The 144,179-nt window shown below is 39.3% G+C and overlaps 1 protein-coding gene across 1 annotated transcript; it reads left to right on the top strand.

Moving 5' to 3' along the window:
• The first annotated feature begins 35,909 nt into the window (after window positions 1-35,909).
• Window positions 35,910-143,098, top strand: VCAN (versican). The gene is made up of 14 exons (XM_067315162.1): window positions 35,910-36,110; window positions 44,807-45,178; window positions 57,498-57,672; window positions 57,787-57,914; window positions 70,123-70,416; window positions 83,140-86,349; window positions 106,790-112,321; window positions 114,495-114,608; window positions 115,496-115,609; window positions 122,909-123,067; window positions 123,807-123,889; window positions 138,493-138,637; window positions 139,792-139,974; window positions 140,367-143,098. Exons 1-14 carry the CDS (start codon window positions 36,041-36,043, stop codon window positions 140,495-140,497), a joined length of 10,710 nt encoding a protein of 3,569 aa, XP_067171263.1. The 5' UTR covers window positions 35,910-36,040; the 3' UTR covers window positions 140,498-143,098.
• Window positions 143,099-144,179: the final 1,081 nt, after the last annotated feature.

Raw genomic sequence — 144,179 nt, 5'->3', positions numbered from 1 at the left:
GTTATTATTTGATTTGATCATAAATGGATAATAATAGACCTGGGCCCAGGGAATCAGTCTCAGTAGCTTTTTGCTCCCTCCCCTTGTCTCTCTGCCAGCTGTGTTGCTCAACCTATTAGGAAGATTGTTTCAATACAATTACTTTGTTAGTTTTGTCCATTAACATACCAAACACAGCAGTTTAGGGAGGAGAATTGGTCACGGAGCCTAGTTTTCCTGTTTGTATCTCACACTAGCTCATTAAAATTATGAACATGTTGTGAAATGAAAATAAATATAATTTGGGCTTATCCGGTGTAAAACTAGCTTAGTCATGCTGAGATAGTGGCTGTCTACATCTGTTAATTATATCCTGACAGGCCTCAACTTGAGACTTTTAAGACATCACTGGATTTTCTGAGATTTCCTGATACAAACTTTGTTTCCCTAAAGTGCAGGAATAAGGGCCAGAACTTGAAAACTCTGTATTCATAAAGATATCACTGCATTCAGCCAGTCAGTCAAGATGCAAGTTGCACTTATTATCCATTTACGTGGCATACAGGGTCTGTCTTCAGAAGCCCTGTTAGTCATGTACTTGCGTTCTGCATTTGTAGCTGCACACCGTAGCTATATCTCCTAAGGCTGATGTCTGTCAGGTCAGATGCCAAAATTCTCCAGAGAATAATTCTGTAGAGAGTTGACTTGAAATTAAATATCTTTTGTCAAGGAAATCTCTTCTCTGATTCATGTGAAAGAATTGTTCCCCCAGAGTGATCTTAATTTAAGGAATTTTCAGAAGAACCAGCAGCCGTTACTGCCTTTCTGATGCTGGAGGCTAACGCTCAGCTGGGAACTTCCATTTGTTATTCGGGAACACATCTTTTTGATGGTAGCTCTGCTAAAAATCTACAACCAAAGATCATATCTTCATACACATTTTTCTGCTCAGTCAGTAAAGGAAGACAAAAAGGCAAAAAACATCTGTGATTGAAGTCCAGGGGGCTTGTTCCCTCCCTACAGAATACGTGTAATTCACTTTCATTTTAATAGCCCATGTTTCTCTCATAGTTCTCTTGAGTCGTGCTGTTCATATATTGTAGATATATTCAGTGTAAACACAGTACTGATGATGATAGTGCTACCAGCAGCTATATCTTATAGGCACACATAAAGAGAGCATTGATTTCTATAGTCAGCAAGTAGCTGAAACTTACGTGAAACAAAATGCCAACTACTGTACTTTAGAGGGTATTCTTCATTACAGAAACTCTGGAAAATAACATTATAATTTACTGCTTAAAATATTTTTTTTTATTTTGAATTTAAAAATGCTGCAGAGATTCCAACAAGTAAGTGTTAAACCTTCTGTAAAAAACACATATGGAAGAAGAGAGAGTTGCTAAGTACAAGCCAAAACTGGATACGTAAAGCCCAGAGAGAGAACAGATATTTTACCACCTGCACACTCTTTTCTACCAGAAAATAATTCAGATTTGGATGCTCCGCATTGGATCAGTTTTGGGTTTTTTTTTAAAGCTGACTTACCTTTTCCTTAAATTTAAAGCATGGGCAGGGTAAAAGAAAAAGGAAGAAAAAAAAGACTTATTGTTATATCTTAGTTTTGCTCAGTGCTACAGAAAAATGTTACATTGAAGTTTCTGTCTCCAGGGGTTAATAATGTATGGTTAGTGTAGGGTTGTTATGAAAAGAACATAATTACAGTGAGAGCATATGGCCAAATAAAAGAAGGAATCCAGCCTTTCAGAGATGCTGTTCTCAGGGAAAGGCAAAGGCAAATGCTGACTGGAGCATAGATGTGTTGCTAGCTGCAACTAAGCTGCTTATTCTGCATTCCAAAATATAAGGATATTGCTTCAAGATATGCAGTATGTTTCAATGGCAATTTCAATGAAGAACTGTATTTCAGCTGTATGGGTGACGTTTTAGGGGGAGATCTGCGTGAAGTGCAATCTCTGTCTTGTAACACAAAGTCACTGAACACATAAAGTATAAGGAACAGCGCTGCCTTCGGATTAAATCTGATGAGCGTGCCTTGCCCTGGGGGTAGAAGGTGCTGAAGATGGTTCCTGAGGGAGGCTCCTAAACACTAATGGGTCAGAATACAGGAGAGTAGCAAGAAAGCCAGCCACAGAGAGACTGAAAAAAGGGGTAAGTTAAATTAACCCAGATATAAGTTTTAGCTGTAGATCTAAGGTAAAAACCAGCTCATTTTACTTCTTTAGATTGTCTTTGAATTCAAAGAAGCAAAGTGAGTTCTGCCCATTGTCCCTTACCCAGGACCTCTGGGCTTGGTACCATATTGCTCCTGTTGAAGACAACAGTTTTGTCTGTATATGCAGAGTAGTTTTTTCTAAGCACTGCCTATAACTGAATGATAACTCATGCTCTGCCAAGAACAGGATAGTGCCTAGAGGCAATAGTACAGAATACGTTCATTTCTAAACAACTAGAAGAGAGTTTACTTTACTGACAGATAAAGATAAACAGGAGGAGGCAGCTGTAAAAAGAATTCCATTGACCACTGACCTGAAAACATGTAGCTTTCCATAAAATAAGCACAAACTAAATAAAAGAGAGTATTTAGATTCTGCAGAAATACTTCCTTCAGAACAAAGCCAATTAATTTTAGAGGAAAATATGAAGAGGATATGTGGAGAGGGAAAAGGCAGGCCTTTCTAGGTTAAATTGCTGTATGTTTCAATATCACTATATGGCCATCTTTACTCTCTCGGATTAGACCAAAGCAGATGTTCTGACTACTTATGTCTGTGCACATGGACTGAAGAGGCATGCTAACTCTGGTTTCATAAAGCAGGCTTAGAAATACACAGAGTATGAGACTCCTATTCAAATGCCTCTAATAACATGAAAAAGAGTATTAAGGGCATACCTCTGGAAAGAACCACCTATTTTGTTGATTCTTTTGTTAGTTTGTTTTTCTGCTGGGTTTTGTTCAAGGTTTTTTTTTTTTCGTATATACCTCGAATGAGTGTGGGTGTGCGTGCATGCCATCTTGGTCAAACCAAATTCTCTTCTTCACTTGCAAAGACCACAGATAAATTTAATGATGGCTGGAGATAATATATGAAAAGTAAAATCACTGACAAAACAGAGGAACTCAGAGCAATCTCAAATCTGATCTGTAACATGTCACAAAATAAAAATACTGATTTTTTATCCTACTCACCCCCCTTCTCCATGATAAGAACCTGAACTTAAATCTACTGGCATTTCATAACTGGGCTAAGAGGCTGAGAACTGACATATATCTTGGGGTTGAGTTAGCAACCCAAAATAGAAGAGATTTGTTTACCCAAATTTGTCTAAATACCACTGAAATCTATCAAGAATCTGTGTACGTGAGGTTCCTGACAAAGATGATCAGACTCTTCAGATGCTGTTGTGAGATCTCCTGCATTAAAGGTCAGATTGTCTGAGCATTTGCTGCTAAGTTAGACTCAGATGTGAACATCAGCCAGATCCTTTCAGAACATTATTCAGAGTATGTAACTTCTGTCCAAAACCTAAGCTTTATTGTGACACAGTTATAGTTGGCTTTAATCTTAGTAAGAAACACTAAGTTTCTATATAGTATCTTTCTCAGGTAATACCTACATTTACATACAGACAAAAGGTTTAAACTAGGCCTGTTAAAAAAAAGACTAAAAAACTCCAGATGTCAGTCCATTCATCTTGTAAAATAGCAGCATGCTAAAACACTCTGTTCCTTACAGGAAATTTTACTCTTACCTGGATGCCATAGTGCATGACTACTCCTCAACCACAGCAAATTATGTAACATATACCCTTTATTACCAAAGCCAGACTGACTGATCCAAGCTGCAGAACAAAAGATCCTAAAGAAAATCTAAGGAATGAAATACTGCCAGAAACTCTCACAAATAAATGGTTTCCCATTCAAGAGTGAAGGAAATGAATGGAAGTCCTAGGGCTGGTAGAAAGTGTCTGTGCAAACCACATACCTGCCACAAAATCTGAAGTAATAGTAGAAGATGGATACACCAGGCCAGGTTTCCTTAGAGTCACAGCTGAAGAACATATAAGAGGAGTGGCCACTGTGGGAGATGCTATTAAACCATCTGCAAAGGCAAGTGAGCTCTTGGAGATGCTGGGAGGCCGGGCTTACAGCTCAACTTCTAGGATAACACAGCTTCAGAGGCAACTCTAAGCATAGACAAAGCTGGCTTGTATCAGCAAAAGACAATGTGTAGACAGTCTTTGTCTCTGAATTCATACATCTTTGCAGACACCTAATATAAATGATCCATTCCAGTGACACTGCAGAGTATTGGCCCTGTCTCCCTTCTGGCATCAAATATAGGCAGTGCTCCCATCTGGAGCCAGCCTCTTCCCCGACTCTGCGGGCCACTGGTGGGGGCGCAGGACACGCTGGCGTGGCGCAGCTTGGCAGCGGGGGCACTTCTCCACACGTCGAGTTGCCCCAGGGTTGGAGGATTGAGTTACTTGTGGACCGGTTGCTGGCAGGCCACAGTTTACAGAGTGGTATTTTAAGGTAAACAAAAGTTGGATTTGCTTTTGAGTTCCCACTTTTTGGTGCTGCATCACACCCCTATACATTTAATGAACTTGAAAATATTAATTATAGTAGAATGAAACAGTGTTGGGAGAAAATCCTGTCTTAAGTCAAATAGGAAATTTATTTTTATTTTCACTTACAATTGATGGAGTAGTTATTAACGGAAAATAATCACCTTTCTGAGGTCTATTTACTATTGTTGTCATATGCCACTTTTGCCAAGTAGATTAGTTTGTTAGAACAGGCAAAAAAAAGATTTCCTGTAAAAAATGCAGATGTGGTGATACCATAATATTTTACAAATTCAAGCTTGATTTTTGCCAAGTTGTTTGTCATATAAAAATTCCCAGAAAGTCCAGAAAAAGCAGAAGTCCAAGCTTTGTTTCAGATTATTTTAGGGGATTTCCATTCTGGCAAGATTTTTGCTCCTTATTGTCTTTAGATTAGAAGTCTAAATTCACAGTACAGTAATTTTTAAGGAGGAGAAAATAATATGCTCCATCCCAAATAAATTTTTGAGTTCAAAGTTTGGATCAGCCTGATATAAAGATCTTTTTTGTTTGTCCATTACTTTGTTCGTTTTCCACTAGCAGTTAAAAATCGGTTCCCTTTCCAGCTCTGGTTGTAGGCAAAAAGTGCCAGTAGAACTGCTGGGATTTATTCCAATGAAACAATGAAGAGAGTTTGACCTTTCCATATGCTCCCCAGGCAGTCTGAGTTTTCTGCCCCTGGGCCTTCTGAATATATTTAGGAAAGGTAAAGGCTAGAAACTGCCTCAGAGGTGAGGTCATTTTTAATGAAGAGTTGCTTTAGAAGTTATATCTCTTGCCATCAGCATTAATAAGCTTTTTCCATCTAATCTTTTCTTTTATTGTTTTTATACTTAAAACACTTTAAAAAATGTTCTGATGTACAACTTGGGTGGACTGAAACCAATTGATTGATAGTCCATGTTTATTACATGAGCTAAAATGTGAACTGCTTGTGCACTATAATGACAGCAAATCCTTAGAATCTGATGACAAGGTTGAGCTGAGCTAGTATGACTTCTATCTAACTGACCTCTGCCAACGCAGCTGAGCAGGGATCCTGTTGGGACAGCCCCTTTTTACACCAGTTGGACCTTTCTGTAACTCTGAGCAGAGCTTTAAGGCTTTTGTTGGCACTAACCAAACCTTTTCCACCAGAGAGAGTGACAGAGAATCTAGATAACATGCTGTTGTGGCCATACCATTTTCCAGTGATACCGTATTATAGAGAAACATTGTTGTTATCTTGTTACTTTTTTTTTTTTTACCATGCAGAACATACAAGCAAAAACTGTCTGACAAACATTACAGTTGCTTTCAAAATGTGAAAGAAATGGGTCCTACAAACATCAGCCAACAACTACATCCTGGGATTTGTTTTGAATGCAAAAGAGACAAGTGCGAGCTGAGAAATTAAGCCCCATAAATCTATCCCATGGATGCTGCCAGTTTATTTAAGTGATACAGTGTTATGTTAGTTGAAATGATCATGGGAGATTGCTAATAGCAAGTGATTAGTAGCTTAGGCATATTTATTTAAGAAATATAATAGACTGAAAGCCTTCTGGTCAGAGCAGATAGTCCATCATCTTTAAAGTAAAATAATTCCTGCAATTTATGATTCCTTTTGTCATAATTCAGGCTTAAAAACCATGAATCACAGCTGAATTGCCATTGACTGGGCTGTAAGTAGACATATTGCTAATGGCAATAAAAAGAAAGTGGAAATATATGATTATTGAGCTTATTTTTCTCCCCAAATAGATAATATTAAATAGAGAATAGAAAAGAGAACACTAAAATGCTAATTTTTAATATCCCCATGTTTCTGACATTTTCAACTTTAGAATGTCTCTTTAGCAACTGAAAGTGCTATCGCATTTTATAATAAAATCATTGCCCTATATTTTCATAGCAAATCAATGGGAAATGTGTTAAAAAGACAGCAAAAATATTTCTATGAGCCCTATGTATTGAATTCTGAAGCACTATTTATTGCACTGACATTCTATATAAGCATCAAGAACATGATACTTGAACATAAGTGGTGTGTGAAGCTAATTATAAAAACACAACATAAAAAGGAAGAGAATAGAAACTTCAACTGCTGTGGGCTAATTGCCCTGAAGCTTACAGAAATGGGAACATTAAAGTCTGATTTACTTTATCAGGATAAGGATTAGTTGTCTTATCTCTTTCATGGCTACATTCTGATAGTCATACTTCTGTACACCAGAGCCCTGCCTCTGGGTAGAAAACTGCTTATGGAATAAGCTGCTATAGAAGAGGAAAGAGAAGGGCAGAAGCTGACCTGTAATATTTAAATCAAATTGGAGTTAGTCTCTCTTTTTCTGTTTGTATATATATGTATATATATGTATGTATGTATGTCCATATGTATATTGCTCCTACACTAAGTTCATCCGTGGTGTAACTGAATAATCTGTGGTGGATTTACAGCAGGAAAGATTTTGCCAATTGCCTTAGCCACCCCACCCCTGCATCATCTGAAATTATCACTCATCTTTTTCAAAGGGAAGCACAATACTTAGTTGCAGTACTGAGCCTGTTGGAGTATCTTTCTGTCTGGTTCTGAAATGCATCTGCCACTTAGACATAGTAAATACAGTAATTTCCCAAAGAGTAATTTCCTACAGTAAATTCCTAAACAATTTCCAGAAAATGAATGAGGAATATATTGACTCAGTGGTCCAATCTACACCTGGTAAATCTTCACCTTTTGGAAAGACACTTCATTTAAGAGTGACTTATTTATTTTATAGCTGCTCCTAACTATGATCTTTTCTATGCAGGAAGGTCATCGTGATATATTCTAGTGCTTGAAGAGGAAGAATAGCAGTCCCACCTCAGCCACCAAAATGTTTTCATGATGTGGTGTTGAGTTTATTTGTGGAGCTGAGAGAATAGTTCAGTCTAGTTGCAAAGAGTTCTTGACCTCTTTGCCATGATTCTATAAATGTGCTAAACATTGCACTTGTATCTGAATGCAGTTTTCATTATGGTTATGCCAGTTGTCTGTCATATGGTTTTGGTACAACAAAGAATAAAGATGAAATCACAAGTTCATTTTGCAAAGACCAGTGAATATTAGTTACTGATGTTCAGGTACAGCTGATTTAGTCTGAATTTGACCTGCTGATCTCATTTTTCTATTTCCTTTCCAAATTACCATGCATCCTTGCACTTGATGTATTCCCCCATGTTACATTTTCCTCGTGATTTTAGTTGGCATATCAGCCTTGCTTTCCAAAGATAAAGTCAGTCATAGCTTAGTGCTTGCTCACTATGAATTTCTACCATTATATGAATCTCTTGCTTTCAGCCTGGCTTTCTTATAAACATTATACACAGGTTATAAATGATTTAAGTTATTGCTCAAGGATGGAATAAATACAGTATTGCCATTCTACAGCAGTTGTATATCAAGTGACCATCTTCTGGATGATTTAGCATATCTCTCATCAGATGCTGAGCTCTCTCAAATTCTACATACTTACTTCTGTTTGAAAAGTGATAATGTAATGATATTTTATTGTTCACTTACAAAAATGAAAGATATTGTATCTTTGATTTCTTTATGCTAGCATAAGCTGGTCTGTCAAGATCGATTTTATACCTTACCTACTTTTGTATTGTTATAAAATATAAAGATATTGAATATTTACTGATTAGCAGTTTGTGTGTGGATAGGTCACCTGACTATTTCAAACTAGTATGGGTGTATCTCAGGGATGGGTAGCGCTTTTGGGAAGGAATGGTAAGATTTCTTTGATGATGCCTCACACCAAACTGGAAATGGCTGTAATATTCAAATATCTACCCTTTTAGTTTGGCTGCTAATAGAGTGTCTGTTACTCTAAAAAAGGCCTTACTGCACAGGTTTTAATCTAAAAAGGTCATTGTGTAAGTACTTTTCTGTAAGAGCCTTCATTTGCTATCTGGAATCCAATAATGGAATTGTTCTGTATGTGGGAGCATTTTTTCAAGTCATGAATATGAAAAACATTTTTGTGTGACTTGGCGCATGGTAATAAAAATGTTAGTATATGGGTAATATGGAAGCAGAAAGTCTCAAATATCCTTATGAAGGACAGCTGATCTGGGGCTGAACTAAAGCTTCTTTATGCTATATGCCAGCAGGAGTTCCAGTACTGGTATCTTTAAGTCGCAGCTTCTGATTTCAGAACTTACTTTTATTGGACCAGTTCTTAAATGAACACTATAGCTGAGCTTTTCAAAGGTGTCTGCGGAACCTACTCACATCTTCCCTTATAGCAGATGATAGATAAGTGGCTCAGTCCCCCAGACTGAAAATCTAAAACTGTGATCATTTTCCTGAAGCAGTCATCAACATTGGCTGTGTTTTAAAACAGCTGCAACTGCACCTAAATTAGTTTCCTTCCCTAATCCTTCATTCAAAAACACTTTACCTGTATATATAGAAGTGTATCTGCATGTGTACTTACATCTGATTCTAACGGTACAAATTTATCAGGATTATAGAGAAACTTTTTGGTGGGCTTCCTATTTCTGTGTTTAAAATAATACCTTTTTTCACTATTGTAGTGACCATCTCAGAAAAGTAAAAATCCACCATCCAGTTTCTGACCGTTCTGCAGACGCACCATACAAAGATACCTGCTACTCTTTCTGACAGGCTATTGTATATATACTATAAACACACTGATTCGTGGGCAGATAGGATGAATGCCCAGGTGGTCTCCAGTCTCCCAAAGGAGTTCTCTCTCTCTCTGCCCCCAAGCTAAAAGAATAGCTCACTTAGATCAATGCTACCTTATCTTGCCTTTCTTCAAAGCTTGCCTAAGTTAAAACAGGGTTCAGCTTTCAGCTTGCAAATTCAGAGCTGTGAATTAAGCTCCTGAATTGAATGCTAATGTTCTTTTTCATAGAGTAATAGGCATACAGTAATGAAACCTGGAGAATGCCATTAGTACTCTCAATAGGTAGTGTGATGTGTATGGGTGCATGAACTCACACAAACAGAGCATCCCATCTTTTCTATTAAAATAATTGCATTATTATGTGAAAAGCTTATTGCAGTCTTCTGGGGAGACTTAAATGGCTAGCCCTGAAAGGCATGCATTTCAGAAAAATAGCATTTTTCTATTTACATGTTTTCAGTTTTCCTCTTATAGAAACATAAGCACTGTCACCACATGCTTTTTGTTTGGCCTTTTAAATTAGCACCTCAGAGTATAAATGTCTCTGAAGTCAATGAAAGCCTTTTGAGGGAATTCAACAGATGTGGGATTAGGGCCTAGATATATGTTATAATAAAGACATAAGAGATACAGGTACCTCCAGTATTTACTTCTTTTTGAAAATTAGGCTAATCTAATAATCTAATAACAAAAATAATAATCCAATAAAAGTACATAGATCAACTGCAACTATGTGGTTACATATACACATCCCACAAGCAGAAATTACAAATTAGGCCTTAAGAATCTTATTTAATTCCTTGGGGAGTCAGAAAAAAATCCAGAGCTAAGATTGCTTTGGCTTTTTGAAGGTTGCTGAGCAAAATGGCCAGTGAAGGAGCCTACTATGAACCAACTGTTTTTATAAAGTATTCCCTCCTGGTAGACTACACTCTACTAAAGTCCTGAAACAGATCCTTCAAGACTTTGATAGCTAAATGTTTTTTTTAACTGTAATAAATTAAAGTGTTGTCTTTAAGATCTAATGGCACCACTTATTTCAACAGAGATTTCACAGTCATGCTTTCATTCATTTTGCACCTGCTATGTGTAACTATGGCTTAGGCCCTCTTCCTGTGTCTTCAGGTACAGGATGAAGGCTATTAGGTAATAAGTATTAGGTAATTAAAGACTCCTAGAGTGAGGAAGTAATCTCTCCAGCACCTCCTGGAAAAGCTTTGATGCATCTAGAGGTTGAAAACTTTGTTAGAAACATAATATAGCCCAGAAATATATCACTCATTTGCCTTTTTAGTTTATTCTTGATCATGTATTATTGTATCCAGTTCAAGTGATTCACTGTTCTCCTCAAATTCCAGTACCCCGGCTCCATCCACACTTTCATCTTCTCCTTTTCTTTCTCTCTCTCACCATACTCCTCCCACTCCCACCTAGTTTTTTTCATTTTTCTCAGCTCATGTTCCTTCTCTCTCAGCACCATTTTCTTTCACTGACTTGGCTTAGGGTATGCTGTGGCCCACATTCATTACAGGCAAGAGATTCTTCAATTTATTTCATTGTAACTGGTTTCTGATCTCCCAGTCACCAAGTATTTGCTTTTTCCTATTAATATGTTTTAGACCTCAAAAGATTTTTCTCCAAGCTAGACAAGCTTTAGGAACTCCATAAAAAGTATTGTTAGAGCTCTGTACTAATAATGATTATTTGAAGTATTCATCTTTTACAGAGAGTCAACTTACTAATTTTTTTTTGTTGCTTTTTTTCTCCATTTCTGCCAATGGAGAAGCTTCCTGATCAGATTCAACCCTGCCTTCTTGTGGCATCAGCAATGGTTGAATGGTATCTCTGTTATCTTCCTCTGCTGTCAAGGTGAGATGTATGTAACTCTATTGGATGGATGTACTTTATTATGTCCTCCATGCTTGTTCTCTTTTAGGGCAAAAGAGCTATAAAGTACTTTGCTCATCTAGACTGATAAGTGAACTACTGTTAGTCAGGTACCAGCCATCTTTTGACAAATTAAGGTCGTACAAGAATAATGAGGAGATGTAACACATCAGAAGAGGCTAACTGCTTCTTGACTTACATCTTTGCTTTACTTTGCTGCACAAACCCAGTGTATTCTTATGTGAAAATTATTTAGAGACTCTTACATAAGGTATTTCTGTCTGTGTTATGCAGGAAGTCAAGGTCACTTCCAGTCTTTAAAGTTAGTATCTTTGTAACTTTTCAATGCTCAAAGATCATCTACAGTTGTATAGTTTATCCATTCCAACAGCAAGGCATTAGTGAATAACTGTCTCAGGAATTATATATCTAATGGGTATTTTAATTGTGAATCTAATTATAGCAAACAGCTTATTACTACTTTATGTCTTTGGGGGGCATATTTGAGATAGCTCTTTAATTTATTTTTACCTTTTACTCCTTTGCAATTATCTGTAAAAGAATGAAACAAAGTTCTCAACAGTGTAAAGATTTCCTCATCTTTTTCTCTTAAGATAAGAATCTGACTTGCTTAGCTTATTTTATTGGTATGGTATCACCTCCATTCCTGCCACGCACACAAAGTGTCAGCAAAAAGTTTTGGCATGGAGCAATGGAAGTAAAACCCTTTTCTTCCTCTGTTTGCCCTGTTCAACCCTCCTTTCTTTAGTTTCACAGCTGTGTAATTTAATTAAGAGGAACAAGGACTGTCAAGAAGATATGTGCAACACGGGTGTTAGCACCAACGATTCAGTTTCTCTGGTGCTAATGGAAATGATTATGATTTCAGAAATGGAATTAGTGCTGCTGAATGCTTTTCAGACACAATCAGTTACTCTGCAGCACTGGGAATTTGCAGAACGATCCTGTGAAAATAGATGTTGACAAGGCCTTAGATCCTGTTCTCCATCAGTGCCCTGAGATACTGTAAGCATCGATGTGTGGGAACTCAAACACAAATGAAGACTCAGGATTTTCTCGGCTTTTAAATCAAAATAGACGAGTGTTTGTCCAAGAAAAGGAGAGGCCCTGGAAGGAAGCAGATGTGCTATATGTTCAAGAAAGACATGTATGAACAGAAGACATTAGGTAAACTTTGCAAGAAGAAACTAAGTTCATGAAATGATTTTTCTGCTGTTGACAAGTACAGCGATAGATTTACCAGGGACTAACAAGGCTTTAGGCCTTCCATTAGCCCTGTCTAGTCAGCACATCTTTTGAGGTCTTGTGATGCCAGCCTGCATCTGTACAACCCTCTCATGTGCACTGCAGTCCCACTGCCTGTCCAGTGAAAAATCACAGTCTGTGCAGCACCCACATCAAGGAATAAATCCTGATCTTTAAACACAGCTCACTTCTAAGGGATTCATCAATGTGAGAGCCCTTGGCTTGGCCCTCTGTTCACAAGCTGGAGCATGCTTTTTCATGTCAGCTGTGAATATTGTAAATATAAGGGAAAAATGCTTTCACCTTTCATCCATCCAAAATTTGTACTGAACATTTTTTCTTTTTTTCCATCTTACATACCTGCATTGTGTATAAGGAAACTATTGCAGTGTGTGCCCTCAGCAACATAATTAGTATTTGCTAATAAGGCACCAAACCTGTAGTACAAAGCAGTGTGCTGAAAGTCTTTAGTGTGATGTTGAAAGCAGCAGAATGGACTGGAATATGTTAGAAAGTTTTAAAAAGCATTAATCCTGAGGGATATTGAGTACTCACAGGCAGAAACAGTCCAACCCTCTGTGAATCAGAGTGAAATTATTGCGATACTGTAAGAACTAGAGGGAGATCAGCAGTTATACTATGTGAACGATAGAAACCACTTAGACTCTCATATTGCAAAAAATTACAACACACCTTTTAGTGAAATCAACAAATTACAAGAAAAAAACATTATTCAAGAATTTCTTTGTGTTACTTCAAGCCTATGAGAGCCAAATAAATCATTCCACAAATATGAAATGATGTGTTCCTATTCACTTTTATAAATATGAGTACTTCTGTTAAACTGAACATCTCAAGGCACTCCACAGACCCTGCCCTGCAAAGTAAGGCCTTGGTCCTTCTGTGAGAGTAATCCCGCTAAACACAGAGGAAGGTGACTCAGTACAAAAGGGTGTGCAAGACTCTGCAAAACTGAAGCCTCCAAATTTACCAAAGAACAGAATTAACAAAGGCAACTGGATAAAAAGGAAGACAGTCAATGGGAATGTGAAGGTATGAACGGATATTATTAGTGTTGCCAGCAGGTCGAGGGAGGTGATTCTCCCCCTCTACTCAGCCCTGGTGAGGCCACATCTGGAGTACTGCGTCCAGTTCTGGGCTCCCCAGTACAAGAGGGATGTGGCACTACTGGAGCAAGTCCAGCGAAGGGCCACAAAGATGATTAGGGGACTGGAGCATCTCTCTTATGAGGAAAGGCTGAGAGAGCTTGGCCTGTTTAGTTTGGAGAAGAGAAGGCTGAGAGGAGATCTTATCAATGTGTACAAGTATCTGAAGGGAGGGTGTCGAGAGGATGGGGCCAGACTCTTTTCAGTGGTGCCGAGCGACAGGACGCGAGGCAATGGGCACAAACTGAAACACAGACACTTCCATCTGAACATGAGGAAAAACTTTTTCACTGTGAGGGTGACAGAGCACTGGAACAGGTTGCCCCGAGAGGTTGTGGAGTCTCCTTCTCTGGAGATGTGTGTGTGATCCTGTGCAATGTGCTCTAGGTGACCCTGCTTGAGCAGGGGGGTTGGACTAGATGATCTCCAGAGGTCCCTTCCAACCTCAGTGATTCTGTGATTCTGTGATATATAGTTGATCACAGATGACACAGTATAAATACATGTGTGTGCGCACATTAAAAATGTATAAATCTCCTCATACCCTTTTCCCATTTGCATCCCACATGCTTCCGCCAAGCCACCAAAGACTGCGTAAAAGAGCCCACTGTTTGTCAGAAACTGGGGGTCTGAGGGCAGTGTCTGAGTTTGGAAAAAGCCACGTTTCACTTATCTTTCCTCCTGTCCTTGCACCCAGATGCTTTGCAAAACAAACAAGCTACATATCTACATATCATAGCCAAAACTACATATCATAGTACATTCACTGAAAGCCTTACTGTCTGGAGCTGTAAGATTCAGCAAACCTTGGCTGGGCTGCCCATGAGCCTGCTGGTTGATTTATGTTTTCAGATGGAAACTATATAGAGCTCTTAGTTATGCCTGGTTTTCTGCCAAAATCAGTTTGACCTAAACTAGGCTTTATAGAAACTTAAAACACAAGGTGAAATGTCATATAATCCACAGTAAAACTTCTTTAACCTGGCTTTTTTTTTTTTAAGAAAGTGTACAGTTTCTTGGGCCAAGCTCTCATGTTCTCATCCAGTTTAAATTTTCTCTGTGGGTGCTGTGTAAGGAGTAACTGGAAGGTCCAAATTGGCTTTCCTGTCTTGTCTTCTTTCACAGTGTATTGGTTGAGTCTGATACCAAGGCAACATAGAAGGAATGAATGTTGAATTGGGACTGAAAGTTGTCTGTTTTCAATAACAAGCACTATCTCTAAAGGAAAGGATCCAAGTTTATATACGTGTAGGAGGTTGACGAGTTTCAACAAAACAAAGGCAGAGGCAAAGAGCTCATTGTGAGATCTGAGCATCTGAAAAAAAAACAAAGATAAGAAGCTAAGCTGTAGAATATTCACCATTCTTGTCTAAAAAATATTGTATATCAGCTTCAATCTCCTTTAGCCTTTTGAAAAGAGTGGGCAATGTTCATTACCAGCATCAGACGTTCAGTGTAATTACAGTAATATGTAAGAAGGGAAGTGCCACCTAGTGGTAGGGATCCTGTCATTTCTCCCATTGTAGGAGCTCAGTGTTCATGAGTACATGTTGCATTGCCAGAGGTCTCCACAAATACTGCATTGGCTAAGTTTCTAGACTAATATGTTATTAATTCTTTATCAAGTGCCAATGAGAATCAGGGCACCAGGCAAACACAGGGGGCCTCCTAGTCTAATTTAGATGGGACAATAGAGCCCAGAGACCCAAGATGGATATCCTTAGTACAGATGCATTCCTTTTAATTCTGTTTGGTTTACCAAATAGGAATTCCTCTAGGAAACCTCAACAAAGAAGTGGATTAATGAGAACCCTAGCAGAGAGTGTTTGCTGTATAAGCAATTCCAAGCCTAAGTAAAGCAAGGGGCAAAGTCTGATCAGCGTTCAGTACCAAACTCAAATAAATTCTGACAGAAGTGGGTGAAAAATGCACCAGCTGCAGGTCAGCAAGAAATGCTAACAACCCTCAAGCACTGGGCTGCCTATTTTCATTAAAAAGCAAGCAAAGAACAAAACAAATACTTATTTTTCCTGTCTTTTGTTGTTCTGTGGAGTTTATTTTGACACTCCTTCTCCTTCAGCAATACTGTCTCCCAGTTCCTTCCATTTTGTGGCATGTCACTGCTCCTCAACTCCCTTTGCCTCTGCCTGTCTACATCCAAGATAAACCGCTCCTGTGATCATGCCCCAGCTGCCTTCAGAGTGCTTTTGCCCTGCTGCTGCCAGGTTGGTTTTCTGTCTCTGCTTTCCGAATGGCTCCTCAAATTCCCTGGCACACTGAGATGAGCAAAGTCTATCTGGATATCAAAGCAGGAAGAACCTCCCCGCCGAGCTGCCTGCGGCCACTCCTACAGCACATACTCTGCATGTTCGGGGAAGAATCCTCTCTTGTCTTGGTCTGACCTGAGTCTGCAGTGCTAAAGACTTGCTTAGTGGAAGAGAGGGAGGCTGCTTTAGTATAAAGTGCTTTGTCCTAGCAGCTTGGTCATAGCTGGCATGTGGTAGCTATGTCCAAAGGACCAGCCAGCATTTACTTCACTATGAGTTATTGCTTCCATGCAGTGTGATTTCCTCCAACTTATACACTTAGTATTACTTTGTTTTCCTGATAGACCCTATGTGTTTTGGGACTTATCCCATGGAATACTTGATGGCAACTAGCCAGAAGACAGTCTACAAAAAGCAAACTCTCCAAACCCTATGATTCCTTTCCTACCATCCCATGACCAACATGGCCTTTGGGGTGGCTGACACCATCTTCAAGTGGTTAACTGTCCACTACAAACTAAAATGTGTGATATCCTACAATGCTGATAGCAGGGAATACACAGAAGCTGTGAAGGCAGTTCCTGGACAGTATTACTTTTGGTTTCAGCAGCGACAGTTGCAAACACAGCTTCCCTTACCTCCCATGCATGTGCATCTGTACCAGGAGAAGAAAAAAAATAATGAGAAAGGAGATGCAGTGCTTCTTAAGTGGCTTTAATTTGAGCAGACCTGGATCACCTCTCATCCTTTGAAATAAAATACCAAACAGGTGAGTTTGTCTGTGTTTATTTTACCACAGTCCCCTTCATTTCTTGGCTCACAAAACCATTACTGATGGCAGGACCAGCTGGAAGGACCCGTGGTGACTACAAAACTTCTGTATAGCAGGAGTTTTCTGAGAGTCTGAGGGGAGTCCACACCAATGTTGCTGAGGCAGCCCCCAGCATGAGAACTCCTTATCCGTTCAGGAGCATGTCACCATCCCCATTTGCAAACTTGTCACCCAGAATAGATAGCACTAAGTGCTATCTAACCTCCTTGGGCATGGAAATGTCAGCTGTTGGGCCTGTTGTGTTGAAGGTATGTGCTCAGTCAGATGTCTGGTTCAAAATAGAAAAGAGAATCTCTCCATTGTGCTCCTGTGCCAGGCCAACAGCTTTGGTAAGTTCGTTGACATTAATATGGAAGTGTCTTGCAAAGTTCACAGTACTTTTGTGTGATTTTCTACTAAAAAGGACATTTTTTTAGTTCCTATAGCTAACGTTATGAACACTAAATCTATTCCCATTCTCTCTCATCCTGAGGGATCCTGCTCACCATGACAGAGGAAACCTTTCACTGAATATTTAGATACCACAAAAGCTTTGTTTTGTCCTTCCTTAAGCAACTACAGGATAATAATGGAATGTGCCTTCGGGAGATGGCACTTGCTAACAGAGTGGCAAATGCTTATAGTTTAGTCTTGCTGATACTTGCTTGTAACTGAGTCTAGGAACTGTGAAATGGGGACTTCAGCTTGCCAGCTCCTTGAGCAGTTGGCAGAATACCCCATTCTGCATCTGCAGAGGCAGGTTATCAGCAGTGCTTGATGCATGAGGTTCAAGGAAGGAGCTCATCTGGGGAGGTGTCCTTGTTATACTTGCCTGTCATGGCTGCTGGAGTAGGCATGATAGCGGATTGTGGTGTCCTTGTGGTTTATGTTGAGGTGTGCTCCTGAAGACTACCTGTCAGCAATCGTACATTTGGCTTGCAGAGATCAAAATAACTGCCCCAGAATATTCTACATTTGTTCCCATAATATGCGGAGGGTCTGTGGCTGCGGATTTCCATGGTGCACTGCTGTTCCTACCAAGAAAGACTCTACAGAATCAAGTCCAGGGAGGTTTGTAGCTGCTATGATACAAACCAAATGCCCAAGCTAGAATTTATACAAAGGAAGAGGCAATATTCATTCTTTCCAGTATTAATATTTGTCTGTTTGTTACAGGTCCATCAGCTTTAGATTTTACGTTAATTTTCTGTTTCTGACGACTCCTTGGTCACAACAGACCCTCTCTGCTCCCCATCCCTTTCAACCTCCTCTTCACCTTCCTGAACCTGCTTACTGTGTTCCTCAAGGACTTCTGTGGGGTCACCATTTTCTCCTTTCTCCTACCCTTTAGTTCCACTAGCAAATTCATCAGATTTCAGAGAGTTAATAAGGGTTGTGTTCTTGATGCTATGGGTGCTTAGGTATGGATCTAGATGAGAAAACAGATAGTGATGATTTATTGTTTAGTTTTCATGTCAAGGAATGTGTATATTTGTTTTTGTTTTTGTTTTTTTTTCACTTCATAGTTTTCAGGTGGCACTTTCAAAGTTAGTAGGTTGTAACAGTGCAATTCTTTCCTCGCTCTTTCTCTTTACAGTCTAGAAGCCTCTGGGGTCACACAGGCCTGGAGAGGTACAGACACAGATTCTTGCTCTGTCAATCAGCCTTTTGCAGTTGTGGGCCTGTGTCCAAAGGCTGCTGCAGTATTAGTCGAAGTAGGAATTTGTGCAGCTGTGACCATGTCACATAACATACTGTATAGGAATATACATATCACATCAGTACTAGAAGAGCAAGGCTACAGCTCGCTAGTCTGTGGCTGCTGCGGTGAGGGCTGTTTGAGCTACTATGGAAGCTTTTGTCAGGCATTCAAGTCAGGCGGTAGAAGGTAAGCAAGGCTGGGACTGGTATTTCAGACTGATTATTGCATTTGCATTTCTGGAGGTCATCCTTGGAAGTCACAGCCTCGCTCTGTATGATCAAAAGCAGAGGACATCTTGAGAAAGATGGAAAGGAGTTTAGTAAGTTGTAACCTCTGCTGTTAGCTGGATAGCTGGTCCTGATGTTGTGTGTGATTGGAAGAGCACAGCTGATTCTGAAGCAAGGGTGAAAGTAGCCCTACCTCATCCTGGGATGGTGTGGTACCAGGACGTGTTCAATCTCCAGGAGACATTTTACACATCCCGTAGATGTGCCTTCATAGCCTGAACAACCATACGTCAAAGCAAGAAGAAAGCTTTCTGTCCTTTTCAAGGCTTGGGAGACTATTTTTTTCCCCCTTCTTTGTTAATAGAGTCTCATTGTTGACAATCCCAGACTTTCCAAAGTATTGAGCCCAACTCTGTCCAAAACAGTAAGATTGCCTTATAAATCATGAGAGGTTTTTTGTCTTTGATTATTTTCATTTGTGCTTTGAGTCTTTAGAGTGAAACTGCCCTGTTCACAGTTTTCTCTACTGCCACAGAGATTCATGTATTTTGTTAAATACAAACGAGCTTCTTGAGTACTATGTTTCCTGCTTTGAGGCCTTAAAAAAAAACATTAAAAATCACAGAACACTCAGCAAAGTGGGACAGTTTTCAATCTGGCAAGGACTCATCAGACAAGGACCCTTTCGGCAGCACAAGGGATAGAGGCTCTGCTGAGGAGTCAGCAGTGGCTGGAGCTCTCAATGGGTAGTGAAGCTGCTGTCAGAAGCTAAGACTGTGCCAGCCCTGCCTGCCTGCTGCACTTCAGAGAGGCATGTTCCCTAAAGGAAGGGATGGATATTTCTCCCTGCTGTTATACCTGGCCTTTCCCCTCTGAGCAATAAAAGTTGATAAACATAGCAAGAAAGTGATAGAGCTTTTGTGTGGAAAATCTTTGCAAATACCCCAAGAATCTTCTAAATTGCACATTGTATTACAAGAGTATTTGCAGAGCCCCTTGCCCTTTTTATATGAGATTTTATATAAATTCGTCACAGATACTTATCTAGGCCATGTCAGAAAACCAGCCAGCAGATGTGAGATATCTGGAATGGGCCTGAGTCAGGTCTGCAAACCTGCTTACATCCTCTTTTCCTCAAGGTAGATTATGACTCTGCTTGTAGACATGTATCTCTCTGCTTTTCTTTGCCCATAACTAGCTCATGGTAAGACCTGTGCTAACAGCTACCAAAATGTCTGGCTTTTTACTCTGATCTGCCGAAAGGACTCCCTGGGGAAGAAAACTAGAGATTTTTCATGCATGATGAAGGACAAGGAAAAAAACTGCAGTGTCCCTTCTCTACTGTTTTGGGGGCCTTCTTTTTCCATTTTATTTCTTTGTTCCCCTTCATATGAGAAGAACCTACTGACTGAAACTAGTGAAATCAGTGGCATCTTTCTAGTGACTTCAATGGTTTTTGGATTAAACTCATTGCAAATGTTTGTTATTGCTTTAGTCAAGGGGTGAGAAAGCCCAGGAAAAAGAGATTAATTCAAAAAAAATCTCTCTTAATCTGTTTGAAGAGCTTGCCCTATCAGTGTGGAGCCAGACCCAGTGAGTTTATTCTTTGCACAACAGTGGTACCTTCATATCATAAAAAAAAAAGAGAAGTTATGAAAGGCTCATTTCATTTGGTAACAGTAAATGAACAAAACCACATTTGATTTTTCAGGATTACTTCTGTGTTGAAGCTTATGATGCAGCCACTGAATTATCAAAACAAAAATAATGTGTGTCCAGGATGGAGTTTATCAGAGGAAGTCCAAGATAGTAAGGATTGGCACAGCACTTGACTATGGCTCAGACCGCCCCATACTGATAAATTTCTTCCCCCCATGCTTTCTTAGTGTTGTGTTCTGTCCTCATATGGATCAGCGTGGAGAAGGACCTCAGCGCTGACCTGTTCACCCCAATGACTCCTCCCCAAAATTACAAAGCAACGATTCTTTAACGAGTCAGATCTGGCTGCATAAAACCGATCTGCCTAAGTTGAAGACAGAACCTGACACTTTTGCTTACACTGGGCAGAACCAAATGCCGTCTGTTCTTCAGCGCAGATTTCAGTGAGACTAGCCATGGAAGCAGAGCCACTCTGCACAAGTAAAAATATCGCAGACTGGCCCTTTGCCTTCAGAGTAGGGGAATTAGAACAGAACACAGTGTTAAAATGTGGGAGAAAAATGTACTTTTGTCACAGGGGTCTTTGCCATAGTCAAGTGCTGCTGAAAGCCTTGGTGTCCTGGACCTCCTTCTGATAAACTCTTCTGGAAGCTGACTGTCTTTGTTTAGATAATGTGGTGTCTGCATCATTACAGTTAATGCAGAAATAATGCCTAACCATCAATTGTGGTTTGTTCTTTTACCAAATGAAATACACTATTCACAGTTTTTCATAGCTTAGTGCTCTCTCCTCCACTACAGAAATATGGAGTAAAAATAGGTGGAGAAGGGTTTTGCCACAAAAGAAACATTGACATAAGCAATCAAGTGTTTCATCTGAGAAGGGGTTGTACATGCTATAGTTACCGCTGCTGCTAAGGTTGACTACTTTTAAGAGCTTTAATTTGTCTGTAAAAAAGTGTTTGGCTTGAAGCATAGGAAAGAGAATGACTGAGAAAAGCTTTTCTTAAATACAGAATTTGAGAACTTGCAGAAGTCTATTGTTCTGGATGATTTTGTGGTTTTTGAAAACACACTAATTCCAGATAACTGATTTACATTAGAATCAGGAAGCAACAAACATTCTTGTACCTTTAAGAGGAAAAATGGAGTGATGGATTAATTTTCAGCACAGCTGGCATGGCACCGCAGTTTACAAGTAGAAGGCAATGGGAAGTTAGACCTTTAGAGCTAGTAGGCCAAACAGAATAACTTCGCAAGGATCTCTGATTTGCCTGAACTGACCTTAGTATTGCTTGCATCCAAATTACATGAATTATTTCCATCACTTTTATGTAAGGCTTTTCACTTACAGCAGTTCAGGAGGAAAAAGGAGGAAAAAAAAATAGGATAAGATTAAGAGAAAGTGATAGTAAAACCACAGAGGTTGGCTTGAGAGAACCTATGCCAGGTAAATGGGTTTTTCTTCAGTTGACTACGTTTCACATTCATATTCATAATATTCTTTCAAGGGATGGGAAGCTTTTTCTCCACAGATGCTCAGTTTGACATCTGCATATTGGCCATTGCCTCCCTCTAATTAATTTCAGATATTTCAAAAACAATGGTTTCTCATAAAGAACCATTTAAGGTCTGTGTTTCACATGTAAAATGATAACCATTGTTGAGTCAGCAAACATAAAACCTGTGCTTAAAAAGTCTGTAATGAAAATAATATTTTTCATCATCTCAGGACTATGATATAGCTAATAGGATTTTTTTTTTTCCTCAAACAATATTGCTTTAGGATTGAGACAAAGCCTAAACATTTTCCTGTTGTTGGGGGGTTTTCACAGAAGTTTGAACATCTGAAAACAATGATTTGTCATTGGAGACATTTGGCAGCCTATGTAAAGGTTTACTATTTCTACTTTGCCTAAACTATTTACAAAGAAAAATGTTTGACATTCACAGTAAATCAGACAATGTTTCAGGCCTCAGACAGAGAAAGTTTGCATGGTCTTGCTGAGAGGAGAAAAGATTCCTTTTCTGGATGATTTTTGGTTCAGTGCAGAAATGTTAGCTCTCAAGGTAAAAGGGGAGTGTTAAATAAAGCAGGATGAAAAAAAAACCAAAAAGATTTTAGAGGTCTGTTTTCCTAGCCTGATTAGCTCCTCACCTTCCCCGATACTTCTCACCATTCTTAAAAACCCTGAGGGTCTCTAGTGTAAACCAGCCTCCTTCCTCTAGTGTTTTCTTTTCTTCTTGGATTGACGATCCTTTGGATGACTTCCTTTCCTTCTCTGACCCTCCACCCCAACCCCACATTTCTTGCAGCCTGCTGAAGCACACTGTGCAAACAGGGCTCGGTGGAGCCAGCTGTACCCTGCTTTTACCTTTATTACCTCTGCATGTGCCTTTGTCTCATGCGGCTCCTGAGGAGGCATACGAGCTTGAAAGTCTCTTTCCTCATCAAAAATGTTCTTTTTACTGCAATTGCGAGTGATCCCTGTAATGCTCAAAAAAGGGAATAAAACGCGCTTTCCAGGTCTGTGTGCTTTCTTTGTGCAGTTGCTAGCTGTCTCTGCATAATCAGTGTTTCCCTCCCACAGGCACCAGGCCGGTCAGTTTTCCCCGCCGGAAAGACAAGAGACACCGCGGTGAAGGACTCCCTCCGCCGCGGGGCGGCCGGGGCGCGGGGCCGGGCAGCGCGGCGGGCGCGGGGGCAGCGCGGCGCCCCGCGGCTCCAGCCCGGGGCCGGGAGGCTCCGCGGGGTCGCCGGGAGCTGCCCGCCGGCCCCGGGGCCGCGGCCCCCGGCGGGACCCCCCAGCCCGGGGGCGGCGGGGCCGCGCCGGCCGCCCGCAGCCGGCGGGGGGCCGCGCCGGGTCCCGCCGCCCCTCGCCCGGCGCCGGGGCCGCGCAGGGCCGCCAGACGAAGGCCCGGCTGACCGCGGGGGCGGCCCCCGAGCCGCGTTGCGGGCCGCGCATCTTGCTGGGGTCGGAGCGCTCGGAGGCGGCGGCGGCGGCGCGGCCGCCCGCGGGAGGGCCGGGCGGGGGCGCGGGAGCCCGCGGCGGGAGCCAGCCCGCGGCGAGGCGGCAGGAGGAGGAGGAGGAGGAGGAGGGGAAGGGGAAGGGGCGGTTTCGGCAGCCTGCGCTTTCTTCCCAGCGCTATGAATGAACGTCTGGCCGTCCGGTTCCCATCAGGGCTCCGGCACTCGGTGGGGGGAGGTCTTTTCTTTAAAAATCATCCCTTTTCTCTCCCATGGTGAAAAACGAGATACAAACGAGCAAACCTGAGGCTGTTCCGCACTCCATTAGCCCTGGGGTTTAACTTGTCATTGCTTCTTGGTGGTGGCCCTTGGCAAAAAAGAGTAACACCCCCCAAGCCCTGCCAGTTGCTGGCCAGGAGCAGTGGGCAGCCCTTCGGCTGGAGCCCCAGGCACAGCGGATGCTCCGAGCCCCTGTGGGCAGCTGCACCTTTCCCGCCTTGGGTATTTCTGCTTACTCCTGTGCTGGCCAAAGCTGCGAGAACAAGCTCGTGCCCCAGCCCGCTGGTGCCAGCTCTGCGGGGGAATTAAGATCTTCTCAGGGATAAAGAGAGGAGGAATTCACTGACTCTTCTTCCCTTCTTTTGCCAGAAGCAATTATTCAGTCTTCAGTGGCCTCATGTCAAGAGGTGATGGAGAAGCAAGACCAGGGCTGTAGAGCTGGCTTCTATTTTGACTGTTAAAAATCACCCCTGTCCTGGCTGGGGCCAAGGAAGGCAAACAGAACAAGTGTAGACAAAGCTGGAAAGTTGTGGAGGGTGGCAGGGGCTAGAGGGGAGATCTGAAGTAGCATCAGTTTGACCTTGATACCTGATCATTTAGAAGTTCCTCATTCACTCTGTAGTGCTGCTTGGAGGCTGTCTAGGAGAGGTGGAGAAAATTGGTGCCCTTGGGTGCACCCTGCTCCCCTTTCCTGTAGCCCAGGATGGTGGCGGGAGTCCCACCCTGTTGTCTGAGCGCTGCAGAAAAGGGAATGGGCCATTGCCGTGGCCTTGGCGCTGACACAAAAGAGGGGATCCATCCAGAGAGAGCTCCAAACTATGTATGTGTCTTCAAAGGATTTGGTCTGTGGCCCACAGACCTGTGGGGAGAGGGAGTAGTGGGGAGTAGTACCCTGTATGCACATATTGCACAGCCCCTTATGTCATGGAGAGCTGAAGGGGCTGGTCTGAACCAATGCTGAAGAAATTCAAAGTTCAGTTTTCTCCTTTAATCACAGCATTGTGCAGAGGAAGTGCACACGGCTTCAGCAGGAAGGCTGGCCATCTACACGTGGCTAGGCAGGGAGGGCCAAGCTTGAAAGGGGGGAAGCAGAGAGCAGCTATACCCTCCCCACCCCCCATGGCTTAAAAATGAACTGTAATGCTTTTGTGTGAAATTTCTTGCATTAAAAAGCCTCAAAATAGGCCTGCAACACTTTATAGTGCACATTTTAAAGCGTCGAGTTACATTTCTGTCATCTGTTTCACTGCATGATGTTTAAGGATTAAAAAACCCTGCAACCCAACACTCAGCAGGTCCAGTCTGCTTGGACAGGGCATAGCACAGGGGCTGTGTGTGCCGAGTCGGCACTGGCCCATGACAAGTAGGACCAGAGGGGCTGGTGCTGGGGGGCTGATGTGTGGGGCTGCTGTGGCCAAATATAGCCTACGCTTGCACAGGAGAAGGAATTAGTCACTTCTTAAAGCCCTTAGTAGCAAGTAATTATGGTTTTACCCTATTTAAGGAGGAAAGAGCAGCAAGCCAAGTCTCTGGAGGTGAGATAAGGATTTGATCCCGCAGTCCTTCTCCATTCAGGCCTGGCCCATGACTCAGACAAATCTGAGCTGGGTTAAGTCCCCAGGTCTCTGTCTCTCCCTTCTTGGCTGCGATCTCTTCCACCTCTTGCTTCTCCAACTTGGCACTGAGGGCTGCATTTGGAAATGTTCTGGGCTTGTTTCAAACCCACTGTCAGCAAAACTCCAGGGATACAGGAGCCGGAACACTAATAGCGAGAGGCACTGAAGAAAACCCCTTCCTGCATCTTCTTAGCGTTTGCATCTGGGACTGCCAGAAATTTGCCCAGAGCACTGCGATCAGACACACCTATTCCTCCAGGCTTTTCTTTGCTGGGTCTGGATTTACACCTTCATGGAGGGGAGGAGAATGTGGTACATGTTCCTCTGGGAGTGAGCGTGCCAGAGGCACTGCTTCTTGCCAATATTTTGTGCCCGGTGAAGGGTGCCTTAAGCCTCTGTCACACAGCAAGATGGGTACATCTTGGGAAAGGAGTTGCATGTGAAATATGGGCAGACCTTTAATTGGTGAGAGTCCCCTGTAGAAGGGTGGGTTAGAATTCTGCTCATGACTTCATTTCCAAGAGTTTTGGACAGCAAATACAGCCTCTAATCTCAATGAAAAAAGAAAAGCGGCTGGAGATGCGTAACACTAGGGTGGAGAAGCTTGGCTCGGGAGGCTGTAGATGTGAGACTGCCTGTGAATTGGCACAGTCAGGGGAAGTTTGGAACAATCGCCAATATATTCTTTTATTACAACCTCCGCTGAGACTGAGGAGGCAAAGGCAAAAGGGGGATTTCAGTCCCAGTCACTTTCCCCATTTAACTGGCTTTGGAAGCCAGAGTAGAGGAGGTCTCGCCATTCTCTTCTCAGTTAGTTATTTAATTAGGAAACAATGTTTCTTTCACACTTTCCAGAGGGCTGGTGCCTGGGCGTGCAGAGGCACAATCCGACCCAGGCTCTGCCGAGCCGTGGGTCTGACGCCGTTTGTGGCGTGCTTTCGGGCCGGGGCCGCGGGGACGCGCGAGGTGGCGCGGCGAGGCCGGGGCAGGCGGCAGCGGCGGGGCCGGGCGCGCTGCTGCGCGGGGAGCGGCGCCCCCCCCCCCCCGCCGGGACGCGCCGGGCGGGCCCGCGGGTGCCCGCGGAGGCAGGCGCTGGGGGCTCCTGCGCCGAGCAGCTGCGGGAGCTCTGCAATTGCAACGAGGCTCTTGAAGCGCTCGTGAACCCTCCTCTCCCCGAGCCAGCGCCCCTCCTCTGCAGCGCTGACGGTACAATGATATAATAATGATGGGTGGCTGAGGCTCGCATTTGAACTTGCAGGCGAGCTCCTTTTGCCCACAACTCAGTTCAGGCTCAGCAGCTCGGAGTCAGGTGCTCGCCGGTGGGGAGGGAGGGGAGACTGAGCTCCGGGAGAAGGGGAGACCCCGGAACCAGCATCTCCTTCCAGCACTAACAAGGGGATTTACTCTTTCATGCGGCCGCTGGGATCTCTGGACTAGCCTAGCACCACGTTGTGATTTTTTGCAATCCCTGCAATACGCTACCTTTTAAGGTAACTATACTCTTTTAATACATTTTTTCCCTTGCCAGTAAGCACCTAGTGTGAGATTTAAAATGATTGTTTTGCTGTTGGTACCTGTAAAGACAAAGAGTTGAACTGCAGACCTTAAGGGGGAGAGAATGAATATCAATGATTGGTGAATTTAAACAACCTGGGGTAAGTTCAACGACACGCGGGGGGAGAGGAGAAAGGATTCTCGGGGACCCACAAAAATCCCGTTGCGCGAAGAGGAGAACAAAGAAAACTAGGAAATAAAAGACTTTGGCGGGGGGGAAGCGCTGACAGAAGTCTCGGTATTGATTGTTTGAATGGATGGGAAGGTAGAGCTGCACCTTGGTTTGCGTGGTGCTCAGGAGGGAGAAAGGAGGAAGCTATTTTGTATGGGTATTAAATACACAAAAGCGCTCGCGTAGCAGGAGCGACAAGAATGGCCCGAGGAAACCTTTCCGGCCACCAGGTTTTCTTGCATTTGGAAAAGTGTGTGCTCAGTCTCCTCTGATGTTATGTGCTCCCCCATCCTTTTTTTTTTTTTTTTCCCCCTTCCTCCCTTCCTCCTCCCTGATGTTCCTGGAAAGCTGTTTTCAGGGCAGACCGAGGCAGTGGGGCTGAGAAGCTCAGACAGCATCCCTCCAGAGCAGAGAGAAAGCAGGCGTCCTTTGAGCCACATTTTCATGCTAAAAGGGGGGTAGTGGGTGAGGAGGAGGATCACAAGGTCAGTGGAGCAAAACGCCCCTTTTACACCCACAGCCAGCTTCTCGGGGGCACGGGGCACTGCCTTCCCCCCTCCACTCCTTGGGGCTTCTCCTTTGTTTTACAAAGAAAGTGAGAGCATCGTGAAAGGAACTGAGGGAGTTTTGGCGGCGGGAAAAAGGCGGGGGAGCTTCCTTCGCTGGAGGAGCTGGCCGCGGAGCAGAGCCCGCAGCCGGCGCCGTCCGCCGGCGGATCCGAGTTAACTTGGCCACACAAAGGGGTGCGGGGCCGCGCTCATCAGCCCGCTCGTCACGTCCCCCCGGCTACCTAGCGAGCCTCACCTCCCGCCACGCACCAGCCTTAATGAATTAAGCCTTGAAGGTTTGGGGCGGGGTGGTGGCGGCGGTGGTGTTTCCTTTTGTCTTAAAGAAGTGACTGAGGGGTTTTATTAATCTGCGGTTGAAACGTGTTGCAGAAATCTATCCCGGGACGGGAAGACTTTAAATGTTCTTTAAAAAAAAAAAAAAAAAGACTGAAAGAAGGAGTTTCATTCCAAAAAATGAGTAAGACTTGGCAGAGCTGAAACAAAGTAGAGTCAAATATAGGGATCGGTGGCTTTTACCGTGAAGCGCGTTGCTGGGGAAGGGAAAAGAAGTCGGTGGCTATAATGTAAGAATGTATGTGTGTATATATGTCCTCCTAAGGAGCCTTCTCCCTGGGCTGCTCGGGAGTTTCCGAGCGGGGGAGCGCTAGGAGGTTCCCCGCGCGCACGGGAGGGCTCAGCCGCTCAAACTTGCGAATCTCAAGCCTGTGACTATTACTCAAGCATACTAAAACGTGCCCAGATTTCTTCAAATGTCAGGGTGTGGGACGGTCATTTTGATACAATGCAAACGGGAGGGAAAAACCTATGTCATCGCTGGAAGTAATTGCTTCACGAGTCCAGCTGTTGCACCACATCAGCAGCCGCCGCGCCGGGGGAAGCGCGGGGGTTTCTCGGCGTGCGGGGACCGGCAGGAGCCGGAGAGCAGCGGGGGCCGCGGGCGGCGGGGCGCGGCCACGCGGGCGCGGAGCGGCCGCCGCCCCCCGCGCGCTGTCGAGGAACGAGGCGGCGGGCGGAGCCCGGGCGCCCCCTGCCGGCGGCGGGCGGCCGCGCCGCCCCCGCGCCCGGGCCGGCTCGGGGGGGCTGCGCCCGGCCGCCCCGCTCCGCCCGCGGCGCCTCCCGCGCCGCCCCTGCGCCGCGCCCGCGGCCGCCCGCGTTTCCCGCCCGCGTCGGACTCGACGGGGCGGCAGCTCGCTGCCGGGCGGCGGCGTTGGACAGCGGGGGCGGGGCGAGAGCGGGCCCCTCCGCCGCGCCCGCGCCGCTTCCCGTCGCCTCGGGAGCGCCGGGGACCTCCCGTCCCCTCCCGTCCCCTCCCAGCTCCTCCCAGCCTCCGCGCCGGATCGTGGCGACGGGGCGGCCGGCCCTGGGGGCAGCCGGGTGGTGTGGGGCCTGGGGGGACGCGGGGTCCTGCTGATGGGAGGCAGGGACCACACTCGAGGGGACACGGCGCCTCTGGGGGGCAGCCAAGGGACATGGGGCCTGTGGGGATCAAGGAGTCCTGCCGTGGGGACACGGGGGCCCAGCCAGGGGACACAGGGTTCAAGTGAGGGTCTCAGGGCCTGTGGGTGACACAGGGCCTGGTTGAGGGGTTTGGGGCCAGTGGGGGGGCTCAGTTGAAGGGACATGGCACGCAAGGCCTGTGGGGGATGCAGGGCCCAGCCGAGGGGTTTGGGGCCAATGGGGGACATGGGGTCCAGCTGAGGGGACACAGGACCCAGCCAAAGGATGCAGGGCCTGTGGGGGACCTGGGGCCCTGCTGAAGGGACACAGGGCCTGTGGGGGATGTGGGGCACAGCCAGGGGACACTGGGTGAGGGACATGGCCCATTTGAGGGGACATGGGACCCAGCTGAGGGACGCAGGGCCTGTGGGGCATGCGGGGCCCAACCGAGGGGGCATGGGGGCAGTGTGGATGGTGAATGAGCCGGGACTCACGCACAGCAGCGCAGACTGGTGCTCTCCAGTCTATGGCTTTCAGGCATTGTGTTGCCCTGGGATCCTTTGCCAGCAGCCACAGGAAACTTGCTTCTCAGAGAGCAAGATGACAGTATGTGCCTACAGCACATAGTGTGCTGAGTGTTAACCGCAGGGGGGCTGGGGACCACAAGTACAGACCACCTCTGAGGCTTTGCTTGACTCCTAGCGCAGGGCTGGACTCTGTTCCCAGAGGCACACATGGACAGCTGGCTGCAGGACTTGTGGTAGCGCATGGGGTGGTGAAGTTATTACATGCGCCGTGAGGCTGCGTGTGGTGCTATTCTGAACATGTCACGACCATTTTTAATTAATAAGGGATGTACTTTACATAGTTTTAATAACACCTTTACGAAAAAGGAAAGCCGAAAGCTTTGTTTAGTCCTTTGTAGAGGCAGAAGAACAGACATGTTAATGTCTTCAATATGTGTTGCGTAAGTACCTCTTTACAAATGTCCTTGCATGTGTATTGTGTACATGTTTATTCAAGGGCCTTAAGGTCTCTGCACACAGTGCAAATCTAATCAGTCCTACTGGCCTCAGAACACTGAAGCTGTAAAAGTCTGTCAGATGTGCAGAAAAAAATCTCCTTCACGAGGACACTGGCTGGTCCTTGTGCCGAGTCCTTTGCTCATAGTGTGGAGCGTGGTGTTGTGGCCTGTGGATTGTAAATTCCACAAGCTGTGTTTAAATTGCAGTTAATGTGTGTGCAGCATATGCAGCTGCAACAATCCTCCCTGGATGAGCCTGCTATGTACCTGGGGGAGGAGGGCGCTCTCATGCTTTGCTTGGTAGCTCTAGGGATGGTGTTTCCTGTCCCACAAAGTTGGATGGATCAAAGAAAGGCGGTTAAGGGGTCTGCATTTGTTTTCCCCTTACATGGGACAAGAACTCCTGTACTTTCTGCCTTTCCTCACCCAGTTTTTCTTCTCATTTCTCCTTCCTACTCCTTTCACACTCCTCTTGCCTCCATCACCATAGCAGTGATCTAAGTGCCAGGCGGATGGGCTGGGGAGAGGTAGGGCAGAAATGTCCAGAGGAAGCACAGCAGGGGGCAGGAAGGCAGGGCTTGTGTCATGGGTGGAGCTGGGATGGGCACAAGGTGTGGGTGACCCTGCGGGCATATGGGAGCTTGGGGACCCTGCTCCGTGCTCTACCTGAGAAACTTTTCTGTTGCATCCCTGTGAGGCTGCTTCCGAGTCCAGAGCCACTTCTGGCATAAATTAGCACTGGCTGGGGGGGAATGTTCTAGTGCAGCAGCTTCCCTGCAGCTGCCAGAGCGAGCGAGGGTTGCCAGACCATGCTGTGCTCTGGTCACTCTCCCATCTGCGCCCCTGCTTATGCTTGGGACTGGAGACAGCTCTGCTGGCCTGTTGTGGCTCAAGCGTGAGCATATTTCCCTCCTCCTCCTCTTCGTCCCCCGTGGCTGTTGGTGCTGGAAGTGGCGAGGAGGGGTTGTGGCAGATGCCCCGAGGACCTTCTTGATGGCCTTGCGTCCTACAGTGAGAGGCAACTTTGCAAGTGATAATGGGCCAAGCAGGCGCCAGTGGTGAATCGGATATGGGCCAAGCCAACCAAGTGGCAGAACAGTGGACTAATTAATCACATGGCAGAAACGTGATGAAACTGGCAAAGTTAATTAAACAGCACCTATGGTAAAGTTAATACATGTGAGCAATTAACAGTCAGCTGGCATAAAAGGATCAAAGAATGGCAAAAGAAAAAGAAAATGCAGACTGTATGTATTTGAGAAAGGATAGCAGCTGTGAAAGTTTCAGCCAGAGCTCGGAAGGCAGCAAGAGATGTGCTACATCTGGGATAGGTCATTTCTAGCTTGCCTGGTTTTCACTGGAAAGTTGTGTAATTTACTGTTTTACCCATTAGTAGGAGCAGGAACCTCAATTCACTTCTCTAGTGCCAGATTCTATTTGAGTTTTTTTTTTTTCTTTTGCTACAAACCTTAAATTTACTATATAGGCAGAGAGGGTAAATGGGCAGAGGCCATTTTTTTTGCACATAAGTAATGTATCCAACTTTCAAAGTAACTGTAGCACATGTCGCTATGTCATCTCACTATGTGACCTGAGAAGCTCCAGCCTCTTATGGCACTGTCACCTCTATGAAAGTAGCTAATTTCTTACTTTCTCAGCTTCAGGAGAAAGAAGTTTTTGGATGGTGGATCTTACAGGGATAATTCACTTTCTTAACCTGGGATTTCATAAAGAAAGAGACGCGATATTCTCCCATCTGGTTAAATTAAAATTGCATTGGTATGACATCAGGCTTTCATTATAAATTGAACACAAGCTGGAATTTGATCAGAACTTATTGCTCATACGGATTCTTGCTCAGCTACTGCTTTTGTAAGGCAAAGTGGCACTGCCTGTAAAAATAGGAGCTGTATTCTCTCCCCCCAAAAGAACATGTTTTCATCTTTATTGCTACTTTTTAAAATGTAAAGTTTATCAGGGACTTGGCATCTTTCAGTTAAAAGACACTGTGCTCAGAGTTGCCTCAAATTTAAAAATGACCACCTGGTGCAAATGACTTCTGTAGATCAGTCTGTTTGTATGTAGTAGCTCCTAGTAAACTGGATCAGTCCAGTTGGAAACTAGCCATCAGGCAACCCAAGTTTGGCCACATAAAGTAAGATTTTTTTTTTTTTTAATAGAGAGTGGAAATTGTAAGACTTGAGTAAGTGTTTAGTCTTGAGTTGGCAGAATTTTCTTATGGTGTCCATAGCATTATGGCTTTTCTTATCTAGGCGTAATGACACCAAGTGAAAAAAGCATGTGGAAAAAGGTGTGGTTAGAAAGCTTTTGGCTAATTATTGACTGTGGGCTCAGCAGAGGCCTTTGTAAACTGTAGAGTGTGCAGGAATAGGAAATACAAACCAACAGTAGAGTGGGTTTTTTTTTTTTCAGAAAGCTACAAGGGAGCAGAGTCAGCTGCAGCCCGGGTGTGTCAGCACTGGGAGAGGAGATAGGAGTAGTCACATTAGGCCAATAGCTAGAAGCGGCCTGGAAATGTGGGCAGCACTGAATGGGACTGGGGTGCTAGTTATAAAGAGCAGCCTCTGTCTTGCCTGTAACTTCTGAGGAATATTGCTGATATTGGGTTTGAAGAGTTCTGCTTTCTGATTCTAGACTGGGCTGTCCTTCAAGGCCGAGTTAGGCAGTGCAATTTTGACCTGCATGTTGTCGTTTCGGCAGGGTGACTGTGTTAGATGCAAATCTCATTCTGGCAGCTGTAGTGGAACAGCACTTTGTAACCTGCAAGTGTTTGTGGGAGCCCACTGAGGACTAGGGTGTTAAAACCCTTATGCTTGGAGTCATGCATGGGAGTCCTGCCCATGAACCTAAGGGGTGAAAATTGAACCAACATCTTTCATTGAATAAGTGCCTCAGGGTAGAGAAGGTTTAGAAAAAGAAGCCATGGATACTCTGTTCTGCACTGATGGTTGATATCAGCTGGGCTTCAGCAGTCATAGAATGTCTTGATAATTATTCTTCCACAGTTGTCTTTCTGTTTTCATGTGCTGCCATTGCATGTGTGTGTATTTTTGTGTTTAGTGACCAAAAGCTACTGCTGACTTCTTCATATGATTCCTCAAATTACATTTGGAATTCAGTCACCGATGTGACGTCTGAACTAGTGTGGTTGGTGTGTGTGTGTGTGTGTGTGTGCGCATGCGCGCACAAACTGTAGCGGAATGGGAAGATGAGGTCCTGCCTTGAGGGCAGCAGCTGCCACTCGCTCTCACAGCCCCTGTATGGGGCAGTAGCGTTCATGGAATTACCTAGGTGTGGAACCAGTTGCACCATCTCTTGTCACGACACTATTGCAGTGAGTCTCTGAATGTAAAGGACCTCTTGTTGGTGTGTGATGAGTACGTAGGTACTCCTCATCAGAGCCTGTACCAGAGCCTTGGATTATCAGTCCTGTTTGTGTTAATTCTGAACAGGCTGCTGTCTTATGTTCAAGATTGCCTCATTTTAAAGGCACGATTTGAGATGTCTTAAAATTTTCCGAACCTTTCAGTAATTATAGGATAGATCCTGGATCACCACAGCTTGTTCAAGAGAGCATTCTTGCCAAGCATCAGTTAGGCAGAAGCATTTTCATGCCTGCTTGTGCTGACACTCACTTTTGCTACCCTTGCGAGTAGGGTGATGGGCATCAAGCAATCCTTGTCCTTCAACATAGCCTGTTAGAAGCTATTAACCTGGGGCTTCTGAAGAGACTGTTAATGCTTCCTTAGCCTTCCTGTCTCTATTTTACTTGTCTTTCTGTTGGCTTTCTTCTTCCATCTGAATGAAACGCTGTGGAGCAGGAGGTGTGGAGCAACATGCAACTGGCACTGTTTAGGTGCAGCACACCCATCTTCCAGGAAAGAAATCCTTTATTCTTTTTTTCTGTGAACTTCTTTGATTCTCTTGTTTCTGGTTTGAGAAACCAAGGTTGCCTTCTGGGGGAGGAGGGAGATAAAGGGTATGGGAAAACATGAAAAGCTAAGCTTATAAACAGTGAGTTCTTGACTTTTTTTGTTTTGTTTTATTTAGCTGTTGATGAGCCAGTGGGTGACACATAGGAAACGTGGACAGAATATCTCAAAAGAAGGTCTGGAGCCACAGTACTCTCACGAAGGCCAGAACGTTTGCTCTATCTCAAAGGCAGGTCAAGCATTTGCTGTCTCTGAGGGTGGTGAATTCTGCAGGTCATCTCATTTTTGTGCCTTCTTTAGAGTGGTTGTGTTGCTGGAGGAGCTAGTTTGGAATAATTTCTGTGCTTGATGCTTCACAGCGGTTTCAGGATACAAGGGCTGCTTGAAGTGCCTTCTGGTTTGTGCACATTTGTAGTCTTAGACTGACCTCTCATTTCCTGAGATGTTGTGTAATAATGAGGATCGTTTAATGAGTATCTAAGCAAATACATGACTGCCTGTATTTGAAAACTGGTCCACTGCATTATATTGGACTCTGATGTCTGCAGCTCTTTTCTTGTGTAACCTTTTCACTCATGACAGCCTTCCACGATGAATTTCTGAGGAATACAATTAAAGTTAATTATTAAATGCATGTTTTTGTTTTCTCTATGTACAACTTTGCTTGTTTAATTGGGGAAAGATGAAACACTGGTTGGGTGCTGTTAGGGGATACGTGTTAGAGTCTTCAAAAAAAAGGTTAGTGGAGGTTAGGGCTCAAACTGAATGAAGTCAAAGAGATGTCAGTTCTTGTTTGGGATTCGGTCATAAAAAGTGCAAATTCCATGGAGTTGGTATTGCAAAAGAAGTGATATCACATCATACTCTCAGCACTCTTGAATGGATGAAGCAGAGATGGGGCATCTTTGGCAATATGCAGTCAGCTACATGGAAAGCAGCTGAGTTCTTTCCCCACATGCCCTGGGAGTAGGTTGCAGCATGTTTCCCAGTGCAACCAGCCAAACCTGGCCATCGTCATATAGGGAATGAAACGCTCTTGGGTTTTCAGTGCTTTTGGGTGGAAATTCTGAACTGTTATGCTGTTATGTTAGAGATTGTCTCATTGTCAAGGCTTGATTTGAGATGTTTTGTATCCTTTCTGAACCATTCAGCTATTACAGGATAGATCCTAATTTACACAGACTGGTGTAAAGTTTGGGCTATAGCTGAAAGCTGTGTAGAGGACTTTCTTGAGGTTGAACGCATCACCAGTAGTCTTCTGAAGATGTTACTCTGTGCATGTTCATGTAGCTGTCGTGTTCAATATAGCCTGTGAAGGTTTGTGGATGTATTAGTTAATGTTTTAACTCTAAAACGTTATATGGAAATATTAAAGCACTAAAATGCTAATATATAAAATACTAAAATATGTGTGTGTAGTACAAGTTCCATAGTTATAACATAGATGTATATCTATTAAATCTCTGTTCCAGGGTTCCTAATAGCAATTAAACTGTAATCTATCTTGGACTGGGAAAAAAGTGTCAGTTTGGGTTACTGGCTGAAGTAAAGAGCCCAAGTAGTTTATTTTGACAGCAATATCAGGAAACTCAGAGTTTTTGTGAGAAAAAATTTTCAACAGCAGTGTTTCACAAACTGTTGCTGAAAGCTATTTCTTATGATTGATAGATATAGCATATGTGTAACTATACGGAAGAGAGACTATTTGTAAAACCATTATAATAGTTGACATTTATGGGAATTGTAATGCTTTTTTAGTGCACTTCTTAAATTTTCATGTTATCTACACATTCAATGCATTAACTAAGAACTGGAATAAAAATTACAATATGCTATTATGAACACACCATGTATTTTAAAGAACTTTTCAATTGTTAGAATGGGAACCTAAGAAGGAAGTGAGAAGCAAACACAAAGGGGATTGACAAGTCTGAATATCACTTTAGAATCAGTAATCTGAAATTCATTATGAATCTGTATTAAATAGAGCCAAATTGTCATTATAACAAATCTCCATCATAAAATATATGGAAAAATCTTGAAAACAGGAAGTCCTTGGGCAGCATGTTTGCAGATCATGAATTGCTTCTGATATCAATGATATATATTGACGTACTGAGTTATAGCACTTGACAAGAACTCAGTGGAATACTTCTGACTAACTCCTCTTTTCTTTATCTGTAGGTCAAGATGTTGTTAAATATAAAAAGTATCTTATGGATGTGCTCTACGTTAGTTGTAACATATATGCTACCTAAAGGTAAGTCTGTCGTACATGGAATCATTTATTAAAATTCATTTTATTGACAGTGGAAGGCATCATGATCCAATTTGTAGTGTGTATCCCAAGAGCCTGGAGGTTTGGTTTCTGGTCTTGCCTCTGCTGCTATTTCCTGCTGTATTGTGTATTCAACTTTGCTTCTGTGTTCTCCTCATTGCCTTATTAATTTATATAAAAGACTCTGTGGTGAGGATGTTTCTCCCAATATTTGTACGTGTCCATCTGATGTCTCATGAGGTTTTAAGTGCTGCTGTAAGTCAAATAATAAAGAAAGTGCCATAGGATTACATTATGTAAAGTAAAATAGATTTTTCTTCTCCAAATTTTCAAGAATAGAATTTTAATTCTGTAACCCGTGCTTGTGAAGTGTTTGACCTGTGGGTCAGATATGTCTCGTACCTTCATTCTGCATGGTCCAAAGAGGAGTTCCCCTACAACAGATGAGGAGAGGGCTGCCAGGAGGGCTAACTGTAGTGGAGGGCAGACACCTTCCACAGGAGCTTCAGCCTGATGCTGTGGAGGGGGCAGGGAGCAGTGCCTGTGGCATGGCTCTTGGGAGCAAGAGCAGACTCCTGGGACTGAGCTAGCCAGGCTGCAGAAGCAGTGAATGAAATGGGGGCGTCTCTAGGCTATGGGAGTACTGGTTCCTCACACCTCGCAGTCAGATCCCAATGCATATACTCATGTTTGTCATGACACAGCACCATTTTGGATTTATAGGACACATGCTCTTCCACAGTTCCTGCTCTCTGTATTCAGGGTGAGAGGCTGCATGTAAGAAGGACAGAAAATAAACTAGTAGCCTAAGTTTCTTCTTTGCTCTGTTAGCTAGTGAGGAGCTGTTGGGGCATGCATCTGGAGTGGGCACTGTGTCAGCTCCCTTGTTGATGGGGGGCTGTTATTAGCTGGCCTGTGTGATTCGAGTGGTCTTTAAGATACTGAGCAGAGGCAGGTTCCAGGCTGTTGGGCCTGGAGCAGGGGTGCATTAAGGCAGATGCAGGTGTTAGGTCTGTGTGATAAGGAGGAGCCCTTATTACTTCTCATGGTGATTACATGGTAACACTGAAATATATATTCATGTGTGGTTGCCAGGGTTATTTGAAAGTTTGATTCAAGCCTTCAGTAAGGAAGCTGCTGCAGACTCACAAAATTATGATAACAGCAAGCCTCAGAGCAAGACAAGAGCAGTTTTGTTTCTGTTCTGTTCTTTTTTCTTTCCTGTTCTGTCCTTCTCAAACTGATTTTAGTCTTGAAAGGATCAAATGTACTCTTTTTTTGCCAGCTTGTCCACTGGCTCTAGCAAAGCCTTTAGGTAGTACTTTAAGATAAGACTCTTGTGCTTAGCAGAGTCAACTAAAAAAAAATGTAGTTTTCTTCCTGGAGCACGTTGGGAGCACCACCCTTTACTGTTTCCTACTGTTGCTTCCTCCTTAAAGCTAGTTTTGTTTTTCCATTCTTCATTAAATAACAACAGGCCAGGAAGACTACAGTTGTCCTCAGAGACAACAGATTCAAAGCTTCAGGGAGAGAGCCAGGGACAAAATCTGAGCCTCTGTTCTTTTATTCATGGAGGACTGAGACTGATTTGGTTATTAAATGTCAGTTTACTATGTTGTTCATATGAAGCATTCTAGGTAATTCTAGATATTCTAGAATAAAATTCTAGGTAAGTGTTTATGAAAAGAGGTCTTGGACTTGCAAAGTCTATGTGGTGAACTTCGAATTTTTTTTACTTCATGAGTTATAGCTTTCTTTAAGGTGGAAATGTCTATTTTAAGATATAGTAAAATGAGGATAAAATGAAAAGCTATTATCCATAATTAGTCAGCTTCAAAATGGAGTAAATGGTTGTATATCATCCACGTGAGGAAAGGTAGAAAGACAAGATTTTACCTGAAAAGCAGCCTTGGGATGGAGATGTGCAGGGAGATGAAATAAGCAAGGAAAAGAAATCTGAAAAGAAATTTAAACTTGACGTTTCTGTTATGACCTATTTAAAATCTCATGTTTACTTAGGGTATAGCTCCATGAACACTGTAGTCTCACAGATATTTTGCCACTAGACAGGATAATACTGCCCCTTCTCTATCCCCTAGTGCTAGTTTTCGTGCTTTCCTTTGTACTGACACTAGTATTTATGTGGGTATACAGTCAGCTGGATCAGGTAAATATATTGTCTGAAAGACAATCTGTTACATTTTTTAAAGGTTAGTTTTTAGCTGGATCAGCTCTTTGATCTGACTTTCTGCCTTGCGCAAATGCTAGTGCTGGCAGAATTAGGGGATTGGGAACTCATCACTGGAAGTAGGGAAAAGTGGGACTGAACCTTGTAGTGGTAGGATGTGAGTCTGCACCTTTAGATATCCTCTGAGTTACTCTGTCTTTCATCACCTCCAAAATGGCTCATGTGGTCTCCAGAATGGAATTTTTAGTATATAGGCAAGTTCTGTGTGAACATCCTGGTTAGAGGTTCTCAAAAATAGTAGTCCAGGTTCTGACTAGTCCTTATTTGCCCGAACCTTTGAGAAGGAATGTAGAAAGAGCCTTCTCCTAGAAATACGCTGTGAGCATGGTGGCTTTTATTTTGAAAGTTAGGGGCCATACTTTTGTCAGAGATTCTTAAACATATTCGAAGCATGACCATGCTGAAGATAACAAAGATCATAAAATATTTTAGAAAAAATATGGATTCTATAGGATTGATTCATATCCTTTTACTTTGAGAAATGTCAGCTAGTTCATGTATCACTGTTTTTGAGCATGGATATTACAACATCACTGGCAAACTTTTCCAATACATCTGGTATCTTTAGCTAAAAAAACCCCCAAACCCTGTCTTTGTGTCTAGAGGAGTTAGATAGGAATTTCTGAAGCTTCAACTTTTTTCTTTTTAAATTCTGAATTGGAATACAAAACTGAAGCCTTGAAATCTTTCATGAAACACAAATTCCCACATCTCCATTCCCAAAATGGATTGGGTCACTCCACATGTTTTATTTAAATAGTTTCTTCAATATAATGCATAGCAATATTTCCTTTCAAAAGCTTTCAGGCAAAATCATTCTGAAAATTTAAAATCTTTCTTTCAAGAATCATATGGGAAATTTGTCAAAATTGACACTTATATTTAAAAAAAAAAAAAAAGTTGAGCTTTGGTCAGCTGGCATTTTCTCCTGGGAAAAATGCTGTGCTGAAAACTCTCTAAGCATCTGTAGTATTTGGGGACTAACCTATTTTCCTGTCTGCCACTGCACTGGTCTCTAAACATCTGTCATTCAGTCTAAGGTTTAATTTTGGCATTATTCTAGCTGCTTAATTTATTCAACAGCTTACCATAACATCTTCCCAAGCAACTCCTTTTCTCTGCCAAGTTCCCCAAAAGGCTTTATTTGGATATTTCAGTTTCCTTTCCTTTTTTTTTTTTTTTTGAATCCAAGAGTCTAATAATAGTCATAACAAAACTTTAGCTTTATTTAGAACACAGAAAGTTATAAGCATGCAACATTTTATGCATTCACCATTAACTATCTTTGTTTCCTATCTTTGTTTCCACTCATCTTTGAGAATGGTCACATTCATAAATACCTAACATATTTGCATGATGCACTCATTAGATTTTATGCAGCAGTGTAAGTATTTTTCCTCTGAAAGCAAGTTGAGAATGCTCTTGTATGGTTTCTGTGAGACTTTAAATTCCCGGGGGATATATTTGTCAGGAGGGCAGCAGGAAATAGAGTGTAAGCCTCTGGGGTCACAGGAGTGCCCCTTCGCAGGACCTGCACTGTTTGCTCTGGTATACATGAAGGATTAATGACAGAAGTTAATGAACAAGGTTTACACCTATTGCTAGCTTGACATTTACTCACTTTGAACTGGCTGATGTTAGGATATTGTAGTTTACAAGCTGGACCTGGTGATTGTGCTAAATATTGGCATTTACCTTTTAAGTAACTATTTGTCATGTCGTGAAAGCCTTGTGATCCAGAAAAGAATAGAAATCCCCTAAATTGCAGTGTATGATATATTTCTAAGGGGTGTGTGTGTGTGTATGTGTGTGTATATATATATATATATAAAAATACACACCAGTTTATCTGTGTTTTTTGCATATGTGACATAAAACACGTGTGAATGCATATGATGTTTGCATGTGTGTGTCTCTATACATGTTACATTGAGCTCTGCAGCTGAGATTTACATTTGCCTGGCCTCCTGTGATTTACTTGCAGAGCTTGAAAGTAATTTATTCTTCATTACTTTATACCTTCTTCAGTTGCTCTGCTTGCTCAGACAAATCTCCTGGTAAAGAGCTCTGAGGTGTTTTGTTGGGTGTCCGTCTGTTATCTCCACTGTCAAAGTCCTGTACAAATTTGTGCAAACAATGCATTCATTTTAATTATTTTTAATATTCTCATTGAAAGATTTAGGGTTAATGAACAGATGTCTCAAGTTCAGTTTTAGTAGTCAGATTCACAGAACACACAAGTTCATTGATACTTTCTCTGGCTGCTGACAGGTAGGTCTCTATAGCATATATGTAGGTAGGCTGCTGATGAACTCAAAGGAGATTTAAATGTTCTTGTCTCACAAATTTGGCTTAAAAATAGAATCTTTTACTCTTTAAACATATGCTTTTGTCTACTTATTCAGTAACATCATTTTGTTCAGTTAAGATTAATAATATAGCAAAATCGTTCTTCTAAACAGTGTCACCTCATGTAGGGTATGCTTTTCTTTTGGATTCAGACTTTTTGTCCATTATGAAAACTGGTGTTGTGGTTATGGTTACTGTAATGTAACACTGCAAAGTTCTGTCATTTTTTTTCTTTAGATTTCCATTTGAAGAGGTTTGTAACTTTTACAGCAAAAAAAAATTATGTATATATATATACACACACAAAGAATTCCATGGAAAGAGACTTTGTTTTTGAGCAAGAAGTATGTTTATATTTTGTGTCCAACTTCAAAAGAAAGGTATCAAGCCATACTTTCGTTGCTAAGATGAGCTGACTTTACAACCTAAATGGTAGGTTGGGAGGACCTAAGGCAGTTTTGCTAACAAAATAGAAAAAAACAAAAGCAGATTGTTTTTTTTTTTTCCCCTCTCTACCTTGAGTAAAGCAAACTATCTTTACTCAAAGTAGAGAGAGGAAACCCTGTCAAAGAACTACAAGAGACCTGGGTGCAGATTTATAGCTCACTGAGCTACCTGCCTTTAAGAATGTCCCTTTACTTAATAATGCAGCCCAAACCTATTACAGCATTTGGTGAGGCCATCTGGTAAGGAATGCCTCTAGGATGTTGGGCCTTATGATGGGGAAAGGCCCACGGCTTTTGGCTACAGCTGGAGCCTACCTAGCCTTTGTGCGTACAGCGTTGGCATGTGTCACGTGCCTTCAGTCTTCCCTCAGTCCCACGTGCTGTCATCCCCCTGGTAAACTGATACAAATGCATGGACTTAGCTTTAGATATGAGGAAGATAAGACAGGAACAAGTTGTATGGAAGTCCTACCCAGCAGCTGAGACATAACAGGCCTGTTTTCCATCAGGATGTCACATGGGAAAAGTTTTCATTCTGCCTTCTCTCATCACTCACTCTGATGTTTGAGATATTTAATATTTAAATTTAGAAAGACACAAAAAACCCCTGCTGAGACACAATATCTAGTGAGTCTGCCATAATTTGACTGTGTTGTGCTGCTGTGGGCCCAGCCCTGCAGTCTCATCTCATACAAAGCTCTCATTGACTTTGCTGGGGTGTGCAGCAGGTGCCCAGGTGATTTGAACTTAGCTGTGTATTTTCTTTCTTTATTGTCTATGTATTTTCTGTAATGAATTTATTGTGCTTGCAAGATGCATGTATTATTTAGCAACAGAAAAAATGCTTATATTCATCACCAGCCAGTTTAGTCACTTCAAAACTGTCCCCCTGCCCCCCCCCCTTTTTTTAAGAACACCTAATGTTACTAATGTTTAGGTCCTACATGACTGGGTAAGGAGATGGGATAAAAGAATGTTCAACAGTAGGAAATTTCTGTCCTAATGAACTGGCAAATACCTTCCCGTCTAGCTTGTGTTCAAATTTACAAAGAGTTACAAAATATTTTCTTGCTTGATGGCTTGTTTGTATTTTGCTGGCCACATCCCATCTAAAGAATAATTTATACCATACCATGAATAGTAGCTGAAAAAGAGACATGATATGGAGCATGAGTCTAAGGTAAAATGCAAAAGAAACAAAAGGGGTATATGGATTAATAGGAGAAGAGATGGATGCTTTCTGCATTGGCCAGTAAATTCTGCTTGACTGACTAGCCTGGATTGCTGCAGGAAGTCCTGTTTTTTGGAACAATACAGGAATGTCACTTAATCCAATGCTTCAGTTACAAGCATGTATTTTTTTTTTCCTCCTCTTCTGCTCTTCTCGTCCATCTGCAAGTCAAAACAAAGTGTGCTTTTATAAAGTGCTTTGTAATACTTTCCACAGTTAGACAGACGTATTTGTAGCTACACGGTCTTCCCTATTCTGGGATATAGCCCAATTTATGATAGAGCTATTTTGCATATCATGATGATTTGTGTTTGCTGCCAGAAGCTTTCAGTCTACTGAATGTGAAGACACAAATTTAAAGAGAGGAAATTTCCTCAGGGTTCAGTACTGATATTCCAGATCACTTGCAAGCAGAAAGAGATCTCTAAAAGTTATTAAAATTCTGTCAGTCAGGATAATTATGAGTAGGTTATTTTTCGTGTAAGAAGTTCCTGTTGTGTATCTAAATGACAAGAGATCATAATAAAGACTAAATATTTTGAGACTGATTTTAATCTCCCACCTGTGCAATTTGGCAGTAATTCCATCACAGCCGATAGGATTGGGTCTTCACTCTTTCTTTAGTTCTACCCCACTGTTATTCACTGTTATTGCAAGAAGGTGATATAAGAGCCAGTTTTTTTTTCCTACTGATAAAGCCAGTCCTTCGTAGTTTATAGCAATTTATTGACTCTGGGGAGTCAATTTGTGTTTCCTTGCAAGTGGTATCCACTACTTTTTTTAAGAAATGTATATGCAATCAAAACTGTTGAGCTAGTCTTTAGAAACTTCTGCTGGCTTGTCTGAAAGCCTTAGGAGTTCTCCAGTCTTCAGTTCTTGTATTGGACCTAGCTTTATCTTTCCTATCTTACAAATAGCTTCTTGGTAGTTCTGAGTTAGCTATGAATGGAAGTAACCTGAGCACTTCTGTTCCAAATTCTGGCTCTTCATTGGTCAGTCCAATTTTTTCATTTTTCTAGTTAGTAGTTTTCTCTAGTATTAAAATGTTTGGATATCAAGCTGATTATTCTTCTATTGAATCATTTGAAGGTAATGCTATTAATATTTTATGGTGTATGAAGGTCTCTATCTCTGATAAAAAATAATCAACTTAAGTAAATTAGTTTTTTTTTGCTTTCTCATTCTTTTCTTTCAAAATGTCCACTGTATATGAATAGGTGATATTTTTGATGATAGATGGACAGAGAGATAATATTCATGTGGTGGTGTCTCTTATTTCATGCATCACTGTGGTCAGTATTTGTTTGAAGATACTGTATTCCTAAACCTTATGAATCATAGCTTGCTTCAAATTAATGATCAGCATTTTCAGCCTTTCAAAAATGTTTGAGTGCAGGACAACGAAAGAGGAAAGATATATCTATGTATATGGATATATGTAATTGTACCATACTTAATGAGGATTAAAAGCTGGTGTATAATAGTATCTAACAGAAATCCTCTTTTCAGACATTTGCTGTGTGGAGGTTGAATGAGCAGTAGTCAACTTTCCCCCCAGGATATTGTCAGATGGAAGCATTTCACTGTAAAGTGTTTGCAACTGGAGATGTCATAAAATTGATAAAGGTCCTATCATGTCACGTTTGAGTCAAGTAGGGACTTTCTGTGCATTTTACTTCCTTCTTTGCTTTAACATCCTAAAATACTTTATTTCTGCAATGTGTTAAAGGCTCTGTGGCTGCAAGGAAATAATTTTAAAAGAGTGACTAGTGAGAAATTGTTTCAGTGCATATGAAATAAAGAGTTAACCCTTGAAAGAATAATGGAGTAGGGGATGTAATTTATGCAAACTTATAGGCTATGTTTTACTCTTAGGATGTGAATGCCTAAACAAACTACTGTGAGGTAAGGCAGAGTGTGAACGTGCAGCGTGTCAGCGACTCTGCAGTAGCTCCCTACGTGCACACTGCTGACCAGCAATAAATGTGCGGCAACTCACCATCTTTCACTGAGAGTGGTTTTACTTCTATGAAGTAACAAAACATAGCTCTTGCAGTTCAGCTGTCAGCTGAAAATATCAAATTTGGAAAGGAGGTTAATAACTTTGTGGCTATAACAAATGGAGAAAATAAGTCACAGAGCAGTGGATTAATTTGCCTAGATAAGAAAGGGGTGGAGGCAAGACTGGAGCCTTTGGGCTTAATCAAGGGCCCAGGATATGGGAGCACATTCTTTTTTAGGTTATACTGATCAGTCTGGGTATGAACCAGCTAAGGATCATGAGATTCAGATCTTCAATGACTGTGAATAACAATTAAATAACAATGTGATTTATCTTTTTCCTCTTTTCCTGATGCACTGATGTGACTTCTCCTTTCTCCCCTCTCCCCCTCTTTTCTTCTAGTTAAAGCAGAAAAAAAAACCCTGGTAAAGGGATCCCTCTCTGGAACTTCAGTCCTGCCATGCTTCTTTTCAACCACACCCACTATAGCCTCCAGCTATGCAGCTGAATATCTTCGAATCAAATGGTCAAAGGTTGAACTGGATAAAAATGGAAAAGATGCAAAAGAAACCACAGTCCTGGTGGCCCAAAACGGGAACATCAAAATAGGCCAAAACTACAAAGACAGAGTGTCTGTTCCAACCCATTCGGAGGAGACTGGCGATGCTTCGCTGACTTTCTCTAAGCTGCGTGCAAGTGATGCAGGGGTGTACCGCTGTGATGTTATGTACGGAGTTGAAGACACACAAGGCATTGTATCATTGGCTGTTGATGGTAAGGATTTGTTTATTTTATTTGTTGTCAGCAGTGATTCCAGTTAAACAATAAAAGCTAGTAATTACCATATAACTAGAGGACATTTAAAGGAGTGTCTTTAGCAAATTGTTCTTCCTTAACTGTTGACTCTTCCAGTTCTCTTCTCTTCTTTTGTTTAATCTTAAGAATCTTTTCCAGTCTGTAGTTTCCCCATTTCTCCTTTTTACCTTTTTGGAAACTACTCCTGATCCTCAGAACAAATGCTATTTGTTTGTTCCTGAGGTAGTTTGATACTTCAATTAATTTCATATCCTTTGCAAGATGAGCTCCTGCTTTTACAATCTTTTTTAGGAGAAATCTCTAAAGTTTTCCACAACCAGCCCTTCTGAGCCATGATGCATAGTATAATAATATATGTGTCTGAAAATGTCTTTACAATATAAGAAGACAGACTTGGCAGGCAGAAGCAGTTTCTTTTTAATTGTTTGTGTAGGATGAGAAGAAGCAACTGCCTCGCCACTGGAGCTCTAGTTGGCCTGTCTTGCCACTGGTCATGCAAAAAATGCAAACTAAACTGGGAACCACTCTTTCTATGATAGGAACATCAAACACAAAGGAAGAATTTCCTTTGTCTCAGTAATAGATTTCCTCCTAACTATCCAAACTTTATCTGGCAGAAACTGCAGGAACACAAAAAGGGAGATAAGTACTAATGTTCTCTGACATGGAAGATCCAGGACTAAGAGCTGTTTTTCAAGTACTATAAGGAAATAGCATCCAAAACTTTGAGGGGAAGAAGTGTATATGTAAAGGAATATAACAGACAGGACTTTCAAAAGTGTGTAAGTGTCAAAAGGAGCACCTGATCTATATGTTTTGCTTCTAAGAGCATTCTTATACAGCACAATGAGTACAGAGTAGAGACTGCTCCAGAGCTGTATAGCCCTGTCAGTGTGGCACTGAGCCTGAACTAATAAATTGTGCTGAAAGGCAGGACATATTAGCCCAGGCACGGTGCCATGTTAATGCAAATTTTGGGCACAAATTTTTCTGTGTGCTTGGGACAGTGTTGTGCTGTGGGGTTGTACCAGCTTGCATGAACATTAGCTTGGACTCTTTGCCTTGTGCTCTTTTGCACTTAGGTGTTTTTTGAAAGTTTCATGAGTATTTATTCCAATGACTGAATCCCAAAACAAACATTGATATCGGCTGCTGAAAGTCATGGCTTTGGCTAAGGTTTTTCAAAAGCTTAATACTGCGTTGTTCTTCCAATATGCCTAATACAACTTTAGCAGTCTTTTGGCATTGATTCAGTGAAAGGTTTAGGAGATGTGTTCTTAATTTGGAAATACAATAAATCAGTGTAACTATTAATGTCTGTATAACTTCACAGGCTATTTACTCCTATTGGCAAAAGCAGAAGAAATCCTGGTTTGAACATTATTTTTCAGTAACTAATGTGCCTACCATTCCTTATTCCTTTTAAATTGCTCCCTCGACTACATATCTACATCCAGGAGCAGCAGACATTTACTGCAATAAAATATCTGATGATTTATTCCAATACTTCAGCTTGTATAGTTAGTGCTGTTGCAAAACACTGTATGAGATGCACAGTTCAGATTTTTTTTAATTAAAGGAGGTTTCACACAGCTCTTTCTGCAACTGCTGTTTGTTATGGTTGCTCTAATGTCAAAATTTGGGAAAGGGAAAAGGCCAGATATTGATCTAAATGAAAATAGCATTTTTTAAATTCTCAATTGTGCTCTCAGTTTTTTATTTTCTCTATTAAGTAAACAATTGTCATTTATCAGGCTCATAAAATTTTCATATGAATATTGTTGCCCCTCAATATTTCTGCCCTCATTTCATTACAGATCTCTGGATTCTCTGTGATTTCAGCTTTTATTTAAAAAAAAAAAAAAAAAAAAAAAAAGTCCCAGATCTAATTAGTTTTCATTGTGTTGTCTTTTCGAATCTGCAGCCTAAAGTATTAACAACTGCCTAAGGACAAATATGATCTTTTGCGCTTACTCTGTGTACATTCTTCATTGACTGTCATTACCACAGTACTGGAGAATCTTCTTTTCATACTGAAGGTGTTAACTTCAAAGTTGGCAGTTAACATAGTTCAGCACTGTGTTTTGGTCAGCTCTTCTAAGCTAAGTGGAGCTGATACAGGTGCTTGTGTGGAAGCCCTAGGAAGCCCTGATAAGAGTATTACCAGTTTTGCTAGTACAAGAAATCAGATACATGATTTCATTACTCCAGTATAACAAATACCAAGTTTTGGCTGAAGTGCAGTAGCTGAACATGTGCAAACTTTAAGCTTGTCACAAATGAAGAGTAAAATGCATTCTTGTAGCACTCTTTCTCTGAGGTCTGACTGGGCATGTTTTATTTCACCATTGCAGTGGATTAAAAGTGTGTCGAAAAAGTGGTTATTGTGGCTCAGCTGATGCTGCAGTAACTTGGTTGTTGTCCTGAACCTAAAGTGAAGCAGAATCCTTTTATTTAAGATAGGAAGCTTTTGCAAAATTCCCTGTGTGAGGGCAACTCAGATGTAGAAAGAAATGTTACATGCTTCTTCCTTGCACAGAATGCATATGACACCTTTCAGGTAGTGGAGGATAAGATTTTGTGAAGCACTTTGGGATCCTTCTGGAGAAAGGAAGTTTGCACATGGTCAGAGTCACTGTAACCATTGTTTGTTGCTATTCTTTAAGTGCCAACACTATTATGTGTGTTGAGAACTGAGTCCAATTTAATGAATTTATTGGAAATGGCCAAATGAACTAGGCCAAAGCTTATCTGGCATAAATCTGCATAGTTCTGCTGAAGTAGTGTAATTATTGCTTTTATTATTATGATAACTTTCTGGATTTTGTTTGCTAGTTTGATTGTTTTTTTAAATCAGTGCAGGACTTGAGTCCTAGATATTTCTAGATTTGTTTGGACATTCCCTCAAATGATGACTTTCAAACAAAAACCACACTCCAGCATCAATGAAGCCAATTAGATAAGCTTAGACAGCTGTACTGTTTGTTTTTCCAGTTGAACCTTTTACAAGTAAGTTAACACATAACTGACAGAGCTTACCTGAATAAGAAAAAAAAAACCAAAAAACCCCCCACTAGCTGCCATTTCTTACCTTTCATCTAGGTTTGTTAGGAATAAAAAAACCCCACTGAACCCAGTGTGTATCAAATGAATGTGTTACCAGTTATGGAGCTTGCTGTGCAAAATGTGATTTCAAAGAAAGAATTCTCTCTGTAGATTATAATTTTTTTCCAAGTTAAGCTTTGCAAAGTGAACAGTTGGTATTAGACATTGAAAATAAATAGTAAAATATTTAAGGCCTGTTTTTTTTTTTTTTTTCCTAAACCTGAAGAGACCAAGAGTGCCTACAAAAAGATGCATATAATAGTGCATCTAATTTGTCTGTGTAGATATCACACACACAGTTACAAATTTGATAGTTTGCATGTAAATATCCAGTTAATTGGCAATTTTTAGATGTAAAATAAACTTCTGAAGTTCAGAAGAGTCCGATTTGTATGTTATTAAGCAACAGGTTAGTACTAGCTTTATCATTAAATGGGATGTATATACAAAGCCACCTTCTTTAACCACTAAGAACCTGTTCTCCAATGTTTTGACTTGGGATGCAACAGCATCAAATCCTACATCACCATATGGTTATTTAGGTGAGGTCTGAGTAGAAGATAGTATGTTTCCTACTCTACAGTCATTTAATATAATTGTTGCATAATTTATGCTCCTCACAAATTAGGCTTAGAACAAACTCAAACCCTGGAGAGTGTCTGTACCATTTCAGATGAAAGATCTGTCTACCCCAATATCCTATGCTGATAAAGGGAGAGATAGCTGATAGGGAAGGGCAAATGTAACTGTTTTTCCCCTGTATACTCTCTTACTGTCAGAGACTTATAGCCCATGGTTTTCCTGAGACAGAAGTAGTAGCTTTGTTACATAGCCCTGCATAATTTTTTTTTCAGGCACTTGCTTTTTGAACACATGTAAATTTTTAGTATCCACAGCTGGAGTCTTCATTTAGTTGGTTATTATTCTCAAGGAGACAAATGTTTAAGCATCCTTGTTTTCTTTCTCTCCGTGTTGCATACTTCTACTGTCCTTTTTGACAGATAAACTCTATTTAAAGAGCAGTCAGCTTCTTTTTGATGAGAGTTCCAAAACTTCGCTAGAATTCTGAGCTTTTTTTCTTTGTTTTTGTTATGTGTACCATTTATGCCTAATATTCAAATGATCAACAGCTGCTTATATTAATTCTGTTTGTCAGGAGCTCACATAACTCATCAAGATACTGTGGTTTAACACGTCATCTTGTATCACCTGAACAGTGCTGACCTGTGTGCATTGTTAGCCTATGACAGATGTGAATTAGTTTAATTTTTAACTTTGTTTAAATTGCTCCCACTTAAGGTTATGTCTGAATACTAGGGGGAAAAGAGCTGATGTGAGGCTGGGCTAACTCGGTCTTGTACACTGTCCTGAGGATCTATCTGAGGAAAGTCAGCAATGTAGGACTAGAAGGACATCCTGGGTTATTTAATCTAGTCCCTTTGGTATTTCAAGTAGCCATGTTATCTGCCTTTGTTAATCCCCCAATCAAGTGGGAAGGCACCCATTAGCGACAACTAACAGTTATCAGGCGTTTTGCACAGTTCATCACAGATCGGTGAGGTTAGGTTGAACTGTACCTACCACGCATATTACTATTTTCATTTTACAGCCGGTGAAAGTGTAGCAGAGAAGTGTGCAACACTTAATTTCAGTCGACACAGGAAGTTTCAGGGTGGCCAGATGTCCCTGCTAATTGATGTAACCGCAGAATTGTCCCTGAGGCAGGGGATGAGCTAGTGCCAACAGGTCTGTAGTCTACTGTAGAAGGGCAGTTTCATCACACTGGACACCACCTTTCCTGCTACTAATTGTAGGGAATACTTCCCATACACCCTGCTTGTAACTGTAACTATATTGACTTCTCAGGCAGGAAAATTTTATGTTCAAAGTAGAGCTAATAGTCTTACAGTATTATATGCTTGGACCTCTTACAAAAAGTGCAATATGCAAAACACATCATTCATATTTATTTTTCCTTTTGAGGTGTTGTCTTATCTGTCTTCTCTACACTTTGCTCCGTTTGAAGTCTTCCCCTTTTCTCAGAAACTACCCTTCCTTTGTCAGTTCTTGTATTTTATCTTTCTATAGCATTTTGAGGTTTTTTTCAGGACCTTTTTTGTTATCAGTATTATTAAATCCACAGTTCAAACCATCTCATGGTAGGAAGCCTCGGCCTCCTAATTTTTGAATGCTTGGGGTTATTTTTCCTTCATTCTTAGTCATTTCCTTCCCACTGTTATCTAAAAACGTCAAGCCTCCCGAGCCTTCAGATCTTTAAGAGGGATGGCTTTCCCTTCTCATTAGCTACCACTGTTAGAGGCATCTGAGCTGCCTCTTCCTTCCCATTTCAAGCACTTTTTGCAGGGCTGTGGGTTTTCACCTGTATACCAGTAGAGGCACGTGGATACAAGGTAGAGGTTGACTACCAGCAGGTAATGCCCTCTGAAGATCGTCTCTGAGTATTCAGCTGCCCGCTAAGAGTTCACCAAATGTGACTTCATGACGTTGACCTTATGGCTTATGACTCCAGCTCTGAAATCAGGAAACCTGAAATCAAGGTGGGATTTATTTTAATTCAGCTATTAAAAGTTGGGTGTCTAATCTGAGTCCAACATGTAGGCTGTTGCCCCAGCTAGCTCCTCTTCGATGAGAGTTTTGGGTGAGATGAACTCTCTAGCAGTCTGTATCCCTCTCCATTGATTAGAGAGACTTAGATGACTAGTTTAGCTAAGACTTCTAATTGTTAGGCAAGCAAACCCAGGTGAGTTGACTCCCCCAAAGGTTTTAAAAAGAGGTATTGCTATATCTCTCTATGTCCCTGTTTATCCTCTCTCTGTAGCTACAATAAAATCGACTTTTATAGAATAGTTTTAGGACACCTTGGCAAAAAGCTGACCTACAAGTGCAGTATTCTTCATTCTGGAACATGATCAAACATTTAATGAACTTGTTTTGTGTTCTGTTATGGTGTTGGGCAATTAAAAATAACATATATGATCAAGTGTAATCAAAAAGAAAAATCTGAATAAACCACTTTTTTGAGCTGATGTTTGGTAACCTCCTTGGAAATGTCTGCAGATTTAAGAGGATCAAAGTGGCATGTGGGATACTTGCCATTTTCTTGCTTTTTTTTTTTTTTTTTTGCCTCTTGTGAGTGAATATTTTTTAGCAATAGTGTTATCCTTTTGTTACTGGTGTTTTGGGAGACTGCTGCTTTCATGGGTCTGTTAGTTTTTATTTGATTTTGCTGCAAGTCTGCAAGACTTTTTAGAAATTAGGTAAAAAGAGAGAAAGCCAGTAAGGAAAATCCTAAGCTTAAAATACTGACCTAGTTAATGGGGAGAAGCAGCAATTAGAGAGGCAGATTTAGATGGTAATTCACATTTTCATTTTTATGCAAACTCTTCTTTCTTGCAGGCATTATAATGATAATAAATGGGAATTGTTTTCAAAGTGGGAACAGTGCCACTCAGTTGTGCTCTTAGCCCTGAGAGATTGTATGTTGACAACCTAATTGATTTATTCTCTCTAAAGCCAGAACTCTCCTTCATTATCTCTTAAGTATGACATTTGAAGAGATGGTTTTTATTTAATCTTTTAGAATTGTCTGTCTTAAATCTTTATCACTTCTTGGTGTTCAACTTCCGTGCTTCCTTGCTAACTAAATTAAAAAAAGCTGCTACATCTTTAAACTTGTGTTTTCCTGTCTTGAATTACTCATCTAAGGAAGCTCCAGCTTCCATAGCTGAGAAGAGCACAATGGCCAACTGCTATCAAAGGGAAGGAGAGAGGAGTTTATTTCTGGGTCAAAAAGACCCAGGGTTTATGCACAGTGCACCTCAGGAGCAGGGAAGTAAAAATGCCCCAAGAAAGCTGCTGTTCCCCTCATGCAGGGATTGGCAAAATGGCTGCTAATGTGCAGGCTGGAGATGTTTCATGCCAGCCTGGAGGACTTGCAAGCAGAGAGCTCTGGGAGCTGCGTCAGCCTCATGGCATGGGCTCTCCTGCAGAGCAACTGTGGAGGGCAGCTGCTGGATGTGGTATAATTTTTTAATTGATTAGCACTGCCTTAGCTTCCCTGAGCACTTGCGCCTGTGGCCTAGTACATTGCTGTGCAGAGAAAACAAGGCAGGGGATCAGGGCTAGGTGTTCAGAAATAGTACAGGTGTAGCAAAGAAGTCCTCCGCTCTGGCAAATCAGCCCTGTGAAAAATACAGGTAGAGCTCAGCATTAATTTCTTATCTTCTCTGGACCAGCTTGTTCAGAGCAGCTTGCGTACAAGCTGCATACAGCAGCATTATTCTGTGCACCTCAAACCCCCAAAACTCTGTGCGGAAGAGCAAAGTGAGAGTCGGTTCAAGCAGTTTCTGCCTCTGGAGAGCAGGAAGCCCTCATGGGCGCATGAGAGCAAAGCGGTTGCTCTGCACTTCCTCTGCACTCTGAGAAGTTCCTGGAGGCATTTGGCAGTGGAGCTCCTGCTGATGCAATGCAGCCTGTTCTCAGGTTACCAAAGCCTACAACAGGGTCAGAAGATGGGTGCAAAACCTCGAATGAGGAACACGAATTATTCATGCAGGAAGCTGAAAATGCTGCAGTATTCCTTCCTTTCATACAGTGTTCTATAGCCTCTGTTTTGGTGTGCATTTGTGATGTAAATTATTTTCTGCATTAAAAGCAGGGAGGATCACCAAATTTATGTGGAACTTGGTTAGCTTTGGAAATAAGATAGGGGATATTTGAGGGGTCTGTCCCACCAAGACTATCATTTGAACCTAAAAATTAACAGAGTAACAACCTCTGCCATCGTAATCTTAGTCTTTTCTCTTGGCTTGCTATTTGAAAAGGCCAATTAGATATTCTTTGCTGGATCAGACAGCTTGCCAGATCCAGGCTTTATGTGACTCCAAGAGTGTATGTTGCAGCAATATGAGTTCACTAGTGAAAGTAAATGGTAATTTATTAGCCACAGTTAAGTAAGAACTGTCTTACTTTTGCCCTTCTCTCGCAATTCCACTGGGTTTTGCAGCATGACACCCTGGCAAGTAAAAAAGCAATGTTGCAACCCAAAGATGTGAAACCACGGGACCGATCTCTTACGCATGTAAGTCCTAGCTTGTTAAAAGTGAAATACTTTACATTTTCTCTCATTAGTGTAACACACAGATAATTGACTAAAAGACATTCTTGCTGAGACAGAATTCTGTCATTTAGGCAGTGAATTTTGGATACCTCAAATTACTTTCTTATGAGTGCTCTTTCTTACAGTCACTGCTACTCCTTCCTGTAATTATACTTATTTTGTTTGCCAGATGTTCAGTGACAATGTTATACTGCTGTAGTCTGTTTTCCAGTTGCTTTATTTGTCCTAAGACAACTTCTTTCTTGCCTTTTCTTTCAGAAAGCAAATAGACAAAGGGGGAAAAAATCTTTACAAATGTTTTAAAGTGCAAAAACTCGGACAATGGATTTTGCCCCTCTCTGTGTCTAACTGAAACAATGAAAGTCCTGCACTTTAATCTCCTTAGCCCCAGGGGGTCTTCTAATTATTGCAGCTGTTGCACGGGCTTATACATACTGACCTCTTCCTTCCCATTCATCTTGGAGGCTCTTTTATGTCCATTAGCTCTTCACTGAAAATGGAAGAGCCTTAAACTCTAAGCATAGGTGAAGTTTACCTTTTGGATCAGGCTGAGGAGAACAAAGCATTCTCGAAGTTTCTTTCCAGGATTTACAAATGACCAAAGGCTTTTCTCAGCACTGCAAAAGCTACTTTAAATTGGGAGTGATACCAACATTGATACAACTCTTTAGTTTATTCAGATATCATAGAGATTACCAATATATGCCAACTGAGAAAAGCAGTGGTTGCTTCAAAAATGGAAAAAATGAGAGTGGGAAGACAGTTGGTTCTTGAGAATGCACTTACATGTTTAAGCAATATGAAGCTCTAAAAAATGAGTTCAGAGAAATATGTTGCCGTCTCCTGCTAAATTAATGAACCTTTTTGTGGTTGTGCTGAGCAGCAATGCTTTTGATCCCAAATGAACTCATGTTGCATCAATCTAGCAATTTTGCAAAAAAAAAAAAAAAAAGAAAAAAAAAGTTTATTACAGGCAATGAATCTAAATTCATATAAAATACATTTTAATTAAGATTAGAACAGCAAACCAAATGAACAACGTGCTTCACATACTTGTGAGTTTCTGGTTGGAGTCTGAGTTGCAGAGTCAGAGTCAAATATTGTATAGTACAAACAAAGGAAAGTTTAAAATGTTAGTATCTGCTCTTCACAATAAAAAGCAGTAAAGCCAGATGCCCATCTTGCATATATTCTTATAGGTTTGTCCTTAATATTCAGGATAAATGTTTTATCCACTTGCCCATTTCTTATTTCTGGGCATAGAACACCAAGCAGGTCAATTAAAATCATATTTTTATTTTCTACTATACCACTGAATAGAGCCGTACTGATTTATACCAGCAGGTAACTGGCCCACAGTGTCAACTCATATAACTAAATATCTAATATAGTAAATACCTAATCTATTAAAATAAACCTAATCTATTAAAATAAATATTTTAATGCCTACTGCAGCACCTCTTATTTTTGTTGGTTTGATCTGTTAAATTCACAAAGTAATCAGTTGCTGCTGTCTAACTCTTTTTGTGTCGTAAGATAGTGCTCTGTGATGGAAGTGTGATAAGGGACTGTGTGTTTTGGGATATACAAAACCAAATTACTTTTATGCGCACATATATTTTGCATGTCTCTGTATATACATTTTTACACAACTTAGGCAATACAAAGGGTCTATAAATTTTCCCTAATTAGGCAACAGGGGGTGCCACAGAACAGTGAAACTGCAGAGACGTATGAGCTAGTATAGCTATCTCTCTGCCATCCCCTCTCAATCTCGCCCAGTACAGATAGTTTATATTAATAAGGAGATGTGCTTGAGACTGTTGTGTAGCACTGAGGCCAGCTGGAAGGGTATGGCCCTCATCCACGCTGTTAGACTCTTTTGTCTTCCAAAAGCGGATGGGCCCCTTGAACACAGCCCATGGGGAATTGCCCCTGGTCTTTGCTTGCTCCTGAATTTTTTCCAGAGATTTGTTTGGAAGGGTTTTAAGGGACCTGGGCCAATAATGCAGTAAACTAATCTAACAGTTTAACAGTTTTGATGATTGACTTCCAGGTACCTGGAATATTTAATTTATTAATGTGAACATAGCCATGGTGTTTCAGGATGTATTCTTCACTTGTTACCTTTGCCAAACATTGCTTGGGTCCATTTGATGCTGTCTGAAATTATGTCATTGCTCTGAAGAAGCATTATGTGCATTATGGATTAGGTCAGTCATTCTGAAATTGCAGTTTATGGGACACTAATGGTCTAGAGGGTCCTAATATGTGGCCTGGCTGATGTGTGGATCCATATTAAATAATGAAATATGGGAATTCCCCAAATTTCCTCTTCCATTTCCTATTTCTCTGCCAGTAGTTTTGATGGAATTGGGGTTTAATGATTGAGATTTGACTTAAATGTGTGTGTAGGTTTTACACAGTGTATTCTTTTTTCATTTGGGAAACTTTCTTAGCAAAAACATGACAAGAAGAGAAAAGTGTATTTTCTACTTATTGGTCATTGGTCATACCTTTGGTAAAATGGCAAAATTTCATTGAAATTGTCTGTAAGACCAAAACTATTTCTAAGTGTGTTGGAACTTCTTGAAACAGCATTTTACCATATTATTACTTACTCATAAATGATCAGCCTTCTTCTGCCTTTCAACAAAGTTCTAATAAAAAAGACTTGTAGTTAAATTATTTATTGCTACAATGCCACCATTTTTCAAAAATATATTAGAGTATGTTATTTCCTCATCATGAAATATTCCAATAAAATCATCAGAATAAAGGAATACTTTATGATTTATTCTTCTTGCTTTGTAGCCATTCTGTGCAGTAGATAATTTATAGTGTTGCTGCTGTTTCTGCCGATTTTAGAGTGAAATAAGTGAGGTTGTATGTTGTTGTTCAAAGATCATCAGGAGACATCCTTTTGACACCAAACTGTAAAAGACATTGATGATAGGGAGGGAAGTGACCTTGCCAAAAGGAATACCTGATTTCTGCCACCTCAGTGTTGGTACTGTTTATGGTTTAACTGTGCATGTGCAGCTGTTGTTGAATTCAGTGGGAGTTATGGACAGTTATATAGCAAACAGTATGTGGCACCTGGACAGAACCCATGTTTACCAAAACCACCTTAACTCTACCCTTCTCTCTCCAACCTCTGATATGTTCAAGTAACTTTTAAAAAAGTCTAGATTCTTTCCAGAACCAGAAAGGCACCATGTAAAATCAAGCTTTGTTTAGTCTATATCATTTGTAGTGCATGTGGGAAAACACGGTTATGAGAAGTTGACCAACAGCCATATGTTTATAAATGTTATATTTGTAGTAAGCCTTGGATGCATAGGAACAGATGTCAGGCCATCTCTTATTATCAGATCTTCATCAAAAGCACAAACCTTTTGGTGTCCCCCTTGGCTGTTTGTCTCACTGTGGCTGACAGACCTCACGCACTGAAGGGATCCCGATTCACCATTGGCACTTCTGTGTGCGGCTACCGTAGCGGGCTGCTTCAGAAGGCCTGTTTTTTAATCTGCCTCTTTCCAAGGGCTAGAAGTGCTTAGCCTTGTCTGGTCACACAGTTTGACTGGCAATTGGATGTGTCATGTAGGCTCATTTATTAAGCCAATATGGCAGGCAGCACTGTCAGCCTAAACACCCTGCTTACTGTCCAGGCAGCTGAACAGCACTTTGAATTGAAAGAATCCAAGCGACTGTGTGACATAGTTGATGCATTTAATCATTCCTTCTCCCTTTTGATTATAATTTGCTGTAATACACCTGTTGAAATGCTTATATGGTTTAATTGCTTTTTTTCTATGTGTACAGTGAAAATAATTTCTCCAAGTATAGTTACTGGTAGCAACCACTAGAGGGGGGCATCATTTATATGGCAGAATATCTTGAAGGCTTACTATTGTTATTATACCAGTCTGTTTTCAGCATTGTAACAGTATCTAGGTAAAGCTACAATATAGTGAGGATCGCAAAAATGATGCAAGATGTATCGGTAATGTGCATTTGTTATCTTTTCAGGTGTTGTATTTCACTATCGTGCTGCAACCAGCAGGTATACTCTGAATTTTACACAAGCTCAACAGACTTGTCTGGACAATGGTGCTGTCATAGCAAGCCCTGAGCAACTGAAAGCAGCCTATGAAGATGGATTTGAACAATGTGATGCTGGCTGGTTGTCTGACCAGACCGTTAGGTGAGACATTTAAAAGGCTTCTAGACAGTGTTTTCCAAAATTAATATGCTTAGCCTGTACAGACTTGAAATGCTGACTTACCATAATAACAAATATGATATCCAATTACAACAGATATCCAATTAGACATCCAAGAATTGGCTGCTTTGGAGATAAAATGGGAAAGAAAGGAGTCAGAACATATGGACGCCGTTTTCCTAATGAAACTTATGATGTATATTGCTATGTGGAACACATGAAAGGTAAGATAGACCTATATTTAGTCTGCACTGCAAAATCTAAAATGACTGGAGAATCTAATATGGAAGGGCAGTGAAATAAGAAGTTCTGTGTAAAATACATTTTGGCTGTTTTCAGTCTGAAGAGAGTTGCTGAATGAAGTGAACCTATAGTTTGTGGTCCAGCAGGTCTTTCTTAATGGTGAATGTGAAGGTGTACAGCTTACAGAGAGACAGTCAGGTTTAAAGCTGCAACAGTTAGTGACAGTAGATCTCAAAAAAGTTGCTGTTGAAGCCTCTTCTTCTAGTTAGAATGTTATTAAAGTATTTTCAGAGAAATACATTTAATGTTTGTGAAAGTGCATATGTATATGGAAAGGTGGATATAGTACATGTACTAACTATATTATAGTTCATGAAGTTTATAGTTAAGGTTTTACATATTCAACACTTAAAATTAGACAGAATTAATTGGATTTAATTGCAATCCAGGGCTAATAACATCTTTTTAAGAATAGGGCCTCTCACCATCAAAAGCAAACAAACAAGCAAAAACTTTCCAATGAGGAGTCTACATCTTCTTTAATAAGAGGCTTTATGATTCCACAGTATGGCCGCAGTCTTTGCAAAGGGTGCTAGAGTGGTTGTGATTCTGTCACATGGCATCTATGAACCATGGATCATGTTGTGCCATGGTACCCCATGCTCCATGGAAGAGCTGGATTCTGTGATCAGTATTTATTCAGGAAAGAGTTGTGTGGTAAAAAGAAAAAAACAGTGTAATTTTTCCTCTGATTGGGGAGTTCTAGTTTGTGCAACTCTCCATATTACTAGTGTGATGCTATAGTCATTTCTTCTAATCTCTCTTCTAGAAGTGAATTTACCTATATCCTTCTAGTGGGCTTACAGATATATTCCAGATACTAGATATCCATATGCCTAGACATTACTGTGACTAGTTAAATATTTATACTTAAAATATAAATGTAGAAATGTAGAAATATCCGTTTCATTCCTTTCCTGTAGCTTTTTTTTGTTTGTTTGTTTGTTTATTTTTTGGCTTTGTGCTGATATGCAGATGGGAACATCACTCTGGGAACAGAAATACTTTGTAACCAGGACCAAAGTACATTTTTCATTTACTGCAGTGATCTGGGTCTGTAACTCTGCTTTATTCCATACCAGTTCCATTGTTACATTCTAAAAATACTTATAGTAAGCATAGATCTTAAGGGGCAGATCCTTGCCTGATATGCATTTAGTATGGTGCTTTTGATGTCAGTGAAGCAATAAATCATCTACAGCTCTGAGTAAGCCTGCCTTTGTGTATGTATGTATATCCATAACAATCAATTGTAACATTTAGGTGCTCATTATTTTTTTGTATTTTATGTTAGAGTAGAGCTAAATTAGATCATCAAAAGGTTTTTCTTCTGATGACAACTTCTAGAGACTTCAGTCATTAAAATCAATAAATGTTCTTCTCTTACCTTAGTAGCTGAGAAACTGGCCCAGACTATGTTCACATTAGAGAGTTATCAAAAACAAGCAATACAAGTCTTGCAAAGACTCTCAGAAGATACAGGCTTAGGAAATCTGAAAATTAAGGAATAGAATTTCATTAGTGCTTAGCACTGTCTTAAGTCTACTTGTGCTTTACCTTTATCCCTCAATGAACAGCACATCCAAATACCTGGAGTTTATGACATTTATCCTCCATAGATCCTTGATGGAATTGAATTCTGAATTGAAATCTTGACTCAAGGCTTGTAAAATCAATTTTGATCTTTCCTAGCTTGCAAAATGAAGTTGTGAGCAATTGGTATCATTTCTGAATGACAGGTCAATACCTGGTTCAAAGAATCTTCCTTCCCTTTTAAGTACAGATAAATCTAACTAATACTGAGAAATTCATTCTGGCTGAGTTTGAAAAGAATAGTCAAAACTGAAGCCTGTTTTACTGAGGCTAATATTCTGTACTCAGAACAACCCAGAACCAGTCCACAAGAGTCTCTCAAAGAGGTTGCAGTTACTGCTCAGTCTTCTTTGGTGAAGATGCACGCACATAGGTTTTCAGTTCCTCATGAGCATCAAGTAATTCTTCATTGTTACTAAATTTCATTCACCAAGATATATGAGCTGTCTTTTTTCTCTGGATGGCTATATATCTCTGTCCCATTGTAGAAGCTGATGATCTGTTTTCACATATTCATGTCTTTGTGCCTATGAGCTGGACTGCGGTAATGTGATCTGCCTGGCTATGAAGCCTTCAAAGTCTTGCAAATATAAGCTAGCACAGAATACTGAGGAGATTTGATATATCAACCCAGATTACAATAAGCACATTATTTTTACCTTCTTTATTGCATAGTGGCTTCCTGTGGAATACTGGTGAAATCAAATGTAGCGTTTCAGCCTTTTTCTCAAAGGTGCTCCATAACCTAGACCAAGGTTTTTATGAACTGCTTAAAGGTCTGGCTTGAAGACTGTGAATGACAGCTTCACCTCTTTGATCCAGTGAAGCTCTCCGTGACAATAATAAAGCCCATCTTGTAGTAACAGAAAATTCACAGAGATGGGTACAAGTTCAGAATGAAATTCTGCAGGAAGCAAAGATGCCCACGTTTCACTACCATCCTTTCCAAATGGAAAGTGTGCTTGACCTTGTCTTATCTAAATGATTTTCAGTATATATATTTATAAAAGTGCACAAGAATATGTTTCCCCAAATTAAGAAAACAAAGCACCCCATCTTACACTGGGATATGTATTGTACATGTTTTTCCTGCTGAAGATGGTGTGAGAGAAAAAAAGCAGTGTGTGATAAATGACGGTTGCGTGTTTGTTACACTAGTAGATGATAGTATGCTACTAGGTGACACTGCTGTGGTAATAAGCTGAATCAGAGAAGACAGGAAAATTCCTTTTAACTCAGTTAGTTTTACCATTACCACTTCCAGAAAATAGAGTTAAGTCAACACTGGTCACATAAGAAAACTCATCCTTAAGCTCTCTATTTATGTAGCAGGAAAGTCCTCTGTTCTGTGAAGAGATAACTGTCTAATAGCTGAGCACCCTTGGCCCACTGCATAATGTTTTTGTTGCTTCTGATTATCTTGATCAATTTTAATGCCAATAGAGATCATAAATAATAGCTAATCAAATTTCCTTCCCCCCCCCCCTCCACTTTTGCCTATTTGGTCAGAAGTTTTCAATGAACTGGAGTCAGAAGAAGATTTCTAGGACCCAGAAGGAGTCATAGTTTGATGGGTATAGATATACAGTATAAGAATGTTATACTGACATGCAAAGGGGGTAGTTTCTCCTCTTTGGATGAGGAAAGCTGCACTGTTAGGAACACACAGTACCACATCATGGCATAGTGCGGGATAAATTGTTCTCCAGTACCTTCACAGAAACTTGAGCCATTGAGGTAGACTTTCTTTTTAAGATAGAGCCAAGGAGCCGAGATGGTTCTGTCTACATAGTAGAAACAGTTTCTGTAAGAACAAGGGATAGTTTCAAATACTGAACTTGGTTGAAGTTACGTAGCACCAATGGGATTACACTTTGGAACCACTTATCCACAGAAGGCAGAGAATTTTATAAACTGCCAACAGAAGTTATTGGAAAGTGGACTTTGCGTAAAACTAGATTCTTTGTTTTGTCTGATTGTAACGTATTCATCCATTGGTAGAAAGAAGCCTTAGCGTTCAGCATGTGAGATTATATTAAATCTCTGATTGCTCTATCTATTTAAGACTGATTCTGGAAGGCACAACCTTTCTCTTACAAAGTATTGAGTGCTCTCAACATACATGTGATACTTAGCATACTGTAGGACTGTGCTTAGACATGATATTTTCCATCTGAATTTGAAAGTTCATATCTATGTAGTCTGTTCTAATTCAGTGCCAAATCCAATAGACTTGCACTAAATAGGTCCTTATTCAGAGAGCTGGAGTTAATGGGATGACTATTCATGGAATAAGATGGTGTTTGATTAATGATATCAAAATTCGGGCCCTAATGAGAATGTCATCATGAAAGCCATCGAACAATTATTGGTCTGTTGGCCTGGTATCAGAGAGAAGGCCCAGAAGGCCATAAGTGGTGGTAAGAATAATTGCAGTTCTTTTTAGCTTAAATGTGTATTGAATTTATAGCACTGATTTGGGCAGTTACACTGAGGATTTGTAGGAGCAACACCATTTCAGCTTTCTTCCTTTCTGGCCCTGTGAAATTACAAAGTTAGCCAGAGACATTGATTTCTCCTTGAAACACAAGCAATTAGGTTAAATTAAAACCAGTTGTCTAGGCTTGATCTTACCATTTCCTTGTTCTGAGGAAAGCCAGAGAGATTAAAGACTGTGCACAATTATGAGTAAAATGTTTTGAGTCTTGCTAAAGAGCACAGGACAGTTATTATGGGAAGGATTTAAGACTTCTGAACTTCTAGTGATAAAAATAAGATTCTGGAGTCAAAATTTCAGTAAAGTAGGTGTGGGCATGGTCTCTTATTACAGACTGGTTTACATTTTTCATATTTCATTGCAACTCATTGTATTAAGCTTTACATACTTTTATTAATAAATCATGTCCTGCAGTTAAAGGTATCCCAAGTGTTTTGGGTTTTTTTAACCTAAAGTGATTCAGCTTCAGAGGTTTGGATGTAACCTGAAGGTATACATAACTTAATACCTCCAACTGAAACAGTGTCTTCACCAGTGTCTTCTATAGACTAATCCCTTGGATGGAAATGGGTGATCAGGAAGGAGAGTTTTCTGTTCTGTCTGCAGATAAGCATGTATGTGATTAATTTGTCAGTACCGTGATGTCAGAAATGGAGACAAAGTGAAATCTGCTCGCCAAAGCCCAATGATGAAGTGTGGGGCTATGAGTATGTGATGCAGAGCCAAAGCACAAGCTGCTCCATGCAGCATTGTCTTCTGGCCGAAGCCATATATGTCTAACAAGCATATGTAATATGCAGATGGGGAGCCATGCAAAGAAAGCTATTTTGGGGTGGCTGTGGGGAGGATTATAAAGTCTCCTTTCCATGCACCATTTTCTCCCCCCGTGAGTGTGGGGGAAAAAAAAGAAAAAAACAAAACCAGATGTCCTTTAAATACTTTCCACTTAGTCTCATGCGGTTTTGCTATTGTCATGGATATTTGTGTGAGAATAATAATAATTTAAAAAAGTCATAGACTAGGTAAAGCTTCAGGTAAGAAGTTTCTTCTGCATTTTTGGTAACTGAAGATCTTCTCTAGAGTCCATTCTGATTCTGGAGCAAGAATTAGATTAAATTTCAATTAAATTTAAACCTGGGACACAGAAAAAGGTCTTTCATTTTCTTCTATCTTCAGGGCCTGTGACAAGGACATATCCTTTGCATTGGGCTACACTGGACATGTCTCCAGCCTTGAACTGTGTGACCTAATGTACTTGTAAGATTCAAGAGTTCTCAAGAGGAATACAGGGCCCAAATATAGGAAGCTAAATAGGAAATAATGCCATGATGCTTTTTATGCATGACCTGGTATTTGAGCTCATAACGTGAGAAATCTCATCTTTTAGAGAGATCCAAAAATCCTAACTTCTGAATGCTTATTGTGCGAGTAAGGCATAGAGAAAAAGATCATATGGAATTCCAAATTCATTTTTCTACTTTGTATAAGTACAGGTCAGTGACACTGTGCAACTACAGTAGAGATCTCTAAGGGTATAACAGTTACCATGCTACTCTTCATGCTTGAGGGCAGCCTATGGAATAAGTTCAACTCTTCAAGTCCTGCCAAATGCAATGGATTCCTGTTAAGCCTATCACTTTGCATGAAGCAGACCTAAGACATTCAGGAGGGTTTAATTAAATCATTACTGATATATATCAAAATGAATCAACTAACTTGTTTTAATGTGTGAAAGACTTCTTCAGCTTGTCTAGCTTTCTGCTTTAAAGTCATTGAGCTAAAATGTTCAAAGTGGAGTAAGTCCATCTATTTTTTCTAAACAATAAACTTGAATGAAGTTGGACATCCAAACTACTTAAGTGGTTTCACAGCCCTAGGGAATTTGTGACATTGTTAATGGTACTTCTTTCCCAGTTTGGGGTGTCAGAGAAGCAGCCCTTAATGACTGCAGGATGGGGGAAGAGAACTGCAGCTGAGACAAGACATCTTATTTGTGCAGCTTGGGAAAGAGGGGGAAGGCTGAAGCAGGAGTCTGATTAATAAACAGGATCCTACATACAGTGGAGACAGCTGAAAGCTGCCAGGTCTGTTTTGACCCGTATGCATGTGTGTGTTTCTCCAAAGTAATCAAGACAAAGGTGCTGGTCCCCATTGTCTACATCCATGTGTGGAGAGGAGGGAACAATGTGGGTAGTATCTCTACCTCCTTGGTTCACAGGCAGTCTGATACTCCTGTCAGTGACTGCTGCAGCTTTTTTGGAAGGGCCTTTTGGATGGGCCAAAGAGAGAGAGAAAAGAAGAGGAAATGGGAATTCTTGGAACATGTGGTCCTGAAGGTGCAAGGGTAAATATTTTAGTTGCCACCATATTCCTTTTTCTCTAGACACCTGACTGTGTTCTAGAAATCAAGGGTTAGATGGAGTTCATATTCTGAGGAAAAGGAAGTTAGCATGGCAGAGCCTCATGACTGCTTGAGCTTTGAACTGCCAACCATGTGGCTTGAGGCCACACAAGAATGATGTTTTTGAAGAGGACTAACATCAAGTTACAGCTGTTACAGCTGCAGGTGGGGAAATGTCCTCAGACAGTTCCGTATAATACCAGCAAAAATGATATTTTATCCCTTTTAGCTATCTTTCAAGACAGACCCAGGGCCCACAGATCTCCAACCGTAGGCACAGAGCCCTGGAACTCTAACATACTCATGAAGGCAGCTTTGCTTGATGAGTTTGATAGGTTTCACCATCTCTCAGAGCCAACTAACGAACATGTGTGGAGTTCACTACAGACCCATTATACTCAAAAAGGAGAGCTGCCAAATTCCTGGTGAGGAATACTGGCTCTTCTCCTCAAACATGAACATCACTAAGAGGCTAATGTGGAAACGTATTAGAATTTTTTTGTTATTTTTTATTTAAAGTTGTTAGAGTTAAGCATTTAATTCTATAGGAATGATTAGCTTTTTGTGTATTTAGTCTCCGTTTGGATTCCCCTGATTGTTTCCTTTGTCTTTCTTAACTGATGCTGGAATGAGGTGAAGGTCATAGAATCTAACCACCACCACAAGGTAAAACTTCTCAGCGTTTCTTCCTCATTGGTGTTGCTGAATTCCAGATGAGACAGTAATGAAGGGAGCTGTTGCTCTGGGAGAGTAAGGTGGGGAAAAGGCTAAGAATTTGAAAAACAAATAAATATAAGTTTATAAGGTGTTTGACGTGTTACCAGATGTGTCAAAAGCACACAATGACAGGTTACTTCTGTCTTGAGCTCTTCTGCAGTTTCAGGGAATCCTTTAGACATCAGTGTATGTTGTGTCACAGAGTTGCATGTGATGCTTTCCTCTGCCAGGTGCAAGTGCCTTGTAGCTCATGTGTTCTTCCTGGCACACTGGGTGATGGCGTGTGAAGCAGAGGGGATGGTGCTGTGCTCCAGGTGGGAAGAGTGACATAGACAGGCATAAAGATCTTCTCTAGGAAGTCACAGCCCACCAGTCCCTTAATGTGGTTTCGTCTATTGGCAAAGAAATTACTGGTGAAATCTGTGCTGGAGGGCTACATCTAGCTTCATTAGTTTTGTCCTAGTCAATACATGTTGTGTATTGACTCCTGGCTATGGTTCTGGCCTGCCCATATTTCTATGCTTGCTTTTAAGATGTGCGATTCGTGATATTCACACCTATAGACACGCCCAACTTAGGGAGATGTTTCCTGATGAGAGAGAATAAGTGAATTATCCTTCAAAGGAATGAAGCTTGCTATAAAACTAGCTGATAAGTCTCTAGATCTTAGGTTTTTTGCTTGGGGGTTGTAGTGAATCAGCTTTTGTCTTCAAGAGAAAAAAATTAGCACCTTCATCTGGCTTGAAGTATTTGAAAGAGAGGCATAAAGCATGACTGTAGTCAGGTGTCTTTTTAAATTAACTAAAACAAACACACATAAGAGGAAAATCCCAGGTATTCTTCAAGTGCTCTGATTGCTGAGGCTAGGCGATCAACCCGAAACTTGATTTTTAAACAGGGGCTAAGAATAATACAAATTGCATTATTGTCTGCAGTCTAAACATTGTCATGGTCTCCATTTCACCCCCTGGTACTATAAGACTAGTTTCTCTTCATCTGCTGGTCTAAGCCCTGGGGTTTGCCTGCATAATATTGCTAAATTATTCATAGTGGACTCCAGCTATGAAAACACTGAAACATTGTGCATGGCTTTTAACACACACAAAAATGGAATCTTCTCAGCTTTGGTGTTGGTGGCTATGTCATTCATTTATCAACCAGACAAGTTTTCTCTTTATTTCCTTGGGGTACACTCCCAAAGTTTTGGCTTGGAAATCGAGGTGCTTTCAGACATCATAATTAAGACACTGTAAGAGTGTAATAGGAGTGTAATCTTCCTGCTAAATATGGAGCTTAGACCAGTTGTGCTTCCAAAATAGGAGTTATGTTTAGAGAATACATGGATTAAATATTTTATTAGTTTCACCATTGACTTTTTATGCTGTTTAAAGGAAGTTTCTGTGTAAGGGTCAAATCCTCTTCTGTTTTTTACTTTGAACGAGCCAGACTGTTTCAGCTGCAGTAACTGACACAGTGAAAGGCAGGATTGGAGCATAAGTCCTTTTTCCCATGCCCTTTTGATAGCCTCTATCAGTTTTGAGGTTGAAGCCTTGAAAGCTGGATGCAGACCCTGAGCCATATAGAAGAATTTCTCCCCAAATGCTTGGCTTCTTCAGAGGAAATTCCCAGTGTTCTTCCTTTAAGTACCAGCACCTTTCTTCACATGCATTCTTCTGTTACTTCCCTCCTACTCTGTTACCCAGCTTGTACATAGACTAAATAGGGAATAGCATAACTTCCAAACCAAGTTCTTTTTCTCTCTATGAGATAAAAAGCCAGGTTTACAGTGAAGTAGGACTATCCCTCTTTTCACATGCTATAAACAGAATTACCTCATTGCTGTGAGGACAAAACTGCAGGGGAAAAAGTGAGGGATTATATAAGTAGACCTTCCAGAGCATGCACCCAGAATCTATAAACATCAATAATTTGGTAGCTATCTCTTTCTGACCAGAGACTCGTGGCTAGCAAGTGCCTTAGCATTAGTCACATCAGAGAGGTGATGTGTATTGCAGAATGTCCTCTGTGCATATGCATAGGGGACTTCTGCAAGGGTGCATTATTATAGGACTGCCTTTAGGAAATACAGGGCCATTTACATCCCTGCTGTTCCAAAGTGATGCACACAAGCACTTTCTGTACACGAGCAGTAGGTCATGATTCACTGTCGGTGTGCAGTGTTAGCCAGCATATTCCTGAAGCGATAAGTCCTCTGTGTGATCTGCCCACAGTTTGCTCCAGGTGAAAAGTGCAGGAAAGATTGTACAAAGTCTCTTATCACATATCTTAAGGCTGCTGTAAATCAGATTGATGCTATCCTGTCCTTGAATTGTCTTGAGTGCTGTTTTTTTCCCAAGTACTCAACAACAAAAAAATCACCTTTCTCTTTCTCATTTTTTTTTAAATGTGATTTTGGAAAATTGCAGGACAACTTTTAAATGTTTTCAGGTTTATATAGCAAAGCCTTTGTTAAACTTTTGCTTTGTTTCTTACATACCATCCCAACAGTTATTAGGCACATCAAGTGTACATTCAAACACACAGAATCTTAGTTTCTTTTCAAACTGGACAGACCATTTGCAAAATCATATCTCCTAGCATAAATGACCACTCTTTGGAATTTGACTTTTGCACTCTGCTGGGTTGTTTTTACATAGGAGTTCTAGAATCATAGCAAAACACTCCTTGACTGGAGCAACTGTGAACCGCCATGTTTTAACATAGTTTTACTTTTTATTTTGCTGTTATCATTCCTAAAATACATGACTCTATACTCAGTGTACAATGGAATGACAATAAAAGTATTTTGTTGGTTGCTCTGGCACCTTTTCACATTCTCCGTGCATTTATTCTAAAAAATTCTGTAATATGTCAAATAGGTGGCAAAGAATGCAACTTTGGACTACACTTGCTGGAGTGTTCTGGTTAGCCTGCATTTTTTCTTAAACACATGCTTTTTCTTTTTATGATTTTGTTTTTTCTGGTAAAACACACTTTAGACAAAGATGGTATCTATACGACAGCAGCTGACCTTAAAGGTGAACCAAATAAGTAGGTCTTGGGTCTGCAGGATAGATTTAGCACAGAGAAGGATATGCCACCCACCTTCTAAATGTATATTGTTATCAGTGCTGCATATACAAGCTTATTCCAAGGCAAAATTCAAGGCAGACTTCCGTATAAAAATGCTCTTGTGCAACTTGAACGGGTAAGTTTTCAGCAAAGTGGCCTCCCTTATATAAGTACAGTTTGAACCCTGTGTTTTGAAGTTTTGTAGCAAGACATAAGTGTTCACTAAGTTTCCTTGCTTTAACAGTGCAGATATCAGCTTGGAGGAATGAATGCCCCTAACTTTAATGATGCTATGCAGAAGCTCCATTTGGAGGCAGTTGGCTTCTTACACACAGTGATCCAGATTAGTTGATGGAAAAATTGCATTGCTATTAATCTTACTTTGTTTACCCATTTTCCTGTCTTTTCAGTAAGCTTTTCCCAGAAAGGATGTTGTGGGTTCGTTTGACACAATTTACTTTTTGGTGCATTATATTTGTTAAAAGAAAACCATTAAAATACGTTGGTTTTCTTACTTTTCTCACTTTCTTGTCTAACCAGACTTATAACCTCCCTTCTAATCAGTCATTTTAACTACTAATTTTCATACACATCAAAGCTGCTACATGAGGGGATAATTGAAGAGTCCTTGGAACAGGGCGGGCTGCTCTACAGAGGTCTGTCCTTGCTCCATTGATTCACAATACTACCATTGGGACAGTGTTGTGGGTAACTGTCTATTGTTCTGTATTGGCCATGGTACTAGATCTGCCCCTGATGAAGAGGAGGCTGTCCCCCACAGAAATGTGTAATAAAAAGTGTATTATCTGTGTGCTCTGAAGAGTTGAATAAAACATTTTAGTACTTTTAAAGGTGAATGATTGTTCACTCTCCTTATCTTAAAGTGTGCCCACTGGACATGCTCTGTCCCTCAACAGCTACAATACTTTACCTCTATGTTAGAAACACCCTGCAACATGTATAAAGAAACTTACACTATGGAATTGATATTACAGCTGTAATAACAAATCAGAATTTCTACCTAGGAGGAAAAAGAAAATTGGCACATTGCCTTCTTTCACGCTTGCATTCCTTTCAAGCCCGAAACAAGTGTAATGTGAATGAAACTGCTTGGGGTGATGTAGTCTCTCTGTCTGCCTTTTGCTAATTTGTCTTGAGAAAACTACAGAGGCGAGACAGATTGCATGCCCAATGTGAATTAGCAGCCCTACAAGCAACAGTAACCATTGTGTTCTGATCTGCAGTAGATTGGGTGGGGGAAGAGAACATCTCATAACAAATATTTTGAATTTACGCTGTTTTCTTCAATTGAACATCTGGATTTTAAGTTTCATAAGTTCTATCTGAAGCCTAAGCAAAAACTGGAAAGGAGTCACTTTGCTACTTCATTCTCAGGACGTGAACATTAGAACCTTGATTTTGTTTCTGATATTTTGGTGAGTGAATGGGCCAACTAAATCAACTGCATAATGGTGATTTAACTTGGAAGATGTGCTATTGGAAGATATTTGATGTGCTGTTTATTTTGATTCAGTGTCCAAGTAGAAGGGTAGTATTTGCAAATTATTATTCCATGGAAGCTAAACTAAATTAGGGGCTGTCTAGCTCATTCATCTTTTTCAGCTGGAGTTACGGGTTTGGCGCACACGTCATGTCAAGTGCTTTCTGTCATTTGTTTGCCCCCTTGGGGCAAGAGCAAAACCAATGGAAATATGACATTAGAAGCTGCTTTTGAGCAGCTAGTGACTTAGGGGAAACTTAGGGGACTTTGACAGGAAGAGGGAAGCTAGATTGACTTGATAATAGAACATGATACTCTGTCTTAATTTTCTGTGTTTTCTTCCCCTAGATGAAGTGGTTCATGTTTCAGTTCCTGAGAAGCTAACCTTTGAAGAAGCAAAAGAATTATGTCAAAAAAGAGATGGCGTTCTTGCATCTGTTGGGAACCTGTATGTTGCCTGGAGGAACGGCTTTGACCAGTGTGACTATGGTTGGCTGGCTGACGGAAGTGTTCGTTATCCTGCATCTGTGGCTAGGCCCCAGTGTGGAGGAGGTTTACTTGGGGTGAGAACCCTGTATCGCTATGAGAACCAAACAGGCTTTCCTTACCCAGATAGCAAGTTTGATGCCTACTGCTATGAACGTAAGCTTTTTTTAGTTATAATTTTCAGTATGCTCATGAATTCTAACCCTGAAAAGTGTTTACTTTAATATATGCTTTGTTTCAGTTTTTGTGGAGCGCATGAGTTTTAAAAAAAAATTCTTTTATCACATGGCTTTAAAAAAAAGGAGAAAAGCCAAACATAAAAAAAAAGTCTTTAAAAACATTGACAAATAAAGACAGCAAAATTTTAAGGTAAGATTTCAGCCTAGGCTGTTGTATTTAAGCAGAGTGACAGACCACACCTGGGGCTGTGGAACAGTAGGTAATTCAGTGCCTGGCTGATTGCACCTTAGTATCTTCTGTTGATGTCAATTAACATAGGAACAGAAGAAATACTGGATCAAATGAATGACTCATCTAGCCTGATGCTCTATTTCCAATGATGGCAATAAGAGAGACTGTTTACAGACTGCACACAGGCCTGGCCATTTCCAGGTCTCCCAGATGACTGTTATTTTGGGGCTGTCATTTGATTCCAGGCATTTTTCCCCATCTTTTTTTTTTTGGTTTCTAAAACAGTTTTAATTTCTGCTCTCAATCTGTCACTTGATATTTCATGTGCGCACGGTGGATGGTCTAAATTGCTTTTCTTACTGCAACTGTGCTGCTTGTTTCCCTCCTGGTATTTTCACAGGCACACTGAGCACTTTCCACGTCTGCCTGGTAGATTGCATCAGTCTAAACCAGATTCTCTTCTATGCCTGTCAGTTTTCCTCTGGCTTTGAGTTTAAATACTCCTCTGCAACCTTTTACATCTTCAGTGACAGCAGCCTGGCTCTGCTAAGATTATCATGCAGCCTATCCTTATTGTACAGGTTCCTTTCATCCCCAAAGGTTCCCTAGCTTCTAACATACCTACGTTCCTTCTTGCTATACTGTCACCTCATCTGTGCATTACACCACATCCCTGCCTGCCTCTTAGGCCTCCCTGAAACTGGCAGTCTCAGAGACCACCACCATGGAGGTCCTGGACTCATCTACCTAGCAGCCTCCAGAACATCCCTCCTATATTTGTGTGTGTGATGACTATTTGCTGTTCCCATACACCTCTAGATAGCCTATCCATGCATCTCATGATGTCTAGCATGCAAATTGCTGTGCAGACCTCTCAAACATCACAAACTCAGCTATCTGTGTGTCTGCTAATAGAGGCTTCCACCACCTTATTTCTATCCTTTAAGATCTCCTCTGTCACAGGAGTGTTCTTGGTGCAAGAGGACACTATGATACTAGCTGGAAGGTGAGTCACATCTAAGAGATTAGAGCACTTCTCCCCAGCTGAACATCCTCCTTTCCTGAAACTTGCAGCCTCTTCAGCAGTATAGAGAGGTTGGACTGCTCTACGATGTCCTTGTAGGCCTTTCTGATCAGTGAAGTTCCTGTGGTTGCAAGTAGTACCATTGACAGTAAGGAGTAAAGGCTACTTGTGTTGAGATAAAGTTCAGGACTTGGTCTTTATCTAGTTTTCTTGGACTTTGTCCTGTGACTGTAAGTCACAGCTGCTTGTAATGTGCAACCTGTACTGTCCCCATTTTTGTGAATGATGAGCCAGCTGTAGCTACAGATCTTTTCAGCTCAGGCACTGGATGCTCCTTTATAGGCAGTCTTTGCTGCTGAAAGCAAATCCTGGCACCTGGTGTAATGTTACAGTCTGGCTGCTCTCACTTCAAAAGCGTGTCAGTGGGAGGTGGAGGTGCCCCATGTTCTCACACACTCTTATCTGCAATATTTTGAAATAGGAGTTTTTTCCTTTGTTGTTTGTGGGTAAGATCTTGCAAAACTGCACGTGGAAGCAGTCCTAATGGACTTCAAGGCAACTGCGTACAGGAGTAAGGACTAGTTAAGTTCAGGAGTGTGTGCTTTAGTCTGCAGAGTACTATTTTGTCATATTGCTCCTTCTGTCCCTTCCCTCAATTGATTATGAATTTTTTTAAGTGTGATATATAAAATTGACTCTAATGGGGATGAAATTCATCAGTCTCTCCAAAAGACTGAAGCAGGGACTGCAAATTTGCCTGTAATCTAGTCTTTACTTAGAACAAATTTCAGCTTTCCAACCCATTTGTGTGAGTGAATTCACCCATTTCAAATAAAATGTTCATTTTGACTGTTCTTTCAGGAAGTTTTACTTAACAAATTTTAGTGAAATACCATGTGTCCTAAAATCATCACTCATAAGAATTGGTTTGGTGCCTTTTTTTCTAAGTGCTCTTTCTGCAAAGTCTTGTCCTTGATACGTAGAGAGTAAACACTTCATCTGTTTGCAACCCAAAAAGTAGACAGTCTATTATTCTGGATCCTTTTACAAGGAAAAAAAAAAGATTAAACAAAACTAACATATTTTGTTAGGCAGATGGCTTGCTAGCCCTTTTAATTGCAGTCAATATTACATTAGAATTACTTAAAAGCTGCTAGTTAGATGACTCAGATTTTGCCAAATACAGCTCTTTTAGTGTATGGAAACACAGCAGTGTGACGCTTTGAGCCATGTACCCTCCTTCAGGGTCCTCCTGCACCACATATTTCAGAAGTTATTGAAAGCGTGCTCTCTCCCTCTAAGAAGGTGCTCAGGATCTCACAGGAACCAGCTGTAACTCTTCATTTACTTTGGTAAAAGATTTATACAAGTGGTGAGTAATGAGACTCACTGTCTAGCATCTTGGTCTTACACATCTCAAAATGCAGCGACTGTAGATTGAGTCACTCTCCCCTGTCGGATCCAGTCCCTTTTCTGGGGCAGAGAAGGAGAGAGAAAGAAAAAAAATTGCTCTATAGTATAGCAAAAAAGTTGAATATAAGTTCTTGTTCCAAACAGTCTTTGGTCTGGAAGTTTCTTCTGAAACATCCCGGTCAAATCTGTTTCAAAGTTTCAGTGCAGGAATGTATCACATGAAAGTCTGCTATCCCTAAGCCCAGACTGCTTTTACTCTACATGAACCTTGTTAAGAAGCCCCTTATACACAGTGCCATACAGCAAAACAGTCCTCCCAAAGACCTTGATTCTTTATACAGAACTCCAATACAATGCTGATAGCTCTTAGTATCCTCACTAGGTATCTCGTACTACATTGTTAAATTTTCCTCCTAGCTTGAATACCCAGTCAAACAGAGAGCTTTTCTGTTGCTAAAAAAGAATAGAAAAGGGAGATCATTACATTCATTTATGGGATCAAGGTCTGCTAAAGGAAAAAACACAGAGTTCCTCTGTGACCAAGGCAAGATCAGGCTGGCTATCTAGGTAGCACCAGTGCTGAAGGTCTGCAGAACAGATGTTTCATACAGTTGAAAACAGTGATGTCACATTTTTACTGTTTCCCAGTAAAGTTTCCCCTGCCTCCTGCGTGAAAGCTAGTGAAGTTCCCATTAACTCAGCTTTGAGAGTGATATGGCCGCTTGCTGTGCCTTTAGTCTGAAGTGAAATGGCAATGATTAAGGATCTGTATCTGCCACTTTTACTCATGTTGAGTAATTTTATACTCTCTCAGTAAGTCCACCAGAACAAACGCCTCTCAGCCGCAGAAAGGGTGAGGGTAACTGTAGAATTTTCTCATACTCTGAAGCAATAGAACTGTGTCAAAGCAGACATCTGCTTTAATCATTACAAAAACAGGTCTTATATTTACAAAGGTGATATCTCTTTCTTCAATCCAGCTTACAGTCTTCACTTCTATTTTGTGATTAAAAGTCTCATTGATGGAAAATCTCAATATATTAATTTTAAATTGTGGTTAAGTTAGAAGAAACTTTAAACTATATTTTGAAAAATTGAATGATTTTATAAAATGAATTATATAGATTCAAATACTTTAAAAAGTAACCCAAACAGTAAGTTTGTTACAAGCAGTAAGCATTAATTTCAATAACATAACCAACCTGCACAATATTTAACTGTAGTGCAGTTAAGTTCGGGATTTTAACTTCAACTTTATTCTGGTTACAAAATCACGTTTTACAAAGTATCTTGACCTGTGGAAAGTAAAAGAGGCTTAGACTAATAATTTGTGATTTAAAATATAAAATTTTGTTAAAAAAATAAAAGACCTTCATTACTTGATCCCAAATATTTTTACTCTACAGAAACCACATGGCTCTGAGTTTCTAAAACATTAGTCATATTTTTATCTTATCCCTCCAAAACTTCCTCCTTGTAGAGACTCTTTAGTTCTCCTTTTTTTTTCTAAGATGTACCTAATGATGTACCTGATGAGGCTTGAAAAAATTTCAGGTTAGGCACATGATTAAGCACTTGAGACTCCTTGACAGCCATCATCAGAAGAAAAGTATCTGAAGTGTTAACATATAGGAGTTTTCTTCAATAAAAAAAAATATTTAAAAAGAATTGTAGAAGAACAGTTGCTGAAAACTGATGTTTGTTTGTAGCTGAATAACATATTGTTTCAGCAAAAGCTCTTTCACTTTTAATGAGTACCTGTTTAATGGCTAGTCACTGCATAGAGATATGGTGTTTATTTATTCATTTATTTATTTATTTTTATTCTCTCTTGCTCTCTCCCTCTCTGTCTCTCAATATTTGATACACTGAAGTTTGTGGGAATCTTTCCACTGACTTCAAGAGGCTTTGGATTAGGCATTTTATACTGTAGCATCTCTAGAATAAATTACACTACAGAAATGCACTAATCAAAATGCATAAATTTTTTGTTTTAAATACCTGTAACAAAAGTGAACTTGGTGAACTAGAGGTAGTTGAATTTTTGAAAAATAAATCCATGCTTTGCTGAGAAACACTGAATACCTAAAGCTGATTACTTTTATGGACCTGTATTGATTTTGGCAAGCCTTTCAGCAAAACATTTTTTGCCTGACTCAAAACACATTTTGACCATTTTGTCTTCATTTCTTTCTGGATTGACCATTTTGTTTCAGATCTGCTTTTTCATTTTAACTTTCTGTTTCATGCAGCTTTGTTGTTTCTTTTTGATTTTGCCATTTTGGTTTGGATTTATGATTTCATTTTAGCTGAAAATTGGAAAATGCCAGTTCTGAGATGTGTTGTCCCATGTGTTCATTCCCTGAATGAAGTCTGCATTGTTTTGATTGTTTCAACATAGCCACATCAAGGGTGACTTCAAGTCATCCTCTCCTTGTGACTGAGGGCCTGCTTGTCTGATGCTTTGTCTGTCTAAAGCTCAGAATCAGAGCATAGTTTTCGTAGAAGAAACACAGGAAGCAACAGTTTTCATAGTACGTAACAGGACAGACCTTTGTTAGATGATCAAAATGAAAAATAGGTGTCTCTGTGCAAATCTCTTCCCTGCCCCCTCAAAACCCCACCAACCCAAACCCTCCGTTTCTGACAGTATTGTCAGTTTGAGTAAGAGTGTTTCAGCATGTCTGTATGCATGTAGTGTAAGGCAGCTTGCAAGCACTGTTCTTCTGTGGAGGACTTTGGAGTGGGGAAAAAGAACCTTTGGGAGGTCCTACAGCATCAGCCACCATGGCTACAGGCTACTGCCTAGAAACCATTGATTGTGCTTCACTTGTCTTGTAACAGAAAGGATATGAGTTTTAGACATAGCTCAAAAGTTGTCAGAGAGAATGTTGTCTTCCCTTTTGCTGCATGGACTTAGTTCGGAAAACTTTGGATAACTAGGCAGTTCTGTCTTCTCCACAGCAACCATCCCATGCTCGGATGCTACATGTCCCAGCCACTTCCTGGAGGAGAGAAATATTTCCAGCCTGATGTTGGTCTGACTGTATTTTGGGCAGATCTGTGGATTTTTGATCAATTTTGGAATGACCACAGAATACTGAAAACATCAGACATGACAAAACCCAGGAAGCAAAATTGTAAAGCAAACAGTCTTAAGGAAAACAACAAAGGAAGTTTAACTTAGAAGAAACACAATAGACTGCTGGACATAACAAAGCCAATGTATTTCACCATTTTGTCAGCTCAGTGCAGTATCAGAATGGGCAACATACCTTAAGAGCAAGGAAGCATCTCAGGGTCATACGACTGACCACAGGCTGTTAGCTCTGCTCATGCTTCCTTTCTCCTGTGTGAAGGTGAAGGCTTAAACAGCTTTACTGAGGAGCTACCTTCATGTAACAATTCTCTGGATTTTATTATTTTGCTAAGAAGATAGATCTCTGTGCTTCTCTCAGAAATGCAGTTTAGCAAGACCTACATACCTGCAAAGATCTCCAGTAATATCCTGGACAAGGTGCAGGTTGAATAAATCCCTAAAGCTCTCTACTGGCTTTATAGCAAGAGGCAAACATTACAAAGGATGTGCATGATAACAGCTTCCAGCATGTTTCTTATCTCACACTACCTCAGTCATATTGTGAAGGAATTTTGAGAAGTCGTTCAGACCATGCTGAAAATGAACAAGAAGATCTGAATCCTCTTCAGCCAATCCTGTGCCATATGGCACAAACTTAGAGCAGGACTTAAACAAAATACTTCGCCCTTAGAAGGAAAGGAAGGTGGTGGTTACATTAATAAAGCTTAACATTTTGAATACTGTATGAAGTATAAACAGAGATAACCTGATTTATCCATCGATTACCTGAACCAGGTCCTCTAAACTTTACCTAGCTGATAAGTGTATTTGTAGAAACTCTTCAGTGCCTCAGGAAGTATAGCTTCAGGAGAATACACACCTCTTGACAGGGAATGTGAACTTGCCTTCGTCTGAGTGAATCAACGCTGGATTCCTGAAGAACAGTCCCTGAGTGTAAAGATCATAAGCACGTGGAAAGAGGGAAAGATGCAAAGATGCAAATGAAGAGGACACTGCTGAAGGCATTTTCATTCATTCACATCTCTGAAAGGATCAGGAAATAAGGAGGGGATTAGGAGCAATGAAGTGAAGAAATAAAGCTTCAATCTTCCCTTTAGGTATTTAAGTACAGGAGAGATTAATTGTTTTTCCTCTTTAATATGTTTGCTCACTACTATGGGAACTGTGTACTGCTCATGGGACGTACATCCCCTCCCACATTAGGTGGAGAGAGCAAAGCAGCACAATTTTTGGCGTCAGCTCCTGACCTGAGTGACATTCTTGGCTCTCTTTATTCTTCCATCTGTTTCCTTGTTCAGGAAACAGAGATTGCTACTTCTATTTGGTGCTGGGATACAGATTTCTATAGAAAGAGTTGACTGAAGAAGCCCACCTATTCCTTGTCCTCTTTGGCAGTTTTATTCTCAATAATGTGGAAAGAATAATGCTTTTACTGTTGTTCATTTGTTGATAGGTATTCACAGAACTGCACTTACATGTGGGGAAAACTGGAGATAACATATTCTTCCCCTTTTAACCATCTGACTAAAGACATTATGAAACAGCAAGTGGTTTTACGCAGAGTATTTGTGATCACAGAACTAACAGAGCTGCTGCCTTGGCTGTTTTCTTTGCTGGAAGAAAAGAACTTTGGACAATAGTGTGAAGAGGATGCATAACCTTTCTTTCATTTTTTAAGCTTTTCCTTACACATAGCACAGATCATTAGCTTTTTAAATATATATTTTTAAGAATCCCATTTAGTTTCTCTGATTTTGCACACATTTGTAAATGGCAAAGGATACTGAATTTAGTTTTTTTTTTTTCCCTCATTACATTTGGTTCTTGTTTTGATATCAAAGCACAGTATGGATAAGTGGGACTATATGCGTGGAGTTAGAGGGAAAATCTTATAGGTAGAGTATCTGGATTTGAATTTTCCTTATGCCATCACACACCTCATAATTTATGAACAAAACTCCACATCCTCTGTCCACCTTGCTGCTTCCTGAGCTGAGTGAATGAGTAGGTAATAATGAGAGGTTTCTGGCTTAATTTTTAGCCTGGAGGTCCAGTATTTCTTTTCTGGTCTGTTTTTACTTTTCCACTTGTCCAGTTTGGGAGTTTCTGGCAGTAATTTAAGCTCCCACTGGCATAACTCTCAGAGACACAGGAACTTTCAAGACTGTCCACCCTGCCAGGGTGCGTGGCAGGGAAGGAACAGAGAACAGACTTAATAAAGCAAAGACCAGTAATGAACAGATCACAATATATAAAAATTAAGCCAATGATCAAACCTGTTAGTGTAGGTGAATACTTAAATATTTCTCTTTCTTTCCTGACAACTTTTTTTCCATAAGGGGGTTGAAGAGGCAGTTCAGTTTTTTTCCTTAAACTACCCGTACCAGAGTTGCAGATGCCTGCTGTTCCTTAAGGAGTAGCTTGCACTCTCCTGCACAGTGACAGGCAATCCTAGAGTCCCCTCTGACAGACTTCCCATGCTGGAAAGTGCTCCTGATGTGTCTAGCAGTTCCAGGGTTGGCAGTGAGTCTCTTCCCCCACACTTGGTCTCCCTTTATCTTTTAAAAGATAATTATTTTTTTTTGTGTGTGTGTGTGTGTTATACTTCCTCTGCCTCACCTTCACCACAAAGGATACAATACAATTAGGAATCAAAATGGGCATCATGCTCAAAATGGGCTGGAAGGTACTGAATGATTAATTTTGACTCTTTCTCCCTATACTGACTGATATTTTGGAAGAATTTCTTTTGTCTGTTATGATCCACAGAAAGAATTCACTATTTCCAGATTTTGCTCTGATTTAAGACAATTTTTAGTTGTCTTTGGTATTGGCAATGACTCAGAATAATTCATTTTCTAACTGTAGGGTCTCTATCTGTCCAGTTTCTTAAGTATATACCTGAATGTAAGCACACAAGGAATGCTGCTGAGTGAAAAGAAACTGTTCAAGTGGTTCAAGTTAGACAAGTGATTAAAAATTTTGTGGAATTGCTTATCCTGAAAATGTATATATATCAATTACATTTAATATATATAAGCTGTCAAGTAATTATTTTCTCCTCCAAAAAGTATATTTAGATACCTTGAAAGTATTATTAAACAGCACAGTTCATATTAAAATCCTTATTTGATATCCTCAAAGTCTTCACTCTCAAGTTGTATAGTGTGCTTTCCTAGGAAAAAATATTAAGTTTTAATATTTCTCTGTTATTTTAAATCCCTATTTAAACAATGGTGGGAAAGAAGGTGAAAAAAGACTATACAGTGAAAACATAAAACAAATAGAGCATGAAACAATATATCATCTTTGCAAAACCACATACTCCATTCAAAAGCAACTTCATTCAGGTTGTTCATAACATAAAAAGAATCAATAAAAAAATACAAGATAGTCTTTGATATAAGACTATATAACTGGCTGCTGGTGAGATAACTTGCTTTCTTGCTGCTAATAGATTGATGAATTTTATTAGGAAAATCTGCCTCATGTCTTGCATCAGAAGAAGGACAAAGGAGATAACATATTGCATGCATTTTGCAAGGACTATAGTAATGTAAAACATCTGGGTGTAGAAGATGACAGTTAAAACTGACATTCAGCCTATTAAAAAAAGCATTAAGGATTTTTGTTTTCCCACAGGAAAAAAAAAAATTGATAGATTTCTCCATGAAGAAGAAACCTCTTTTTTTGATTCATTCAAAAAAGTTTGCAAACTTAAATGAAGTGTATGAAGGCTCTTGTATCTGCTATTTAGGCAAGCACAGTTGTAGTTGTCCTGGAAGTTGATTTTAGCCAGAACAACTCTTTGGCTATTACTAGACTCATGTCGATTTGCACATGAGAAAATTTGATTGTTTGTTGATAAACTCTTTAAAAGTAAATACTTTTCTTACAGCAGTGTGCAAATGAGCATTTGCTGCATCAAATACCTTTGGTATTTGCTGTGGTTTTCTTCATAAACGGATACTTATTTTATTAAGGAATTATCAGATATGAGTGAGATAATGGGGCTTTCATTTTCTTTGAAAGTGGGAAGTTACCTAAACAATTGTAAATAAGCATACACAAGTACCCAGCAGTGATGAAACAAAATTAGCTTTTTCTTCACAAATTTTAAAATCTGCTCTTATGCCCTCATTTTTGTCTAGCTTTACTATAGAATATGAGATACTGATATTCTTTCAAACAGTAATCTTCATTGTCACTTGAAATGTGTTAATTGGACATTGAATGAGTAACTGATGTTTTCTTCAAAACAAAGTCTGTCTGCATTAAGGAAACTCATTTTGTGGTTAGAAGGGATAATATAGGACTATGCTGTCTGCTTTCCACTTTGCATAAAAAAGAGCCATAAGACAAGTCTGTGAATTCTTTTGTAGAAATAAAATGAGTAGGACATGGTCACATGCTTGGAAATTATTTCAGTTCTCTCAACATAACAAGTTACTACCAGTCAGTAGAACAACGTTGACTTACTTGTGTGCGCTCTTAACTCCCTAGCTGTGAAGTGAAACTCATTGGTTTAAGCCGTCCTCATGCACTTGGGGATGAAAAAAAATTTCAAGCATAATAATCTATTATTTTTCAATTGTATGAACACCGTCTCACACTCAAATAACACAGGCATTGTAAAGAGTAATAAACATCCGTTTTAGGTCTTAGCACCCCAAAATTTAAAATAATTTGTTTTAGTCTGTGCTTTCCTCTGTGAGATCTTAAGAAGTTTACTCCTTCTTGCCCAACTGAATGCATAAGCCCACAAGAAGGAGTATATAAATAGCTAAATCTTCTCTATAAAACCACAAACAAAAAAATTAACATATGGTAGGGAAAAGAATCCATTCCATTTTCTGCTGGGAAAGAACACCACTACTTTTAACCATAGCAATGTCATATATTTGTACCCTCATAATTACCTTTTCACTTTCACTCACTGTTCAAGGAGGCTGAAATACCAATTCTTTTCCCCCATTTTCCTGCTCTGCAGGTCTACCCATTCTTCCAGAAATTCTAAACAGCCAACATCTGTTAAGCCACTTCTGTGTACTTCAGGATAAAATCAAATAGCTTGCCTGCAAAGGTGACATTTTCAAAGTTTGGTGTGTAAAACTAAACAAATATTTGAGTGACCCTAACTTACGCATGCAGAATCCATATATACAAATATCAAAGGGGTAACTAATTAGACAAGGATGTGTGAAAATAACTGATTTGTGCATACATGCTGGGTATGCTTGAGTATAAAATGTCATTACACAAATATAGGGCTACAGTTAAGTCTTTCTAAAATTTTCCCTTGTTTTCTTCCTTTTCTTTGATCATACTATTACATACTCAAATTTTCCCTGTGTTCCTTAAATCCCCAGTCAATAAAAGAATGCTTCATCATCTAGAACATCTTCATGCCTGTATGTCAGGCAGTAAAGATCTAATTTCAGAACTCACTTTTTCTCTGGACCGTTATTCATACTTTACACTGAATGGAGTTTTTCTGATCTCTTTTATTAACTCATGGCAATAATACTGAGCTTTTGGCTTCGGGGTTGTCTCATAAAATATTGTAACTAACTGTTGCATTTCTTGCATGTTTGAGAAATAGTTTTCTTTGCCCAATTAGATGTTTAGCAATATTTTCTTCTGAAATAAGCTCTACATGCAGTTGTATTGGTGTGGTGAGCAGTTAGTCCTGATGATTAAAAACCTGTTTAATGTATTCTTCATATGCTTAGTATGATTTAAAGGACCATATTTTGCTCCTGACTTATTTTTGTATAAGGCTTTTGACTCTCGGTTACTTAGCAACTAAGAGCACTGGTTTAAGATGTTAGCATCTTCCACCTATCTGTTCCTATTGCCCTTCTGCAGGTTACTGACCAGGTAGAAGAATTGGCGGGAGAGAAGGTGTTTTCACTCTGGGCTTTTTCTGAGTAGATCTTGGTTTCTTAGCACATACTCACCTTTATCACTGACTCGAAGTCAGATACCAGACTTTTGCAGTGGAATGGCTGTTGGCACACATTTTCTTCCCATATAGGGTGGAAATCTTTGGCAGAAAGAGTGGGCAAGGAGCAAGGTTCATTAGACCATAGCAGTTAGATATACTGAAAAGGCTTTACTTCGCATCTCTTGTTGATCAAGGATAGTTACTTAGTAACCCCCTTGTTTACAGTGTTCAATATTGTCTTTTCATGTGCAACCTTCCCACAGAAAAACTTTTGTGGGTGAAGGAGGTTCAAATGTATACCTTTGAAGTGTTTTCCCAAGATCAACATCATTATAGTACTAAGTTTGTGATCTTAGGGCTTACTGTTCCCACATTTCCCCATAATCTAAATTTCTCTGAATGCAATTTAAATATATGGCAGCAAGTCTTGTGGCACTGTAATACAGTGTTTTCTCATGGCATGTTTGTGTCTGTTGCTGAAGCATGCTCTCACTCCTGTGAGTGCTCCTTTTTGCAATTTGTAATTATGTGCTGAAAATAAACTAAACTAGTATTTCACTCCCTCTATACATTTGAGTTGGAGAAAAACACAGATTTGCAGTACTGCTCATTCATGACATCATGAAATAAATGTTTTTATTCTCTGATCAGTATTTAGCTATCTGATGGGTACATGTATAGTATTAGGACTTCTAGGGGTAATTATGTAAATAATAAATATGAAGAATACTGCTACTGTTCTCATTTTATCTCTAATTGAAAATCATCTAAGTTTGATGTTTTGCAGCACTGTAATGTGGTATTTTATAATGTCATTCAAAACTCTGCTGTCTTCTAAACAGCTGTCTAAAGCTTTTGACCTTTGTGCTTTTTCTCAGTGTAGCGTTTAGTTTTTGTTAGGAACATTCAGACTGAATTAAAATAACATTTGTTTGTGCTCTTACTAAATGATTCCTTAACATGTTTGTTTCTTCTTTTTTTAAGGTAAAAAAGTCATACCAGAGTCTACAACTGTTAAGCTGGGTACATCTCTGAAAACTGCATCAGACAGTGTGAAACCGTCATCTGCTAAAGTTACTCTTAAACCTCCTGGTTTTGAGGCTTCAGTTACTGAAGTGGCTGTCACCAAAACAAGGGTCCCTGATTTGGGGAAAACAACCCTAGAGATTGAAGAAGATACAGAAATAACTACTGGCCTGGCTGAGAAAGAAAGGGAAGTGGAGGTGCTTATTGAGAACATTAAGTTAAGCACTGTTCTACCTCAGACTGTCACAGATGGTGAAATAAGCACTTATGATACACTGGGAAGGACTCAATATGATGTTTCACCTAGCTTAACAGAGAGCACATCTGCAGCTCTGGAACTGGAGCACACTTACTCTGAAGCAGAATTGCCTGAGGAACAAGGTAGGTCTGAAAGCATTAAGGACGCTTTCTTGACCTCTGTCATTTTTCAGGATAGCACAACTGTAGCTAAGAGTTCTGCTGGTTCATGGGAAGATATTGAAACAGGAGATTCAAAAAAGCATGATGCTGATGATCAGACTGAACAAATAGAAGTGGGTCCTATGATGACACCTACAGACAGCTTGGTACCAACTTCACGGAGAGGGTTTCCCAGGACAGGGACTTCAGTTTCACTAACAAAAGAGAAAAACTATCTTGGTACCCAGTCAACAAAAGAACCCACAAAAAAATCAATGGAAGCAAAATCTGACAAGAAACTTACAACTGTTGTAATCCCCAAAGCTTTGTTCACTGATCAGTATGATCTTACTGCAGAGGGGGAGGGCAGTAAAAGCATGTACACTGATATGCCTGATAGAATTTCTGGCATGGTTACTAGTAGCATCCCAGAATCAGATGTTCCTGCTGTATCAGAAACGTTCTCAGATGAGCATGTGGTAACCACCGGACAATTTTCTACAGCAGATGAGTCAACTCCCTCGGTTAAATTTAGTTCCTCCGCAACTCTGTTTGATGATAATGAAGCATCAGCTGAAGGAAGCAGAGAGGACTTGAAAGATGTGCAGCCTACTATGTCATCTGGAATACCTGTATCTTTTTCTTTATCAGCTGTTAATCAGACAGGATCTGAGGCTATCACTCTCCCGGGAAGTACTGCTTCCCCACAAAGCTTTGGAGAGGGTGTCACATCCATCATCCACTCATCTCAACAAACAGAAGGATCAGCCGTTTCAGAGGAACAGGAAAAAACAAAAGAGCCAGAAGTGCGAACAATAGAAGTTACAATCCCTTATGTCACAACAGTCCTTCCTGCTTCTGTTACAGCAGAATCTGAGGGACATTTTGCAAGCGAGAAGTTCACACCCACTCCTCCAGTTTCCAGTGTATGGCTACTGACAGAAAAGGATCAAGAGTATATAACAAAAGAGTCATCTCATATTAAGAGAATAAATGAGTTAGATACAGAAGATGGTGTATCTGGAATGGAGCCTATATCTTCTCCAGGGCAAATTACGGAACGTACAAGGAGTCCAGGAGCAACAGGTTCAGAAATAACAGATGAAATTAAGATAAGTATTAAGCCAATGGAAACAAAAGGTGATGAAGAAGCTGTATCAGCTGATTTTGATCAGAGTAAAGATATTACAAGAGTCTTCCCCACAAGCAGCTCTTCAGATTTGGAACTGATCACAGTATCCAAAATATCAGTGGATGAAGGCAGTGCAACAATAAAGCCTTTTAGGTCCTCAAGTGATACTGAATTAGCAACTGCTATGCCCACAGTCATGGAGGTCACTGAACATGAAGGGTATGAAACATCAGGGTATATTTTGAGAATGTCCATTCCTACTCCAGAAGTTGAACAAAGAGAGGCTACTGAGAAATCAGTAGCAACACCTGCTGATGAAGACATCTCTACTACTGAGATGGAGGTTTCAAAATACACAGTGACAGAGGAAGACCAGACAAGCATTGCAACAGTAACGGAGGAGGAATCATTGGCGACTCTTCAAGACATAGAAGGAACACCTTCAGTTGGCTTTGTAGGGACAAAGGAATCTGTATTTACAGGTGTAACAAAGATAGGTACTACAGTTGCCCAGAAAGAACATGATACTTCTGTAGTTCCAGTTACTGTAGAAAGTGGGATCACTAGAGATATGCAAATTATTGATCAGACCACTTTTGATGGTGTCATTCATACAGAAGCAACAGAAACAACTGCAAAAGATAGCGAAGTATTTCTAGAGAAACTCTCCACGAAAGGTCAAGATATGGAACCAGATACCTCCACAGATTCTACCTTACCTGTGACATCTGTCCAAATACATGAACAAAAGACAACATCAGAATCTGAATCATCTCAATCAACTGTTCAAGAGAAACAGGATGAGACAGGTTCAGCCTATGATGAGATATATCCAGCAACAGAAGTATCAGTGCCTGCAGTAAAGCTGACAGATTATGGAAGAGTTCTAGGACCTGTTGAAGCTAGCACTGGGACCGGGCACCTCACAGTGACTTCCAAAGCTGCAACTGCTACTGATCAAGAAGAAAAGATCACTGAAGCAATGTCTGTAACAGCAGGTACCCAAGCAAAAGCAGATGAAAGAAGAGGAACCCCTGTCAGAGAAGAGGACAGCAGTGTAGTGAGTTGGGAATCTGTGTTGCCCCCTCATACAGTACCGACAGGTCAGTCTACTGCAGAAAATGTTACTCTTCTGACATTGGGAATTTCTCCAAGCCAAACTCTGGAAGGCTCGGGAGTATCAGAAGAACCTGAAGAAATCAAACCAGTTACAGTTTCAGCAAGTACAACAGAAAAGACAATCCTCAGTGATGTAACTGCATTTTCCATTAGTGCTGTACACAATATTCAGCCTACTTCAGCATCCAAACCTTTTGTTACCCCAAAGTCACCACGTATCATTCTTGAGGATGACGAGGCAGTAACAAGTAGTGACATCATCATAATTGATGAATCTATTTCTCCCAGTAAAGCCACTACTGATGATGATCTGACAGGAAAGATGTCAGAACCAGAAATTGATAATGAATATTTCACATCATCAACTGCTACTGCAGTTGCACGACCTACTGTGCCACCCAAAGTGAAGGAGGCCACAGAGGCTTTACAGCCTCAAGAGGTCTCTCCTTCTACTTCATCCCCTGATAGTGGAACTGACATAAGATTGTATGTTATTCAAATCACAGGCAATGATACAGGTAAGATTTTGCCTTTTAGACCTACAGTCCAGCACAATGGACAATTATTATAACAAACTGGTGTATTTTAGAATATACTGGAGGTGTTTCTTGGATCACTGAAGCATGCAAAGTACCAAATTTTATCTAGATAGCAACTTACTAAATTTTGGTAGGTCTGTTGTTTTTATCCATTAAAAAAAACCTTAGAAATGTGTAATATATGTGGTTTTGGGCCAGATTCCTTTTTTATGCAAGAATGAAGATGAAACACTGCTGTATTTCCTATTAAGAGTCATCATGGTTGTATTCCTGTTTTCTTATATGATGTTGTCAAGTCACTGATTTAACTTCAGCTATCTGTGAAACAAGCATTTTAATTTCACGGCTTCCATTTCATGCATTACTGGTCTTAAATGAAGCACTAGATTATTTTAACATTCCATTAGTCTGTAGCTATTAACAATGCCATTTACAGTGTAGTCAGCTAAAAAAGATTAAGACATTTTGTTATGACCACAGGTGTATCTTCTGTGGCTTGGGGGAAGGATTTTTGCAGGTTTTTGTAGCATATCATAATATTTTTCTGACTGTTTTATAGCATCTGTGATACAAATTGACATAATTTGTACAGTTTCATCATATTTTTTAGCTGATGGCACTGTATATGTGTACGCAGCTTCAATTCCATGGGTATCCAGAACAGAGTGAACTGTTGAGTTTTATGATGAATATGTTTCCGTAATATAATAGCTGGAGGCCATACAATTTCAAATTAAAGAAGCCTGTCAGCTGACCATTATTTAAGATCTCTTGATAAAACCTTATTTTTAAGACGTGATAAGAAAACTGACAAAAGTGATAAAGCTCAAAATAGTTATTTTAATATTGCACTCTGTTTAATTTTTCTATAATTATTATTTTCTTTTTGGAAAGAACACAATAAAAATACATTTTATGCATCTTATATATCATAACTGTATATGCTGATTTTGAATGCTTATAGAACAAGGTGTTTTCTCATTGATTCTTGACCATAACTTCCATATCTCTGAAGAACTTATACAGATATCATAATTTATGCAAGTCTTTTGACTGATTTTGTCAGGAGTTGCATTGTGCTTAGCAGAGTTATTTTCAAAAATCAAAAGGCAACAGTAGGTCCCCTGAGATCTGCTGCATCATTATTGAACCTTTCATGCAGTAGATTTTGTATCTTTATTTACTTTATGCTTATTATGCTACTTTATATTTACAAGATGTATAATTGCACAAGTTATATCAGTGGTGGTTTAACCTTCTATTTCAGAAAATAATAGTTCTGTTATTTTTGCATTTAAACGCTTTTGTTTCTGGGATACTTTATCGTTATTTTGGCTGAAATTATATATATAGCTAGGGTATGGGAAGTCACAATTAAGTGGAACAGTCTGGTAAGTCAGAACAGAAGGTAGTTTCTGAAGACTAGAGTTAAGCTACCTATTGAATACTTTTGTAGCTGCGGAAATTTGGTTAACTGAACTTAATAATTAGTAGTTGAATTGTACAGTAGTGAACTAGTTTCCTCTGTTACATTGTTAGGTTATGCCACAGTTTACTGCACACAGGAAACTAGATTGCATTGAGCAGTTATATGTTCCAGGTAGATAGGAGGAAGTCATGTGGTTTGGGAGTATGTGGAAACTTTATATTTTCTTCCAATAGTGTACAAAGTATATATTTCAAGATTTCTCAGCATATATATCAAGGAGAGTCTTATTTTACATTTTCCTCAGAACAGTGGGGATATTGTGATTCTGTGAATTGTTAATCCAAACTGGACTATGATCAATGCATAGCCGCCTCCATAGCTATTCTTGCTCTCACTTGGGTGATCTAGTCCGGACAATAGACTTTCTTCAAGGTTTACCTTCTGTGTCTTCACAACTTTGTAAAGCTGTGCGTGCATATTTGCAAGTGAATGCATTCGTTTGTGGATGTTTATATGCAGAGTTAAAGCTATACAGTCTTCAAATTCTGCCTTTAGGAGTGATTTATTCTATCACATATTTAAAAAAAAAGATTTATTTTTCTTGAAATATTATGAAATTCCCTAAATGGCAGTGTATCTCCTCTCCTAAAACAAAAGGAGCTTTGTCATGTATTTAGTGCAAGGTCACAAAGGAATTTTCTTTATTACTCTGTTTTCAGAATCTGACAGTGTAAGTTCCTCCAATTTTAGCTACACACAGAGAAAAGCCACCCTACACCTACTTACCACAAGTTAGGTTAGAGCTGCCAAAGATTTATTCTGTCTGAGGATTCGGATTATTGTTTTCTTTTCTGTTCTTTCTGGAGAAATGAAAGACTGCATCTGAAAAATCCTGTCAAACACATTTTCACTTCATTGTTCCTCAGTACATAAAGCTTCTCTTTGTGCTGAAGAAAGTGTATAATAGGAGATGGTGGAGAGGAATGGATTTGGCAAATATTACTAACATATGCCCTTCACTAGGACGTAGTTCAACTTCTTACTTTATCATTCTTGGTTTGGAAATTGATTCACAGTCATCCAGGAATTACATAAACTGTAGCTTTGACTTTTAGTTCTCAGCTAAATGGGAACAAGAAATAGTTTTTGTCATTACAGCTCTCTGATAAAACAAGAGTTTTTCCTCCTTTGCCTTGGCATATTTTCAAGGCAATATAGCTTAGCATTCTTAAATATTATAATCAGTGAAGAATATAAGCAAAGGCCTTGATGATTTTGAAGCCAAGAGTTCAAAAATGCGTGCTAAAATACGACAACTTGCATAACATGCCCTTCAAATAATAGCTGTTGTGAATAGAAATTAATAAGGAGAAATTTGCTATATAAAAGTTGTTGTATATAAATTAATATAATTTCCTTCTTGTGTATGCAGTAGTGTTGGAAATATTTGTGAGGGTTTTTTTTTTAAATCTTTCTTCCCCTCCTTGTTATTCAGTTTATGCTAGAAGCAACAGTTTATTATTAAAGCAGAACTCAACGGAAATACAGCATCATATTTTGTTTCCTATCAGCCATATCACTTAATTACAGTGAAAACTTACTATTATGCTAACACAACTGAATATTACTCTCTGCAGCTCCATTTGCCATCTGTAGAGTAGGCATAATAATATTTAAGTGCTCCATAGGGGTGCTATTAGGCATTGTTAGTTATGAGCAATACTTTATACTCCATGTGGAAAACAGGGGTCATGCCAAACTGAGGAGTTTTGAGAGAAGCAGACAGTTTTAGAAGTTCTCAGCGAGCAGGGCAATGTGTGTCACACGTAGCATATGGCGCTCTCTGCGATCTGTGGGATGTCTTAAGTCCTGGTGAAGCAAAGTGAAGAAGAGTATAGCCCTTTGCTATTCCAAGTCTGGTAACTCTACCTGTGGCCAGGATCTGAGAGAAGTAAAATTGGGAAGCATTTCTTGCACCTTTCTTCCCCTTCTCAAACCCTCACTAAACTGGCACTGACTTTGTTGAAGTGCTTTGAAGTCTTTAGATAGAATGTGTTATGGATGTATGGAATGTGTTTTGGATGTATGGAATGCAGGGGATATTATTCTTTATTATTATTTTAGATGCAAGCCACACTTGAAAGATGTTGAATGTTGACAGGGTTAAATTCAATTACATATACTGGCAAGAATCTTAGGCTGTCTAGACCCCCCAGATTAGTCCTAAATAATGTAATATTTACCTCACAGTTGATGTTAAATATATTTGTTTTTTTAAATACAGTATTTATTTGAGCAGGCATCCAGAAAGACTTTCTCCTAAAGGACCTCTTTTCTTATGCCATTCAAGAGTTAAATTGTTATACTCCTAAGCTTCTCATATGTTTGCCTGCAATCAATTAAAATTTTCATAAATGAAGTTTCATTTACTTTTAGGTATAAAATTTTACTCATGGAAACAGAAGTAATTAGGGACCTGGCTGTAGATCATGCTCGTTATCTTACATTTTGGCAAATACACTCAAATGCTTGTAAGAAAGAACATATAGTTGAATGGATTAAGCTGCTTATTTGTATAAGAATACAGCAGTTTTCTGTGAGAAAATGTATGGTACAAACAGTCCATATCCTGCCATGTGAGCAAATGTGAGGCAGGTGCACAAATTAAGAGGAATATAAAGCGTGTCATTTCTGACAGTTTATGGTACATGAACAGATCTAGAACAGGTGTTCAGATTAATGAAGAAAATATATTTGTGCGTGGGGAAACATCCCTTTTTTGTTATAAAAAGGAACATGCACATGTTTCATAATGGAAAGTGCTTGAGACTTCATTCACTTATGTGGAAAAACATGTTACTCTCTTTGGCTCCTGACAATGTTGTCAAAATGAGAAAGCTAAATAGCCCTGCACTGTGATGTGTTACCATATTAGTGGTTTTCCATTGCATCAAACAGGACACAGGAGTTCTGTCTTTCCTCGCAAAGAGGTAAAACTTACCACTTTGTGCTCTTTTATGTTCTAATAGCTCCTGTGTATTGTAGTGGCGAGCTCTGATGCTGTTGCTGGAAGGTAATGGATTAGCAGCTGAAAAAAAAACCTGAAGGAACTTTTCAGCTCGTAAACCTTTTATGAGCTGAAAAATGCTTGTGGGGGTGTACTTCAACAGTGGTTGAAGGGATACTGGAAACATAATCCTGTCTGTATCAGGAGTAATTTGCACACCTGCATTTTTTGGAGACATTTAAAAGTCTTTACTTAGTGAATATGTTTCAAAGTGCTTATTGGACCCTGGGACGCACACCGGCTCTGTCTGGCTTCTTGTCCCCTCCAGCTTTGAACAGAATGAAATTGCAGGAGCTTGTGCTTTGTAGATGTGGAATTTTATGGAAAGAGGTTATAAACCTTTGTGTTTCAACATGCAATTCTCTGATGTGCATGTTTCTGTCTTAGAAATGCAAGAGAGTATGTGAAATTTGAATGAAAATGAATACTGTAGAATACAGATTGCTAATGACTCATAGTTATAAACTTAAAAAAAAAAAAAAAAGGAAGAATAGTCTTTTCAGGTCCCTCTTAGACCTTGTCTCAAAGTTCATTTAGTCCTCTTGTCCTCAGTGCTCCTATTGGAAGGTTGTCCCAGAATGTCATGACTCTGTTAGAAGTCTGATTCTGATATCTAGCCTAAATCATTCCTTGGCCAGTTTGTACACATTTGTTCTTGTCAGCATTGTCTTTAGCTTGAATAATGCTTTTTCTCTCTGACATTTGTCCCTCCATACTCTTATTTCTCTGTTGAGTTGCAGCGAATAATCATGTCCCCTTCATTTTGCTAGCTTTGGGGGGAATGTGTGCCTGGAAGAGCGGAAATACTCTGGGTCGGGAGAAGAGAAGCTGGCTCTGTTCCTGGAGCTGTGGGTATCGGGATGGTGCGATGCCCTGACTAGATTACCATGTGCAGGGATAGGAGTAATATGCCTAGCAACACAGTTTTCAGGCAGCACTTCACTTGCACCAGAGCCAGCTTAAAAGAGTGGAGCATGTACATTTGTACCTGTCTGTGCCTGTACCCACATTGTTCTCTTTTAAGTTATTCTGTTTATGCCCACCGGCAAATCTATCTGGACACTGTTCTTTGTGGTATACACACGTGTGGTATGTGCGATTTTTGTTGTACTTTTCAAAAATTATGTGTATTAATTATTGTGTTAGGAGGTGAGGAGACTTCTTCATTTATGTGCTGGAATCACTGTTTGTCTTTCCACAAATGATAAGTGTATGTTACTAAAAGCTATTATTTATTCTTAAGACCTATTTCAAATCTAAGTTTATGGTAAAGAAAAGTTGCTTTCTTGAGTTCATTTCATTCTACTGTATTATGCAGTGTCTGATTACATGTCCAAATGGATGTGTATGAATAGGATTTCCCTGTCTGTACAAGTTGTTTAGCATCAGTAGCAAGTGCTTATTTCTTGTGATCACTGTCATGCATCTAAGAGAAAGCAAGTTCCAAATTTACCTAAACACTGTGGTAAAGAGCGCACCATTTAATTTGCAAGTACATCTTGACTTGCATACATTCTGCTGTGGTATTCTGTGGCCACAGTTTTATTGGTATTGTGCTAGTAGACTGACTTGAACTCATTTCTGGTGGGATGTTGGAGCAATAGCAAAAGTGGCTCAGTGTAGCCTGAACCAACCTCCCGGCTTCTTAAATCCAGAATCTCCTACTGCTTTAACTGAGGGTTGGGCCTGTATCCTTATTAACTGTAATGCTCTAGCTGATATTATGGCAGCTGCTGGCTCTCATCAGTCCTGGAGAAAGGATACATTCCCTGCTTCCGTGAACACACTGTAGTCAATGGGCATGGTCTTATTTCAAGGTCTGAAATATTAATGTGGTCCTTTCTAGTCATGTTTTGTTTCTAGAACTGTGCTTTTGTGTTCAGCTAAGAAAGGAAAACACCTAATGGTTTTGAAACACATTTCCAAATGAAAGAGGTTTGTTAATGTCAGATAGCTATTCAAGTAATTTTCATATCCTGAATGACCAAACTCTCCATACTATTTCTAAAACCTGGCATACATTGAGCCAACTTCTCATTTTGTTTAGACTAACTCAAGTGTTAAATGCTAAGTACTGTGGCCAGATTCTGATATCATGTTCCCCAGTGTAATTACAGCATAATAATTCCAATGAGCTGATTGAGAGCAGAATAGTTTTGGGGATGATAGGTGTCAGAATATCTTCATAACCCTTACCACCTCTGTTTACTTTATAAATTAGGGTATTCTTTTCTTCAGAACAGATTTGTGTTGTAGGGAATTAAATGAACATATTTAATCCTAATTGATAGACCTGTTGCTTAATTAATCTGACTGGAATTTTTCAAAATTAGAATATTCATGTTGTATTAGCAATGTGAAGGGCTTTTTAAAATAAACTGGACACCATCACATATAAATTAGATTTAAAATTCAGCTGCAGGAGGGTCCTGTATGACAGAAAGCACTAATAAACAAATAACTGTAATAAATTCAAGCTTTTTGTACATTGCTGCTTTTTCAAAAAAAGGAAAAGAAAAAAACCCAACCCCATACCCAACAGAACTGAAATTTGATACTTAAAAAGTTTCACAAGGAAGCAAAACTAAGTCTGTGAATTAATAAGTAGTCTGTAGGCCACTATTGCTGGCTCTTCCTGAAGACTTATTATAGAACAATAATTTCTTTTTTCACATTCCTTTATAGACTCCCATAGATACAAGGAACAGTGCCCTCACATTAAATACTGTTCAGAGGATGCCTACACATTCCCTGCTGTTTTTGCATTGTTCCCAAGGAAACATCCCAGATATAGACACAGGGATTACACATTTCTAGCTTTCTTATAACTCTTTCTTTGCTCATGAGAGAAATGAAAGAATTTTATTCAGAGGCACAATATAGTTTTCATGCATCTATTGTAAAGGAAGAGGAATCCTTTTACAAGTTTTGTCTGCACATGTAGAAAGTCTTCAGAAATTGTACTGCAGAAAAGATGAAATGTCTTTTACATAGAGACTACATCCAGAATATGTATTAAAATTTTTAAGGAAGGTGGTTGTCTGTACCAGAGTTTTCTGAATGTATCGATTTTGTAAAAAATCCTAATACGTACGCTGGAAATACCAGCTTTTTTGCCACTTTCAGAAAATGTTATCATTTTACTTTACTTTACGTGTATCCCTGGATACAGCCAAACTCTGGATAAATACCAGATGTGGTCCCGGAAATGTAAACAAAGATGTTCTTGTAAGTGACTCTCAGACTAAAACTCATAGTAGAAAGTCACTCTCTTAAGAAGGGCCACTTGATAATTATTCTGATAATAGCACTTTAAAAATGCTTGTTGGCTGTTCCTTCTTTTTGAATATGCAGTTTTTCAGGCTATCATTTTTCAGTAGGATTTTTTTGTTCGGTTATTTTTTGCACATTTTAGATCTCTCTGAATCTTTGAAATGATTGAATTCCTTCCTGCTAATGCAGGGAATACGGCTAGTCTTCTTCCATCTCCCTCTTTTTGGCAGAGTGTAGATGATAAATTTGATCAATAGCATACATAATACCTGTAACTGTCTTTGAAGATACTTGTGAATTATTTCCTGGCACAAGTCAGGATGTGTTCAGAGTGTCTGCAACATATTTCCTGTAGCCTTTGGGAAAATGGAGCCAAAGTTATCTATCTTGTGCTGCTGAATAATTCACATTTAAAAAAAAAAAGTTCAGTGAATCATACTAGGACTTGTCTGACCAGTCCTGTATTATTACACTTGCTTAAATGAGGAAAATTCAATTTCAAAAATCATATAGAAATTTCTCTTCATTAATGGTTAGAGCTGAAATTCCTGAGGAGGAAAAATGTGATTGGAAGTTTGCTCCTGATCAGGAACAATTTCATCTTCCAGTAGTCCATTCCTGCTTTCGTATTGCCTCTGCTGCACTTCATTACTCTTTTTTTTAACCCAGCATTAGATTACAGAGTGCATGAGAAGCATTAATTTTTATTTTTTTAACTAAAATCTTGGATTTTTCATGTAGTCCCTAGTCAAGCAAGAGTTCCATAGATTCAACAGGAGCTTTTTGGCATTAGCAAAGGAATTTTCACATATTTGATGTAATTACTATGTCAAAATAACATCAAAGAATATGCATATATATATATATGTTTATGTATATATTATATGTGTGTGTGTGTATGTGTGTATGTATGTATGTATGTATGTATACACACACACACACACAGACCAGCATCCTTCTTTTATAAGTTTTTATTGTAGGATTTTCTCTAAAACTAATTTTTCCTTTCTGAGAAGTGGTGAGTGAAATGATCCTTGGGTAACTCATGCATTTGCTACTCAGTTTCATAGTGAGTTGCCAGAGTTGTTTTTAGCTGAATATTAAATGTTATGAGCAAAATTGTACAGTCTTTTGGAAAAGTCTTTAGAATAAACAGCACAAGGTAAATCCTCTGGTGAAACTAGATAGTGCTAATGGAGTTGTAACGGTGAGTGAAATTTTGCCTTAGTGCAGGTACTCCTTTTTGTGCTTGCAGGAGGTGAAGTTAGCATAAGTTCTCACGGAATTTCTTTGACTAATCACCTGCACAACAATTAATGTTAGTTGATTTCACAGCTTGGGTCAGAAGGACAATAATGGCAAATTTATCATAGTTTGAAAATGACTTAATAGTGGCCAAAGATGATGATGTTTGTTTTTGTTGTATGTTGGTGCTGGATGTGGGAGTCCAGCATTCCCAAGTTAGAAGCACTGCTGAGCACTGCAGTGCACATAATGGATAGCAGTTTAGCACAAGCCTGAGTGTTAAGTTATCAGGATTATCAGATAACCCAGGGGTATCAGATATATTCTTTACCCTGAAAAACTAGCTGTTTATACATAACATGAACTAAGAACATTATGAAAATCAATGAAAATGAAATATTTCTACATCTCCAAATATCACTCAAGCATTTATTTGTTCTTGGTTTATTGGAATTGTTTGGCTTCATGGGTACATGGGTTTTTGCAGCTTATTCTGGCCACATTCAGAACCTATCAGATGTGATCTAATTCTGAATCAGAAGCCATATAGCCATGTTAGTATGGCATGGACTTTATGCTAACAGGGTATAGTCAAAAGTCTGTCTTTTTCATTCTCCCCCATTTTTTAGTACTGCACCAGGCTTACCACAGCTACACAACTATTTTTAGCTATAGTTGGTTGAAAACTTTTGCTCTCAAGTATTTTCCAGCAAAAATGGCTTTTTTTGAAAAACAAATGTTTCTAAAAACAAATTAATATTTTTTCCAAAACAATGTTACTTTTTTCCAAGAAAAAAAACTGGAAATGGAAAAAAATATATTTTTAAAAGAAAAATGAAACAGTTTCTTTTTTTTAAAAAAATATATGTATTTGTATATATGGTTAGAAACAACTCATTCTTTGTATGGGTTATATGTTCTTTTCCAGCTCCAAATAATAAAATGGTTAAATCTTTACAGGTATATAGTAGCTTGTGCTCACATAAGTCTTCTCCATTGATAAGCTTATTCTGGAGTACTTCTGCTCCATCAGGCTTCCTTTTCTGCTATGCTCTTCTTTCTATTTCAGCTGCTGTGCACATGTCACTGTGCAGAGTTGAGAAAATTGTGAGGATCAAAGGCTCCCCAAGGCTTGATCCGGGAGTATGGGAAGAAATTATTTATCAATTTATTGTTTAGTATTTAATTTTTGAAATGCTTTCAAGTGCATGACAATGCACTCCTTATTTTAAGGTTGCATCTGAAAGGGGGATTTATACTGATGTCACCCCACCTGCAACAGTGGCGTTTTTACAGCCTTACGTTGGTATAACTGAGAATGAGGTTTGTCTCTCAACTGCGTTGGACTTTCCAAAGCAACCCTGTTTATTAACCCCAATGGCTAAATTTCAAATGGATCAATTTTTTTTTAAAGCTTTTTTTTCCACAAGTCAAGAGATGATTCCAAGAGTACTCCACTAAGACTGCAATTATAGAATCCATTATGTCTTTCTGAATAAAATTTACATCCAGACCTACTTGCAAAAATCCACATGCCATTTATGTCAATATATGTGTGTATAATCACTCTAATTGTATATATTCTAAAACATATATTTTCATTTAAGATGTTATGAAGATAATTGTAGTAACTCTAGTCATTTTGCACAAGGCCAAGGTTTATTTGCCACGTATTGGGCTATTTCTGCAAAATTTTGGTCATATTTCAGTGAAGAAAACTAAAGGCTAAAAATAGACTTGCTGTGACAGAATAAATGTATGTTGTCACATGATTAATAGCTCTAAATATCTCCACAAAAGGGACAACAGGGACTGCAGCCAAATTAGTGCATTTGATCAACTGTGATTTTGAGTGCTGGCTGAACAACCGGTGGGCTTGTGCAGAAGTTAAATTAAAAGTGTGCTTATGAGGTACTATAAAGACACTTGTAAAATTGTGGTGGATAAAATATCAGAATAGCTTTGTGATAAGTGACAGCATATATACATAAACTACTGCAGATTTCAGTAAAAAGAGCATTGTGGACTAGATCAGGTGGAATAATCAGAATAACTTCAGTTGTCTGAATGGAATTATTCAGAACAAAGCCAGTTTGCATAGAGAGGATCCTCCTGAAAAATTCATTTCTTCCTCTGTCTCTGTCTCTTTCTCTTGAACAGTATATGGAAATAAATCTGCCATATAGTCACATAAATGTATTACCATATATAAGCACAAACTGTCTATCTCTCTGTCTTAGGATTGGAACATGAGAATATTTTCTGGTTTTATTTTTGCCACATAAAATTTCCCCTTTGAGACAAATGACGTTGTTTAAGAAAGTAACATTTAGCTCATGCCTACTAAGTAAAACAATCTTTATTAATACTACACTAGTATGATGTCAATCTAAATTTTTTTAGAACTACCACAAAAGCATTAATAAGTCTATCATAAGTTTGTTCCTAAAGCCAAAATAGGTTTCTTTCGTGACAGTTACCAGGGAAAGGGACAAGGGAATAAATGTTCATTGTGGGACGTTTCATGTCTGAGCAACTGCAGCAACAGTCTAATGGTGGACAACATCTGCTTCAACATTGTCTGTACCTCTGTAGTATTTTGACATGTGCACCAACTTTCTGTGTCAACAAGTCATTTTTAGGCCTGCTGTGTAGGGCCACTCTCTTCCCACTTTAGTGAGGACAGAGTTTGTTGCTCCTTGTTCCAGTTGTGTAATAGAGGTGTTTGGGGGCTTCCCTTGTGTAGCACAGAAGGCCATTGGGCATAAATGTAATGGAAAGATGGTGGTGAGAGTGGGCTAGGAACGGGCAAGGCCAGTTGATTTCCCACTGTTTCCTCCTCAACCACGAAAGACTACACATGATATCAAGGCTGAAGTAGCTTTGGTGAGCAGTTGCTTTCATTCCCAGACAGCACTTCTGTCACCTGACCTGCTGAATTGGCCTGTGCAGTTGGCCTTTTCTATATATATCCAGACAAACCAGCTAATCCAGATATCATGTGACTGCACAGTCTGACTTTTTGCTTTGTTTAGAGTTTCAGCTGGAGAAAAGGATTTAATATTTACCAGTTGCTTGGTTTTGGGTGGTTTATCCCTGCAGAGTTTTCGAATTGTCTTCTCCGTGGGCAGTAAGTAAAATGTTGTCATTGGAAGGCTACTTGTGGCAGGGCTGCTATGGTAGGGTTTACTGAGGAGGAAACACTGCTGGTTAGAGCTTTTGTTGATGACATCTTTGACTAGAAAGGAAATAGGAAGATAATAGTGTCCTTAGAATGTACTATGGCAAATATTCACTTATTATCTAGCGAACTAGATCCTGCACTTGCTGGGGCTTAGACTTGACACTGTAGAAATGCCATTTTTAACAACTTGAAATTTTACTCAATCTGTTTTATCTTAACAAGCCTACCACTGGCATGGTGTGCATGGGGGAGAAGGCAGGAAGCAATGAGGCTGGAGGAAACCCCAGAGATGGTCAGAAGGCTTCAGGAAGCTCTTTTAAAATAGAATGGTTGCTTTATTTCTGATATGGTTCTTGCACCATCATGTCTATTACTTTAAAATTTGGCAGAGAAGTTTGAACATGACCATGCAGGCCAGGGCCCTGTACAAAACAGATGTCCACATAAGTGACATCCACTTGACACAGGTGTTTCTGGTCATAGCCAACAATTCTGGCAAGCTGGAGCTTGTGGGAATGATGCAGTGGTAAAAAGGCTGCAGTTAAAGAACTTTCCAACCACTGATACTCAGCTTTTAAACAGGGCTGTATCCTGCATGGTAATACAGACACCCAAATATGGTAAAGCATGCTGGTTAAGTGAGTTTGAATTGGCAAGACTGGCCACCCACCTTGAACCACTTTCAACTACTTTCAACTTCTTCCCAGCCAGCTGTGCTTTTCAAATATTGTCTTCCAAAAATTTAGAGCAGTTGTGTGTTTTATGCAAGGTCAATCTCCTTTCCTCTCCTCTCCTCTCCTCTCCTCTCCTCTCCTCTCCTCTCCTCTCCTCTCCTCTCCTCTCCTCTCCTCTCCTCTCCTCTCCTCTCCTCTCCTCTCCTCTCCTCTCCTTTCCTCTCCTTTCCTTTCCTTTCCTTTCCTTTCAACTGCTGATGAGATTTAATAATGCAAACTTCTCTTCTTCTCTTTCAACTGTCAGAGGGAGAAGACAACATGAATTTTGATTAAATTTAGAAGGTTAAAGAAAAAGCTATTGAAACTTGCACTGCATCCTTAAATGTTCTAAAGGTAGCCAAAGTTAACAAAACTTTTAGAAGTATATATTCAGCTGGGGAATATTTTTAAATGAACTAAATCAAACCTTTTGTTTATTTAGACTGAACAGTAATCAAGAACTGGATTTTACTAGACCCCCATCATACATAGTGGTCATGTTAATGTGAGGTAGAAAGATTAAAATAATCAAAAATTTAATTATTTCTGGACATTTGTTTGTTATCTTTTACCTTGGTGTGTATAGTAGTAGCCATGTTTCTTTAACACCTTAGACCAGATCCGTGGCACTATTCCCACCTTTTCCTAACAGGGGGGATGGGGTATGCCTGAAGCACTGTTGCACTTTGACGGTGCTTAGGTAGGTTAATGATGTTACAAGATGGCACAAGTTAGAAGAATTGCAAGTACTGAAGGCTGACACTTGGAATTTTCCTTCAGCAGGAAATGTCTGTATTTCAAAATCTTATTTCTTTTGAACTGAGAGGAAAAGAACAATTAAAAAAAACCTTCCCTATGAAACAAAATGGCCCAAAAGATGTTATCAGAATGTTTTAGTTCTATAAACTGAAGCATTCTGTTCCAATTTAAATGTAGTTTAGACATTTTTATGGAAAAAAATATTCTAAATGTAAAGTTTTTTGAAACAAAAAATTTGAAATAGTTTTTTCTATGAGGGTCATTTTGTCAGATTGCTTCTTCACTTCTTAAGTATGCTTTTAAAACAAAATATTAGTTGAGGCTGACATATTCCCCTGGAATATTGTTAGAGTTTTGTTCAGCTGGAAGAGTTTCAGCAAGCTGTAGTCATAAAACTGCTTGAATTAGTCCACACTGCCAAGCTTGTCCCTGGCACAGCTGAAGTTCAGGAGAGTTGAAAAGTGACATAAAGCTGCTTAAGTCTTTTCTCATGCAAGATCCTGAGTCTAGATATGATGGTTCACTGAACTTTTATACAGTTTAAATAATTCATTTTGAACCTTTTTTGGTTTGAGGACTCCTAAATATTTTTCAGATGAAGTGGAGACACCTGTTGAGTGAATTTAATTCTGCTGATAGTATGCTCGCTCTTGATAGTTCACATCTGTGATCCTGTCAGAAGGGTCTGACAAATATGCAGGGATTTTGAGACAACAGATTAAAGCCCTTAGTTTACACGATGAAGAGAGTCTTAGTCAGACACAATGTGCATGGTTAGAAAACTATTCTGTTGATTTGCCATTTGGATCAAAGTAGCTTCAATCCACAGCATAGTGTTGCACTCAGAGAAATACTGTGATCCATGTTATATGTCAGGTTGGACTAGAGGTTTGTTCTGAATCTGTGAATATACAAAATGTAGTATATACTGATTTATGCATCTGTATCCATCTGTCCTCTTTGTTGTTAGCGTGCTTTTCAGAGCATACTTTTAAAATTTTGGCCTGCATTGCCTTTCTCAGAATAATGGTTTAGAAAGATTAAAAGGCCTGATCAATAGCTGGTATGAGGTCTGAGACATCTGGCTTGAGCTGTAATGTAATGGCTTACTTAAGCTGATGAGCTGTTCTTCCATGCCTAACTGATGAACTAAACCGTTGTGCCAACTGCGAGCTATTACAGTTTTACTTGTCCCATGCTCCTTGTCTCATACACATCAGACTTTGGTCTCAGAGCATGTGATCAATGGGAGGTGACATTTAAGGCTGTTACTGTGGAGTATAACTGTTTTATGGTATGTGAGGTGGAGTCTTTTACAGCAGATGATGATCATGGTACTGTACAGACCGACTGTAGCACAGAGGAGTCATGAACCAAAATGCATATCAGGAGTGCAGACACTCAGTGTGACTGTGATTTTGTTTTTAGTGATTTCCCATTTTCACCTCATGTGAAATTTTTAGCCAAAGTCACTGGGCTAGAGTCCTGAATGATCAGTCAACCACGAGTATTGTAAAGAACAAGAAAGTACAGTCCTGAAATGATGGTGAAGGTTGGTTGTTTTGAAATAATGCGTGTGAGATGTTTTTTCTTCAATCTATGGTTATGTTAGTTTAACTACAAAGGCATGTGGGACAGTTAGATATCAGTGGGCTGAGATCTAGGGTAGATTCTTGTTAAAGATTTTGAACCAAATTAATCATGGATATAAACATGAAGTACATGAAGGGATGTTTAAAAGAAATAGGGAGTTTCATTTGTGGAGGGATGGGCAAAGGGGGCTGCAGCCCTCTTCTTTTCTGCAGTGGCACTACAGATCAGGGTTCATGCCCTGGATCATGTAACAGAGGAGAAGCCATTTCACTGCATGGCCCTTGTGTAGTGGAGTGCATTCAATCCTGATATTGTGAAATATGTGCTGAATAGGCACTCAATGCATCTAAAAATAAATGCAAAATACATATCTGAGGGGAACAAATGAAGTCATTTAACATGACTGTAGTTAACAAGCATACACAAGAAAAAAACAGGTTTTCCCCATTTTTTACCTTAAACTAACTTGTTTATTGCTTTTCCTTCTGAGCCACGTGTTTTTGATTCTTGTTGCAATTAAGCTGTGACATAAGCTCTTTTCACAGTCACTGAATGTCAAGTTTACAGAAACTTGATACAGACCCATACACATGCAATATTTTAATGATATTTTATTCATACTATGAACTAAATTCACCCTAATATAATTCTGTTGAAGCCAAAATCAAAATTTTCTGGTCATCATGCACAGGAAGAAATTTGAATAATACAAACTATTTTGTTTTTTCATGCTAATGTGTCATGTGGTAATGTGTTCTTGATAGTGTAACATTATGCAGTTTGTGACGGTGTCACACTGTGGAATGAAACTCACACTTTCAAGACACAAACAGTCCAAAATAGTGCTTTTTAAATTCTCTCCTCTCCTCTCCTCTCCTCCTCTCCTCCTTCTCTTCAAAATACAGACCTTGATTCAAAATCCATGGAACATTTTGTGAATCTTTCAGTGTAATTCATGAGTTTATCTGACCTCCAGTCCATTTACAAAAGACTGAACAATATTATTTCTCACAAACAAGTGGCCAAGTTGTTCTCACAAACACTGGGCAAATTGCAGGATTCTACAGGTGGAATTCTGTTATCTGCAGGAATTCAACTTAGATGTTAGCTGTCCCATTATGAATAAGACTTTGCAAAAGTGTGCTAAATCTGTAAGTCTTGTGATATCACTCATTCTTTTGAAAGTTTAGAAAGCATCAGAATCTGTTTTTCATTTAGTTCTCTGTTCATTCTTCTTCAGCTGCTTATCTGAAGGCTTTTGGTACAGAAAATGCTTTCTACTGCCAGACCCCCAGAAAATGATCTTAGAAAAGGCTTTCAGGGTTCTTTGTAAAATATTAAAAATCTTTTCTAGAAAGGTAAATTAAAACTTCTATGCATATTAAATGGATTAAGGAACGCTAGGCTGCATATACAACTCATCCACCTATCTATTCCATCTCTGTATCCACTGCATACCTCTTCACTTTCCTCAATGAAAGGCTTTACTGATAAATCTGCTCTAGGACTTGTTTGGATTGGCAGTCTGAACTGCCAACCCTTGTTTTCACAACTTTTTAGCTACTTCTTTTTAATTTCTTTTTCTAGAAATTATAGTAAGAAATCCTCTCTTTTAACAAGTGCTCCTTTTTGGCTTGTTTGTCACAGTAGTGTGTTAACTATTTATAAAAATACTTAAGAGCCAAATTCCTTTCCCTTAAAATCCTCACTTTGCCTCCTATGAAAAAGTTCATATCTGTATGGCTTTCCCTGCACAGGGCACTTCAGCTGAAATGGACATGAACATAAAAATCGGCAACGCATGTCAGCTCTACCTCGCCAGTTTAAAACTATTACAGATGTTTGTGTGTCTGCCCTGAGGGTCTAACAAACCAGTTTAATAGATAAGACTTTTCCCTCCTAAATTCTTATTTTATGATAGAATTCAGGTTTTCATCCCCGTGTCTTGCTTATTCTTAGAGAACAAGGTTATATGAGCTGTATTATTAGATAGATTATTGGCCATCTCTAGGTTTTAGAGAATTTATCATAGTTAATAATGCTGAACATTGGCAACTTGGCTTGCTAACACTGAATAATCGAAGCTCTAGAGAGGAGAAATTTTTATTAGGAAGAATTGAGCAGGATTCAGTGTATTACTCTTTTCTTAAAAGCTGGTTATTTTGCTCTTGAAACAAGCAAACAAAACAGAAATGCTTAGTATTTAGTGAAAGAGACTCCTGAAAGTTTAATATTGGAATATCATACCTTTAGCTCAGGTTCTTTTATGTGGATCTTTGTGACATGCAAGATCTTGAAAAAGCTAACAAAGTAAAAGCAAGGTCTGATAGAGATCTTTGCATATGTAAGAATTTGCCTATGTCTTCTAGGTGAATTTGGAACAGATGTTATTCATTAAATTTATTACCTACCATAAATGATTTAGCATGAGCTAGTAATTTGAGGGATTCCCAGGTGTGCAGTGCTACAAAAATAGTACACTGGTCAGAACTTGTTAGTCATGGTACTCTCCTACAAAGTACAGTCTATCCAGTTCCACCCAGGTTTTCAAAAAATTTTATGTATAGTTGTGTGCAAAAGGATGCTATATACTTTGTGCAGACAATCATGGAAGTCATAATTAATGCTTATTCTATTTAGTCTATATACCAAGTCATTTATGCGTATTCCTACCAAGTCGAATTTGCCATTTGCTCATTCATGTATCTAATTCCGTTGTATTTTTTGCATTCACAGTTTTGAAAAGACAGTGTACAAACCTGTGTTGATTAGCGCTTCCATTTTTGTGAAAATATGACCCCTAAATATATAGACCAGAATTGCTGTTCGCTATAATTTGTGGATTCTGAAAGTGACTTTATTGCTCAGTTGTAGACGTGTGTCTCCATGTCAGATTGCAAATCTTGGACAAATAGCTAAATTCTTGCTTTTCTGCATGAACAAAATTTGAAAGGTAAAGTAGATCTGGGAAAACTCAAATGAACAGCTGCAGAAGCTGTATTTTTCCTGTGGCAGCATGCAGGCTCTGTAAATATTTCAAAGCTACTGGAGGAAGGAACAGGGTGAAATTCTTTCTCTACAAGCACTGAATAAAACAACTCTAAACAAGTCCATGTCAGGGAGAGAGGAGGAATTTCAATTCTGTAGTTATCTAATAGAGCTGTCATAATTCAAGACGAAGTAAACACCAGACTGCATTGGGACAATAGAGAATAGCTGAGGCAGAAATGAGATATAAAGCAACCTTTTTTTCATTGCTCTGGGAACACTGAGCTTAGTTCTGCACCTCTGACTTGTACAAAGCATCAAAACTACTGTTTCTGATTATTTTAGTGGAAATATACAACACTGAAGATGATTTATTCTCTGTAGAGCTGGTATGGATCTTAATGTTTCCGAGGCTGTTTGATAATTAAATCAAAGCCTCAGATTCAGGGCATCCTTATTGCATGTTCTTTGTAAAACAGACCTGAAGTCACCATTTACCCTTCAGCTGGAAGTTTGTCAAATTGAAGACTCAGTAAATACTTCGTAAGTTTAACTGTAAACACAGGGTGAGATATTAGAACATTAATTTTCAATAGAGTTGTAAAGACCTTTTCCAGTCAATTTGCGATCAATTTGTGTACACAGAAAGACCTCAGAAGAATCACAAGCCTCTCACAAGGTTATGCATCATTTTAATATGATTTAATACATTCTTTTCCAGAATGATCACCTGATTACTCTATCTTTGAGGGCTCAGTAGTCCTACAGGTTAAATGATGCTCATATTTATCAGAATTACTTCAAACTAATGAAATATTTTACCTGTCATATGTTCATTTTTTTACGTATTGTAAATACTTTTAATGAGGAAAATTTATTTATACATTGTACTCCGTCATCTAGTGTGTATGATAGAATACCTGAAAGTATTTGGTGGGGAGCAACTGTTGCTGACAATGCTCTAAGAGAGAGGTCGTCCATGTTGGTTCAGATTTTCTACTGGTAGATGCAGACAGAGCTCCATTGGCTACATCAGTTTATACCAGCTGAGCATAAATTTGTTTTGGACAAAACAGTCATAAACATATACTCACAAGCAAGATACATTTATGGAATAAGGTTTCAGGACAAAGCTTCCAGCTTCAAGTCAGTAGGTTGCGCCTTGTATCAATGAAAGCCTGAAATTTGGCTTTTTTTCTTAGTCAGTTAAAACTTTTTTTTTGGAAGGTAGCATACATTATATAGAACAGAGAGTTTGCAGTAATGTTTATGCTGAGAAGGAGTGCTTAAAAAGTGTCTGTGGAATTTGGGATCATAAATGTCACAGGAATTCATGAGGGCTTTGCAACTAAAACCTTGTCTACTTAAAACTTTCTCCCTCCTTTTTATCTGTTTGACTACCTAGAAAAAAAATGAGAGGTTTACAGTATATGGGTGTGTGTGAATAATTCGAAGTGAGTGTTAAGCAGAGAAAAATAACTGGGCTTTGTTTGTATTACTGTCTGGACGATGGTTCATTTTTGTATCCAGGATACTTTTCTTACTTGCTTCATCATTTAGAATGCCAAATTGCAACACCTCTAGAAGTTAAACTTTGTTTACTGACCTAGGGTCCAAGAATAAAGAACCAAGCAGTTGATGGAGTTTTGATAGTGTTACTTGTTATTGAATTAGGCTATATTGAGGATAAATGGAGCTGCAGAGCCATGTTCTGTACATCCTATTTTGTTTTAAACTCTTTTGTCTAAGCTCAATTTTTAGTAAAGGTTAGCTAGTGCCACAGATCCATAGAAGCAGTTGCTGCACGTTGGAATCACAGTGTTTGCTCTAAGAATGGTTTTTATCTTGTGCATTTCTTATCTCTGCTGAATAGTATAGGATAAGCTAGCTCAGGTCTGGTTTTGGGACTAAACACACATATGGCAATCGACAGTATTACATAATCAATGTTTTTAATATACACAAATGCTTCCACTGGAAAGTCAAGTACTGGAGCAGCCTTTAACATAGTGTCAGTAGAAAAACATTGTTTCGTTTGATATATTTCATTTTGAATTTTTTGTTGTTGTTTTTTGTTCCAGTAGATGGTTTGTACTACATATGTCTACTATAATGCGCGACCATCTCTGTCACTTAGTGATTATGAAAAGCTTTTTTTTTTCTTGCAGATCATCCAGTGAATGAGTTTTTGGATCTGCTTAATCGCCACATGCTTCCTCATGCAATAGATGAACCCCACATTGATGCAGAATCACCTCAGACTGAACCCTGTACTTCAGACCCTGTGCAGGATTCATCTGAATATATTGGATCCTATATATTGGATCCTTTCTTTCCAAACTTTATAGAATTTGAAGAGGAGGAAGATTGTGAAAATACTACTGATGTTACAACTCCTCCAGCTTTGCAGTTCATCAATGGAAAACAACAAGTGACAAGTGCACCTAAAAGCACAAAAGCTGAGGAAGCCAGAAGTGACCAAATTGAAAGTGTTGCACATTCCAAGAATGTAACCTTTTCACAAATCAATGAAACAAACACATTTATAATATCTGAAACTGAAGCTTCTGGTACAAGGAAACCAAGCAAAGCTGGAGAAATAACAGGGGCGTTTGAAGTTACACAACCGACAGCAGATGTTGCAATGTTAGAACCTGTATATAGTGGTGAGTCAGAAGCTTCCACAACAGATAAATCAGTAGAAATTACTTCTTCATATGAGCAGTCTCTACAAAAAACTGAAGTGACTGTAACATGGCCCAGAACGGAGGAGAGCTCTACTAAAGACACAAAAAACTTGCTTTTGGTTACTAGTGAATCTTCTGGAGATGGCTCCACTGAATCTGATTTGTCTAGTTCTGTATTCTCAGAAATTGTAACAATATCAAGAAAGGAAGATGATGAAAAAAATTCAGGTGTAACTTCTGCTCCTAATGCAGTTACAGTGGAAAGTTCTGCTATAACTGCTCCTCTAGATGCAGTTTTTGATACTGCTACTGTAGGCATAGGTATGAAAGACCTTATTCCAGAAGAGGGTACCTCTGCTCCAGGAGATCATTATAAATCAACTGTTCAACTTGATACACGGTCCCCAGCTGAAGGCCTTCTGGAAACAAGAAGTCATACAGAAAGGCCTGAGATGAGTGCTTCTTCATTTATAGTTACTGAAGGCTCTGGAGATGTAGAAGAAGATATCACTATAACTTCAGCAATGACAAAGGAAACAGCAGTAACTGAAAAACTTTCTGTGCAAGATAGTTCTTTGGGCTCTGGCACACTATTGCCAACCAAAAATTCTGTAACAGATTTGGGAATCATCTCTTCTTTGGCTAGAGGAACAAGCAGTCTTTATTCTGCTTTTGATCAAAGTTCTGGAGTAACTGTTCCCCCCAAATCTAGGCCTATTACGGAAAAAGTAGTTGCGAGCTCTATAGTAACTAAAAATAAAACTGAAGATGAAAAAGAAATGCAGACCACTGTTTATTCGGCTAAGGAAAATTCAACTTCTGCTGCAGAGGGAAAATCAGAGTTGAATGAACTTGAAAGCACTACTAATGAAGTCAGAACTGTAAGTCAGGAACCCACTACTCTCAGAGAAACAGTACCAGTGACAAATACTGTACATTCTGAAATTAAAAATGTTACCACCATTCCTCTCTTGAAAGAGAAGAGGCTTTTCATAAATGAAGGATCAGCAGAAGAACCAGCAGACATATTTTCAGGGGGTCCCACAAGAAAAGTGGTAAGTACTGACTCCCCATTTATTGATCCAGGTTCTGGAGATATAGATATTATTATTGAGTCTGCTACTTTGACCTCAGTTCCATCAAGGTCTGTGACTGAAACACAAACAGAAAAGCAGGAAGGAAAAGTTTACAGCATAGATGCTTCATTGAAGAACACAACTGTAGAATATGAAGAACATACAAGAAGTGATAAATTAGCAATATCAGCTTTAAGTACTGGGTCAGATGACTTGATGAAGGAAGCTGGAGTAGTAAGTCAGATGTCACAGAATATTTTTAGTACAGGAAATCCAGGAGAACAAAAGCAGGAAACAGAAGCAACTTATGCAGTTCCTTCTCAAGTAAAATCTAGTCCTGGTTCTAGAAAGGAGGTGACGTCTCATGTTACACCAGGAGTTAAAACTAAATATTTACAAATAGGTGAGGTCACATCATCTCCAGAATCAGTGGTTAAAAACACCCCTCCTGACATCATGGTGACACATGGTATTGGCAGCATAAAAGCAGCAGCTGAATCTACAGAAAGCAAAAATGAAAAAGATGGTTCTTCAACTGTCGCTTTAGACAAAATTCTCCTAATTGAGCTTGGTTCTGGAGAAGAATTTAAAGGTGACAGCAGCACCACAAAACTAATATCTAATGGACCTACTGAAAAAATACTTGTAACTCATTTCCCATTTACTGATCAGGGATCAGGAGAAGCAGAGACTGTCACTGAATCATTTACAAAAACAACATTTTCACCAGCTAGGAGACCAGAAGTACAAGAGAATTACGACAAAGAAGTTGTTAGCATGCCGTCTGCAGATTATGCCTTCATTACTGAACCTGATGAGCTAGTCACAAGTACTGAACATGAAGTAACCACAATGAGAATTGTAACTGACATAAAAATGGAGGAGAAAACAGTTGATGAAGTGACAACAAGAGCTTTTACTACACAGCTCCTTTTAGAGGAAGATACACGTTCTGGGGAGAATAGACCAATCTCACCAAAAGCTACAGAATCTTCTGAAGAAACAACAAAAGACCCATTCTTTAAAAGTACACAGTCTAAACTTGAACATCTAGAATTTTTAAATGTTCCCACAGTAAGGCCATATTCAGGAGAAAAGAAATTAGAAACTGAATCTGTTAAAAAAAAATCTTTGCCATTTAATGATGATAGAGTAACTGAGTCTGTAAAGTTTGAAAGCAAATACATAAGCTCTTCAGTTACAGATACAGAAGGAGAAAATGAGCTGGGACAAAAAGTTTTCCCTACTGAAGATATTCCTAGATTGCTCCTGACACCTAAAGAAGACAAGCTAACAAATAATGAGATCACTGGTGACCTATTATTGTCAGGAGGAGGATCAGGAGATGACCTTACTGTTATTACTTCTATAGTCCCATTGGCTGTCAAAGATATCACAAGTACTTTAAGTCCCAAAACATTTCATCCTGCAAATGAGGGATCCAAACTTTCAACTGACAAGACACAAGACTTTGAAAGAAGAAGCACTGAATCAAATATTGAAGTTGATAAAGAAGTTACAAGTGTTGTAAAAGAGTTGGTTTCAGAAACAACAGACTCAATGCTCAGCAGTTCCCCAGCTTTAACAGAAGAGCATTCCAAGAGCTTCGGCTCTGAAGAGGTAAAAGAAATCAAACAATATTTTGTTGTGATTGAAGAACCTCATACTAAAGAAACTAACTACAGGAAAGGAGAAAATGAAACGTACAGGACAACAACTACTTCCAGAGCTGTTTCTCAAGAGGAAACTTCACATTTGCCGATTAGAGATGGTGTAACTCCTGCTTCTGTATTAATCAGTGGAACTCCTAGTCTTGAAATAGAAGAATCACTCATAACATCAACAACAAAAATGCCAAGCAGAGTATTACCTGAAAGCTCTGGAGAAGGATCTGGCTGGGTTGATGTTTCGGATTCATTTTCCTCTGATACATTTACCCATTTGTCAACTCCCCCTATGGCAAAAGTAGAACTAAATCCTTCATCTAGTGTTCCTGGGGAAGTTTATTCTGAAGTTATGGCAACAGAGGCATCAATAGATGGATCACAGACTGCGATCACAGGATTATCACCCCTCATTACAGAAGAAAAAGAGATTGTGACAAATCCAACTGCTGCTCAGTCAAGGACAACTACATCAGAAGAACTAACAAGTGATAATGGGATATATGAGAAGAATATTCCAGTGTTTGGTGATAAAAGAAATGTTGTACTGAATGTTTCAGTTTATGGTGATATTACACTAATTGAAGAACGACTTGAATTCACAACAGTAAAAACAACAATTATAGACATGGATCACTCCACATCAATGCCTGAAGATATAATAAGTGTGCAGACAGTGGCAAATCCTGCCATACAATCAACATATAGCAGTGATGATAGCATGAAAGTTGAAATGGAGAAATATTATTCAACAACTAATTTTTCCTTAAACAAAGAGAAGTCACTTGGATCTGGTGATGGTCTTTCCTTGACTACTTCCAGTCAGCCAATAAATAGTGAATCAGTAACAGCTGAGCACAGACTAAAATCAAATGACAAGGATTTGGGTTCAGGGGATGCCATGGAGGTTACAACAGAAACTTTCCTCACTACCTCTGAACTGGGCATTTTTCTTCCAACAGTACCATCACTGGCAAGTCCTCGTGTGCCTCATGAATCTAAAGAAACTGAATTTGTGACTAAACATGTTACACTGGCAAGCACAACGGAAGACACCTATGAGCTGAATACTTCAGCAAACAACCAAGTAATAGCAGATCGAAGTGAAACCATCTCCATCTCCAGTATTTCTGGAATGGGCCAAGAAGAACTTGATGATGAGAAGCCTGTGATTCCTTCCCTTGGACCAGATTTAACTACTGAGACAGAACAGGCTTTGACAACCAACATGCTTGATGTAAGTATTGTCACCACACAGCGGACATCCCCACACTTAACGGCATCATCTAGCAAAAAAGAAGAAAAGCATCCTACAATTTATATAGACACAAAAAGAACATCAACAGAATCTGAAGAAACAGGTTCAGTGAGATTTTATTCTGTACCTCAAAGTCCTAAATCCTCAGTAACTGTTCAGTTAGTTAATGGAGTATCTGAATATCCAGAAGTCATCATTCCAAGTACTTTGTCATCAAAGGATTTAGATCAGTCCAATCATTCATCAGAACAAACCTTCAAAGAGGTTAATTCTGATATTGCAGCAACATATAAACCACCCACTACAGAGTTTCTTGATAAAACAGAGTTTCTAGACTCTAGACTAGGATTTTCTCCTGAGCCTGAATCAGAAAGCACAACTACTGAAAGTATTTCTCATTTTAGTAGACTTGTAACAGACAAGACAGAGGAGATGATAGAGACTTCTGTAACTGATTTGGTTGTTGAGGAAGAAGCTACTGTTTCTGGAGATTCTCCATCAATACATGTCTTCCCTACTGCTTTTTTGAGTTTTGGAGAAACAGTGAGCACAGATGTTCCGAAAGTTAGCACAATAAAAGTTGAAACTTCTTCAGAGAGAGTGGAAGAGCCCAGTCAAGAAGATGACAACAGTAATGAGAGAGAAATTTCATGGCTTTTTTCCACACCTGTTTTGGGTTTACCTGATAGTGTAGGAGGTAGAGGATTTAAACCTGAACAGGAAGCAGTTACAATGCTAACTTCATCTTCACAACCTCTGCATAGGAGCATGGAAACACAATCAGCTTTCTTTGTGCAAGAGGAGACCACAACAATTTCTTTTAACATTGCAACAAACAATACAGCCCCTGGAAACAATCCTTATCAGAATAAACAGACAACAATAAGCTCTGAGGAGCTAAACACAGTTGAACTTGTAACTTCATCATTTTCCCTTCCTGAAGTCACTAATGGATCAGATTTCCAGATTGGCACCAGTGTGGGTTCAGTTGAAGGCACAGCAGTGCAAATACCAGGTAACTTCCAAATTTGATCAATGTTTCTTTTGATACTTGTGTATGTTTGTCTTGACTCTGATAAGAGGTATGACAATTGAAGCACCACAGAAATACATCAAAACTCATGAGCCTCAAGCTTTGAAATCAGCATGATTGTGTACAAAATTAAGGAGAATGGGGAGACTGGAACCCAAGCTCAGTGACTTCTTGAGTGTTTGCACCATGGAGCTCTGGATCAGACTTAAGGTGACCAGCCAGTTCTAAAAGGCAGGAAGGTAACATTGACTGTGGTAGAAAATTCAGCTGTAATTACTTAACTTTCAAATTTATAATGGAGATAGATATAATTATTTTATCTGATAGGTTTTCTGTGTCAGCATGATGATAGCATGCACATATAGAATTGATTTATAAGTAGGTTTTTTATAACATATTGCTATTGACTTGGAGAGTAGATCTACGGTGCCTTTTAGATAGCATCAGAATTTTCTACAAAAATGAACTACTTTCAATCTACAAGATTATTTTCCAGACGAAGAGAAAACTGAGGCTCCACAAATTCAGCTGTCTGCAATTTAACTGGTTGATGCAGTGTCTGACTCACATAAATTACAGATCTCTTTGTTAGACAGCGTTTGCCACAATATTTTGGTTTATATGACAGTTATTAGGCACCATTTCACAAAATACACAGATGATACAAGTAAGATCAGTTTGAGTAGTGTGGCTTCAATTCATAGTTTATCTAGATATAGCTGAGGAAAGAACTGAACTAGCTTAATATTGTGGGTTTTTTATTATTCAACCTCCAATTATCCAGGTAGCTGTCAATTAGAAAATATTTACTGGGGAAATATCCAGTTCTGAGGAGGACCAGCAGACAATAAACCCACAATGAACATACTTAAGTCCTTAACATATCCCTGCATTTTGAACATTCAGTGAAGCAGTCATAAAACAAGTACCCTGTTTTATGGAGATGATGTTCTTTTGAAGCCCTCCAAAGCAAGGTCCTGCCCACTTAATTACATGCCCAAATTTATGCAGACAGGATTTTCTGAACCTGCTTCTTTCCAGTGGCTGGATAGGGAACTTCTGTACTTTAAGAAGACTGCTTTGTTAAATGTTTAACTTGCAATGGTAAAATAAATGTTACTTTTTTTTTTATTTCTTAACAGATAGCCAAAGCATCTTGCAAAAGCATAGCCACCAATCTAAACTTTTCTCATGTCTCTGAATGAAATTAGGTACAGAACTTTCTTAGCCACTTTGTAAGTTTTCAAATAAAGCCAGGACTTTGTTCTTGTATCGCAGAGGGAATGACTTTATGGTTTTACTCTAGCTCTGAAAAGCTGATTCTTGAAATGGTTATCTATTGCATATCTGTTTGTGTGAGTGATTACTCTTATTCATTAAATCAAATGCATTTACCTAAGTGTCTAAACTCAGTTGAAATAAACATCACTAGAAGGCATTAAAGCTCTGCAAGGAAAAGCTATTTAAATGATAACTCCCCTACCAACTGAGGATTTCACAGCAGGTAAGCTTTTGTCTTAATGTTTTAGTGCAGTTGCAAAAGTATTTGGTACATTTATTTGTTTTCTTGAAGTGTGTCTTAAAGATAGACAACTGGGAAATGTGTTTGTGTTAAAACATCCTTTCAGAAAAATAAGACCTGTGGGCATTGATTGGTTAAATACAATAAAAGGAAATAAAAGCAACCAGCTAGTGTGTTAAAGAGATATATGTTCTGTGTACCCAGTCATTCTGCATAAACTAACCTCGTTCAAAAAAATGCATTTTCCATTCATTTTGCATATCTATAACTGTTTTCAGCTATAATTGCCATGTCATGCCAACTAAATCCTCAATAGAATATCACAACTGCCAAATATAGTATAAAGTGCTATGAAAAAAATGCAACAATCCTAAAAATGATTTATATTTGTTCATAGTAAATATCATGTTATTGTTAAAGTTGAAAATAATGATGCCTGCAAATAATAAGCTTTACTGTTTTACAAAACTATTTTATTCATAGTATTCTATGATATTATAGTTTCTGTAACTACAGTAAAGCCTACAACATCAAAGCAGAAATGAGGAAATATGTTTCTTCTTCCAAAGATCCAACAACACATCTGTTCTCTAAGACTACAGAGTAAATTTTCTTCTTCTACTTGTTTAACAGGCCAAGATCCATGCAAGAGTAATCCCTGCCTTAACGGTGGTACCTGCTATCCGCGTGGTTCATTTTACATCTGTACATGTTTGCCAGGTTTCAATGGCGAGCAGTGTGAATTAGGTAAGGCAATGCCATCTACATTTATTGTCCACAGCTTAATTAGAATATAAAGTTTTCATCTGTGCGATTTGGAAAAGGAATTGTGTGTTTTGAAGTTGATAAATACCTAGGTATTTGAAAAATTCTATAGTCAGGCCTTACTTGAGAAAAATAAAATGAAGGAGGTCTACTTACCACTTTTCTCTCTCCCTGTAAGTTGCACATGCGCATACACAAACAAACACACACACAAATGTAAAGGAATTATTAACTAAACAGAATGACCTAGAATTCATGAAATTAAATTCATAAATGCATCAAATAAGCATTATTATTTGAAATAGTTCCTTAAAAGCTTTGTATAATGATTTGACAGGGTGGAAAATAACCTAGTCCCAAACATAACTGGAAAGCTGAGCACTGAATACCAGCTGATATTTTTTCAGGCAAACTGTAAATATGATCAGTCAGATACAAGGATGTTTTTTTGCGCCATGGTCACACACCATGGAGTCATATGCAGAGTCAAATTCTCCGCAGGTAAGGGAAAATACTACATTCTGCACAGTATGCCTTCTTTCTCAGCTACACAGTGAGGTGAAGATCTAGATTTTAGAAACTAACTCAGGAGTCGCAGTGCAGGATATAAGAGTATGTATGTATAAAATTGTGGATCAGTAATATCGCTTTCCTGAGGGAACTGCTGTTTCATTTGTGAGTGAGGAGAGTGGAAGGTTGAGAATAGTGAAATCAAAATTAAGCAAAGAAAACCACTCTGTTGGATCTTTTGCAATACTTCATTTTTGCAGATTGTATTGTGCCTACTAGTAATTATGACTAAAGATGAAGAGCATTTCCCTTCTAGGAGGTGGGTGGGTTATAAAAACACTTCTGTATTTATTTTGTAGATATTGATGAATGCCAATCTAACCCATGTCGGAATGGAGCCACGTGTATAGATGGCCTCAATACATTTACTTGTGTCTGTCTGCCAAGCTATATAGGTGCTCTCTGTGAACAAGGTAAGGCATATTTTTTAACCTGTGGTGATCTAGATCTCAGGTATGTTATTATCAAAGAGGCAAAACTCCATTACTTTCCAGGAGCTCTAATATGAGTAGAAGTACTAGAGCACTACAAGCACTAGCACTACCCTGGCATGGTATTAGCAGTTTCAGGGGATATCGGGGGATATAGTCTGTTGGTATCTTCCCATCAGGCCTCTTTTCTGCAGTATCTGAAATTTGCAGATTCGTAAAAAGTTAGACTGTACCGAGATGGAAGATGCACAACTACTCTTCATTATGAAGAAGCATACCAGCAGCTAGCTAAGACTTCCAACTTTCTACACATATGTTTCCGTTTTGACATCCTTATGGAAAAACTAGGCAAAGCCTCCTATAGAAGTGGGAGGATGGAAGAAACTGTCAAAATCTGTGGGAGGTCATCAGTGATGAGAAGAGGTTATAATTTTTAGTGTTAATAAAACCTCATGATTTGTGGCTCAGGACTTTCTGTTTAAAGTTACATCTGTGCCATCTTTTGCAGATGGATGAGAGCAAACTCTATCCACATTGACTAGAAGCCGCATTACTGCTGTACCAAATGTGAACTAATACTTTCTTTTTCTCAGTGTGGCTTATTTGGGCAGGCTTGATGTCTAAATACAGCCATACAGTTTTCAGGCGGCTCCATGGGAAGCACAACATGCTCATATTTGCTTGCAAACTACTGGGAAGGCACATAACCAAGTTATCTCATTGCTGTAGTGATGTTTATAATAAAGGGAGAAGAGTTGTTTTCTGACAGAGCTTCTGTCTTACAAAGCTGTAAACAATGTGAAAGACCCGTCACTTAGCAGGCACCACTTGAAAGTAGGAATATTCTACTGAATATACTTAATCACATATCCACTCACGAGGGGCCATAACCTTGACATCTGCATCCCAGACTTTTCCAGAGTGACTCGTTCTGTGATTATTTTAGGAAAAATAGGTGCAGGAGCACAATTACAAGGAAGCTGTAAGAGACTTTCTAAACTGAACGATTAAGAACAGATTAAACATCTGAGTCTCCATAATTGTCAGAACATTACCTGCATGAAATCCCCCTATATTTAAGAGAAATGTTTACAGCGCAAGATGCTTACTCAGTGTGTGCATGTCTGAGAAGGAAAAGGGTAGCAAAATCTGGTCTGTCAGTAAAATTAATGAAGGCATTTCCATAAAAAAAAGAAATGGTGCTTTAAAGTGTACTTTCTAAAGCTTATAAAAATATCTTTCTCTTTTTCTTCAGCTGAATGGTTTCATTCACCGGTCAATGAACTAGAAATTCTGATACTGTTCATTAACATTGACTATTTTAAGGCTTGTCTCTCATCTTCAGCTGAATGAGTGAAAGGCAGTTTGCAAACTCTTCCAGGTCAACCTGTAGAGATTTGTTTGTTAGAGCTGAAACCTCTGGAAGCTGACTAGCTCCAGCAGTTGTCACGTTTCACTGTTTAACTCTTTTAGTAATCTGGCTTGCCTTACAGTTTGAAAGGCCTTTATGAATCTGTTCTCCAGAACTACAAGTTGACCGTGTTTTCACAACAGAAGAAAAAAGTGTTCTTGCTCCCTTCCTCCTCCCCTTCATTTCAACATATCCATAGTAGCGAATGGCTCTGAGCACCATGGTAGCTTTAAGCTGCTTTTTATGACCAACCTGAGAGTGCATTTTAGGTGGTTAATGGGAACGTTTCCTAGTTTGTCAATCAGAAACAGAGCCCTGCTCACTCAGCTTTGGAATTTAAATTTCCTCTACTTAAAGTCCTGCAGTGGCCAAATTTCCATTCCACCAGACAAAATAAAACTGTGTTGGAGATTCAGACACAGTTGTCTGGCAAGCAGGCTTTATTTCAAGGCATCAGTCCTGACCTCACTAGGTTTAAAGACCAGCCAGAACAACAGAATGTGTACCTCAGTGCCACAGGAAAGGTGGAGTTGAGCACACTAAGATTATATTTCATTACTTGTTCTTTTTTTCTCCAATATATATTATTTATTTTAGAGATCTTCAAAAAAAGTAAAGCTGAAGGGCTTAGTAGACATGGTGCTGAATATTCAAAATGTCATGGAAGTGAGTGGAAGCAGCGAGTGCACGTTGCCTCTGAAAATGAAACTCGAAAAAGGAGACAACTCTGTTATGTTCTGGTCCCAAGACACTGTTGTAGAAAAACATAGAGTTCAGAATATAGCCAAAATGCCCCTGTGAGACTTTTGCGGAATAAAGGCTCAGCTGATGTCTGAGCTAGGATATCCACAAGGAATTAAGCAAGAGTCACAGCTAGGAGAGGATATGACTAGAGGACAGTGTGGCTGCACTTGGGTGATTTAAAGCCCTTCAGGGAGCATTGGCAGGTGGTAAAAGTTAGAGCAGTCTTCAGGGTGATCTAACCTAGCATAAAAGACAAATTCTGAGAATCAGTGAGCTGTAGTTGGCTCCTTGACAGCCATTTTTCTTGCAAGGTGGAATCAGTTCAGCAGAAAATCTAAGCCCAGGAACCTATTCCTGAAGAGAGCCAAAGTCGTCTGATAATAAAAATAGAGCAATCAAAGCGTTTCCTTTTTAAATCCAATTGATAGCTCAGTAAACCAGCATCGTTTCTGCTTCAGACTAAATGAAAGGTGAGTGGAGTACATCTGTTAGAAAATGCCTCCTTTTCTCCATTGTATGTGTCTTTTGAAAGTACAGCTGCATATTCTACATACCATTTGGTGACATTTGCATGTCACTTTTTAAATGCAGAAATATCCAGAAAAGATTTTCACAGGATGGCTGCAGGCTGAAGAAGGACATGAGTCTAGTCTTTTCCTGGGGGACTCATCGGTCGTTCCATTGGCATCACCCTGTGAAAAGCTGTTCTGAGACCTTTCAGAGAGTCCAAATAAAGGAGCTCAGAGCCTTCCAATTTCAATGCCTAAAGCGTTGCTTTGCAAGCTCCATGTTTGGGAAAAGAGGGGAGGAAGCTCATTTGATACCATCTCACACTGAGGACCAACTGCCTATCTGGAAATCAGTGGGACTAAGCATAGAGACTGGTCCCTAAGGACCATATGAGGGTCTGTGACTATTGTTTCAGTATTTGGCTCTCTATATTTGTGATGAGGAGTACCTTACTTCATGAATAGTTACAGAGGTAACAACAAAACTGTAAAGAGACTGCAAGTTGGACTTCAGTCTAGAATAAGCTACCAAAGTGTTCATTATGAGAACTGGGTGGATGGGCACCTGTTTATATCTTCCTTTTCCTCTCTCGGTTGGCTAGAGTTTCCTTTTGTTTTTCTTTCTCTCTCCTTGCTATTTTAGCTGGTGTCTACCTGCTTTCAAGGAATGGTGTTTGTGTTTTAAACTTAAGGGTTGGCTTTCTGTGCTGCAGGATTTCTGCAGACACTCCTTGCCCAGCCTGTTTACCAAATGCAGCTGCATGCATGGAACTATGTGCCAAAATGGCACATATGTGTTTTTTAGCGGACATGCCTCTTTGGGATAATACAACTAACCGTTTTGTCTTCCGTGTTCCCAAAGCAAAACATTTTTTTTTAATTATCGTCAGGAACAATGTTATTTATAACCCACTTTCTTTGTTCAAATGTTTATGATTACTTCTGTCTCTTTTGATTCGCTTTGTTCTCAGAGCTTGGTAGCTTGGGATGGAAGCATTTGAGAAAGGCTCAGTGCAAAGATGCCTTCTGAAAACAGATGGTCTCTAACTGATGTCTTTCAGCTGAGAAGGGATTTTTTGAATACTTACCAGAGAAATGTTTTCTCCTCAAGATGTGTGGGCTAACTCATCTCTGACATTTGTTCATTACCTGAAGCCAGACAGTCACAGATAAAATTCATGGCTGAGTAAGAATCCCATTATGTTTTAGTATTTGTGTTTCACTCTCTATTTTCTTTAAGCCTCTTACAGGATTTGTTTAAAGATAAGGGACCTATTGTCAGCAGCTTATTGCAGCTGTTGAAAAAGCAGAACCTACCTATGCATTACACCTGCAAGGTACTTTTTTTTTAAATGTAGTGTTTAGAGATGTTGTTATATATCTACAACTGCAGTTATAGAGAACAGAAGCTGTGTGGGTAACTCTTTGCACACATCACAGAAAATTAGCCTGTAAATTGTAATAAATCTTAAGACTAGTGAGACAATTTTTAAAATGCCGTAATCATGACATGCAGACAAGCAGTGTTTCAGTTGTTCCATCATGTTCTGGAATAAGTTTACATAAAGCTATGATTACCTCCCAGGATAAGTATACAATGAACGTGGAATATTGTATTCAGTAAGTCCTTACACCTACTCTGCTCACAGAAAATTTATGCCCACCTGCAGTTAGACTTTACTTCTCTGGTAAAGGCTATTAAAAACTTATACTCGTATGGAGCCCTTACCTTTGTGTGACTCTCAGCTTTGTTAATGTAGTAGGACATACAAATGCTCAGTATAAATCAAAGCTTGTTCCCATCTGTGTAACACAGAGATGAAACTGTTGCTTTTTTTTTTGTTTTTTTGTTTTTTTTGCCTGGCTTGCATTTTTTTTGCCTGGCTTGCATTTTTCATCCTCTGGCCTCCTGATTCGCTCCAGCAGTGAGCCAGGACTCTCCCTTTCACCGTACATTTTGCCCTCTTCTCTTCAACCCCTACCCCCAAATCCTCCCTTCCTCTTCCAAAAATCCTATGTCTTTTATAGCCTTCAGCCCTGTCTTTTCCTCTTCTTGTAGTTTTGGGCTATAAACAGGTGCAGAAGAAGGTATTCAACTATCCTTTTTTCTCATGAAAAACAACATGCCATTTTGGGTTGGGAGGGGTTGTGCATACACCATGGGTGCATGTATATCAACTATAAGTACATATGCCAGTTTGGTATCCTCTGTCTTAAGCTGAGAATAGAAATCTTAATATCCACATTTCAAGGTTAGGCCATTATATCTCATTCTTTGAACTCAGTCTTTTAGCTCTTGTATTTTCACACACTTTGCCTCCCTCACATACCACTCAGCAGATCTTCCCTCAAATCTTGCACTTCTTAATCACAGTAGCCTGAAACTGACTTTTCTCAGCATGCAAAGCTGCTTGTTATCTGACTTGTTTCCTGTGGGACAAGATGGTCCCCAAACAAGATGAATAATAAAATCTTAAGTGCCTTCACAAAGGACGCAGCACTGTTAGTCAGCATTGTGTGGTTAAATAAATGTTCTTGAAAGCCAAAGGCAGACTAAACTTTAAAATTGCTTAGATCCCAGAGATTAAAGCTGTATCTGCCGCATGCACCAAATGCAGAATACAGCGAGGGAAAACATCAAAAACTAACAACTTGATAGTATAGATTACATTCCTTTTTCATATTTGGGATTACTCAAAGCACAGGCAGTTTTCTACAGCATAACTTGTGGAAAATAGAAGAGGGAGTAATCAGTTTAAGTTCTATTTTGCCTCTATATTTGCTACATTTGTGTCTGTACTGAAAACTTTTTAAAAAGATTTTGATACCAGACTCCTAGGACAATCGCTACTATGTTATTAATGTTGCCAGAAATTATCAAAGAAATGCCACTGAAGTGATATAAATGTATTTATACGGATATAAAAGTGCAAACATATCTGAAGCCTAGTTTTTATGTCGGGAGATTTTAAATGGGCAACAAAAATTCCAAAAAATAGAAGCTTTCATGCTTCAGGATGTGAATGATCTCTTCCTGCTATGAATTAAGAATCAGCCTTGCCTCATGGACAAATTATTCCCTAATTGTCTTGTTGTGGTAGAGCAATAACCGGCCACCACTGAATATACATTAGCAGCCTAATTGTACCAGTGGTCTGATCCATTATGGCAGTTTGTATGTCACATGACCTCTAGCTAAAGCTTGAGAAATATCATAATTAAAGAATGTGCAGTCATACGTAGTTGGCACATTCTATAATGTTTGGCTTTTTCTGTACAGTTGCAAAAAGACCCTCTTTGGCCAAAGCATGTTATTGACTTTAAGAAATCCCATTTCATACTCAGAATGTATAAACACCTCTTGAAAGGCAAGATGGTTGCTTTCAAACTTGGTGGAGAGCAACAGACTGTTGCCTGATGAAAAGAAAAATGCAGCTTTGTGTTTCTGTGCTTTAGCATCCTGCGATGGAGGCCCTTCTGGGTGACTGGCAGCATGTTCAGATAGCTGGAACAGGATGTAGTCAGGACATGCTGTGATCTGGAGCTGAAGTGTCCTTTATGGTGCCATTTCAACTGTCTGAGTTTTCTCTGTTTTTTCTCCTATTCCTCCCTAAAACTGTCCCTTCTTGGTGGCAAGCTCCTCTCATCATCAAGCACAGCTCAGACACAGTCAGGCATCACATTTGTTATGCCAGTCTTATTACAGTACTGATTTTGTCTGTGATTCATTCCTGCAGTGTTGGTGCAGAATCAAACTTGAGGTGGGAACTGTATTGTTTCTTGCCTTCTATTCTGTTTGCAGCTGCCTAATGTTGACAAAATAATTAATGTCAAATCCAAAGATTGTTACAGCTCCAAAGCTCATGTTTACTTCTCTTTAGAGAAAAGGAAATACTGGCTGATGTGAACTCCTGTCTATTACACATTCTTATTAGTACCATCCCTCATAAGAGTACAGACAATGTGCATTTCATTTCTTTATGTTTCAGTTTTACAGTCTTCTTTAGAAACTGATACCTATAATTTTATACTTTGTTGAGGAAGGTGGGTTTTGGAGAAGGACTTGGAGGAGTGAACTTATTCTTCAGAAAGATAATACTCCAGGTTTGCGTCTGTGGATTGAACAATGACAAGTGTTTTCCTTCATAATTATTGGTTACTTCCAAACCAAAGTAATTCAGCACAGTGACTCAAAGAAATATTTGCTGTACAGATAATAACTCTTATCCCCATATACAAACTCAAAAAACTCAGATGGAATGCAGACCAAAGGCAATCTATCATCCAGGCTTTTCGTTCATCCAGAATTATGGACTAAAAATATCCTCCTGGGATTGCTCAAGTACAGCACAATATGATCAGTAGAAGCTCACAAAGTTGCCAATGAAAATTATATTCCTTATGCAAGTAATATTCATACAGCTGGTACTGAAACCTGGTAAGCAGGACTACCTGAAATTAAGTCCTCAAGGGTGAGTGGCTATTTTTTGCATTTGTACTGCTTAATGGATGGATACCTTCCTGAACCTTTGCACTGCAGAAAATCCTTCTATTTCTGTGAAACGTGTCCATGTTTCATGCCCATTGTCAGAAATGTGATTTGTTTATTTGTCACAGACACGGAGACCTGTGATTATGGCTGGCACAAGTTCCAGGGACAGTGCTACAAGTACTTTGCCCATCGTCGTACATGGGATACAGCTGAACGAGAATGCCGTCTCCAGGGAGCACACCTGACAAGCATCTTGTCTCATGAAGAGCAGATCTTTGTGAACCGTACGTATTATTAGAATTCCTCTAAACAGGAAAGGGCACTGAGGATTCAGAACTAGTGAAATATTCTTCTGATCACTCAGCTTTTATATTTTCTTTTTAAAATACACTTATAAAACCTTTTAAAACGCACATTGTGTTCTTGATGTTTACTTTTGCTGTTAAGTCTAGTTCCTTATCGCAGTTAAGTTATTATTTATTATGTAGAAAATATTTTTGCGGGAGTGTAATAGAGCTACTTTTTTTAGCATTGAAAATATACAAAACTTTTTTCTGGAAACCTTAGGTTTTTGGGTTTTTTTTTTCAGCAGGTTTCATTGTCCAGGCTCCCATATATTATGTTAGGTAGGCATAAAGGAGTAGTTCCTTTGTGTTATGTTGCAAAATATTTATCAGTCACCAAAAAAAAGTCTGGAAAATGTTATTGATTAAATATATGTATCATTTATTTTTCTGATACGCACTCAGGTAGAAAGCTAACCTGTTTCTTTTGGGAAGCACAGTAAGGAAGGAAGAGATTGTTTAAAACTCTTAGATCAGAATCTGCATTTTTGTAGACTTCCTGAATTAAAATTAAGAAGCTGAAGAACAGCCTGTAAATAGTTGTTTGCATAGTGAGTAAGAGAATCTTAAGAATAGGATGTCTGATTCATTCTGTGCAAGTTCTTTTATTAAGATAATGATGAAAACTCTCCCATTTATGGGAAAGTTAAAAATATTCTTCTGATTCCTCTCGCTTTAGGTATTGGGCATGACTACCAGTGGATTGGCCTCAATGATAAGATGTTTGAGCGTGACTTCCGCTGGACTGATGGTAGCCCACTGGTAAGGTGCCTTTAAAATGAAGTCATTTATTCATTTATTTTTGTGGTGGCTTATCAAATTCCCACAGAAATGAGAAAAGCTCCACGAAAGAATGCAGTCACTAAATATGCATCCAAGCAAACAGCCAGGAAACTGTCTTGGTTTGGGATAACTACTTTTCTGTGATATATTTCTAAAATCTTATTCTTGGTTCGTATTATACATGTGAGAGCTCCCTAAGTTTCCCAACAGAAACCAACTCATAAGGTTTAGTCTGAGAACATAATTTAAGGGTCTTTGCTGGAGCTAGTTTGTTCTTATCTGCTCTTACACAAAGATACATGTGAGAATTCTCCTCTTTCTTCTGTGTGTGGAGCAGAATGCATTTTTCAGATGGGGATATGGCATTCATATCCTCACATTCATGGGTCTTTGAGAGCACATTAAGGAGTCTCTTAAGTATTCTTGGAGACTGTTCTAGTGTGTATGGCAGCTGTACAGCCTGGATTGAAAAGCAGTCATCCTTAGGTGGTTCGGGAGGCCTGTAACCAGTAATCTGTCCCTAAAATTTTAAGATGCTCTTGATATCTCCTATTGCCTTAAGACATGAAGGAAAATCAGCAGGAGGAAAGGGAAAACACTCTCTACCCACCTTTAGTTAAAATAAATCAGAGTGCTGGATACAGGAAATCGTTGAGCTCTTTCCAGTTCAAACCAGTCTCTTCTGTAGAAGAGACAGGTGATTTATTGCCATTCATTAAAGGACATTATATTAAAAAATTGGTCAGGCTTATTATTTTTGCTCCCAGTTGTGAATTCTTCTGAAAGCAGAAAACACCTGGACTTCAGGACACACACATGCACATGTTCATACATGCACAAAATGGTCATTGCTTCATGTGGCTATAATTTATGTAGAAAGACACGTGGAACATAGCAGCTTTCAATTACTGCCACTTCATGTAAACAGGCTAAGGCTTAAAACCCTCTAAAATGACTGTAAATGAGCCATTTCTTGGGAAACTATCATGTGTGGCAGGTGACAGTACAGGAAAAAGAAAAAGAAGATCAAACCTTTTTGTTGCCTGATTGATAGCTAGCTCTCTGGTGGAGCTATTGTACACATTTGTGCTTGGAGGCACGGTGTCTTCCAGGATGTAAGCAGAGGACTTTCTTCTGACCTTTTCCCTTACCTCTGCTCATGTATTCTTATGAGCACCTGATGTGCCATATCCTTGAACTCCAATTATTCTGGATTTCATTCTGTCTCTTATGTGGCTTCTTCCACATCACTGACAGTGACAAGCACCCTCTGAGGGTGGTTTAATTTTGAGCGGAGCTTGGGAGAGTGCCAATCTCTCTGTATTCATTGGACAAGGAACCTGCACTTCACTAAGGGACCTGGAGTTAGGAGAGAGAAATTTGCCAGTAAACATAGTGCTTGAAGGGTCAGCATGTCTTATACTGGGAGTGTGAAACAAGATACAAACTCATATATTGCAAAGACAGATTTGATAAATCAGTGAATGATGAATCCCAGGAAATTAAAATTGGTGCTGAGATTCTATTTCTAATACAAGCTGCTGGGCAAGTGGTGTTAAATTTTTACTTTATTTCTGAATTTTAGCGAAAGAAGGTATGCTAGGAGCAGGATAAGACCATCTGCCCAACAGATTTATCTTTTGATTGATCTTTATCCCACTTTCCTACTTTTTTTTTTAAACAACTTCTCTCTCTCTCTTCCTTTGGAAACAATCTAAGAGCCTCTTGAATTCATTTATGTTCATCATTTCAATAGCTTTCCCTCATAACTTATTCCATATGTTTTATGGATGCAGTGGTTCTGTGTAACTTCCTTGTTTGCTCCTTTCGCCTATTTTTTAATTTATTTTTCATGCTTTCTAATCCCCCTTCAGGTGATAATGATTTATTACTTCCCTAGTAACTGAGATAACAATATCATAATCAAACATATGCGTCAAATGTATTTCTCTGATGGTGTTTTAGAATTTCACTGAATTTGAACACTGTGTAGGTCAAAAACTTACATTGCTCATATATTTGCAGGTGAACAATAGCATGATAGTTTTAAATGCATTATGTAATTCGGGATCATAAAAATCAGCACAATTCCATCAGCACTCAGGTTCTAACCTGAATGATTAGAGATAGCTCTTGCATATAGCCAGGATCTAAACAGCCTTCTGGTATTTTACATATTGGGTGCATCTGTAACTGAGCTGTGCTTTTATCTTTGTGAACTAGCTCTGTGTTTTCTTCAAGATAATATTATCTCTCTAGAATGCTATTTAATGCTTCCAGCTTAATAGAAAACTTGTCAAGTCTGCTAAGGATTCCCCTGATATCAGCATCTGAATCTGAAAATCGTGCTTATAATTCTATAAGTTGTTTTTTTTTTTAGTCCAGATCTTCATAGGTTAGAAAAAAGCAAACAAAACAACAAAATCCACAGGAGATGTTGCTGATGGACTTGTTGGCCCAGTGCTACTGTTTTACTCAGTACAGCCCAGATAAAGTAACTAATAAATGTTGTTTGTAACGTCATGATTTCTTTAATGTAAATTTTCATTCTGAACCAAAAAGCGGGGCGGGGGAAGTAAAATTAGGAATCTGTGGACCTCAGACTCTACCACTGGAGATTATGGAACAAGGTTTGGATTACTTTGGTACACATTTTCGATGGACATGAGAAAAAAAAACACAACTTAAATAATCAGTATGTTGAAAGAAACCCTTTTGCCAAGTGTTGGCATGCATTTTATTAGCAGTTTCTGGAAAGGGACTCAAATGCTCTTTTTCCTCCTTTGCATCTAAAAGATATTTCAACCAATGAGTTCAATGAAAGGAGATCAGTCATTTTTTGACATTTTCAGCTCATAATGCTGTTGTGTTTTTCCAGATTTTTTTAAGTGAAGCTAAATACCAACCACCATTAAATATAATAGAGTTGGACAAAAACACATGCAAGAGTTCCTTAGTGAAAACCAATGAATGTACTTCCAAGCATATTGCACGTTGTTTCTTACTACATTGAGTTCTTGAATACACATGTCCACCTTAGCTCTTTTTTTGTGGGTTGCATAGTCATATGCAGCATTGATATACAAACCTTGTGCTGTCTCACTTCCATTGCCTCCGAAAATACAGGATTTTTCTGTGTGTCTTGCTTGCTGGTTTGTGTGATAAACTCATCCCTGTCATTGGTCTAGTAATGTGGTGAAGCTTAAGTTCTTGAATGTAGCTGTGGAAATTTCCCTTCCCTCATAAATCAATGGATGAAAGTTTTGCCAACCAAATAAGCAAGGACCATTCAGTTTTCTGTGCAGTATTACAGATTAGATAAAATCAGTTCGTGACACTTTAGTGGGATGAGAGGCTTGTTTGTTTTTAATGTGTGTAGGGTGAATTTGACCAAGATTTTAAAAAGGTGAATATGTAGAATTAAGCTTCTTACTGAGAAACCTACACTGAACAGTCCATTAAAGTAACTATGGCAGGCCAACAGCCCTACTGAAGACAACAAGAGTTATTTATATGCCTAATAAGGCTGTGACCATAGTCAGCTACTTCTGATAGTCTTGGCACTGGTTCCCGCCCCCCCCCCCCAAAAAAAAAAAAAAAAAGAAAAGAAAAGAAAAAGAAAAAGAATACTGGCTGTTGTTAATTCATCAAACCAACAGCAGTCAAGAAAGTCCCTCTATTCCTGTGCATGTTTTTCTTATATCAACTGGAATTTATGTGTGACTACCAAAAATGATGCCAGTAAGCAAGTCTTAGAATACATGAAGTGTCATCTTGTAAATGTATGGTTTGATCTTTAGTCAGAGTTATTCAAGGAAAGAACTTTTCAGATGAGGACAATTATCCTCATGAAATAGAACCAGGCACAGTCCTAATCCATAGTATCATAGGCTCTGTTCCTGCAAAAAGAATTCAAGTAGACTTTTTGATCTACCTCACTGAAGTATGCGATGATGCATAGCTATTTGTGCATTTTTAGAGGATTTTGGCAGATTTTGGGTCTTAGTCTTAAAGGGTTTTTTTCATTTAAAACTGCTCAGCAGTTTTCTGTCCTTCAGGCAAAATGACATAAGTTTCTCAATCTCTTGGTAGATGACACTTTTTCAGCGTGCTGTGCCCACTATATCTCAAACTCTTACTCAGCTTGAAAAGTGCAAAATAACATATGAAATATTTAGGTCCTACAACTGGTACCCAAAAGTTCAGTTGTCAGTCCAGGTGCTACTTTCCCATAAGCAAATTACTGTTTCATTATCCTGGATTTTATTGGCCAGGCCACGTTTTATTTATATTTGTCTTGCTTATAATTCTTTTGAAAAACAAATTAGGAGCTTCTTGGCTAAGGTCAAGACACCTCTTTAAAGCAGTTCCCTGGCTAAGCTCTGGGTGCCTCTTCCAATATGTAAAACAAAATAAGCAATAATTACCCTAAACTGGAATACAGTGCTGGCCACCCATATGAATCTGATTTGCTCTGATTTTTTGTACATAGAGATATATCTCTATGTCAGGAAATAATCTTTTCTCATCTGCAGTGTATTCTTTCTCTCTCTCTCTCTCTTTTTTTTTTTAAGAAAGAATTTTTCAGTGTTTCCAGTTGTTGGGAGAGGTGGATTCATGTTCTGGAGCTGATAGACCATATGAAAAACCTCTGGCAGCAATAACCTCTCTTTTTTATATCAAGGGAAAAGAGTTGACTGCAGCTGTGTTAGTACAACACAAAAAGAGAATGTTCATTCAGGAAACCTGGCCCCACACTTGTGGTGCAAGTTCAGCTCTGACCACAGTGAGCATTGCCGATTATTGGCTGCTGCCACAAGCACGGGCTTGGAATATTGGCAACATAAAAAATCACATGGACCAGTAGAAACGGAATTTGAAGGCTGCAAATTTTAGCATATCTGCTTAGTCCCTAACTTGTGGATAATGTGTCTCAAAGGTGAAGGCAGAGAGAGCAGGCACTGAAGTGAGCTCAGAGCACTCTCAGCACCCCAGCATTTCTAGAATATCATTAGGCAGTAATTCCTGAAAACAAAGCAAATTTTTGCTCAAGACATTTCAGGTATGGTTGCCCCTACGGATGCAAGAAGTGGAAGAAAATAATAGTTAAAGAGCATGTTAGCTCTGCTTGTGTTCTATTACAGTTTAATTATAGGGATGTCTGTTGGCATGTGGTGTGAGAAAGACCCTGTTTTTCTCTGAAATACATTTTACTTGGAATGAAATTGGTAAAAGTTTGCTACATAGAAATTTTTACAGAATCAAAATTATTCTTCCTCGCTTCTGCAGATTTTTCTCCTGGTATTTCTGTGATAGTGAATAACTTTTTAAGAATGGATCACGGACAATCTACAGTCCACATATATTGTAAAAAGTTGTAAGTAATAAAAATGAATACGTTTAGGAAAATCACAGTGATACAGGAGAAGAAAGCAAGGCCTAAATCAGTCACACGACTGTGTGAAAAGAAGAGTTTGTCCAAGCATACTTGGATCAATGTAATACAATTAAATAGTAAATGATAATTTCAGCAAGAAAGAGCCAGTATTTATAATAAAACTTATCAGTAGGGACACTTAAAAATTGGCTTGATCAAAGAAAGAGTGAACACAGTGTGACATTTGAGAATATCTTAGGAAAACTGAATTTAAATAATTCACTTATTTCTGTGAATAGTAACGTTTACAGCTGTACAGCACACCCATCCAAACAGAAAAAATCTGGTGTTGCTTTTGGCAGTTCCTCCATTGTGTTTGGATTGCCAGCATTTCACTATTAAGGACCCTTGTGAACAGGCACAGCGGTAAAGGAGTCCTTTGGAACTATTCATGTTATGGATTAAGCACATATAGCTACTTGGGGTTGTGCCTTGGGCCTCTGTCTCACAGGGAGAGTTATTCATATCCTTTGGAAAATGCTGTTGATAATTAGTGCTTTGTAACGGCGGTGAGCTCACTCCCATTACATAAGATTAGTGCTGTAATAAGGAGCTGGCTAGTGTCTGTGGCCAGATTGTCTGTCACTTACAGAGTGCTGCCAGCTAGGAAAGTAATGGGGCACATTGCCACTTTTAAAACTGTCCAGAGACTTTACGTTAGTTTTTCTTCCCTTCGGCACAGAAGTGTTGTGCTTTGTGTTTGTAATACTGGACTTCAGGTTGTCAGTGTTAGGTAGCTACATAAAAAAGCAAAACAAAACAGAAGTTTCATTCTGGCAAAAACAAAGCCCTCTCTTTTTCCGTCCTTTATTGGTCAGTGAATCAGAATGTTTTAACTTAAGCAAATCTATAACTATTCCCTGCTCAGAAAGAGTAACTCCACTGAGCACAAAAACCTTCAAAAGGTATGGAATATTGTAGGGAGGTGGGCTGCCTCCAACGGTTAAATAAAGCAAACAAACTAAGAAGTACTGTAGTCAGCTGCAAACAAAAAGCTCATTGTGCCAATGTCCCACAGGATCCTTGGAGAAGGAGATTTTAAATCTACCAAATGTTTTGATTTTGTGCTGCAAACAGTCATTAGAGCCTCTTTTAAGATGCTCATTTGACCTGCATTAAATGGGGGAGAACTATATAATGTTATTAATGACAGGTATGTTTTTAGTTCAGTGTGTCTTAGGCTGTAAGGAAGGCCTGTTGGACAAAGTGGTTTTTTGTTTGTCTTATTTTACCAAGGGGGTAGGCAGTTACTTCAGAGCCTCGTTACAGTTGGCTTGGGGCCGAAACTCTTGGACAGCTTCAAACCTGCAAGAATTGTTAAAATAAGTGACAAAATGGAGGGGTTTTTTTCAGTGGCTCTCCAGTAAATTGCACATAAAAAATGAATTTACATCATGTTGATAATATATAATTATGTCAGTATGACTCCCAGAGCACATGTATTATACCAGTGAAACTTTTTCACTCTACCATGCTTCTCTTCAACACTAAAACACCTGGCCATTAGCAAGAGAATTGCACCAGCAATTTGTGCCATTCACTTTTGGCAGCTCTGAAAACTAAGGTGTATTTGACTTCTGAAAGACCAACGCACAGAATATACACGCACCGTACGCACTGTACAGTTCTCTAAAGGAATATTTGAAACACCATGAAAGTTACTACTCTAAGAGGACTTGATCCAGAGCAGATCAAAGTCGAGGGGATTTTGTCCATTGACTTCAATAGCTTTTAAAGAGTTAATCAAGGAGATAGCTTTCTGTGTCATTATTATTTTGGAACTAGTCAAAGCTTGTATCTGGACTCAGTGGCGAGTAGACAGTGCCATCTAGTGGAAGCTTCCTGCCATACTTAGCAGCTTCCACTTTTCATAGGAAAGTTTTTTGGTATGTTTTGGTACTGCTTTAAAAAAAAAGTCAAAGACCTAACATCTGCTCCACAACGCATCCACCCCCCAAAATAAGTTTGATACTGCTTCTATATTTCAGATACATCAGATAGTCATGGTTACTTATTTCATTTATATTCCTTAGGTTTCTTTCACAAATTATGTATTTCTCCACGGGTCTTAATATTTACATAATCTGCAATCAGTGTTTGTGGATATTCATGGAAATACCTAAATATATGTTATTTAGGGTCCTTTCTTTGCAAGCTGTCACATAAGAAATGAAAGATTTGCCAACAAATTCCACTACTTACTGTGTTAGGAAAAAAACCTTTAAAGTGAAATCCTTTGCAAGGTTCATTAGCAAAGCTCCTTCTGTCTATGTCTAAAGCAGTGAAGCCAGGAGCACTTCTGAGCTCCTAGAGCTGGGAATTTGCCATAGTCACACTCTGACTCCCTAATGGAGAAAGTGTTGAGTGCACAACTGATCCAAATCCTGGCAGCTTCCCTAATTGTGTGCAAATAAAGACCAGGTTAGGGGCTTGATGGGAGCCATGCAACTATGATATAAACAATAAGAATACCAGGACCATGGCATATGATTTTGTATGTACTCATAGGTAAGGTTAAACAGTTGCCTTCATAAGGACTAGAATTTCTCCCAGAAATGAGTTACTAACATACTTAGCTTGGTCCCTCGTTCAGCATGTTGTTTTAGCATGTGCCTGAATTAGCCATGGGATCTGCCCCGTGGAGTTTGGGGCACCACCTATGTCATTAAAGTAAGGTATATGCTCAAGCCCTTACTGAATAGAGTTTTCAAGCTCATGAATAGTTTTGTGAGTTCTGTCAAACTACTCCCATTCATAAAATTAAACAGAGAATCTTTTGCAAGCCTGGGGTGAAATTAAGTGAAATACAGCCAATGCTATAAGGTAGTTTCTTGTCTTCCCCAATGTAAAAATGTATTTAAAGACCAGGTGAACTTAATGGAAATATTATTGTCATTGCCAAATCTTCACGGTAATCTGTTTGTGTTTTTTTTTTCTTTCTATCGAAAGGAAATGGAATCCCTTTCAAACTTCCCATGAGTCTCCCATGTAACAGAAGCAGTGCTGTATAACAGCATGTGCCAGAAACCAGGGGATTCTGACCTGATCCATATACTCATTGTAACCTTGTGCTGATCTTTTTGTAGTTCAGCCAGCCTATAGAACTGGGTAATAGCAAGATCTTACTGAACGTGAGATGTAATTTTTAGTTAAGCTATTCAATTATAACAGCACCTCCACACTGAGGAGCTTGTTCAGTAGACTTTTCTGATAAAAAAAATTCTAAGAATTTTACTACTATTGTGAAAAAGTACATTCCTGTTCTCAGCAGAGTTATGGAAGAAAAGAAAGAGAATAGCTGGTAAGCTTTTCAATGCTGGTTTAAGCCGGTTTAGCGATAAATACTGGGCAGGAAATGTCACTTCACTTTAAGATGAAATGGCACAGTTCAGTTCAGTCCCTGCATCTTTCCTTGTCTTTTTGATTTACCTTATTAGTGTTGCATTAAGTTGCAATCAGATAGGAAAGCAGCCAGAATGAAATAAAATAAAAATCTCACTGGAAATTATAAGTGCTAAAAAATGCCAAGAGAGATTTAATTTAAGCACATTTAAACATACTGAAAGCATGCTTCCTTTTCCCAGAAGGAAAAACATTAACCCTACCTAAAACCCAAATATTAGATGTATTTCTAGTAAAGTATTTCTTAGCTTTAGTTATGTACAAAAGATTATTGGCCTTTGCACAATAAAGAGGTCAAGTAGTTAAGTTTTGTTTGCATCAGTAGTTTATTTTGTTGTGCTGCATTAAACACTGTTTGTTGACCGTTCTGGAATGCAAAATCCAAGCTATTGATCTCAGCCACTTGGCATGCCTTTTGGAGATAAAACAATGGCTGATATTTCTAAATGCATGTCGCAAAGCTGAGATACTGCTTACTCATAGATTCACCTTGGCATATGCAAACATCCGAAAGAGCTGAGTGGATTACTCGTTAGTAAGGATATGAGTCCCCAAAATAAGGCCAATTATCTGAAAACAGAAATAACAAATCTCCCACAAGGTCAGATCATGTTCATGACAGGAAAGCTATGCTCATTCAGTTTGATTAGCAGCCATCTGAATGACAAAACATAGCAATTGGCTAATAAAATTAGCTGCTTTAGGGCTCTTAAATCCTTGCTTTCTGAGACTTAATTAATCAGAAAAGTCAGTCTGTCACCCAATTGGCAGATTGTGGCTATGGTTTAATTCAATCCCGTACTAGGAAAACCTCCAAAAACTGTGGAGACTCACTTATCTGGGGAACTTAATAAAAGGCCTTCATGTTCTCTTGTTATCATCATATCCAAGCACCTCCTGCGAGGCAGGAAAATACATTGTCACTATTTTACAGATTAGGAAATGAGTCAGCCAAATGTATTTCTTAATGTCATGTAGGAAGCCTGAAGAACTGAACCCACGTCTCAGCTGTGGTTCTAACCGGTGGACCATCCACCCTCATTCTGCCAGAAGATTTTCAATATTCTGTAGCAGAGAAAGCTAGTAATTCCAGTGTGTAATTGTGGACCTCACTTTTACCAAAAAACGGTACAGGAAAGACTTCTTAAAACACAGGATAATTAAAGATGTAAAGAACATAAGGGGAGCACCTGCTTTCAGCTTGAAAATGATGGCAAGACAGAATAGTTGTGTGGGCTCCTAAAGGACCAAATGAATGTGTGGATACCAAAATCATGTCTCTAAGGCCAGTTCTTGCAGTTCTCTGATTACACTGAAATCTCTATTTTTGTTAAAAAGAAGCAGGTTTCTAGCTCTCATGGATGTTAAGAACTTTGTAAAGTGACTGGTGCAACAATATCTACCTGAGTTGGAGAGTTGTGTACTCCCTGCACTCACTCCCTTGCCTTGTTTGAACTTTCCTCTCTGCAGCCCAGCAATGCCATGCTTCATGACTGGAGAAGAGTGGGTCTTCTACGTATTAAAGATTATATGGCCTAAAATGTGCAGCCTGGAAGTGCTTTGCATTGTAACCTATGGGAGAATGTCCCATGTGTTATGTTAATGTTCCACAGAGCACTGCTGTTAGTCAGGGTAGTAATAATCTCTAGGTCCCTCTGTGGGATACCCCAATGTAAGTATTTTTGCTGAGGACAGAGAGGGTCATGGCAGTTTTTCTTCCACGTATTAACATAACATTTGAAACTATTTAGGTTTTCAGAAGCAGAAAACATCTTATGAATGATACAGCTAAAACAGTTTGATGCAAGTGTCAACTGAAGTTTTATTTTTGGCAAGTGGATGTCTTGAACTTTATCAGTTCAAGCATAGTACTTCTTAGTGGTGGTTTCATTGCTCTGCTGGGACAATAACAATTTACATGAAGATATAACCTAGCAGTGGGGTGGCTGGAATGATGCCAACATTTTTTGGCTCATCAGCATTTGGCTGATCATTTTTGGACAGGATCCTAAAAAGCAAACAGACCTGAATGGTAGATGTTGACAAGGAATGAAATTGAAATATTTTATTTTTTTGGTACAGTATATTTTTCTAAAAGACAGTAATTACATTGAAATACAAGGATCTTAAATGACATAGCCACTTAAAGAAGGACATCTTGTTTAGGATATTTGGGCAGTGTTTCCCAACAGAAGAGTTATGAATTGAATATTTTAGATATTTTATTGCAAGGGGAGGGAAGTCTTCACTCTTAGCACACTTTATATGAGAGATTATAGGGAATATCTCTGAAAACAAACAGTGCAATCCGGTATGTGACGCATGGGATTTGGTTCTTTCCCACTAATTTTATTCTCATGTAGTTTTACTGGACACAGTGGGAACACCCCTGATTTACACCAGTGTATGCGAAAAACGGAATCAAGCTCATGGTCATGCAAAAATGTCATCCATAAAGAGAAAGCAAAATATTAGTATATTTGTCTAGCAACTTATACCAGTCAAACTGTGAGAGCCTTTTGTATCCTTATCCCCCTATCCGTGGCTAAATAAGGAATTGAAAAAATACTGAAGAGCTGGGTGGAGACTTAAGAAAGCAATTCAGCAGTCTGGAACTTCCTCTGCTAAGCAATTCTGGCACTAAACCCAAGGAAAAGCAGAGTTATCCAGCCAAAATAAATCCATGCAATGACGATATCAGATGTGAGGTAACAGCATGTCTTGCTGGAGGATATCAGACATTCTTGCATAAACCACAGAGCCTAGATATGATTCTTTGCCGTAACACTGCAGCCCTGCCAATAAAGCAAACAAAAAGTTTAGAGTCGGTATGGCAAGGCGTGTAGAGCATAGGGAATCTGTGTGCTTGGAGTGGGAGCCGGCAAGCTGCTGAGCACCTTCAGCTCTCATGCCCCCAAGGGCCCACTACATGTCCTTGCTTCCCACACTCAGGTCCTTACGGAAGCAATCAGCTCTCTACGGTGTCATTCCTACAAGAAACAGCTACAGGCTGCATTGAAGTCTTCCCTTCTCTTTCAGCACGTTATTGATCAAACTTTTCTACCACCTTCCTGGCTGTTTTCCTTAATTTTTGTTTGTGTCCATATGTGTGATCGTATTCTTGAAAGCGATTGAATTGCCTCAGCTTAAGAAGCTGATTGCCTGTCATCTGAGCAGTATAACTGAGCACGCATACACTCCTGACTTACAGTAGTAAATGGGCATTCAGAGATGTAAGTGAGGTGTCACTTCCCCCTGCTTACCCTGCCTCCACAACACACACAGATGAACTTCCCTGCAGCAGGAATGAAGCCCACACCAATATTTGTTGAATGGCTTTTAAGCTGTGGTGTTTGTGAAGCTGCATCGGAGCTTCTACACATTCATGTAGAGGAGATGGAACAGATATCTGGGGCAGTAACATCAGCCATTCTCACGTAAATCGTCTCTGCTCACAAGCCAGAGCCTTCAGAGTGTGCCCAGTGATAGCTGGTGACTTTCTATCTTGTGGTAACGTGACCTTTTCCGTTCACGTGCTGTAGGAAGGTGCTAGACTTTTGGCTGAGCAGTTATTCCAAAATATCCTTTTGGAAAAGGGGGACTTCTAGCACTCTAAATTGCAGTAGTACACAGCATACGTGAGCACTTTCCTTCCTCCCCATTTGTCTTCTCACTAGTTCGGGAGATATATACAGAGCTTTCTTTTCTTTTTTTGCACTAGGTGTTGCAGAAAGCCCCCACACCACAGATCCTCTTTGACTCATATGTATGGTATTTAGCTACTGTGCTTGCAAAACTCATATCCTCATTTATCAGCTAATGTGAAATGCTGAATTCTGGACTTGAGTAAAGGATAGTGTATATATTGTAGGTCAGGATTATTACACATTGAAATGTAGAGATGAAATTATGCTAGTCCCACATAAAAAGGGGGATGTTTTATGAGTTGGTACCAGTAATGAATTCAGTGCAGAACAAATTTATTTAGAGCATGACTGTTAAATTGCTTGGATAATTAAAACCTGTGATGGATAAGATGGGACATAGTAGGAAAAGGTTAAGTATTTAACTCAGGTTTTTAATTAGCTTGATTCACTGTGAGGTAAATACTACTTGCATGCGGTTTGTTAACATTATTTCTAAAATGTGTTTGCGCAGGCACTGAATAGTGATTATTTCATACAGTTAAAAAAATAAAAAGCAAAACTTCTATGACATTTACATGGGCCAGCTCTATTCAGAAAGATGTAAGCACTGAGTTAAAATATAAGCACTGTAGAATCTGTATCATTTTGACCATACAAGGGGCTAGCTGACTGGTTAATGTCTGGCATCTATGTACATTCCCGTACTTTTAGATACTTATTTTTATCCTTCATTAAATTCTTCTAGGAGTGACACAACAGCAATCCCAAAGAAAATCACTAAGAATAGTTTCCCAAATCTCCTCTCACTTTTCTTTACATAATGTTATACAAATCTCAAATTACTCTGCTGCATTTGGGATAAAGATTATCCCAACTCTACCGACTGCAGCGTATGCCCCCTATCAAAGACTACTGGATAGATTTTCTATCAGTTTGACAATCCATTTGCTTCTATTTTTCATGCTTACTGATTGAAAAGACAGACTGAATCCTCCCTAATTTTCAGCCAAAAATGATGCTGTGCAATTATGAACTTAGCCATGCTTGAATGTCTGTATTCTACAGTGAAATATAGGTGGATATAGCCCGTGTGTGAAGCCCTGCACAGCCTGCCAACAGTCAGTGTCACACAGCTCTTGGCAGGGCTACTTTGCCACCGTTTGTCTCAGTAGGCACATCTCTTCAGGTAGATGCAGAGTTGGAAGCTGCAGAGCTGTATAGCTAAATAAATGCCTCACATAGCCAGTTTGGAACCCAAAATCTGTGCCTGCCCAAATGGATATGCCAGACACATCGTGTTCCAGGTGCAGGGCTGAGGAACTAAGTTATCTTTTATGCTAAAGAAATCTGCCATTTGAAGTTTTGTCACATACCAGCAATCAGCTTTCTACTTCTCAAACTAGTCTGCCACATTCTGCTTTTATTCACAGCACTGTAAGTCCAAAGGTCTGTGGAGTTACTTTTTTCTACAGAGGGCAGAACTTGGATCATCATTTCTAAAGCTGAAAGGCTGCTGTATTTGTTCAGTCTGCTACCTAAGCCTTTTTAATGGAAATGTCAATCTGTAATAGTTTGGGGACATATTCTGGCACCACCTTTTCTTATGTTATGTCTAATTCTGCCAGTCAGCCCACTGAGTGACTTTATTAAGTGAAATCAGAGAATACCTAATTTGAGCCTGACAGGATCGCCTGTAATTTGCCATTTAGTAGACCTGAAGTAATAAGAATAGTGAGGGATTTATTGCATTTTCTGGCATTCCAGTTTCCATCTGTGTATGTAGTATAGAGAGAGTGTGCTTCAACACACTCTGGATCAGATTTTACTTGGTCTGAATTGTGTCGTTCTGTTTTGTTCACCTGACATGAGTTTACAATCAGTGAAAAATTGGCTCAGAATATTTTTTTTCCATCTATCTGTTAATAGAGTGGGAGGATATTATAAATCTGGCTTTGTTTAGTTTGTGCTTAACTGCCTCAATCAAACAATTGAGATGATTGTTTTACATCAAAGGTGATATTATGTGAACTTCTGTAAAATGGAATATAAATATATTCCAACACTGGGAATAATGATTTTGCTCCTCTTTTCTGCAGCAATATGAGAACTGGCGACCAAACCAACCAGATAGCTTCTTTTCTGCTGGAGAAGACTGTGTTGTTATAATATGGCACGAGAATGGGCAGTGGAATGATGTACCATGCAATTATCACCTTACCTATACTTGCAAGAAAGGAACAGGTACAAACTTTGCAGTAACGATAGCTTTAGTAGACATGTTTTTCTAAAATCCAGTTTTGTAAAGCTAAAAGGAAAAAATCTAGTTGATGTCTGGCAACTGGCACAATGAGCCCACAACTGAGTTCACCCCACAAAATCACCCTTCATCTGTAGCCACATATTACATCTCTTTCTAATCTGTTCTTGATTCAGGCAGAAAAGTGTACACAGTTGGAGCTCTTGGTTAAAATCAGGCAACTTTCTCTTTATGCATGGCTTTCAACAAAATGGGCATCCATATAACTGGTAGGCCTGTTTTTCATGCGTACCGTGAAAATATTACCAACTCTTCTTTTCTGGGATGGCACTACTGTGAACTATGTGGGAGCAAAATTTTGGTAGACAGTTGGAGCAGGCAGAGGTCCACTGGTATGTTGTTAGTTTTTCAGCTTCAGCTGAGTATACTTTTCACCCATCATGCTACCCTCTGTCTTCTTGTTTTCCAAAATCATGTAGTTTAATGGCAGCACTGGCACCTGAAAAATACATTTGGTTTATACATTGTTAGAACAGATAAATACATGAAACCTGGCAGTTCCCAGGAACTATACATTGGCCCCCTAGGAATTCCCTGCCTCTTTGGAATGGGAAAGTAAAATCCGAACCAAAATCTTTTGTGCCCTCCATTGCTGTGCAGTTATGTTTACAACATTTTATTGATATGTTCCCTCTACCTTGATGGATCCATCAGTTTTAAATGTTTTTACATATTCTGTCACTGAGGAAGACATGAAAAGTTTTGAAAACAAGACTTTTTAAAAGCGTCTGATAACTTCACTGGGTATCAGGTTCTGCAGCTTTCCAGTGAAAATCTTTTTTTGTGTGTGAGTATGCCAACCATTTTGGTTCAAAATTATTTCAGAAGTTCAAACCAGAAAGGAAATTCTAACCACACTATCAGGAATTTCCATCATTATTGTATTTGCTCTACAAAAAACAGAGAAGTACAGAACAGGACAGGTCTCCCTGTCCTCGTTTGGCCATGCCTCTTAAGATTCTTACTGAAGTCATTTGATATCGTTCCTAAGCCAGAATTGAGAGGTCAATGTATCACATTGAGAAGTGTATTCACAAACTGACATTTTGAGTTTTGTTTTGTTTTCTTCTTTTCTTAGTTGCCTGCGGTCAGCCTCCTGTTGTGGAAAATGCAAAGACCTTTGGGAAGATGAAACCTCGTTATGAGATCAACTCCCTTATTAGATATCACTGCAAAGACGGTTTCATCCAGCGTCATATTCCAACCATACGGTGTCAAGGGAATGGAAGATGGGATATGCCTAAAATTACTTGCATGAATCGTAAGTTCTTTGAAAGGGAGCCACTGCTTGATCAGAAACAATAGAATCATTAACTCAAGGATTAATAAGCAGTGAATACATATTTTAAGAGAAGAGCAAACCTGGTATTCCAGATTATGACAGCAATACCGGTCACTCTATCTGTTAAAAAAAATCAATCAGACCTCCAAAAATAATGAAAATGTTCATCTTCTGGTTTTACAGTAGCCATTAGGATTATGTTTTTAAGTAAGCAGCAGCACTCTTATAAAGTCCCCGAAATCAATACCAGTTACTCATTTGTTAACGCTCTAGTTAATCAATAATAAATGGAACTTTAGTTTGAAGTGTAACCACCTTTTAGGTTCAAATCATTTAAAAATATTTTCCTTTTTTCCTCCTTTTCTTTGCAGCGTCCACATACCAAAGGACTTATTCTAAGAAATATTACTATAAACATTCTTCATCAGCAAAAGGAACATCATTAAATTCATCAAAACACTATCATCGCTGGATCAGGACATGGCAGGACTCAAGGCGCTGAATGCTAAATGGTGAATAGGGATTGCCACCATTTCAGCCAAAGTCCTAACTTTCTGTGCCTTTTCTATCACTTATAGGAGTATTATCAAATTGTTTTGAAACTATGGACTCCGGTATTCACAATGCATTTTGAAAAAATATGGTGTTTATCAGAAAATTCAAACAAAAAATAAAAAAATATATAGTGGAGGGGTGCTTGTGGGGAGGAGAGGAAACCATTTCCAGCCTATAAAGATTATTAGTTTTCTATATGCCATCAGTGTGGACCATTTTACAATGTATACCAGCCTACTGCAATATTTAAACAGCTTGATTTTAGCACCAATGAAAATGTAAATAAGATGATTTTAATGTTGTTCAATTGTGTGTTGTTTTTAAAATCCTGTATATAAAATAAAAAGTCACACTAAGTTCAGGCATATTTATGGTTAGAATGGCCTCAGAGGTCTTCAGTCATTTATGACATAGTTTTTATGTCATTCACCTAGGCTGGAAATGGTTGAAATAACTGCATTGACTGAGATTTGCTATTAACCAGATGACGATAAACACACAAGTTACCTGACCTTTTTTTTTTTTTTTTTTTTTTTAATGGGAGCTGTGCCATTTCCCATCCAAGGTACAGTTTGTGTCAATGTGATGCAAAGTTTAGACATAGCACATAAAGTGGGATGAAGCATGAACTAGGAACTGCAATGTGGAACTTTTTTCTGCTCTCCATTCCAGCTTCATCATTCATGAGAAAGGACTGCATGGAGGACTTATATATGACAAGGAGGGCCTGTAAAAATCCAAGTGCTAATACATTAACTTTATCAACCAGGGCCACTTTTTTGGAAAAAAAAAAAGAAAAGAAAAAAAACTGACTTTCACAACATTAACCACAAGGTCTATATTACAGGTCTCTGCATTCTAAAATGGAGAGAGACCTAATGTTTGAGGCATTTTTTTGTAAAAAACAAACAAAAATCAAAAAAGTAAATAATTTTGTATATATAACCATTTTTTAATCTTTTTATAAAGTAATGAATGTTTGTGTATGAATGCTGCAGCTGTGAAGCGTACATAAATAAATGAAGTAAGCCATACTGATTTAATTTATTGGATGTTATTTTACCCAAGCAAAGAAGATTAAAAGAGCTCACCAGTGCCATATTAGCCCCTGAGCTCCACTTTTAGAACCATCTTTCAGTTCAACTGCTATTTCCCTGGAGAACAAAATTCCTACTAAACAGGATCATTTGTTTGCGATTAGATGGGTGAGAACTGTATGACTTACAGAAGAATCAGGATCTTGGCTTTCTAGAAAGAAGTGTGTGCACAAAGAGATTATAGATTGTAGTTGGTGCAGTGTGTATGTAGGAGTTTTCTATTATGATTTTTTACCCTGGTCAGCTCAATGACTGACCTGGATGTGTACAGTAAGTGTAGAAGGTAACGTTTAAAATAACCTCGCCACAGAAAGGACTGTGTATGGTTATTTCCGCAAAGTGCCTTCCACACCTTTGGGCACAGGAAAAAAATGTAAAAAAAGAACAGTAAGTTCCCTATGATACACCTTTTAAAATAACATTACAAATACAAACATAGATGGGAGGTTTATGCCTTTGTGTTAATGTGGGGAAATGATGCAAAAAGTTGAAAAGGAGAGGGAAAGAATTGAAAACCCAGCCAACGTGTAAGAGGTTGTACGAGGTAGAGCTGCTTATGAAGTGATCTTGCCATAGCTCACTAGGTATAGAAATGACAGTTCCTGACAACATCTCTTAAGACTTTCCAGTGACTGCTCCAGCAAGTGTGCCCTGATTTTTGTGTGTTCTCCAAGGCAAAACGTCACTGGGTTGGCCGGTTCATTCCCCACCCCCCAAACAATGCACATAATACTTTTCTCTATTTATATTATATCTTGTATAGTGTATAATGTGAATGTCTGTTTTTTTTGTGAATGAAAGTCTAAAATCTTTGTAACTTTTATATCTGCTTCTGTTTCACCAAAGAAACAAGGTTTTGCTATACTGTGACTTGTCTTGTTATTGCATGTCTTCCTGTTTAAATCTATGCAATGTGATTTTTCCATATGAATACAATTAGGTCATCATGGATGAGTAACTGTCAGGTACTTCACAGTTATTATGGACTTAGTCTAATGCCCACTGGAATCAAAGAGAATCAGCTGGCTGAACTTTAGTAGGTGCTGGATTTGACTTTATACGAGCAACTGTAAAGGATTTGGGAGTAGTATTTTAAGATCTGCAGTGTGTGTTTTGAAGTCAACTATTGCTTGTATAAGTCAAAGCTCTGTTCATAAATTTACAGTATTCTACACATCACTTCCTTGTACCTAAACATACAGAACAGAAAATATATTTTAACACTTTGCATACTTTCTTACCATATGTATAAAAAACCCTGCATAGATATGTTGTTTTCTTGTCTACTTGTTGGATTTGAACAATGTTGTAAGGCGTTCAGATAACATTGTGATTGTAGTTTAAATAGGTTAGGTACAGTGCTTATATTGATTTTTTTTTCACTTCCTTCTCCTATTACTCATAATAAAATAGGACTGACAACATTCCTTATTAAAAAAACAAAACTGTTACCAATGCTTGTTTATTCAGACAGAGAATGGAACTTTCTTTAGCTCTGGAGACTTTTTTAAATACTGATTTAAATCCCAAATGGTCCAGTACTAACCCACTACTAGAATGCCCCTATTCACATCACAGAATTGCCACGCACTTAGGTCTGGTGTGTTAATCTCTACCCAGAGAGGAGACAGGGCATTACCACAACTAGTGACGTGATTCCCTTACATATAGCATCACTGAACTCTAGTATATGAAAGCATGTTGGGATTAGAGGAACAGAAGATTAAGTCAGAGATTGAAATACAGATTTTTTTCAAATGAATGTTTCTTAGCTCTGTTTTCTTCCCTTCCAAATTTGTCCAATATTCTGTTTAACTTCCTTTTTTTTTTTTTAAGCTATCCTGTATCTGCTGCAGAGATAGAAGAGTCTGGTTTAAATTGTGAGTTTCAAACACAGGCAAAACAAATAGCAGAGTAGTATTCCTGTGGTAATCCCCTATTGTGTAAGTATTAAGCTTTTTCTGTCTACTAGTCCACTTTCTGCCGTTTAATAAGATACTGAAACAGCTATAGATGTGGAGCTGGAGAGGAAGGGAAGGATGGGGTGCTGCTGATGAAAGTCATTAGCTTAAAGGAATTCAACCCTCCCCTGTGCATTTGTGGCTTGCCGGCAGCCCATGCAATATTTGGATCCAACTAGGCTCAGGCCACAGGGCTGCGCACAGAGCTGAGAATGTCACAGGGGAGCAGCTGCATTTCATGTGCCCATGAATATCTGAGCAGAATAGCTATTATTCCTGCCTGCATCTTCCTGCCCTGTCAGGTAGCGACAGTATTTGACTTCCTGGCGTGTACCCCAGCTGATGGGGTTCACATCCGGCAGAGGTTACTGCTACACAGAATCAGGATAAATCAGGCTGCCAATTGCAGTATAGCTTCTCACTGTGGCCAGAGAGCTCGCTGCTTTGGGGAAACATTCCTGTATTCCAGCTAGGCCCTAAAAGATGCACATCTTTCTGAATGTAGGAAAGAGCAGATCTCCTTACAGCAGATCTCCTTAGGGAACATTGGTTTCTACATGAGCTCATGGGC

Source organism: Apteryx mantelli, chromosome Z (assembly GCF_036417845.1).
Source record: "Apteryx mantelli isolate bAptMan1 chromosome Z, bAptMan1.hap1, whole genome shotgun sequence".
In the NCBI taxonomy this organism is placed as follows: Eukaryota; Metazoa; Chordata; class Aves; order Apterygiformes; family Apterygidae; genus Apteryx; species Apteryx mantelli.
This window is presented reverse-complemented; position numbering and strand designations above follow the sequence as displayed.

Excerpts from the sequence above, each read along its gene's own strand:
- VCAN (XM_067315162.1), top strand. The coding sequence starts at position 36,041 with ATGTTGTTAAATATAAAAAGTATCTTATGGATGTGCTCTACGTTAGTT. Across the intron at positions 115,610-122,908 it reads AGGTGCTCTCTGTGAACAAG|ACACGGAGACCTGTGATTAT; the intron begins GTAAGGCATATT and ends TATTTGTCACAG. Across the intron at positions 123,890-138,492 it reads GGACTGATGGTAGCCCACTG|CAATATGAGAACTGGCGACC; the intron begins GTAAGGTGCCTT and ends TCTTTTCTGCAG.